Raw genomic sequence first — 121,896 nt, 5'->3', positions numbered from 1 at the left:
TGAGTTAAAATGTTAAAACTTAAAAATTTAAGTTAAGTTTTAAGTCATCTCAAGTTTTAACTGTTGATTTCTTTAGCTTTTCATCTCCTCGGCTGGTTTGGTCACATGTGTTGCTGACTAACAGACAATCTTTTAAGAATACTTGGAATAACAGAAAAATAGTAGTGAAACCAAAAACAACTCTGTCTAAACTGCTTAGAGCATCCATCCTCTTTATTTATCAGTTTAAGCTCATGAAGGTGTTACTGTGTTCGTCTGGTAAATATAGAACATCTATTAGACGTCATTCACTGACAGTGCAATAATAATTCTTAGCCAAATTAAATGATAACATTTACCTGTAGCATGCTAAGTGTTTACTTTATGCATAAATTGCTGATATAATGATTCTATTAATTAGTTTTATTTTATTGTTTTAGAGTCAAAGAAAACTTTTTACCTTGGAAGACTAAATAGTTTAATCATATTTTTTCCTATATAGGACTCTACCAACAAAACAAAAATGTGGATTATTGCTTGTTTAACAATCCTGGTTATTCGTCTGTGAACCTAATTAATTTGTTCGTTATTGACTTTTGCTCAATTAAATTTCTTATGTATACATTGTATATGGTATTTTTTATTGTTGTTGTGTTTCATGTCTTATTTATTTTCTTCCTCCTGCAATTGATGGAGGCATGTATAAATAATATCTATATATCTATGTTGTTTAGGTCACCTAATTAGCTCTACATCCTGAAGAAAAATATGGTATTTTAGAAGATAATTAAACTTTCACGTTGCCAGTAATGGCGAAATTAATAGTAAATAATAAAGATTTTGTGGTATTCTCGTTTAGTGACATAATTATATTAGTTGTGTTACCACCCCCACGCCACTAGAGACAGTAGCATGCCCGAAAAGATGCGACTAAGAAGCAGATTTAGAAGTACACCGAAAGCTACGGAATTTGTTAAAAGCTGTGAGCTGCGCTGAAGTAAATAAAAAAGAGAAGTTGAAATACATGCTGAGAGAGAAACTCCTTCCTACAGATGAAGCTACATCACAGACTTCAAAAGAAATTTTAAACGGGAGAACGCCGATAAGATAGGAAACAGCGCCCCCTTCACTTGCGGAGTGCAATGATCCCATTTCCAAATAAGGTAAGAGACTGACAGTGGTCCGTCCCGCCCCTTTCTGTTTGCTGCAGCGAGGTGTACCTTGCCGCCTTCGTCACGGCGTGAGACAGAAACGCCATCACTCTGCGCCGCAGCCCGGCTGGAGTCAGCGTGGTGCTGTAAATAAATCCGTCAGAAGCGGCTGATGGTGTCTCCGGTGAAATATGTCGGTGTTTCATGATGAGGTGGAGATTGAGGACTTTGAGTTTGACGAGGAGACGGAGGCCTACTACTTCCCTTGTCCTTGTGGAGACCGCTTCTGTATAACCAAGGTGAGCGGAGCCTCAGCGCCTGTACCCAAACTCCTTATATAATCTGTTGATTTTAACATTAACTGACCTGTAGGACGCACACACACTGACCTGCTCACAGAAATATGTCATATTATTGTTAATTAAAGTGTTCGGCTTGATTCGGCTTCAGCTAATGAAACATTTCTTCACTTATTTAGAAGTTATTTTTGCTTTGTAAGTTATTTTTCTTATAAAACCTTTTTCGCCGAATTTTAAATGAATCCTCTTATTTCACTTCATTTTCCACGTTAATTATTTCTGATCTTTACATCCCATTAAACTCAAATCCTCCTCTATGGATCATGCTGGATACATCTATGTTGTGGCATTTATTGTAATATGTTGACCTTTGACCTGCTGGTTGATGTTGAGTCCCTGTTTGTTTTTAAAGGAGGACCTGGAGAACGGGGAGGAGGTGGCCACATGTCCTAGCTGCTCGCTCATCGTTAAAGTCATCTATGATAAGGTAGCTGACTGGAACAAACTCGACCTTTGACCTTTCCAGGGGAAGGTTATGACAACTCCGGGTTCAGATACTCTGAGCTGATGTCGGCGGTGAAATCTGGAGCAGATAACTGAACCAAGACTTCCTGAGTTTGTTGAACTTCGTTTCTGTTCTGAAACGTTTTTTTTGTTCTTCAGGAACTTTTCATGTCTGGAGAAACCGTTGAAGCTCCATCAGAACCTAAACTGCAGCGAGTTCAGACCTGAACCAGAACCTGGACTCGACTCAAACCAGTGGACACACTCCAAGTGGAAACCTCACCCTCCATGTCTGCTGGTGGTGCGTTCATGTTCCACGGGAAACACCAGACCTCTGAGAAGATGAAGAGTTTCTCCAGGATTCCTGAACCAGTTTGTTCAGACCAGAACTGTGTCATGTTGACACCAAGTGCTGCATTAGACAGCAGACAGATATAATACTTTATTTTTTAATAAATCTAGTTAATGTGTTTCTGCTCCACTGGGGTCGATATTTACACTTTCTAAACTTTTTGGGAGGTTTTCAGCTCTTCCAGCTTCAGTTCAGACTTTCTTGAACTTTGTAGATAAAATTTCTTCACATTTAAAAGCAAATCGTGTCAAATTTACAGCAACAGGATCACTTATAGTAGTGAGGATTTATCGGTCCCAGTTTGAAAATGAAATGAGAAAAAAACTGGAAACAGAAACAACATAAAAAACTCAAAAGTACAAAAACCAACAGCCCATAAGAGCATCACGTAGACCCAGAATCTACCTTTCTGGTTACAGAATGTCTCCCTTTTGTGGCGGAATCTTGAACTGCAGCATGAATTTATCAGGACAGTGACATTCCTGCAACAACTTCAGCATCAAAATATATCGAAGGAGGAAGTGAGAGTGTATGAAAGGGACTAAATTATAATAAAAAAGTCATTTTTAATGATTAAGTGGCTTCAATTTGCAGCTGAACTGAATTTAAGGAATAAAAGTCATTTATCTAGTTTCTGATCATAATATTCAGATCTTTGTTTTGTTTTAAAGTTCTGGTTCTCCAGACTATCTCCTCTACAGAACCTCTTACATTTCCTCTAGGTTTGAACAAATTTTTTTACGTGAAAACCTTAAAGGTGATTTATTATTCAGAATCCACATTTTGCATCTTCTTTGTGTTTAAAGTGACGGAGCTTTAAAACATCCTGAAACTCTCGTTTCTGTCAGGATGATTTTAACTTTCAAACATTGAAATATCCTGACAGGTTTCGTCTCGTCTCCAGGTGGAAACATGAATATTTAGAGGAAACGCCGATAAAACCAGACGAACAGGAAACAGTTCAGCACTGAACAGTTCAGAACTGAACAGTTCCTTTGGTTCATTTTTGGTTCAAATGGAGTTAAAACACAGTAAATGTTTGTGTTTGTTCCCAGATCAGATTATTTAGTTTTAAAGTTGAATTTAATGGCCTTACTTTGAATAGGCCACTGACCTGTTTTTAAAGAAACAGAACAAAAGACAAACACGTTTTTCCTTTTGCTTGCAAATAACTCATATAATAAATACAGTTATTTACATGGAGCCATAAATATGAAATCCCTCGCAGCGTCTCATTGGCTGAACCCTTGTCGTGTCGGAGCGTCTCATTGGCTGAACCCCTGGCGTGTCGCAGCGTCTCATTGGCTACATCTGCTCCTCCTTGTTGATGATGTTCTTCAGCAGCGTGACCAGCGGTTTCTGCCTCCCTTCCTCCCAGCTCTTCATAAATCCTCCATAGCGTTTCCCCGCTGGCGGCCCACTCCAGCGGAAGTGCTTCATCTTGTAGGAGCCGTCCTTCTTCTCCTGCAGCAGCTGCTCCTCCTCCTCCTCTTCGTCGCTGCGCCTCCTCATCTCGGCGGGGAACGCCTCGGCCGACTCCTCCTGCACGCCGTTGGACGTGTAGACCTTGATGGGGCGGCGTTTGCGGCCGACCGGCTTCCCCCAACGGAAATGCTCCATGGAGTAGGAGCGCTTGGCCTGCGGGGCGGCGGGGTCGGGGGGCGGCGACAGGTGGGCGTCACCTGGGACCAGGGGCGTCTCGGCCGTCAGGTCAGAGCGGCAGGCGTGGAGACAGTCCTACCAACCCCACAGGGTCAGATTTACTGACTTTATCCAACTAAGCCTTAATGCTGATCTAAAGTTATATTACAGTAACTGCAAAATAAAATTAAACTTTTAATAATAAACATTAACTGGACCACATCTGAAATATTGAGTTTAGTCAATACCAATCAATAATAATGCGGCAACTGCACAGCATTCTGGGGGATGTAGGCAGAGGAAGCAAAAAACATTAAAGTAAAATTTAAAAAGATTTTTTACCAAATAATTTTAAAAGATTCATAAAATAATAAAACAGATTAATAAAAAAAGATGAAACTTGGAGGGAACCGGGAAACGATGGAATGATGATCTTCAGTTAAACTTTATGGAACTACATTATTCTCAACAATCTAGATTAGTTATCAACAAAACTCATTTTTCAATGAATTTTTTTATTCTGTTTTTTCAGAAAAAATTCACATAAAATCAAAAATAAATCACTTTTTTCCACACTAATGCATCATTTTGAGTTTATGGTGATGCTACCTCCCACCTGCAGGTGGCAGTATTTATTTTACTCCTCTGCTGTCTCATTTACTGTTATAAATTAGCACAAATAACACAAAATTCACTGCAAATATTTATAATTTATTTCCACAAAACCTGTAATTTAAATCTCTAATAAAAAATCCTGGAGGAACAGATCAGATTATTTTATTTTAACTTTGATTTATTGAAAACAAATAAATATTGATTAATATTTAACAGTTTAAAGTGATTCTGGTGTGAGTTTAGCTTAAATAATGTTGTAAATATGTTCCTGGATGGTTTAATATTAATGGATCATTTTACCATCACGCTGCTCTCGCTGTTCAGATCCTGGCAGCTCAGACTCTCCCAGCATTGGCTGGCTGCTCCTCTGGCTCCGCCCACAACCAGCACGGCCACCAATAGCCACGCAAGACTCATGATCCTGTCCACCAATCAGAAATCAGAACATTTCACCTCATTTTTATCAACTTTTTGTACAAAATCAGATGAATATTAAACAGAAATAAAATACTGAACATTTTTATGACTATAGTTAATAATTAAACTGCTATCATGAATTAAAATAAAACATTTTAAGTGAGATTTTAAAAAAGAAATTATTTTAAGGTTTTAGCTAAAAACTTACTTTTCTGTTTTATTGAATCAAAACATTTTCATTTCTGGTGAACACAGTGAAAAATTAAAACTCACTGCAGATTGATGTTTCTTCTGCTGCTTCTTATTGCTGGTGGATTCTGGGAGGTGAAGACTTCTTCTTGGTAGCTTCTGTCCTCTGTAGCTCAGAGCGGCTCGTTTATATCCTGCCTGTCAAGGACACACACACACACACACACGTAGCGTAGCGTCATTCATGGTGGTCAAACACACACACTACCAATCAATGGAGCATCTTCCTCCCTCCTCTTCCTCCCATCACAAAAACATTTTTTTCTTCCCAGTTTTTATTTCTTTATTCTTAAATGTCTGATGATGTTTTTTCCATTTTCAGGGCTTAATAATAATCTAAGCATGTCATGTGCGTCCTGTGTGAAAGGCCACAGGCCGGTTTGTCGGATTAGCGCAAAGGTGTGATGCGGTAACCGCGGCAGGCTGGGATTCAAACCAGCAGCTGCTGCTTTTGTTCTTCCTCAGTGGCGCTAATCACCGATTAGCTGATTTTCCAGGAAGTTCAGCTGCTCTTCACTCAGCAGGTTTTCCATCACAGACTTTAAGAAGAACACCAGGACTCTCATCGTAACATTCACAGTTCATCAGTCAAGGAAACGCTCTGCTAATTCGCTAACTATTAGCTTAGCACTGCAGCGTTTTACTGACCTGGAAATATTTAGCTTCCTGTAATGACTTGACTGGTTTGTAAACTTTCTCGATGAATAAAAGTTTCAACAACAGATTTATCAGTTATTAAAATAATCACCAAATAATTTAGTAATCGATTAATCGTTACCTGGACTCTACAGATTCTGAAAAATAATATGAACTTTCACCTTTTAATCCCTTAAATCTAATATTTAGCTGATACTTTACTGCTACTGGTAAACCAGTTGGTTGCACTGAATTAGCATCAAGGTTAGCATGTGGCGACAGTGGGAGGGAATAACTCGCCTTAAACAGGAGGAGCTTCCAGCTAAACAGAGCTGGTGTGAGCGCCACCATGGGGAGAGAAGAAGACGCTTCTCTAAAAGATGAAGGAAACATTTTAAAGAAACCAGACGGTAAAACTTCTCACTTCATTTATTTATTCATTTTCCTCCAGTTTGAATCTAAATAATATTTTAAATCATTTTACAGAATAATTTACATCCATTCAACACTTTTCTGTGGTTGTAAAATAATATTCAGAAGCTGAAACGCTGACGCGCTAGCGGCTAGCTGTTAGCATAGCCAATCAGGAACGCATTTAATTTCTCTTGCTGCTGATTGGCTGAACCCCAACAGGAAATCTGAGGAAGGCTGTTAGCATTAGCATTAGTTGCTCTCATTAGCAGACCTCAGGAGATATTTGGAGTCTGAAGCGTTAAATCAGCAGCTGCACAGATTTCAGAGCAAAACTCTCAAATATTCCGAATTTAACATTAAAATCCCAGTTCAGACAAAACATATGAAATTAATCTGATTTATTTATCATCAAGTCTGAATTTCCTCCAGCAGCAGAACATTTTCCTGACGCAGATCTCTGATCTTTATTTGTTTTTATGAAACAGAAATTCAGTTTTTGTTTTTCTGAACTTTTGAAGTTTCGCTACTTAAAGTCGTTCAGACGGAGAATCACTAATGGACCGATGGACGCAGAACCCATTAGGCCCTCAGCCTTGAACATTCAGTCCATTAGAGAGAGAGAGAGAGAGAGAGAGAGAGAGACACACACACATATACACACACATACACAAACACACACATATATATACACACACACACACTGATGTCCTGGAAAGCAAAAAACAAAACAGGAAGCGATGAAGTCAGAGCAGAAAAACTTTTCCTGTTTTTAACTTTATTTTTCTTACCGTTTTACTCACATATTAAATATTTCCCATTTCCTGATTCTCAGGAAAACTCTGAGTTTTATTAAAGGTTAAAGATAAAATTCAACTTTAACTCATTTATCACTCTATTCTTCATTTAAAGGATTTTAAATTATGTTATTAATGTTGATAATTGAACTAAGACATCTGAACAACATAATTTATTAGATTTGGATGTGAGACTGAAGCAGTTTTTTTTTATATATCATATTCTATAGAAAATGTTTCCAGATGTACAGCAAACTGAACATCGGCAGCTGATGGATTTTTGGTTTTATTTTCTGATTTTATTCCCAACAATAGAAATAAATATTAGACATAATTAATCTTCAAATGTTTCAAACCAACAGAGTTCAGGTCATAAACTCTGTAAAAACTGAAGTCTCTTACATTCGTTATGTTTTAATAAAAAGCATTAACGGTGCAATACCTCAGGACTCCAGCAGGTGGCAGCAGCACACCGAGCGCTCAGCTGCCTGTCAACCTAAAGCTAAAGTTTCAGGAAACCAAAGAAACTCCAAACATTTATAAAAAACAGTTTCTGATCAATTAAATACCTGCAGTTCATCACCGTCACCAGCAGGAGGCGCTGTTTCCCTTCAGGACCTGATCAATAAACTCTTCCTGCTGTGGATGACGTCACTTTGCGGCACAACATTTTAATTCATATTTCAAATATTTTTTTCTTTTTTCTTCTTATATTTGTGTACAATGTCAATGTTTCAAAGATTGTCAATTAAATAAAATAAAATAAATTATAATTTCTATGATGTAATTCCATTGTGTGGCCGCCAGAGGGAGATCTGACCACAGACATAAACAAATGGAATAAAATTATTTTTTTAAAATGTTTTTGAAGTAAGCAAAGTTTTTCTGAACATTATAGAAAATTCACATGTAGATATGAATTATTAATTAATGACGTAATGCTGAGTGAACCAGAACTTTTACTAAAATATTATTTTATCAGCTGGATAATAAATATTAAATCATTTTACACATAAATAAAATACAGAAAATAAATAAAAACCTTCCAACTCAGTTAAAATAAATAATAATAATGATAAATAAATATGACAATTTCCTGCAGTTTCTCCTCCAGGTTGATCCCAGACCATAATTATTCATACCACGCTCTGGTGGATTTACAATGAAATTCAAGAAATCAAGAAGGAAAAGAAATGAAAGCGAAGGTGTGTGTGTGTGTGTGTGTGTGTGTGTGTGTGTGTGTGTGTGTTTCCACCTCACTGAGCCGTTGACCCAGTTCATGACTGAAGTCCCTGAGGATCAGCCTGTCAGTGGGCGGAGCCTCAGGAGGTCACATGACCCAGATCAGGACTTTGATTAGACCAGATTAGACGATCTGTGGAATTAAATTAGAATCAGGTTTTATTATTATTATTATTATTATTAAATAAACTCGGTTTACATTTAAATCAGTTTGCAAACAGCAGGAAATGTTAGAAATGTGTTGAACCAGAACATGATTTTATTTATCATTTAATTTTCTATTGGAATTAATAAAATATTTTTAATTTAATTTCAATTTATTTTTAACCAAAAATTTATACTAAATAAACTGAACTGAACATGTTTATTATTGTTTCTTATGTCACTTTTGATGCTGATCAATAAGTTTAATTAATGATCTGCAGCTTTCAGGTTAAAGACCAGAGAACAATTAGGAGAAAACAGGGGTTCAAACTGTGGTTCAGGGGCCATTTGAGGCCCTCGTATGAACTTTAAATGGCCCTTAGTCACAATCCAAAATTAGCAAAAGTTTCTTCAAAAAACACAATTAAAATCTTAACATGGAAAATATAAGATGCAACAAAGAGTTTAAATTTAATATAATGTATTAAAAACCAAAACTGACTTTAATAAACCTAATAAAATGAAGCTGAACTGAGATGAAGAACCGAAAATGTTTTTTTTAAACCTGGAGTCATTTTTCATTTTGTTTAAACTGAAGAATAATTTATATTTTTCACTTACAGAAATCTGTTTATTTTATTAAAATATTGAGTTTATCGTTTATTTACAGATAAATGAAGAAATTAATAGATTCTGTAACTTTAAAGAAAAAGAAAAATACTGGAGACGCTGGAATAGTTTCAACTTGACTGATACAGACCAGTAAAACCAGTAAGAACCATTAAGACCAATAGAACCATTAAGACCAGTGGAACAATTAAAACAAATAGAAGTAGAACCAGGAGAGCCATTAAAACCAGTATACTCATTGGAACCAGTATATCTCTGATGTTCTGTCTGATTGTCTCTCGGCGTCTCGGTCCAGCTGGGCTCACGGAGCGGAACAAACGGCGCCACCTTAATCCAATTATCCACCGTGTGAACGATGTTTCCTGAGACGAGCAAAGATGACCGCCAGCATCAAGACGCCGCCACGCTGCCTTGGCTCCAGTCGTGGTCCCAGCGGGACCGACGGCCCGGCAGCTCCAGATGATGATCCTGGTTCTGTTCGGTTCTGTGGATAATTCCTGTTTTTGCTCAAACTGAGCCGAGACGCTGATGATGATGATGATGATGATGATGATGATGATGACCTCACTGAATGCTGCGGCAGCCGCATGGAGACGTCTGCTTCCTCTAACGCCGCTGACCCGTTCTGCTTCCTTAAACCGGACCAGACCGGACCGGACCAGACTGGTCTGTGGCCTAAACAAAACCTTTCATCACTAAATCTTCCTGAGTTGATCAGATTTCAGTTCTGACCCGTTTTAGAGGCCTTGTTCTTTCCAATCCAAACAACGTTTGCACAAACTGAAGCACAGATATGCAGCCAAACAGCTTTGAAAAGCAGAAGTGGAGCCTCCTGTACAGTCAACCAGAAAGCAGCAAGAGGTTTCTGGATGATGCAGTTGCTAGGTAGCAGGCAGGTCTTTGATCAGTGAGCTCAGTATTTATCAGTTTGTTGGAGTTTTATCAATATGTTCTGGTGCTACCGGCCCTTTAAGACTCACGATATGGATCAGGCTGAAAGCTTCATGATGACACCTGAAGAGTTTAGAGGATTTTGATCTAGAACATTTTCATAAAACGAATAAATACCCTTCCATTGCTTCCAGCGTGAATTTATCTAAATTAAATACTATAAAACATATTTTCATATTATAACAACTGTTATGATTAAGGTTTTATTAATTTGGTCCAGACAGCCACATAAAGACTTATGGAGAGCCAGATTTGGCCCCCAGATCTCGAGTTTGACAGAGACGTTTTAACCGCATCAGATTGCTTTTACACACAGAAGAGGAGAAAATCTGCAGTGTTTGACTTTTAACTTCCATTTCCTGCACTGTTTTCTTGTTTCTTTATATCTGGATCTTTTATGCGTTTCCTGCATGTTTGTACCTCCAGGCCACCGTACTTTAACAACTTTTCCACATTCATCTTCTGGCTGCTCGGTCAGCTTATCTACAGTTTTATATTTTCTGCTGTGACGGATTTATTCAGCCAAGTTTCCACAGAAATGCTATATCCTTGTTTTTCTTGATTTTTATAAATTTCCTTTTAGATTTTTCTTATGTTTTCTTAGGCAGTATTTACCATTTTATGTTGCATTAGGTGTTACATTTTCTAATATTTGAGAAAAAAAAATGCCATTTTTAGATTTTCTTTATATATTCAGTTCCTCCATGTGTCTAGATTTAATGTTTTATTTGCTGTATATTTTATTTGCTGTATATTTAATATCTCAGCCCAGTAGCAGTTTGTTATTTCTGCATCATAATCTGTTTAAATCAGATTACTTCCCCTGCAGGAGGATTAATTCATCTGAATTTCAATGCTGAGAGGAAAGTTTTACATTTTTACAGTAACAGCTGCTGACAGCAGCGTTAAGTCAGCCGGCCTGATGGTGGCGCCGTCAGTTCCAGATGTTGATGCCCAGGAGTTTGTAGAGACCCAGATTTGTCGGATCAATCCGCCGGGGCAGTAATTACCCGGTGATTAGCCGATGATGTGGAATCGCTGTGAATCTGACTTATTAACGAAACATTAATTGCTGTGTTTCATAACAGCCAGCTGGCTAATTGTCCTGTAATTGGTTCAGACTCTGACGCCGTCTGTGTGCCGCCGCCTGAAGGCTCGTTGTGGTGAAAACACGACGAGCTGAAACGCTCCGCTGCCTTCAGCCGGGAAATCACTGAGATGCTGGGAGAGATTCTGACAGGAAAACAGAAACGACTCCAGACCCGGGATAAATCACAACCTGGCAACACAGACCAGCACTGCTCTGCTAACTGAGCTAACTGGGCTAACGGCTGTGAAGCACGGTGGTGGCAGAGACATGACATCCTCTGTCCAAACTAGACATTACCAACTGTTTGTCCTAAACCTTTTAAATAAATACTGTAAACACATCTAATAACATTAAGGTTAGATAAAATATGGAAGAAGATTAGGAAAAAAGTCTGACATCAAAAAATCAAACTTCTCATTTTGGCACTAATCCCCTTCCGTAGAAATATATAATAAAATAAAATCAATGCTGTCATTTAGTGAGTTTTTATGGTTCATAACTGAGAAAGAAAGAAAAATCATGATGTAAAAATCCTAAATTACACAACAGATGATAAAAATTATACAGATAAATAATAATAATCTAATTGTAATGATCTTTCTTTCAGATCACCACTCCACCACCGCCGTGTTTTCCTCCAGCTCTAACACACACACACACACACACACACACACACACACACACACACACCTATACTGGTTTTGGTGTACTAGCAGGACACTTTTTTCAAACCAGTTTTTTGCAACACTAAACGGACACCCCTTTCCACTTATGCTAGAAAGACGTAGTAAGTTGTCAAAAATCTTGTTAGAGTTACACAACATAGATCTCACTTAAAAATTTAGATACACACTTCAGAACTCAAAATACAAGAATGTGACCCAATGCTGTATTAAAAGGACAAACGATAATGAGGTGCTTGGCTCCGCCCATGACACCAACAGTAATTGTCAGGGCCAATTTTATTTATCAGGACCATGGCATACACATACAAAAAACATAAAATTCATGTGCATTAAGAAGTCCAAAAATGGAAATATGGACTATAACTACTCCATATTTCTGTGGAGTGCATTTGTCATCCCATGAGATGTCTGAATCATCTACGGAATCAGGAGCATACTCCTCTTCTGATGATATCGCTTCACTTGAACTTTGTTCTGGACAGACCTGTTGATTAAAAACATATTTTGTATACATTGAAAGCGTTTCAGCAAGAATATTTCTACTAAAAGCTTACCAGTGATGTCCTCCTTTTATTTACAATAACACATTTTGTGCAGGGACTGGTTGCAAACTAGACAGAGAAAAGTAAGAATTGACAAATGGAGGTAGCATAAGTATTTAAAAAGTCAGTGCTGCACTATGACTCAATTTCAACATACAGCACAACTAGACATGGAAGATCATATTCAAAAGATGAACCCAATTCCCATTCTCAAAAAAATTACCTTTACATCACACACCACTCCATTTCAGAGGTGAAAACAGTCCTTCAAATAAAACATTTTTCTAAACTTGACATTTCATCATGGATGATATCATGATCTCACACACAGTTAACCACCGTTAACCGAAAAAAGTGTAATCTTAAAATAAGAATTTGATCCTGACACTTGTGTAGGTATCAAAACCAATGAATTGTTATGATTAATTGTTTTGAATCGCAATAACCATGTGTTTGAACAGTACTTAGTATTCTCATGACTATTTTAGAAAATAAAAAGGTCATTGAGATAAAACTTATGTCAGGTGAGTTGCCAGAAAATAATTTGCATGCATCCAACTCAGCAGCCTGACAAGGCATCTCTATGGAGAGCTAAAATGAAGGGATAAACACTGAATGATTGTTTCTAAAAATAAAACAATGTCCACCTAATGTATGAACCTATCCAGTTTATTACAGAGGATCCATGTGTCTGTGCTCATCTGAACTTAACTTTCATTCTTTTCTACATGTAATTTCAAAATTCAGCCTTACCTTACATGATGAGTATTACACAAGACCAGTGTGTTTGAATAGTACTTAATATTATTTCAATGACTTTATATAAGAAACAAAGTTGGTTGTCGGAGACCAAAAATACCTCTGGAGGGTTGGTTGAACTGGATCCGCATACATCCACGTCACCAGCCTGACACAGTTCATCTTTGGAAATCTGAAATGTAAAGAACACTCACTAAATGTGAGTTTGTTGCCAATGTAGAGAACAGTCCTCCCTATTCCTGCACCTTACATTTTGAGTATTACACTGGACCCATGTGTATGTCCACTCCTAAATGTGACTTTCATTCTTCTGTACTTGTAATTTCAATACTCAGTCCTCCCTATTCCTGCACCTTATATTTTGAGTACTACACAGGACCCGTGTGTATGTGCGTTTCTAAATGTAATTTTCATTCTTTTCAACCTGTAATTTCAAAATTCAGGTTTCCAAATTTCTGCAACTTGCATGATGAGTATTACATAAGACCAGTGTGTATGTGCACTCCTAAATGTGACTTTCATTTTTCTGTACTTGTAATTTCAATACTCAGTCCTCACTATTCCTGCACCTTATATTTTGAGTATTACACAGGACCTGTGTGTATGTGTGTTTCTAAATGTCATTTTCATTCTTTTCTACCTGTAATTTCAAAATTCAGGTTTCCAAATTTCTGCAACTTGCATGATGAGTATTACATAAGACCAGTGTGTATGTGCACTCCTATATGTGACTTTTATTTTTCTGTACTTCTCTTTTCTATGCTCTGTCGTTACTATTCCTGCACCTTATATTTTGAGTATTACACAGGACCTGTGTGTATGTGCGTTTCTAAATGTCATTTTCATTCTTTTCTACCTGTAATTTCAAAATTCAGGTTTCCAAATTTCTGCAACTTACATGATGAGTATTACACAAGACCAGTGTGTATGTGCACTCCTAAATGTGACTTTCATTTTTCTGTACTTGTAATTTCAATACTCAGTCCTCACTATTCCTGCACCTTATATTTTGAGTATTACACAGGACCTGTGTGTATGTGCGTTTCTTAATGTAATTTTCATTCTTTTCTACCTGTAATTTCAAAATTCAGGTTTCCAAATTTCTGCAACTTACATGATGAGTATTACACAAGACCAGTGTGTATGTGCACTCCTAAATGTGACTTTCATTTTTCTGTACTTGTAATTTCAATACTCAGTCCTCCCTATTCCTGCACCTTACATTTTGAGTATTACACAGGACCTGCGTGTATGTGCGCTTCTAAATGTAGCTTTCATTCTTTTGTACTTGTAATTTCAAACCTCAGTTCTCTCCTTTTATGCAGCTTACATATCAAGTGTTACGCAAGACTTGTGTGTTTGAACAGTACTTAACATCATATCAAAAACTGTATTTTAGAAAATAAGTTGGTCGTTGGAGACCAAAATTACCTCTGGAGGGTTGATTGAACAGGACCCGCCTGAATCCACGTCACCAGCCTGACACGGTTCATCTTTGGAAATCTGAAATATAAAGAACACTCACTGAATATGAGTTTGTTCCCAATTTAGAAAACAGTCCTCCCTATTCCTGCCCCTTACATTTTGAGTATTACACAGGACCTGTGTGTATGATCGCTTCTAAAACAGCTTTCATTCTTCTGTACTTGTAATTTCAAAACGTAGTCCTCCTTATTCCGGCACCTTACATTTTGAGTATTACACTGGACCTGTATGTGCGCTTCTAAATGTAACTTTCATTCTTTTGTACATGTAATTTCAAAACTCAGTCCTCCCTTTTATGCAGCTTACATATCAAGTATTACACAAGACCTGTGTGTTTGAACCGTACTTAACAGTCATCCCCAACCACAGGCCGCAGATCAGTACCAGTCCGTGAACCAATTGGTACCGGGCCGCACAAGAAAAATATTTTCGTGTTACATATTGTCTGAGTATGGAGGATCGTTTATTTTGAAAACCCTTTAACCGGATTCTCTCGGTTACGTCTTGCTCACCAACATTGAGCCCACAATGAGTATGAAAGCGATATGTTAGGAAAGTTTCTTTGGAAAAGGGGAAAAGGACCAGAGACAGGAGAGTGGATTTATCCTGGACTTGTAGGTGACTCCCATGTTCCAAGCCCACTCTGCATAATATGTACCGGCTTACAAATGAGGCAATGGAGCTTCAAACTGCTTTGCCATTACACCCTCTGCATTGTGTGTCATCGTTTCCAAGGTCGGATCATCTCATTGCAGAGAAACAAGCTCAGGACTCCCATTAATTTGTCATTGTCGTAAGTTAAAATTTTCATGAAAATAAATATTCGTTTTTGTGGCATTTTCAAATCTTATATTGAAGGGATGTGTGAACGTTAGCATAGCGACTAGAGTCAGAGAGCATTATGGCAGTGATCGAGACGAGAAAAGAGGAGTATAGCTTGTAAGTCTTAAGTCTGGTTCACATGGCAAGATTTTAGGGTTGTCAGACGATTTTCCAAATTCTGTGACCACAGAGCTGATAAAAGTACAACAGGTTTATGTGTCCAGCCACATAACAGGAGCAAATCTTGCCATGTGAGCAGGCTTTAGTACAAAATGATGTCACAACTACAATCTACCTGCAATGCATATAGCTAGTGTAAGCATCAAGCCTTGACTGAATGAATAGCCTTGTGTCACGTTAATTTAATGATGGATAGCTGAAAAGTTACCGGGTTTATCAACTGTGGTAGCAATTTTGCTCCAACTCCACTCGTCATCATTTCTGTGGATATTCTTTGTACAAAATGCTGAATAAACATTCATGCTGTTTCTACATATCTCCGATGTCCACCGGACTCATTTTGGGCATGTCAGCTCAGCTGTTTGGGATTCCCCTCCATGAGCTACGTCACAGCGTTTTCTGATTGGCTGCCTGTCAAATTGAACAGGTTGAGTTCTAGCTCCCAATCAAGGAAAACCCTACAAGCTGTGAGAATATGCCCGATTTTAGATCGGAGCAGTCCCAATGTTCCAACGACTGGATGTGATCAGTCTTAGCATGCCATAGATGGCAGGATGAACGGTTACGATTATCGCAAGCAACGTTCTAAGATTGTTGTAAGGAGAAATTCGGGGTAAAAAAAGAAGAACCCGAGCCACAGAAAAATGGCCAAGTCTTCACCGGTCCGCGGTGATAAAAAGGATGGGGACCACTGGTACTTAATATCATTTCAAAGACTTTATCTTAGAAAATAAGTTGGTCGATGGAGACCAAAATTACCTCTGCAAGGTTGGTTGAACAGAATCCGCATGCATCCACGTCACCAGCCTGACACAGTTCATCTTTGGAAATCTGAAATGTAAAGAACACTCACTAAATGTGAGTTTGTTCCCAATGTAGAAAACAGTCCTCTCTATTCCTGCACCTTACATTTTGAGTATTACACAGGACCTGTGAGTATGTGTCCTTCTCAATGTAACTTTCATTCTTCTGTACTTGTAATTTCGAAACTCAGTCCTCCCTATTCCTGCACCTTACATTTTGAGTATTACACAGGACTTGTGTGTATGTGCGCTTCTAAATGCAATTTTCATTTTTCTATACTTGTAATTTCAAAACTCAGTCCTCTCTTTTTATGCAGCCAACATATTTAATATTAGACAACACCTTTGTGTTTTAACAGTACTTAATATCATTTCAATTACTTTATTTTAGAGAATAAGTTGGTCGATTGAGACCAAAATTACCTCTGTAGGATTGGTTGAACAGAATCCACATGCATCCATGTCACCACCCTGACACAGTTCATCTTTGGAAATCTGAAATGTAAAGAACACTCACTAAATGTGAGTTTGTTCCCAATGTAGAAAACAGTCCTTATTCCTGCACCTCACATTTTGAGTATTACACAGGACCTGAGTATTTGTGCTTCTCAATGTAACTTTCATTCTTCTGTACTTGTAATTTCGAAACTCAGTCCTCCCTATTCCTGCACCTTACATTTTGAGTATTACACAAGACCTGTGAGTACTCCTGATCAAAATCTTAAGACCAGTCAAAAATTGCAAGAATTTGCATTTTGCACTATTGGATCTTAAGTCCAAATTAGAGCTTCACAATGTTAAAGGAAAAAATCAGTGCAAGAGACAAGAACTTTTGAGCAGGCAATTTTCTGAAAACTGCATTTACACTCAAACATGATTTTTTTCAGCTGATCAAAAGTTTAAGACCATAGTCTTTAAAAGCCAAAAGATGTGCCAAACTCTGGATTCCATGTCATTTTCTGTCAAGTCTTTACACTGTCAAGACCTCGTGATGGCAAAAGCAAAAAGCACACTGACTTTGAACGTAGTAGGATTGCTGAGCTGCATAAGCAAGGCCTCTCACAATGTGCCATCGCTGCTGAGGTTAGACGCAGTAAGACATATCATGTAGTAAGTCATTTTGCATTTTTTAAATGATCCTGAGGGTTATGGAACAAAAAAGTCAAGTGGTAGACCCAAAACAATTTCACCAGCTCTGAGCCGCAGGATCCGATTGGCTGTACGTCAAGACACGGGACGATCCTCTACCCAAATTAAGGCCATTACTGGTGCTGACTGCAGCCCAATAACCATCAGACCGCATCTGCGAGAGAAAGAAGGGCTTCAGAAACAAAACACAAAAAACGTCTTCAAAGGCCATGTCTTCTTTAACGCCACAAAATTTCCCGTTTGGACTTTGCAAGGGTGCGCCAAACATGGGACATTGAAAGGTGGAAGAAAGTTATCTTCTCTGATGAGAAAATATTTAACCTTGATGGTCCTGATGGCTTCCAACGTTATTGGCATGACAAGGAGATCCCACCTGAGATGTTTTCTACATGGCACAGTGGTGGGGGCGCAATCATGATTTGGGGTGCGTTTTCCTTCAATGGAACAATTGAGCTTCAGGTTGTGCAGGTTCATAAGGGGAGATGTTGCAGCGGGAATCCCTCATGACTGAGGGCCCTTGTCTGTGTGGTAATGATTGGGTTTTTCAACAGGACAATGCTGCAGTTCACAATGCCCGCCTGACAAGGGAGTTCTTCCAAGAGAATGACATCACTCTTTTTGAACATCGTGCATGTTCCCCGGATCTAAACCCAATTGAGAACATTTGGGGATGGATGGCAACGGAAGTTTACAAAAATGGACATCAGTTCCAGACAGTTAATGCCCTTTGTGAAGCTCTCTTCAACACTTGGAGCAACGTTTCCACTAGCCTCCTGGACACCTTGACATCCAGCATGCCTAAATGGTTGAAGTCTTCAACTTCAATCATTCTTGAAGAGCTACCATTCTTGTAGCTCCACAAGAATGGTGGAGCTACTCATTACTGAGTCCTTTTTTTGACACTCTGATTTCTGTTTTGGGGGGTTTCTCTGGTTTTTTGAGCTATGGCTCTACTTAGAACCTTCTTAAGATCCAATAGTGCGAAATGTAAATTCTTGCAGTTTTTTAACTGGTCTTAAGATTTTGATCAGGAGTGTATGTGTGCTTCTAAATGTAATTTTCATTCTTCTATACTAGTAATTTCAAAACTCAGTCCTCCCTTTTAATCCAGCTAACATATTTAGTATTACACAACACCTATGTATTTGAACAGTACTTAATATCATTTCAATTACTTTATTTTAAAGAACAAGTTGGTCGATGGAGACCAAATTACCTCTGCAAGGGTTGGTTGAACATAATCCGCATGAATCCACGTCATCAGCCTGACACAGTTCATCTTTGGAAATCTGAAATGTAAAGAACACTCACTAAATGTGAGTTTGTTCCCAATGTAGAAAACAGTCCTCCCTATTCCTGCACCTTACATTTTGAGTATTACACAGGACCTGTGTGTATGTGTGCTCTTCAATGTAACTTTCATTCTTCTGTACCTGTAATTTCAAAACTCAGTCCTCCCTATTCCTGCACCTTACATTTTGAGTATTACACAGGACCTGTGTGTATGTGTGCTTCTAAATGTAATTTTCATTCTTCTATACTTGTAATTTCAAAATTAAGTCCTCCCTTTTAATCCAGCTAACATATTTAGTATTACACAACACCTATGAGTTTGAACAGTACTTAATATGATTTCAATTACTTTATTTTAGAGAATAAGTTGGTCGATGGAGACCAAAATTACCTCTGCAAGGGTTGGTTGAACAAAATCCGCATGCATCCACGTCACCAGCCTGACACAGTTCATCTTTAGAAATCTGAAATGTAAAGAACACTCACTATATGTGAGTTTGTTCCCAATGTAGAAAACAGTCCTCCCTATTCCTGCACCTTACATTTTGAGTATTACACAGGACCTGTGTGTATGTGTGCTCCTCAATGTAACTTTCATTCTTCTATACTTGTAATTTCAAAACTCAGTCCTCCCTATTCCTGCACCTTACATTTTGAGTATTACACAGGACCTGTGTGTGTATGTGCGCTTCTAAATGTAATTTTCATTCTTCTATACTTGTCATTCCAAAACTCAGTCCTCCTTTTTATGCAGCTAACATATCTAGTATTACACAACACATGTGTGTTTGAACAATATTTAATATCATTTCAATTACTTTATTTTAGAGAATAAGTTGGTCGTTGGAGACCAAAATTACCTCTGGAGGGTTGGTTGAACAGGATCCGCATGTCCACATCACCAGCCTGACGGTTCAACTTTGGAAATCTGAAATGAAGGGATGTACACTGAATTATTCCATAAATAAAGTCCACCAACTGTATGAGCAAAGCACCTTTAGCTGAACACACCTCTACCTGTAGGTACACATAATAAGTAGGATAAACTTTAAACAATGCAGATATATCAAATAGTAGCAAATGAAATTAAAATCAGTCAATTGATCTAATTGTATGTCTTTCTGTGGTTACTTAAACATTTTTTGTCAACTGAATGCAACTCATTATTTTGTACTTGTAATTTCAAAACTCAGTCCTCCCTATTGTTTTTGTTCATTGTTTTTCCAGGAACAAGAAAAAACTATTTGAGTAGTGTATATATATATATATATATATATATATATATATATATATATGCTGCATATAATATAAGCTTTTGTATTTTGAGCAGTTGCTTGTCTCCTTTGGAAAAAGAAAGGTATTCTGATTATAATGATCATTGAACATGATCTATGCTAATAATGTGTAGTATAAAAATAGTTTAAAAGTGAAAAAGCAAAACAAAGGAAAAAACAATCCTTTAATAAACACTGGAATCCTATGCATAATAAAGTCACGACTCACCTTTAAATGAATTGGAGTATTTTACATCAAATCCTTCTTTATCTTCACCTAAGGAGCAATAACAATTGGAATCATGTTTGCTCTCTGAAACCTCTTTGCTGACATCTTCTGCAACGATCAGAGAATGTGTTGCTGAGTAACATGATACTGTATACCAGGGGTGTCAAACTCCAGGCCTCCTGGGCCAGTGTACTGCAACTTTTACATGTCTGTCTGGTCTAAAACACCTTAAGTATATTACTGAAATAGCTTCTCAGTGCAGTCAAGTTGATGACCATCCCATCTGATCCAGCCATGTGACATCAGAAACACATCTAAATGTTGCTGGACACCAGCCCTCAAGACCTTGAGTTTGACACCCCTGCTGTACATAATATGATTTGGTGTTATTTTATGCGAAAATGATGTACTGAAGTACACAGTTCTACATAATTGACTTTCTATTGACAGGTTCTCAAAATCATAAAAAAATTAAAACATCATCTTAATACTAATGATTACTATCTAGGATAATTTGTGCCTGTGAAACAATATCACTCACTGATGTACAGAAAATGACCAAATACAGTTTTATCTAATTCTGGAGTGAGCCACCTTCCCTTTAAACTCTGGTACACTGGCTAACATGGTTGGTAATTACTAGCTAAACTGCTGCAAATCAGATGCTTTGGTGTATCCAAGCATCAAGTAACCTACAACATTCTGCAAAATTACTAAACTATATGTACTTAAATGTCTTAAGAGATTCTGTATGAGTCTTACCTCTTTCTCCACGCAAAACAAATGAAACAAGTTAAATGAATACTAATGGCTTGCACCTGGACTTGTCGGATTGTACCAAGTTGATAGAGGAGGAGGGATACAACAAAAGGAGAATTCCATTTTGTTTCTGAAGTACACAAGGTCTGATTTTTTTCCAGGAACAAGAAAAAATTATTTGAGTAATATTTTGTAACTTTCATTCAATATTTCAAAGTTAAATAGTTTATCATACATTTTTCTTTATTTAAGAGAAACAGTTAGATGGTATCTCCCACCAGCAATGTTGTCACTTCTTTTAATCATTTCTGTTCAATCAATTAATCATGTTTATTTGTATAGCACATTTCAGCAGCAGGGCATTTCCAAACACTATCATAAAAACAAACTGTTTTTATGATAAAGATCCAACATAAACTGTTGTCTAATGGCAGACACAACACCTGCAGAAAAAGGTTGGCTGATGTACCTGCCAATAGACAATTTAGACTACCTAGACAATCTACATGTATGCAGAGTAGCGACATTGAGATTACGACAAAATATACATTTTAAAAGTTTTGTGCTAACAGTAACATAAGTAATCATGATATTTTTGGCACTTTAAATATTTTTAAAATAAATGCTTTTTATTTTTATATTTGTAATTCTGTATTACTCCATGACTGGTTATCCCTTCTTTCAAATTCAAAAATACTTTATTGATCCTAAAAGGGAAATTAAATTAAAAAAAAAAGCTTGGGTCCTCTACCACAAGCCTTGGAGCGTGAGTGGTCTTCACAGTATATTAGCAGTTCCCAAAGGTGTGCTTCTCTGTATCAAGAGGTCTGATGTATCTCCAGGTATTTGTTTGAATCACTCTTCCAGTTTAGGGGTCATTACCCTGAGGGTTTCAGTGACCACAGGCACTACTGTTGACTTCAACTTCCACATTCTTTGTAACCACCTAAGACCCAAACTCTTGCATGGCATGCATTATTAATTCGTCTGATATTTGGGTTGATTGGGACCTAATGATTGCAAAAACAAAGAATTATCTTTTTATATGAAACCTAGACATCATTTTTCTCAGAAAAATACTTATTCATTTTAAATCACCATGTTTAGCACCATGGTAAAGCTATACAGTTGCTAACTTTTGTAAACTTACACAACAAAAGAAACACTGAACATCTTGAGTCTAACCTGTAATGTGTTATAATCTTCCACCACCACTAAGTCATAAAATAATGGCCTAACGTGTGGACACCAGACCCCATCTAGAGCAAAATTTAGTATTGTGGACTAGACAGTCCAAAATAAGTCATCCACTTATGTGGACAAATTTTTTCTCAGGTTCTAGGAGGATGATGGTTCTTTTTAGTCTTTGGTATTTCTCTAGTTTTTTTCTGTACCTTCTGTTCATTCAGGATAGCTACATCATAACAACTGCTTTGCTCTGCTGCTCAATGATCACCATGTTCAGTTGGTTTGTTTTTCCTGTTTTGTCTTCCTGTATATGGAAGGCCCACAGAATCTTAGCTTGTGCGTTTTCTACCACCTTGTGTGGCATTTCCCATTTTAAAGAGGTGTGTTCAAGGTTATATTCCCTTCAGATGTTTCTTCACACTATTCTGGGTACTTGGTTGTGGCGTTCCATGTATTCTTATCATGCTACCATCTTGCATCCTGGTGTTAGCTACTAGATTGTCTCAGGGGACTCATTGCATAGCATTCACTGAATATCTTGCTTGGTATTACAAATCTGGGTCGTTATTGCTCTGGTTCTAGGGACCTGCTTATGTGCCATCATGAATACTGCCTCTGTGTTGTGGTTCAGTCTAAGACTTTGTCAAATGGAGCTGTCAGTGCATACCTGTTGATTGTCTGGACCTTGTTTCTGTCATTGGACTTGCCTTACTATTTGTAAGTACAGTGGCTTGCAAAAGTATCCATAGCCCTTGAACTTTTCCATATTTTGTCACAACTGCAAATATATTTTCACAGAATTTTATGGAAAATAAAAGCTAAAAGTCCAGTATTCAGCCCCCGTCCCCTGAATGCAACCAATTGTCTTCAGAAGTTGACTGCTAATGGTAAAAAATTCAACTCCTCTATGACTGCCACAAAAGTTGGCTAAGAGAATATTGGGGAACAAACAGCATGAAGTCCAAGGAACACACCAGACAGGACAGGGATAAAGTTGTGGAGAAGCTTAAAGCAGGCTTAGGCCATCTCACAGACTACTGTTCCATTAATCATCTGGAAATGGAAAGAACAAATCACACAGCTGTGAACCTACCAAGAAAAGGTCATCCACCTAAACTTACAGGCTGAGCAAGAAGAGCACTGATCAGAGATACAGCCAAGAGGCTCATGGTGGATCTGGATGAAATGCAGAGATATCCACACCTCAGGTGGGGGAATCTGTCCACAGTATAACTATTAGTCATGCACTGCAAAAATGTGGTTTTATGGAAGAGTGGCAATAGAAAAGCCATGGTATAAAGAAAACTATAAGAAGTCCCTATAACTATGAGAAGTTGCAGTTTGCCAAAAGCCATATTGGGATACAGCAAAAATGATAAGACAAGACCAAAATGAACTTTTTGGCAAAAATGCAAAGCACTATTTGTGGTGGAGAACAAACACTGCACATCAATCTGAGCATACCTTTCTCGCTAACAAACATGGTGGTGGCAGCATCTTGATCTAAGGGTGCTTCTTTTCTTCAGGGACAGGGAAAATTGTTAGAGTTGATTGTAATATGGACTAAGCCAAATACAGGGTAATCTTGGAAGAAAACCTGAACACACCTGAACCTGGAGTCTGCAAAAGACTTGAGGCTGGGGCAGAGGTTCACCTTCCAGAAGGACAACTACCCTAAACATAAAGCCAGATCTACAATGGAATGGTTTAAATAAAAACATATTTATGTGTTAGAATGGCAAAGTCAAAGTCTAGACATAAACTCAGCAAAGATTCTTTGGCAAGATCTGAAAACTGCTGACAAGTCAATTTTATTTGTATAGCATATTTCAGCCACAAGGCCAAAGTGCTTTACATCAAAGAACTAAAAAGTCATAAAAATAACATACATTTACCATAAAAAGAAAAACAAAGAAATTAAATTCAAAGTAAAATCAAAATTAAAATCATATACATAAAATATATTGATACATCTACCAATGATTAAGATTCAGAAACAACTGTAAATTGATGTGGTTTTAGCCTTGATTTAAAGGAATTCAACTCTGTTGCAGTTTTCTGGAAGTTTATTCAAGATTTGTGGTACATTGAAGCTAAATTCTGCTTCAAAATGCTTGGTTCTGGGGATGCAGAGCAGACCAGAATCAACAAACTGTTAGCAGTGGAATAGTTTGGTGAAAAAATTGCTTTATTATGGTTTATATTTATTTTTATCCATGCACTTATTCCACACATTTATTATTCATAATATTTTAATTAAACAAAATTTGATCAAAATATATATTAATTTCTGTATATTTTTAGGTGTCACATACATTCCAAGGTTAGGTTTAGGCATCCAACTAACCTTTATAAAATATTCAGTCTTATAGCACAGAGTAATCATATTGCCATCTCATCCCCAGTGTAAGAGTTGGCAATTTACACACAATTCATGTGTGTAAACAGCGACACGTGAATTAGAAAGACACTGTAGTAATTAGCAGGACCTTCCGGCAGACAACCAATCAGAATGAGAGGTTGTGTGAATATTCATGAGGTCCTGCTATTACACAAACCTGCCATAGGGGGCGCTGTGGTGATACACAGATTATACACAAAATCAGGTTTATGTGTATTAACCGGACATCTCGTTTTTTTTGCATTTTTGGGGTTATTAGACCAATAGAAACCTTTCTACGCTTTTAGATTTTTGTCAAAATTAGCAGGACACCGCTCCTGTCCCGTTAATTCAAAATGTCCTGCTAGTGTTGTGTGTATTCTGACGAAATGTCCTGCTAAACCACATTTACCAACGCACACACACACACACACACACACACCTGACCTGTTGAGGATGATTCTGCCTCTTCATCCACCTTGACCTCTGACCTTGAAGGATGCGGCCTCTCGTCACACATCAAACCCAGATGACACCTGGCCACGCCTCGTCACGGCACCCCGAACCTTCAGACGCCATAACGCTGACCTCTGACCCCTGCCGCTGCGCTCATAGGCTGATGAACTGTTGAGCAGAGAAGCTGCTCCGTCCCGGCTCCAACTGGGCCGTGATGTTCCGCCATGTTGGCTCCATTAGCGGGTAGAGGAGCCCCGCGCCGCCCCGCATCGAGCCCGCTGCTAATTAAGGAGTGAGCGATGGCGGCCGCGGCTCGTTATGGCCGCAGCAGAGCGTCTCTCTCCCGGCTAATGATGCCGGTTCCGCGGCGTTTCATCGGCGGGTTAACGTGGCTGTTGACTCCGGAGCCCAACCCGCCGCAGACTCATTACCAGCGGGGCGACATCACTCAGCCCGCTGCTGCAGACTACGGAAGCCCAGGAGTCTGGATCAGAACCAGTGTAATGAGTTCACTCTGCGAAACATAATCAGTTCTTCGCATTTAGAGAAAACATGGAAACTGTTTGACTCAACATATTTTACATTAAACTGACAGAGAAACGAAACATGGCGCCATTTAATGAGCCGAGGTTAGATTAATAAATCTAAATGTAATTGATGAATTATTATCTTATTGTTATTCTAAGAAGAAAAAAGAGAATATAAACTGAAAAACACAAAAATAGTCATTATGCTATGAGGGAAAAAAATGTAATTCAACTGCATTTGCCTATAAAACCCGCTCCAAAAGCAGGAAGTGGACTACAGCGCAGGGCATTCTGGGTAAATACAATTAAAGCTAATGTGCTAGCCTAGCGCTAGCAGAAGGAATGGTTAGTTGTCTTTAGCCAAAGAAAAATAACCGCTAAAATCTGACACCTTTCACGTGTGAAGTGGTTCAGTCTTTTTGGCAAGATCTTCATCAGTTTATTCTCAGCCATGGTATACAATTAGCAGATATAACCATACAAGATGTTAAATTTGGTTTCTTCATCAATGATCACTTCATTGACTATGGAATAAATAATGTTTTATTGTTAGCTAAATTTCATATACACAAATGTCGCTTCTCTAAAACTATTCCCAACTTTAGACAGTGGATGAATGTTTTAAACTTGTTCTATAAATCTTTATGTCTTGTAAAGTCAAAACATGCTTTTAAGTTGTCCAATTTTTTGCCCTGTTGTATTTTTCATTTTCTTTTGTATCATTTTTGTCTTCATTCTTTTTTTTTATTTGTTTCATTTTCTTTTCCTCTGTCCCAGTTGTCTGGCTCAGTTGACATTTTGTTCTCTGATCTTATAATGTATAAATTACGGTATCTTTATGGAGCTGATTGTATGTTTATATAATAATAATAATAAAAAATAAATAAATAAAAATCTGACACCTCCATTTTGTTTCCATTTGTTGAAGAAGGAAGTTGCCTCAGGTTTTTGTGTCGTTTCCTTCAGTGGTTGTTGGTGCAGCGCCCCCACAGGCCAGGAGGGGAACAGGCTGCTCATATCATTAACACAGAGAAGAGTAAAAGCGAATCAACCGGCTAGCAGATGCTGATTTCATCAGATGGTGGCACCATGCCTGGCTTTAATTATAGATAATAAAACAATGTTGGTGAATTTATACTGAAAGTGAAGATTTTTATTGTTTATTTTAATATTTGAAACTCCTGAAATTTTGCGTTTTTATTTTGTTTGCGTGTTTTAAAGTATTTCATTATATCTTTTATTTGTAATGTTTGTAGAAATATGATTTTATCGTTTGGACAGCAGGAAGAGGAGTTTGTTCTGTCAGGGATCCTTAAACAGGAAGTAGCGACTAGCATGTTTAGCTCTGGTGCCTCTGGTAAGGCGTTCAGCTAATCTGTTTCCGTCTTCACTTTCCCAAAGGAAACATCTCAATGTTTTCTAAAACCAGCCTAATTTAGTCCAGTTTTCCTCCTTTTCCAGCAGCTATTCACGTTTATGTAGCTTAAATTTAAAGATCTAAAACAACCTGAGATTCATTTTAAATTTTAACTCTTAACGGAGCAAACGTTTCAGGTTTTCAGAGTACTGGAGCCTCGTTTATCTTCCTCTGCTGAACCTGGCAGCTATGACCAAAACATTTGAGTAAAATGACAGATTGTCCCTTTAATCTGCAGCTGGACAGGAAGTGAGTGTCTTCAGTTCCTGTCCGTCTCTCAGCTCTCATTAGGCCTCTTAGCCGAGACGCTGAAGCAGAACTAAACGCCACTGATGTTCAGCCAGCGATCTGTCACAGCTTCATCGGCTCAGAGTGACTGACTGCTGCTCCACAAACACTAATATACTGACACAATTTAAACACAACTAAATGAACTAATTAATCTGTTTATTATTATATTAATCTTTAATCTTTTTAGACTGTCAGAGACAAAATGGAGGTTCAGTTTCCAGTCATATTTTCATGCTAGTCATTTATAAAAGCAACAGTTCAAACTATTTAACAAACTAAATATTAACTAACTATAAATAGTATGCATGACGTATATAGTTTACAAACTAAATGTTTGATTGAAATTAGATATTTAGGCAATATAAATATGATGACTTCATGTCATTGTTTCTTTTTCAACAATTCAGAATTAGGAGTCAGTCTGAACCCAGCTTTTATTTTGATAGTCCACTTCCTCTTATTAAATTTAATTAGCTAAACCAGGGGTGGGCAATCCTGGTCCTCGAGGGCCGGTGTCCTGCAACTCTTAGATGTCTCCCTGGTAGAACGCGCTTGAATCCAACAGCTGTATCACCTCCTCAGAGCAGTCAGGTTCTCCAGAGTCCTGCTAACGACCTTATTCTTTGACTCAGGTATGTTGAAGTAGAGACACATCTAAAAGTTGCAGGAGACCAGCCCTCAAGGCCTGGAGTTGCCCACCCCTGAGCTAAACATTTCATTTGTAAATTCAGCTTTTAGTTAATTCAGATGTAAATATTTGGTTTGTAGATCAATTATTAGCTTGCTTACTAAATATTAAATAATTAAATTTGTTACTTCATATTTAGGTTGGAGCTAAATGTTTATTTTACAACAGTGTTTCTCAACCCTGGTTCTCACCGCCCCCCCTGTCCTGCATGTTTGAGGTATTTCCCTTCTGCCACAGACCTGAATTGTATCTCTGGGTGATTAACAGGCTTCTGCACCACTTGATGGTCATGAAATCATTGGAATCAGCTGTTCTGGAATAGAGGCACATCTAAAACATGCAGAGCAGGGGGGCGCTGAGGACCAGGTTGAGACACACTGTTTTAGAATATTGTGACATTTGTAAATGAATAACATGATAAAACCAAGAGTGAAAACTGATCCCATGTTTTCCAGGTGGAAAACTCAAATCATTTTCAAACAGCTCCGATCAGAACAGATGTGGCTGTGAAGATTCATGAGAATCACCTGGAATCATCAGTGAAGGTCAGTGAAGTCCCATCAGCCTGGGCTGGTCTTCTCGCTGTGGTGTGAGAACGAGGCGGCGGACAGGAAGCACCAGGTGCTAACGATGTTATGGCGGCGGAACGTCTCCTGTGAGAACGTTTGGAGCAGACAAGGCCGTCATTCATGCTGCTGGTGTCGAATGGAAACAGGTTCGGGTCAGACGGGCCTCATGCTGTAATAGGAGGCCACTCAGTCCACTCACAGGAAACCCAAATTTAGCCGCCTTCTCGTCTCATCCAGATGCTGCAGCAGCGACTGAAGCTGCAGTAATTCAATCACTGCATTCTGGAGGCTTTGAGGTAAAAACAACCTGATCTAATTAGCGCCTCATCTTCCTCATCTGTGAACGCAGCAGAAACTGTCTGTTCTCACTGATGCTGCAGGCCGAGGTCAGAGGTCACGCCTGAAGATGGGGTAAGGCACCTGATTCAGTGGCGATCCAGTTCATCTGCTGAAACGTTCAGGAGGAAAAACAACGAGACGATTCATCCCAAAGAAGATGAATCTTTGGGATTCATCTTCTTTGATGAATCCCAAAGAAGATATCCCAAAGAAGATACCGTCTCTGTTTCTACCGACAGAGACGGTAGAAACATGAACGATTGTCACTCTGAACGTTTACAGGAAGAACATTTTCTTCCTGCACTTTGAATTGCCTTGTTGCTGAAAATGTGCTATATAAATTAAATTACCTTACCTCTCCTGTAGCTCAGAAATGTCTGACATTCATCAGAACATTTCAGAATTTCTGGTGGAAATGTTCTACAGTTTTCTATGATTTCACACGTCGCCATGGGAACGTCGCCGTGGGACCGTCATCTCGCTGCAGAGCGTCTCTTCTGACCATCGCAGGTTTTTCTGCTTTCACAAATGAACTCTGACCTGATTCCAGTTCCGTTTCTCTCAGGCCTCCTTTCCTCCTCCATCTCGGCGCTGAGCGCCTCGGTTCTGCTAACGAGTGGAAACTAGGCGTTGAGCTGCTGCTGGGGGCCGACAGGACGGGGACACGGAGGGCCAAACAGGAAGTCCTGATCCACCGCCACGCCGTCACCGAGCCGCTGGCCGGATTCATTTAATCACTGATCAGTTGCAGTCAATACAAAGTGACTCCACAACATGGAATACAGCTATAATAAGAATAATAAGAATAATCCTTAAGATTATAACAAATTATTCAAATTAGTAATCTGCATAAAGATCTAATTATTTACCAAATCAAAAATAAACAAAACATTTAAATAATTTGAATTTTTAACTGTTCAAATGATCATGAAACCATCTGATTATTGATGGATATAATGTATCATTTTATTACTGAATTATTGTTATATTGATGCTGTTTTTTTTTTAATAAAATTGAAGGAAATAAAGATTATTTATCATGAATATAATTACTTTTAAATGCTATATTAAAGAGCTAACTACTAAACACAGCCATAGTTTGTTTTTGTAAGGAATATTAATAAGTTTATACTTTCACTTATTTCATTAAATAAGTAAAACTGACGTTTTGTCTGTTTGGTTTAAAGCTGCAGTTCCCGCCGCGGCCTGCAGGGGGCGTAGCAGCAGCATGCCGCCCCGGTCTGTCTGAGATGAGTTGGAGCTGCTGCCTCCATGTTGAGGCGGTTTATGACGGGATGTGCTGCCGTCCTGATGATTTTAATGAGACTGTAAGTCCCGCCGTTCATTACCAGCTTTTATTCTGAAGGGCTCAAATTAAAAGTTTATCTGGAGCCTCGTAAAGCCGCGACCTCACAAAGACACAAACCTCTGGTTTATTGAGACACGTTTAACATTCAGCCTGATGCTCAGAGTCACTGGAAAAATAATTCTGACTTTTCTCAGGAAATTCAGGAACAAATTCTACAAAACACTTTTTATTTATTTATCGTTTTCTAGTTCCAGTTCTTCCTCTTTTAGTGTCACTAATCACAAATCAACGTTTTATTACACATAATCTGACTGAACTGGTCGCTGAGAGTCTTTATGTTTCTGTGTAATTTGTGACATTTTCATATAAAACTTGTTTAATTTAAGATGAAACCGCCTCAGTGCTGCCCCCTCCAGGCTTAATTGGCGGGAACTGCAGTTTGAACCTGAACAGTTCAGGAATCAAACCGTTTCACTCAAATTGCTTCCAGTTCTGGATGAAGTTTTTGCAGACGATAATCTGCTGTTCCCGTAAAAACATCGAGTTTAAATATGATTTTCAGAAACGGTTTGATTTAAAATACATAAAATTTAAAAAATTTCTGCCAAAATAAACTGCTGGTCGATCAGAAGGTCCAAATCCATCCAGTGGTTCAGATAATCTGGATTATTTTCTGGGATTCAGAACAAAGACAATAACTCAGATCACTGAAAAACACCAAATCTAACAAATCAGTTTGTTTAGTTTGGAGGAAAAATATTTTAATACACCTGAAATGAATCAAAACTAACATATAGATCACATATCAGCAAATAGGAGTCAATAATTCATCAGTATTGATAACGCATCATAACTCCATCATCAGATTGATTTAAATATGTTTCTATGTTTGGATGAAAGTTTAGTTTTGTTTTATTTCAGGTGAACTGAGATGTTTACTCTGGAAACCAAACAAACACTTGGTTTAGTGTTTTTAGTGAAGCTAACAGACGAAGCGCTAGTTAGCTTGCTTAGCTTTATGCCGACCCGATCGGCTTGGTATTGGTTCTAGTTCTGAGAAGCTTTGGGCTGGAATGTTGGGTTGGATTAAAATTTAATGAAGTTAATTGCAGGATCCGTAAAGAATTTGAATTAGAAACCATAAAAATAAACAAAACCAGAAACATTTTCAGTTCAAAAAGTTTTTATTCTTGACAAATTTTTAACAGAAAATTATTTATAGTTTTTAATCTCTTTTTAAACCGTCAGACTGGAGCAAAGTGCTATGTAACATTAGCTTTAGCAGCTACTTGTTAGCATTGAGATGCTATCTTAGGCCAGCGCAGCTTTTCTGATATGCTAACTTCTTTTAGCTCAACTTGAACCCAACAATCGTTTCCATCGTCCAATCAGATCGTTTAGCAGCAGAAATGAACGAAGCGAAGCCGCTTCATCGCTGCTGCTAGCGCATGTAGCTGTACATCAGATGTATGGTCCTACCAGAAACATGTGAACATAAAGGTTCCACTCTAAAAACGGATTAAAATTAAATTAGTTAAGAGTGTGCTGTGGTGGCATAGAGGTTAAGCACAGCCCACATATGGAGGCCTCAGTCCTTGACACGGATGTCCTAGGTTCGATTCCCGGCCTCGTGACCTTTACCGCATGTCTTTCCCCATTTCTCAGTACCCACTTTCCTGTCAACTAACTAACAAATAAAGGCCACTAGAGCCAATAAAACCTTAAAAATAAAATAAATTAATCAAAATTAACTTGTTAAAGTTTATATCTGCTGCTTTATTTTGATCTAAACTCAGAAACTCAAAAACATGAAATAGATAAAAAATGTAACTCCAGATTGAAATCTGGATTTCCTCAGTAGATTAACCTGAATCGTCCCCCATCATGGCCGCTTGTTGCAGCCTGCTGATCTCCCAGGTGAGCAGCTCCTGTCAGAGCCTTCATCATCACCTTCATCACCCCCATAATGGATGGCAGCGCCTCGCCCTGCATGCAGGAAAGGTTTAATTAAATCACAGTCCAATCATAATCCATGTTGTTAATTAAACTGGATAATTTATAAGTACAAAAGAGGGTATTTATTAGCTGCTGGTGGCAGCGCGGCGCCGTGCGCGCGCCTCGTGCACGGCGGCCCCACGCACACAGCCGCTGCCTCCAACCTTTTACTATTGATGCCTCGGCATGATTGATAATGAGACGGAGAGCGCTGCACTATTTGTCTAATGGCGGTGCAATTAAAGCCCTTGTAAATGACCCGCGCCTCGTTTCATCCTAATCTATGGAATTTTGATTGAATTTGTCGGCGCTAATTGAAAAATACTGCTATTTAATGTCTGCACTGATCAGGCTCCGTAATGACACGGCGTCCCGGTGACCCCGGGGGGGCGGGGCCGCTCATGGATGTCCTTGACTCAGAAGGGGGGGCTGCTCGGGGTCAGAGGTCACATGTGTCCCCTCTGATGCGTTTCGACGCCGCTGGCATTAATGAGCTGCTGCTGAATTGATGAGGAGGTCGTTCCTCCGTCCATCAGCACGCAGTTTGGAGGCGAGCAGGAGCAAACACTGGGATTTACAGCGCCACGGCAACGGGCGGGGGCGGCGGGGCAACGGGCCAGCGCCACGGCAACGGGCGAGAAATGGGTCGCCAGATAATCACCGTCCGCTCCGGAGTTCATCAGCGGTTCGATCTGATTCCATCTGCAAACACAAACCCAGCAGGGAGCAGAACCTGGAGGCGCTGCGATACGAGTCTCTTTTCGTTTTCATTGATGGTAGACATGATCTCAAATAACTAAAGTATCAATATTTTTATCTGAGATTTGATTTTATTGGTCTGGTATCAGAGGCATTAATATTTCAGAATCGAGTTTCACATCTTCATGGAGATAAAATAGAAACATCTGGGTTACTGTTCTAATTTTAAATATTATTTTATCAAATCAAAGGTGTTTTTATCTGTTTGCTGCTAAATTACATCAAAGGTTTTCAAAAATACCCAGTTTAAGTGATGCTGCCTCCCACCTCCAGGGGGCAGTGTCTCTCACTACTACTGCCTCAGTCTGACAAGTTTTAGGTCATGATTAATGTGGCGAGTAACAAAAAGTCACATTTACTGTCACATGAGCAGAAATACAGCAAAATTCACTGCAAATGTTTCTAAATAATTTCTACAAAATCACTAATTTTTATGTATAAAAAAAATCATGAAATTCTGGACGGACTCATCAAAATGTTCAATATTATTTAATTTTAATGCAGAAAGATATTTATTAATATTTCAACAGTTTGTTCATGGATTCTGGAGCAACGAGCCCTTTAAGGATGATGTGTCCAATATAAAAATAAGTTTCACATCCGTGTCTCAACCACTTTTAAAATTTAAAATCAAGCTCCTGGAGAACTTCTCCAGGTTACCAAGCCTCTGACCTGGTAAACTAAATCATTTCAGTTTCAGTTTATCTGCGTTGAATTTTTAACAGCTGAAGTTTAGATCTAAAGCAGATTTTAATTTTAAGGTTCAGTTTCAGATCTGGGCCCATTCTGCTGTTAGAAGAATAAAATGTTCATTATTATGTTTTTAACTGTTTTAGTTTTTTTTATCAGAACAAACTGATGTTAAGCCTCTGTAGAAAATGTGAGCCGTCACTTCAGGACCGATTCGTCTTTACGTTGATGATCCGCTAGTTTCCTTCAGATGGTTCTGGTTTCTAACAGACCAAATGTTTTCTACTGAAAACTCCTGAAAACACATAAAATATTTGGATCAGTGAAACAGTGTAGATATGAAACTTTACTTTAAAACTTTAATTTGATTTATGATTGATCAAATTAACAGCATGATGAAGATAGGGTAAAAGAAATAAAACTAAAGTTTTCTCAGTTTTAAAGATTCAGATAAAAACAGAGTTGAATCGTTTTTACTTTAATGTTTATAAAGTCACAGAGAAAATTTAACAAGTTAATGTTCTGAGAGAAAAAAAAGCCTGAATTATTTTATTTTTGGCCCTAATCTTCCTCCGTATTCCAGTTTCCGTCCATCGGAACCAGAACTTCAGGAAGCCAGGATGAAACTCGGAATGTTTTCAGATGATGAAGTTAAACTGTTTCACTTTCACTCCGGTTGGCCCCACGCAGCCTCCTGCGGCCCCACGCTGAGTGGATCCGGATCGTTCACGAGCTTCGGCTCGTCACCTGACATCCGCCAATCAGCGGCCGGGGGAGGCGGCGTCCTGGCGCTAAAGGCAGCTCAATTAACCAGAGGGGAGCGCAATTTAAATCCAAAACAGTTGCGGAGGCGCGCAGCGGCAGGAAACACACACCGACACACGCCGGCTGCCGTAGCGGGTCAGAGCGGAGCGCAGTCCGGAACCTCAGGTCCGGGTCATCTCGGAGCGGAGCCGCGTCCTCCCAGTTTGCGCTTTTTTTCCTGGAAGCGGCGCGTCTTCTGCGGACTTGAGGGAGGAATGCTGATCTCTGAGCGGATCGCCCTCAGCTCCCGGTGACTCCCGGCGGGGCTCCGAGCCCTCGGCGGCCGCCCGCAGCGGTTCTCCCCCGGCCTCTCTCGGCTCCAGCGGCCGGTCTTATGAGCGCGGCGTTCGGTCCGTCCTTCATGGTGATGCAGCGGCCACTCGGAAGCACCACCGCCTTCAGCATCGACTCCCTGATCGGCGGGCCCCCGCAGCCCAGCCCGGGACACTTCGTCTACACCGGGTACCCGATGTTCATGCCCTACCGCTCTGTGGTGCTGCAGCCGCCGCCGCCGCCGCCGGCCCTGCAGCAGGCGCTCCCCGGCGGACACCACCCGCAGATCCCCGGGATGCAGAGCGGCTTCTGCTCCAGCCTGGCGCAGGGTTTGACGCAGGGCATGGCGCTCACCTCCACCCTCATGGCCTCGCTGCCCGGCGGCTTCTCCCCGTCCCAGCAGCACCAGGAGGCCGCCAGGAAGTTCGGCTCGCAGGCGCTGCGGCTGGAGGCGGAAGACGGGAAGAGCTTCCTGCCAGGGAAAGAGTCCGCGCTGCCGGCCTTCCTCGACGCGGACGCGCCGCTGCAGACTTCCACAGGTTGGTCCACGCGTGGGTCAGACCGGAGTTCAAGTTGAGCGGGATCAAATCATCTAAAACACTTTGATTAGTTTCATCTCCTGGTTTCCAAAGTTCAACCAGGAACATCAGTTTAATTTAATTACATCATTTTGATTCAGTTTAATTTAAATATTTTATTTAAAAGCTGAAAATAAAATTCACTAAATTATGAATAAAACATTTAAATCTACTTTATAAAGGTAAATAACGTGTTTATATTAAATCCTGCAGGTTATTATTATAATTATTATATTTCTAAGGCGTCATTAATTTTTCGGCTGTTTTTTTGCCGCGGGCCTCAGTTAAAACGGATCAACTGAAAAATCTGATTCATTCAGTCAAATTGGCCCAAATGTGTCAAATTTAAACATTTATTTTATTTATTGAATATTAATTTATACGTTTAATCTATTATTTAGTTTTAAACAATAATAAAATAAAATAAAAAACATCCAGAAAATCCGGAATTTCGCTGCTGAAAACCTGAAAGCTGCGCGTGCTTCAGGTTTACTGGCTCGTGACAGATTTGTTTTTTATTTTTCATCACCTCTGACATCACACACACACACACACACACACACACACACACACACACACACACACACACACACACACACACACACACACACACACACACACAGAGAGAAGGCCGCGTGGGGACATCGGTGCGTAATTACGCGTGAAAGCGGAACGTCCCGCAGCGCGTCCTGATTCCGATCCAGGCTGATGATGGATACCGGCACCTTCATCTCCTCCTCCTCTTCCTCACCTTAACATCCAACAGCGGCTCTGATCAATCAGCATATTTAAATGATTAATCTGGGAAATAAATGTTTTTTTAAATGGCTTTTTATTTGGAACATAAACCAGATTAAAGTTTTTTTGTGATTGATATGTATTGATTTAATTTCCGTATAATCAGATTATTGTTAATCTCGCAGCCAGAGCTCTGTCCAAGGAGGAGTCCAAGGAGGAGGACAGCGGCCGGAAGGACGAGAGCTTCTCCATGGACAGCGACCTGGACTACAGCTCCGACGACAACCTCACGTCCCTCTGCCACAAAGAGGACGCGGACGGCGGCGGAGGCCTGGACGACGCGCCCCACCTTCACGGCGCGGCGTCCGGCGGCGGCTGCGCAGCGGGAGGCGGCGCGACGGGTGGCGGCAGCGGCAAGAACCGGCGGCGGCGCACTGCGTTCACCAGCGAGCAGCTGCTGGAGCTGGAGAAGGAGTTCCACTGCAAGAAGTACCTGTCGCTCACCGAGCGCTCCCAGATCGCGCATGCGCTCAAACTGAGCGAGGTGCAGGTCAAGATCTGGTTCCAGAACCGGCGCGCCAAGTGGAAACGGGTCAAGGCCGGAAACGTCAACAACAAGTCCGGGGAGCCGAGCCGGAACCCCAAGATCGTGGTTCCGATCCCGGTGCACGTCAGCCGCTTCGCCATCAGGAGTCAGCACCAGCAGATGGAGCAGGCCCGGCCGTAGGATGGTTCGGATGGGTTCGGACCGAACCCGGACAACCAGACTCCTCTGACGTCATTTGCTTTTGACTCGTTAAATTAAAATGTTTCTTCTTCACTCCGTGACTATGCTGAGACGGATCTCACTGACCGGTTCTTTTTAACGTCTGAGCCCGAGAACGTTCAACCTGCTGAAAGAGCCGCAGTTTTTCACCGCAAACTGCGCCGCAAAGAGCGCGTGGAGCAGCAATGATGTAAATACAGATCGGAAGCTGCGCGCGCAGGACTGAATGAAGCTGCTAACTTATTTATACACTGATGTGAAAATCTGCGATTAAAGGACGCAAAGTGAGCCGATGCGTTCAGTCTGACTCCTTCACACACACACACACACACACACACACACACACACACACACACACACACACACACACACACACACACACACACACACACACACACCCATCTGGATTATTAAAAGCCAAACTCTTTACTTTCACTGATTCTTTACGTTTAGTTTCATTTTTAGGCCTCCAGACTTGAATGAAGAAGGAAAACTTCGTAAAAATGAAACAAAATTCGGCTAAAGAAGTGAAGAAAAAAAAATCGAAATAAACTGAAGATCAAAATGAAGAAACGCGGAAGGCGACATGGCGGCGGGTTGAACTCAAACTAATTAATCTAAAAACAATAATCTATAATAATTTAGCTTCCTCCAGGTGACATCCTGTCGTTTATTAATCAGGTTTAATAAATAAAAGCTGAATAATTTCTGCTCGCTGTGAACCGACCGGCGGCTCCAGGTGAAGAACTGAAGCACCTGTGCGAATGACGCGGGTTGCCAGGTGCAAAAATCCCCCGATTAACTTAATCTAAAAATGTAACCAACATCCTTCACTTTATATTTATTTATGTTTTTTAATTATTCTAGAGTTTATAAAAAATACTTTTCTAAAGAAATGTAATAATTAAGCCCCAAATGTTTTAAATAAAGTTAAACTTTTTAAAAATTAAAAACAGATTTATTTACACAAAATTTAAAATTTTTATTGTTTATTTTCGGACTACAATAGTTTAATTTTGTGTTTTTATGGAAACAAAGATCCGGTCGAGGTTCGGCCTCCTGGATCCGAACCACGGCCTGCGGAATCCAACATGGCGGCGCCAGGAGGCCGATAAACGAGACCTTCATCATCTTCATCCTCCTCCTCCTCAACCATCTGCTGATGAAAATCAAATATTATTTACGCTTTCATTATTATCTTAAGACAAATATTTAATAAACTAAATATTGTCTTTAGTTCATTTTAATTTCTATTGACAATTTACCAAGTAAAATACCAACTATTGTCTGTTTTACTTTAAAGTGTTTATACTCAACAATACTCTAAAATATATCATTCATATCTCTGAACAGATTAGCAGGAAAATAAAACTTGGTTTTAAAAATCTAAATTAAATAAAGTTTCAGTTTTCAGCTGAAACATTTTAAATTCCTCAAAGTAAAAGAAAAAAAAACTCACTTATTGTCAAATTTTATCTGACAAATCTGCACAATTTAATAAATTTTTTTTTCTTAATCAAAATTTCAGAAACGCTGTTAAGTTTGCAGGAATGTCGGCTCCGTCAGGATTATTTTAACCTCACAGGAAACATTTGTTTAATATTCATGTTTCTAAAAACAGGAAATATTCCTAAAATAATAAAATCTCACATGTTCAGTTTATATTAAGAAGCATTTTCCTGTCTTTATTGAAAAGAGACAAATTACAGTAGAAGATTCTGCATTAGGTAGAACTTTTCAACATTGGTACTGTACAACAAAATTTATTAATAATAATAATAATAATAATTAGAATAACAGTGACAACAAGAACAATAACGCTCTGGATGATAAAACAGGATAAAACGTGGATGGACTTCAAGAGGAAATGTACAAAAAGGTTTTTCTGTGGGAGTTTAAATAAGATGGAGGCTGGAGGGAAGTTATGAAAGTCATTATTAAAGTCTAGCACAGAAACATTTCTACAGTTCATCATTTAACAGGTTTTTATTATTTACACTGCCGCCTCTGCTTTCCAGAAGCAAAACAATCATTTTTACAGGTTTTATCTGCAGTTCAGCAGAGCAGGTTTACAACAGAACCGTCTGAAAACTAAAACAGGCTCCAATATGAAAACTTAAAATAAAAAATAAAACATCTTTCTCAATTATTACATTTATTATTTTGCTTTGTTTTAACTGTATGACCCAGAAACCAAAAGAAAACATCTTTACCGACGCTCCTTGTTAGCAGGATTATGCTAACAGACGTGCATAATTACTATTAAAATTACTGGCTGTTGCTTTATGCTGGCATTTATTCCCAAACTGTTAATTTTTTTTATATTTAGCATGAAGGACAAAACTCTAGTGAAAAAAAAAATAAAAAAAAATGACGCTTTCATACAACTGTAAAAAAGTCTGCTAATGAAGCTAATTTGTTCAGCGAGCTAGCTGGGAAAATGCCTCGGCAGTTTTGACGCTAACAATTAAAACGAGCCGACACAGATTTTTCTCTGATACCGCTTGGTTTGTTAAATGTTAACAAACTGACCTGTTAATGTTGTAAACAGAAACTCACCAGAACGATGACGTGCTTTTTAGAGGAAAACCAGCAGCTCTTTCCTTAGCTTTGTCTCACTCACCCACTGGTTAATGCTCCTTTCATTGGGAATTTAAACTTTTTAAATTTAGTCAGAAGGAAAATGACTCTTTAATGGACCCAGACTGTTAATCATTTCCTCACCTGCTAAAACCAGGCTGTTGATTTAATGAATTCTTTGAACTGCTAGCTAAGCAGCGACATGACTCAACTGTTTTGACAGTAACTAAATTCAGATCTTTATGGTTTATTCCATAAATTTAGCCAAATGTTCAATATGGCTTTAAATGTCCCAAAATGCATAAAGATTAATTAGAGATCAACAGAATGACTTGATGTCAAAACGGCAAGCTAGCCAGCAGCTTTTATCAGTTAGCAATGTTAAGCTAACAGGTTAATCTGTAGCTACATCATCACACGGTGCTTTATTCTCCAATTTACCACATTTTATATTCAGAGTGTGTAAACAATAAAATATAAATCTTAACAGGGACAATAACTCAGCAGCTTTTCTGTTTGTTGTCCAACTAACCCAGAGCACAGTTAGCATTAGCTTCCCTTTTTAACGCAGTAAAATTGATGTTAGCCGTCTTTCTTGGCCTGTAAACTTTTTTCTGCTAAAATAATTCCTATTATAATGCCACAATTTTTGAAGCTGAATCACAAAATTGATCTTGTATTATGTAAACTAAATAATGATATCCAACTTCCTGGACAGATTTTTATTGAATCAGATTTTCTCCTATAAATTTAAAACACATTCTGGGCTGTTTGCTTTATTACTTATAAAGTCAGAATAAAAACAACTTTTTACTCGCAGATTTATTAGAAATTTCCCTTTAACCAAGATGTGCTGTGATGATGGATTAAGATGTAAGTTTCAATAAACATAAATAAAGTTATATTAGAAAACGATCATAATAAAGACGGACAGACTGAGTCAAATTTAGTGCATTTCTGAATTATCAGCCGACTCCCTGATCAGAACCATCGGAGATAGAAAAACAAGACAATTTACATCAAAACATTTTGGATTTTTGATGTAAATCCAAAATGTTCTAATCAGAACATTTTCTGAGCTCAAAAAGTCACAAATTTATGAGGAAAAAAACTTTGAGTTTAATCTTAACTACAATTGAACATTTTCACCTTTGCAAGCTCGGAAGTTTTTTGTTTTTTTTTAATATATGAAATTTATCTCAAAACTTCTGCATTTTTCCTCAAAATATTTTGAATTTCTGAACTCAAGAGATTTCCACATTTTTTCCAGAAAATTTCTGATTTTAATCTGAAAATCTCAGGTTTTTGTCTCACTATTTATTAATTTTTTTTAATCTTCGACGACCCAAATAAAATGTCGTAGTTCTGGTTCTGGTTGGACTGACAGTAAAAAACATGGACAATGTTCACACAGAATGTATGGAGAAGCAGTTTGTGTGATTCTGGGATCATAAAGGCAAAATAAAAAAGGCAAGAGGAGAAAGTTTGAGTTTAGAGCTGTGAAATCAGATAATCCAGCTGCTGCAGCAACATCTAGGTTAGGATTTCTAGACAGTGTTCTTCCTGAGGCTCCTTCACTTTCAGTCGACACTTTCTACAAACACCAGGAGTGATTTGACTAGACCTGACGCCAACAGGAGGAGGAACATCAGCCTCTTCAGGTTACCAGGAACCCCAGCAAAATGGCTGACGAACCAAACAGATTAAAAGACGTTTTTGTTAGATTGAAATAAACGTCAGCAGAGGAAGCTACTGCGTTCCGACTCTGTGTTCAGATGAACTTCAGGGTCCAGAACCGGATCAACTCTGGGTTTGGATCAACCACTGGGTTCTCATATGGAGTACATTTCTGCCAAAAGTTTGAAATTAGTCTAGAAAAAAATACATTTCTGATCTCAATAAATGTTGAGAAACAAATAAGTGTTCTTGTTTTTAAATCAGTTTGTTGGCAGAGATGTACTCCTGTACTTTTTTATTTCTGATGGCTCCAATACGCTGCTGCACTTTGACCTCTTGCTGACTTGGCCAATCAGATCGTCCAGAACCTCCTGCTTGAGTCCCAAACCAAACCGACAGACTCAACTACTTCCTGTTTGTGCTCATTGTCACGGCGACCGTGACAGGAAATGAGGTGCAGTATTTACAGAAGAAGAAGAAACAGCCCTTCGTCAGACGACGTTCCCTTGGTTCGTTTGGACAAAACGAACTAATCAGAAATGGAGAAGGAGATTCTGGGCCCCGAACCTGGAGGCTCCCAGGACCGCTCTCCCATTGGTCCACCAACACACACACTCATACACACACACAACACATTCAGACACACTCACAGCGGGGAAACTCCTTAAATAAAACAGAGTCTAAGCTCCCGTTCCACCGGGCCTGGTTCTGGCCGGTTCTCCTCTCGTCACCATGGAAATGAGTGCTGTGGGATGTGTCCCTGTTCCTGGATTCTCATTGGCCATTGAGGTAAGAGACCCGTTTCCCATCGTGCACTGGTCCCGTCATGGCGGTGGTCAGATGAGCGCGGCGCTGCCCAGGCTGCTGCAGCTGTTGTTGCGGTTGGCGTTGCGGCGCGGCAGGTTGGGCGTGGTCATCAGGGCGTAGCGCTCGTCGGCGCCGCCGTACTGGGCCAGAACCTCTACGCACTCCTGGCTGCCGGACTGCCGCGCGTACGCCATGGCGCTGTTCCCGTGGGCGTCCCTCGCCATCAGGTCAGCGCCGTACTGCGGAAACAGTGGAATCGGGTCAGACTGGGTCCGGCTGGCGGCCCGGCCGGCGCCGACCAGGAAGAGGCTTACCCAGACCAGCAGCTGCAGCAGAACCACGTTGCCCTTGTGTGCGGCCAGGTGCAGTGGGGAGCAGCCGTCGCCGAATGTGTCGTTGACCTGCTGGCGGGACGCGTGGGCCAGCAGCAGCACCACGCCGCGCAGGTCCTCCTCTGCCGCTGCACGCAGCAGCTGCTGGCCCAGAGGCGGGTCGGCGCCGGGCAGCGCCGCCACAAACAGACGCTGCTCATACTTGGCCCGGATCCAACGCTCACGCTCCTCCCTGGAGACAGGAAATGACATCACAGCTCATCAGAACGCATCATCAGAACACCTCACCGCCGCCAGACATCAGAGAGAAAAAAAACAGATAAAATGATTTATAAAAACATCAAACAAGAAACGGGAAGTAAACTTTAAGTCAGAAAATAAAGCAACAAACAGGAAGTCAGGGTTTCAGCTGGTTTACAGTTTTATGGAAGTTTGTTCCAGATCTGTGGATCTTAGAAACTGAATGCTGCCGCCTCCATGTGGCTCTGGAGGCTCAGGTCAAAGGTCATACCCTCTATAACATTTAGGTAGGAATGCTTCTGCATCGGGTCGACAGGTCCGGCTTCAGACGGCGATGAGGAAACGTTTCTACATCTGAGAGGCAGGAGGAAGAATCATCACCAATCCAGGGTCATCATTTGTCTAATCTGTCTAATCCACAGCAGAGTGACTCTAATCTGACGGCTAATCCCTCCGTGTAAACAGAGGCTCACTCAGCCAGCAGGGATCAGTCTGGACGGCCTGGCGGCCCAGTGGACCAGTGGTCCGGTATTGAGTCGTTTCCTGCTGCAGACTGAAGGATCGTTTGCTACCGATGGCAGAGTCTCTCATCCTGAACCGGTTTCTCTCTGAACCCGATGGATCGGTGTGGGAACAGCTCTGGATCTCATTAGCTCTCTTCCTGGATACCAGCTGGGAGGCAACAGAGGGGCAGTAGGAGCATGTGGGGGGGCAAGGAGGCGCCTAGCATGGCGGAATGTCTCCAGGTTCCTCCTTCCTGCCCCGACCCAGAGACCAGAGAGGCCGGCTCCGACCACGGCCCAAAGCCCGCGGACAAAGCCTGGAGGAGTCCTGGAGAGCGCGAGTGTGTGTGTGCATGTTATATGTGTGTGTGTTTTATACATGTGTGTGTGAGCGCCCAGCGGGACTCTGGAGGAAGTGTGAGGCCGTGGGACCAAGAGACGCATGCCTTCCTCCTCTGGAGTTGCTAAGAGCCGCCAGGCGTCCAGAAACACCGGACACCAATAACCCTACAGGTCGCCATGGAAACGGGATCAATAGACGATCCGTCTGAGTCGATGTTCAATAATTACACTGAGAAATCCAGAACCAGAACCGCACGGCATTCTGGGGGATGTAGGCAGAGGAGAGACTGTAGTCGCTCAACAGCTCAGGGCTAACGGAGCTAGCAGTGGAATCAACTAACTCGCTCGCTCATCTGTTGCCTAGCAACAGCCCACTAGCTCTTTGGTTGATTAGCAACAGCCTGCTGGGTAAATTGCACAGCAGCAGTTTCAAGTTTGGAAACTTTAAAAGAAAAAACTGGATAAAAAAGGAAACATCAGCAGATGTTTAACACTAAATCAAATCAATAGTCATCGATACTGATGATCTGATTGGTTAGTATCATGATGGGTTTTCAGCCATTTTGAAGTTGAACTTCGTCTTGTTCTGATGGTTTGGTGTTTACAACCATTACTGAATATTTCTAACACATTTTAATGTAAATTAGCATCACTGTGATGTAATCTAACTGCCTCTGTGTGTGTGTCTCTCTCTGTGTGTGTGTGTCTCTCTGTGTGTGTGTGTGAACTTCCAGGCGTGTATTTAGTAAACAGCGAGTCTCCGTCTCGAGTTAACGACTCCTGAAAACACAGCTCTGGACACTGGAGAGGCTAATTGCACTAATTAACAGCGCTGAGTGTGTGTGTGCTAACGTGTCTGCAGCACACACACTCAGGTTGTGTGTTAATCTGTGTGTGTGTGTCCCTTTTCACATCCCATTAGAGGAATCGCTGTGTTTTCAGCACCAAGGCATGCTGGGTAGATAATTAAACATGAGTCCCGGTGAGATCGCTTGTGACAGGAAAACACACACACACACACACACACACACACACACACAGCCACACGAGACACACACACATATTGCAAATATGTCAAGCGCAGCCCAGAGGGCTGATAGTGTGTGTGTGTGTGTGTGTGTGAGCTGCAGTGGATCTGTAGCAGGACGGCTGCTGCTGGTTTTGTTCCTGTTACAGATCAGATTCATCTGAATGTTTCAATAAAATGAAAAAAAACGAACAGAAACCAGTTCAAATCCCTGAACTCAAACTACAAACCAAAAACTAAATGTTCCCTAAAAGGTTTCCACAGAGAGACAACGGCAACAAGAGCCTGAAAAAAAAACACAACAGAGAAAAGAAACTTCCAGATTAAACTGGGGTCTGTGCTGGACTCTCCAGTCTCTGAAGCCTTTGACCTTTGACCTGCTGACTGACAGCTTCATCAGCTCTGGTTGTTTGGCGTTCCTCAGGGCGCCGTGCTGGGCCCACTGAGCATCTGACTTCCTGCCTGTTGTTTGAGCTCCAACGGTTCTCACTGTGTGTGTGTGTGTGTGTGTGTGTGTGTGTGTGTGTGTGTGTGTGTGTGTGTGTGTGTGCATGTCTGTGTGTGCGCATGTGTGTGTGTGTTCTCCCCGAGCGGCTGCTTTGTCTGCCTGTTGGACACTCGGCGCTTCCTGGAGGCGTTGAACCAACAACCAGAGCCGGGTTTGTTTCTGTCGCAGCGACAGAAACAAACCCAGAGATTCATTTATCCACTAATGATGCTTCAGACAAAATACTTTGACTAGGACAAATGGATTAAGTCCAGATTAGTCAGAGCAACTAAAACTAGAGATGAAGAATCAGCAACGAGGCGATAAATGTGAAAATAAAATATCAGAGCAGCGAAAACAAAAAACACAAGAATCCAAAAATAAAACAGGAAATAAAAACTGATTCACCAGAAATGATAAAGATAAATCTGGACTGAATGTTTTCTAAAATCAGTAGTTAGAAAATAAAGATCTGCTGCAAATTAAATCTGAGGAATAAAAACTGAAATATGTCAGAAAATAGAAAATCCTGAACCAGATGTGACAGATTACAACCAAAACACGGAAAACTCAAACAACTCAAAAATAAAATCTATAAAATAAAATAAATATATTTATGGAACCAGCACCAGGAGTTTTCTGTGGTGATGTTCTATTTTAAATCATGATATTTTTCTCTGATTTCTGTTTTATAGTTACCTAATCAATGACTAATCATTGCTGATCGATTGATTCTACAGATTTCACAGTAAATTAACTGATTCAAGTTTTTCTTTCTCTCAGTGATGCTGTTTGGAAATGATCTGAACTCTTCCTAAAATCCAGACGGGTCCAGATGGTACCGACCATCCAACCTGGCAACCCGTTCCTGCTGCTGCTCAGGTTCTTGTGGTTCTGGTTCCCAGCAGCTCCAGTCTGAGTCAGACGGATGAGCCTCCATTAGCTCCGGTGGAGGCTGAGGGAGGTAATGAGCGGTGAGGATGGGGTTAAGAGTGACACGGTGTCGGGCTGCTCTTCTGGCCTAATTAGCCCTCTAATTAATAGATTAATAGCCGGATAGATGGAGCATCAGCTAACTGCCTGACCTAATGTGCTTTAAAGATGAATCCCTGCCAGAAGAGGTGAGGGCCGCCGATCGGCTCCACCTTCACCAGGAGCCGGAGAGAGAGAGGCTGAAATCAATTAGCGGGTCGTTAGCCGCCCTCGGATGGGCTCAGATAATTAAAAAGAGGCCGGCGCAGGAGACGAGGGGTTAACGGAGCTGCCACCATGCAGATGAGGCGAGGAGGAGGAGGAACGGGCCGGAGCGACGGGAAGCCGATCCCTGGGCTGAAACGAGACGCTCCACTGATGCTGCACGGAAACTAAAGAGGAGCCGAGCAGCGGGGGGGGGGCAGGATGTAGGAGACACCCCCTCTGGTAATTAACTACATGTCACAGAGCGTCCTGAGGGACCCGGAGACACACGGGAGCATGGAGGAACATGGGGAACCAGGAACATGTCCTCAATGATCCGAAACACAGGGAAACCCAGAAACATGTCCTGAATAACCTGCAGCTCTTCGTCAGAACCAGCAGACGTTTACAGATGATCCGCTAACAGAGCGCGGACGGTTCAGGTCTAATAGTTCATGAAAATTTTTTTATTCATCAGGAAACTGAAGATTTAAATAAATATATTAGAAATATATAAACTCAGATCTAGTTTGAATATAAATAAATGTTTTATTAAAGACGATTACAGATCAAAAACAAAGAGTTTATTATTACAACAATAATAAACTCTATTAAAATGAGGCTGATGTCTGGACTGCAGAAGATATTACTGTAATTAATATTTTCACACCTTTCCAGGTATCAAACCATCAGAACGTTTTCAGGATTTAATTCAGACTGACTGCAGGAAACTACAGATGATCTGGACTCCCGACCAGCTGCTGGTTTTGTCTCCTCCAGGCCTCCGTCCCGCAGTCGGCCATCTTTTCTGTGGCGGTGGAATCAGCTGAGCGTTCACCAGCGGCTCGCCGTGAACCCATTCAGTCCAAACACATCACTGCCCATGGCAGGACGGCGGCTGTCCTGCTGCTGCTCTGTGAGCCGGGAGGGGGGTAGTTATTTATTTCTTCATTATTAGAGGACGGCTGGGGGGGCTAATCTGATGACTCAGGCATAAAGAACGCGCTTTTAGTTTGTGCTTTTAGTCCGCATTAGCATAACCTGGCCGCCATGACAGGCGATGAATGAGCTGCTGATTGGCTCGAGTCGGCGGCTTAATGTCAACAGTAAATTGGAGGGCTTGTTAGGCGAGCTGGGGGGGTGTGGGGGCAGAGGGGGGCGGCGGGGCAGCCATGTACAAAATAACGTCCATTAGGACTAATCTAATCAAGCCTCCTTTACAGATGAATTAGAACCAAGGAGCCAATTATTCCTCAGCGCTGCAGCGGGGCAGAGGGGGGCGGGGCGGGGGCCACAGAGCGACCGGCGGAGGGGAGGCGGGGGCCGCAGAGAGACCGACCAACGGAGGCGGGGGCCGTAGAGCGACTGGCTGCGGCCGGGCGGAGGGGGCCGACGGAGCGACCATGGAGCCCAATCTGGAGCCGCATTGCGTGAGAAAGTTATTTATACCGCAGAGCATTGATGCTGATGTGTCACCAGGACAACTTCCTCCTGGAAACATCGGGGACAGGAAACGTCCTGATCGTCCACCGCCTGCAGCCTGGGCGCAGGTCGAACAGGACGGGTCCATTTAGGAGGATTTAACACGGAAAAACCAACTTTATGTAGCAGGAAGTTCATCTGTCCAAACAGGAAGTCAACAGGAAGACCATCTATCTGAACAGGAAGCTGTGTGAACAGGAAGTTGTCTCACCGGCGTCCTTCGGTCCATCTGGACCCTACAGGAGGTTCTGGTTCCGTGTCATGTGACTCGTGTCCCATCTTGTCCTTCCCAGATGATCTGAGTTGGTTTTATGAGGATCTGAGTCGGATCTGCCCCCAGACACTATTCCCCCTGACCCTGGGGGGCAATTATTCAGTGATGCGGGGCCCCCTGCCCCATCTGGTCCCCTGGGCCCAATCGTGGCGCCATGTCGGCCGCAGCTGCCCCCCGGCTCAGATGAAAAGCCCCCGGTCTAATTTTAAATCTGTTAGCCTTTTCAGACGGAGCCGAGCGAACAAGACGGATCTGCTCCCATAACGGGCCCCGGCCCCCCCGGGCCCTCCGGGCCCCGGCGCTGCAGACCTGCTGCTGAATTATTACTGGCCGGGCATCCGTCATGCGCCGCACGCCGTTAAACGGTGGAGCATCGCTCCGTGCCTCCATCCTTCAGCCTGATGCTCGTTTCTCTGCTGTCGGAGCGACACCTGAACACCCCGCAGCAGAGAGGTTGAGCGAGCAGAACTGAGCCGGACCACTGACGGTTCAGATCGGAACCAGAGACACCATCTGATGACTGATTGGTTCTGATCGATCCGTTCAGGACCTGCTGCCTGCTGATAATAGCAGTCAATAATCAATGAGACCAGAACCACCGGTCCAAACGACCGCACCGACACACAGACCGAGTCATCAGGAGCCAGAGGAACAGAATGTCCAACAGAGTCTGAGATTAATTAATCACAACTAATCTGAAACTCCAAATAATCTTCAACCTTCAGATTGGGGAAACCTTCATCTGTTCAGAGTTTCAGGAGCTTCTTTATTAACGCTAACATTAGCGTTAGCTACTAGCTGTTAGCATTGAGATGCTATTGTAGGCTAGCATAGCATAAACTCCTTTTAGCCCAACCAGAAACGGTGAGCCATAGGAAACAGAGATTAACTGGGTTAAAACTTTAATGTAACTAAATAATCAGATTGTGCTTCAGCTTCAGAGGCGGAACAGAATCGAGCAAATACCAAGACCGTAGAACCGGGACAGAACCAACAGAACCGGGTCAGAACCAGGCCTGCAGGAAGCTTCAACCATCCTCTTCCAGTTTCTAAAATTAACTGGATTTTTCTCCAGTGGCTGAAGAAATGGACCAGCCTGGACCAGCCTGAACCAGCGGCTGTCGACCCTCTCCAGAGGTCAGAGGTCGCAGCAGGAGGGTGTGTCCAGGGGGCGCTGTCTCTGCGGGTCGGCTTGGCCCGCTAACACGGTGTCAGGCCCGCGGAACTGGTGCTGGACACCTCATTAAACCGATGAGCAGCGGCTGAGGGAGGCGCTGCCCCCCCATAGGGTCGGGACCCAAACTTAGCAGCCCCCAGAGCGCCGCCATCAGCGGCGGCGCGGTGGGCGGCGCGTGCGCCAGCCGAGGCGATGACGGCTGACCGCGGGCTGTCGGGGGTTAATGGCAGCGTTTAGAAGACGGCTAGGTCTTTTGGAGGCTGGAACCCAACAGGAAGCCCCCCTCTCGACCCCTCGCGGCATGGCGGGGCTGGCGCGGCTGGTGTCGGTCCACACCGAGCCACTCGCTTCCCTCCAGCTCAGCTGAGACGATTCCTTCACAAATAGAGGTGTTGGTCTCTCCATCCGTCTCCTCCTCCTAATTGGGAGGCGGGGGGGCACAGGGGGGCAGTAAGGGGGGGCAGCAATGACAGACAGGAGGTCAGCGTAATTGCTGCTGGCCATATTTAACATTAAGATAATCAGGCCATTAATTACCCTTTGGATCATTAAATCAGCCACTTGCAAAATGAAATTTCGGCCTCTATTACTCACTCCACAGAACACGGGGGGAAGGGGGGGGGGGGGCAGGGGGCAGTTCTCCATCCATTACCCCACATCCACACTCAACCCTCCACCTGCACTTTTAGCTCCTCTTCTCTTTAACACGCCGGGATTTAAACACGCAGAATAAATCGATTCACGCAGAATCGCAGCTCCTGGGAATCATGAATCCATTCAAAACGATCAGAAATTTATTTTAAAATGATCAGAAATGTATTTAAAATTATCAGAAATTTATTTTAAAATGATCAGAAATTTATTTAAAATTATCAGAAATTTTGTCTAAATGATCAAAAGTTATTTTAGGAAACGCTCTCAAAACTGATCTAATATTAAATTCATATGTTTTTCAATGTTCATATTTTGTAGTTTGGGATGAATTTATCTCCATAGTTATCACTACTCCTAGATTTATCTTCTCTCATGCCAACAACGATGCTCTGAGTTTAATCCTGTCAGCTTCACCTGCAGATTTAATCCCAGACATTCGTACGTTTACCTCAGTAACTAGTTTTACTGCGTTGTTGTTTCTCCTTTAACTAGATTAATGAAATGCTAACGTGTTGCTGCTCTTAGTGGAGTATAATTCTGGGTCCTCTATAAAGGATGGAGGCCATCTTTAATTGGTTTTATTTTTCTGTTTTGTTCAGAGATAGTGAGACATGCAGTCAGACACGACGCAGTGCCACCTGCTGGTGGCTGGAGGAAGCGTTTCCACCAGCTGGATCGGAGGAATGAATCCTCTGGCCATGAGTTTGATGACAGAAGAAGAGAAATGGAGAGATTACAGCAGCGTTTGATGTTAATAACTTATAATTTGAGACGTTAGAGCCGGCAGCAAAGCATCAGCAGAATCTGCCGTCTGAGAGGAGAAACGACAGAAGGATGAGAGAGAGGCTGAGGGATTTATGTACGGGAGAGGACAAACAGCGAGCCACTTAAGGAATGGACTGATAAAGACTATCGACAGCAGAGAGGAGGAGATGGAGCCGCTGCAGAGCGAGGTGGAGCTTAATAGAGATAATATTGACCTCCTGCTCCGGCCTCTCCAGGGGGAGCAGCAAGAGGTTCATAAATAAACAGCAACCAGAGCGGCAACATGGGGGCAACAACAGGAAATAAAACAGCAACAAGAGCAGCAACATGGGGAGCAACAACAGGAAATAAAACAGCAACAACCAGAAGCAACCTTCTGAACGGAGCGCGGTTAAGCTGCTTCCTGATTATCTATCTGATAATTATAAGGAGCTTCTGTTGACTAATGATGGCCCATCGCCATGGAAACGACCCCAGCTCTGATTTGGCATAATTAACCACTTTCCATATTTTGACCCCAACATGGAGACACAGGAACTAAATCCAGCAGATTGAATCATTTTAATCTGGTTCTAATCGTGTGAATGGGTCGTGGCCCGGTTCTGGAGGCGTCTCCTACCTGCTGGCGTCCGGCCCCGGTTTGAGGCGGCCCTGGGCGTTGGCCTCCCACACGCTGTTGGCCAGCTCGTTGCCGATGGCCGACATCACCTTGATGAGCTCCAGTGGCCACTCGTCCAGGTCCAGGGACCTGACCCGGGACAGATGGGTCCCCAGGTTCCGGTGGATCCCAGAGCACTCGATGCAGATCAGAGCGCCCAGGTTCAGGCTAGCCCAGTCCGGATCTGTGGGGCAGAACCCGAACCAGCTGGGTGTCAGAGGACAGCAAAACATTCAAACTGGGAATCTTTTCCTGAATGGCCTAGTCCAAACAAACACAGTAACTACCTACAACCAGTTCAATCCTCCAGCCACTGGGGGCGCTGTGGTAACTTTATCTGTTTTTTTTTTTTTTTTACCACTTTACAACAAGCATCACATTGTACCACAGACCAGAATTACACAGAATAGTTTGATCGTTTCTGACAAGTTTGTAAAAATATTTAAGATCCTGAAGTAACTGATTTAATTAATTTGGCTTCCAATGGAAATGTACTTCCTGTTGTTAATGTACTTCCTGTTGATACAGTGCTTCCTGTTATTAATGTACTTCCTGTTACTGTACATAATGTTAATGTACTTCCTGTTGTTAATGTACTTCCTGTACCAACCCCACCGATGGCTATCGTCTGTAAACTCAAAGGTTTCCCCGTCAGGGTCGTAGAAACTGAAGAACCAGTAAACGGTTCCTGTCGTCCACCAGGACCTCCTTTCTTCTTCTGTGGTGCTAAAAGTGTTAGAACAGGCGGCACACTCACTCGGTACGTCGCAGTCGGCGCAGCGGCCGTTGCCCCGGATGCTCCGGATGGACTGCAGTGCCAGCGCCTCCGACTGGCTGGTCAGGCGAGACTGGAGGAGAGAAGGTTGGGTCCAGAGAGCGGCTCGGTTAGATCAACACACATCATCACAGACACACGTTTCAGGCGTGAAGGGAAAACATGGCAAACAAATGAAACGGGTGGGGGAGGGGCCTCTGAGAGAGCTGAGCGCCTGAGGCGTAAACACGGCTGAGACGAGAACCGGGCCGACCCGACAGTAATTGCTATTCTGTAATTATGGGAGTGGAAACGGGAAAGATTGGGTTTGAGAGGAGATCTGGGGCTGATTCAGGAGGAGTCGCTATAAACCTCCAACAGAACCAACAGAACCAAGCGGGTCACCTTGTTCTTGCTGCTCTCGCAGGACTGCAGGCTGGCTAGGATCTGGCTCTCGATGACCTGGACCCAGGCGTCCCGCTCTTCGTACGACGTGGCCTCGAAGTTCCACGTCTGACCCGTCAGCGACACAATGGTGAACTCAAAGTTCTCCTCTTGTTCTGGTGGAGGACAAAACAGGTCAGAGAACCGGCCCGGTTTCATTCTGTGCTTTTACTCTGAAAGGACCACCAGGCAAAATTAGCAGAAACATTATAAAACATCAGTTTGACGGCCAAACCGAACCTCCAGTCTGGTTCCTTCTACTTTAAGATCAGAAACAATAAACTACACAAATTAACAGTTTTATTGTTTTCACCACAATTAGATCATCCAATCATCAAATCAAGAGTTTGTGAAATTCATCTTGGTTTTTGGACCAAGATGAATTTGTTGGTTTCTTGTTTTCAATCCATCTTTCAGGTTTCAGTGAAACACAAACACAAACTTTTTAATTCCACCAAGAATGAAAAACTTTAAACGTACAGGATGGTTGCTACGTTACAACAAGCATCACAAAAACCCGACTTTGGATCCATGATGCAGGCAGACTAGCTAGCTAGTTAACATTAGCTTCAGCTGCCTGGTGTGAAACTTTTGCCTGATAGAAAAATCCCACCATAAAATTAGCAACAATAGTCTTGGCATGATGAAATGTGAGACGTGGTTTTAAAGCCTTTATGGCCACCGGATGTGAATTTCAGACATTTTAAGGCCTTAATTTTAGACTTGAGCTTTTACATGAAGCACCCGGGTCCAGCAGAGTGAAGAAGCAGAACCCTGAGTCCGGTTGGATCAGAACAAAAAGAACCAAACGTAGTTTAACGGAGGGAGATGGTCGTATTCTGTGGCTTCCAGCAGAACCAGGTCCAAACTTGATCTGCCGACTGTTTGAGGTCCGTCAGCCTCCTGGTTCTGAACGGCGGCTCTGCCTCCGCCCTGCAGGGACCTGCCGTAATTAAATTCCCATGATGCTCTGCTTCCAGAGGGAGGGGGGGGACCAACACAGAGCGTGCGCCCCGAGAGCCACAGATTAAACGCCGGCCCGGCAGGCCACAGCAGCTCATGAATAGAACCAGGAGGGTCCGGATTGGACCAGAACTGGCCTGACATTTACAGCTCTAAAGGTCAACAAACACCTGGAGCCTCTGGGTCCAAAACTCCTGGTTCTGTCCAGAAATGGACAGAAACGTGGCTCAACTCCACCAGGACACGTTCAGCACAGGCTGCTGCCCCCAGGTGGCCACTACAGGTCACTGCACTAAACCTAGCACCTAAACTGGTTTATAATGGTTTAAATTGGTTCCAGAATAAGTGCTAGTCAGGTCCATTTCTCCACTGGTTTCAGTTTAAACCAGTTATGTTTTCTGGTTCACACTGGTCCTGTCCAGTGCCTGGTGCTGATCTGACCCAGTTCAGCACTGGTATTAACCTCAGAACCAGATTCTGCTTCAGTGCTAAACTTTGGTTCTGAACTGGTTTCAAACACCAATTGAAACTGGTTTTATTTCAGTTTTATGCTGGTCTTGGCCTAAGGTTGAGTCTGAGTCCGGCTTTGGTTTGAAACTGGTCAAAGTTTTAAAACCAGTGTGAAGGTTTTGGCCTTAAACTATGGACTTGTTTTGGTTTAATACTGGTTTGGGTTTTGGTTCTGGACTGGTTTAAATGGGCGTTGCCATGGCAGCAGCAGCATCAGCCTCAGCGGCATCAGAGGCTCCAGTAGCACATGAAGGTTATTTTTGATGCCTTGCTCGTTTTCCCAGAGTGTTTGTGTCAGCGGTGGGTTTAAACGTTGCGGGTTGACTAAACGTATGCACACACCAGAACACACACGCGGCGGTGCTGGTAATTACTGCCAGCGCTCTCGGCTACTGTGGCTGACATTCGCGCAGAGGGAGGTGGCGCCGAGGCAATTTGTGAACTCTGACACCGGCAACCTTTAGCAGCACAAACAGAACAACCCAAACAGCCGACGTTTCCAGCAGGACGCGCGGCGGGCCGTCAGGCGGGCCGGCCGGCCGCGCGCCGGCAGACAGGCGGCGGCCTCAGGAAACACAAATTAAAAGCCTTAAATGTCAGCGCACACACTATTGCTCTGCGACACAGGTCATTACTCCGCACATTATTCGCAGCATTTTACAGCATTAATAACCTGGAAAATATTGCAGACGATTGTTCTCCCTCCGAGAGGCGGAGGAGGCTTCACAGGAGGGAGGAGGGAGGGATGTACCTCAGGGGTCCGGTTCTGAACCCGACCAAAACCCAGACTAGTCTGAACCCGCTCTGAGAGGCGGAAGAGGCTTCGCAGGATGGAGGCAGGAAGGTATACACCTCAGGGCTCCGGTTCTGACCCAAACAGAACCCAGACCAGTCTGAACCCGACCAGAACCTGACCAGTCAGAACCCCGTCCGACCCGCCGGCTTCCCCCTCATTAATCGACTTTAAAGGACTTCCTGCTGCGACTCACCTGGCGGACCCACTGAGCACCTGCCAGGGGAACGCCCAATCAGCTCTGGTCCGGGGTCAAGGGGTCACCAGTGAAAGAGGAAACTTCAGACTCTGGGGGTCAGAGGTCGGCTTTGAAAGCTACACAGCAGATATGCTGGTGTCTATCCAGGCAGCTCAGTGACTGCTCTGGTTTACTTATACTGGCTTTGATACTGGCTCCAAACTGGTTTAAGACCAGTTTGGAGCCAGTTTGCCTTTCCATCTGGAGCGGGCCAGGGATCCCAGCTGGTCCTGGCACTGCTTCATGACTGGTTTGGTTTTGTTGTTTGTCTTGGTTTACTACTGGCTTACACTTCTGAATAAACTAGTTTTGGCTTTGGTTTATTTCTGTTCATTTCCTTGGTTTACAGCCGGTTCTGGTTTAAACAAGTTTTGTCTGGTTTGAAACCGGTCCAGTCTGGTTTAAACTGGTTCAGTTTGGTTTAAACTGGTTCTGATCATTGTCAGAACTTGTTTTTGGCTTTGAACAGCTTTATTCTTGGTGAGATCCAGGTGTGGGTCTCTAATTAGTAAAAACATCGCAATTAGTAAAAACATCTTAAAACATAAACATTTGTTTAATTAATGGAAATAAACCCAGACGGGAGCAGAACCTGTGGTTGAAGCTCTGATGTCATTTCCTGTTGAACTGGGTTTGTTTTGGTATTTTTTTAGCTAAAACGATGGTTTCAATTTAAAGCTGTATTATAATGTATGTGTGAAGCTGAAGCTGTGAACCAAGCAGGTGATCTCACCTGCGTGTGTGTGCATGTGTGTGTGCGTGTGTGTGTGTGGTCGGCCGCAGAGGGCGGTCCCCCATCGTAAATTACCCGGGCCTCGCTCTGACACCTAGATACTTCACCAGCCGCCCGGCATGACAGGCCGGCGGCCGACTGAGCGCGCTCAGTGCTTAATGGCTAAATTGGGAAGACTGTTACTAATCGCTTATTGAATAATGAAAGTGACACAGCTGATAAAAGATTTCAATACGCTGGATTATTTATAATATTTCACTTAAGCTGACTAATCGGGGGGCGAGTCTGCTGCTGACGGGCGGAGGAGGCGAGGACGGAGAGGAGCGATGGTGGCGCAGGATTAAAGGAATAAAGACAGAATAAAGAGAGAAAATCACATTTACTCAGAGCGCAGGATGCAGCTCCCATCCATCACTCAGGCAGCCACTCGTCATGTCTGCTGCTTGTTGCCGCGGTGATGGAGAGACCAACATTACACATCTGCTGCAGCCGCCACATCTGTTCAGCCATGCACAGACTGGCTCCATTAGCAACGCTGAGTCAGAGAGAGACAGCCAACTGCTGGCCGGGAATCTACCAAGGGCGGGGCTACGCTGGGACCGGCCAATCAGGACGCTGCTGCTGCTAACTGAACCTTTATTCCAGGAAGTCAGTGAGTGATGATGGAGGCCCTGATTGTTTGGCAGCAACAGAACCAGAGCAGGAGGTTCAAGAGCCCAGATCATACCCGACGAGTCAAACACAGATCAGACCCAACAAGTCGAAAATAGATCTGATTAGATCAGACCTGAACTCTAACAGACTCTAGCAGGCAGAGCCTGACTGGACTCTAGTCAGATTCTGACTGGATTCTGAACAGACTCTTGACTGGATCTTGACTGGACCCTAGCCGTCCTCCAGTCAGACAGCTAGGGTCCGACTGGAGTGCAGATACAATAATTTGCACTGTCTGCTACGGTGAATCGTAGCAAACAGACATTTTGTTTAAACTTTTGAAACAAATCAAAGATGGAGGACAAGATGAAGGGCTGAGGAATGAGGATGGAGAGATCCCTCGCTCCCTCTGGAGGTCAGGAGTCTCAGACGATCACATGGCGGCGTTTCCAAACCCGGGTCTCAGATACCGCTCACGCTAGCGTGTCGGACCAGAACCGGTCCAGGGGTCAGACCCGGGTGAGGAAAGTGAGGCGAGGGGAGGGGGGATGGCGTTACCTTCCGCAGTACCAGAGAGGCCGTCTGCCTTGAAGTTGCTGGTGCTCTTCTTCCGCCGGTGCTTCTTGCGGTTGGCGTGCGGCGATGGGGGCGGCTCCATCTTTGGACTGGTGGTACTGGAGATACTGGGACTGGAGCAGACCGAGTCGCCCAAACCAGTGTCTGCAAAGTAGAGCAGCAATAAGACAGAAGACACAAGGTTTACACGAGCCTGAGTTCAGGTAAGGGTTATGTTTATTGGGTCCAAACCAATCTAAACCGGTACCAGACCAGTCTAGACTGGTTCCAGACCAATCTAAAATGGAACCAGTCTAGAGTGGGTCATAGTCCAGACTTAACACTGGTCTTAGGCAGATCTACTGGGTTGATTTTCCTCTAATCTGGTTTGAGTGTTTAATCTAAACGTGTTGAAGGTTAAACTGGTTTTAAACCAGTCCTACATGGTTTTGATATCCAGTCTGTCAGTTCACCAGGCAGACTGGACTTTCTACCGGACTGGTTTTGGCTTTGGATTTGGTTGATCAGGTTTTGGTTTTGGCCTCAGGTTTTTGAACTTTAATCTGAACCAGATTAAACAGGTTAGAACTGGTTGTTCTAGATACTGGTAGACTGGTACTGGTCTTAGTGTTGCTATGATTTTAGATGGGTTCTCTACCAGGACTGGTGTTAGACTGGAACCATGCCTAACTGGTTTAGGACTGATTTTATACTGGTTGTAGTGATGGCAGTAAATTAGTCTCGGACTGGTTTTAATCTGGTCTCTCAGACTTTATTGTTACTGGACAAATACAAACCAATGAATCTGGTTCTGAAATGTCCTAATGTTGGTTCAGAACCAGGATTCGGGTCAGACTAGAGTATTTTATAATAAAACAGATCAACGCGGTGTTCAGACGTAGTTTTGATTATTGCTTTCACTAAACCTGGTTGGAGGAAAGTTTTATTTCAGTCTCTTGGTTCATGGGTCTGAGTGGATGTTTGTTGGTTTTGTTGTCTGTAAGGTCGCGACCTGCTGTGATTTGTGTGTTAGCTGATGCAGTAGTCGGTAGAGCCTGAGCCTCACCGCCGCGCCGCATCACCCCAGCGTTTCTCTGGCCTCCCTCTGCAGGCTGACAGCTGTGACCAGCGGCGGAATAAAATAACATTCAGCTCCCATCAATCGGCCGGCGCGGCGGCGCGCTGACAGCGGCTCCGTGCGTCTGAACGGAACCCCGACCCGCGCGGCGCCCCAAGGACGGCCATAACTTACTTTACAATCGTTTAGTCTCAGCTCAAGTGGAAAATGTGACAACTTATCTCTGCTGACAAGACGCCGTCCCCGAGCGGCAATTAACGGCCGCCATCTGCAGACCTGCTCCGCTCCGCAGCGCCCCCCGCAGCATCACTCTGCCGCCACAGAACGGGTCGCAGCAGAACCGCAGCTGGGAAAGGTTTTATATTCATTTAATAACAGGATGCTTCAGCTACACTGTAAAAATGAGCTTCACTTCAGGTAAAGTTAACTAGAGTAATTCTGTTTTTATCAGAACCTCTTATGAACATTTGCATCTGGGTCCATTTCAATAACTTACTTTCTATTTTAAAACTCATTTGTGTTTGTGTTTTCATTTAATCATTTGGACTTTATCTCTGGTAGCAGTTTTCTGATTTATTGGCAAAATGTTTTGAGAAAATATTTGTAATTAATTTTAAAGAAATAAACAAATTGAAAGGTTTTAAACTGTGGATGAAATTATCAGGATTCAACTTCATTAAGCTTTACAAACTGGTTTGAACTGGTTTTTGGATGGTTTTAACTGGTTCTTGGATGGTTTTAACTGGTTCTTGGATGGTTTTAACTGGTTCTTGGATGGTTTTAACTGGATGAAGCGTGGAAATGGTTTAGCATAATGGTGTGAGGTTTGTTTCAAACAGTTTTCTGTTTCTATTAAACTGGTTTGAAACCAGTCTCGTGTTTGTTGATCGTCGGTGTGGAGGAGTTGAGTACCAGCAGCAACACTTCTCCTCCCCACCAGTTTCACAGCTTTAAACGCTGCTTAAGTGCTTAAGGACGGCCGGCGGGGGGGCTGCCAGTCAGGCTTATCGTCATGACAACACGCGGCCTGACAGCTGTCACTCTGTGTGTGTGTGTTTGGTCCTGAGGACGTAATGCTGCCACTTCAAGTCAAGCACACACCCCAGCAGCCACAAAGCCCCACCATGCAGCTGCACCGTGAGGCCCACCGGGCCCCCTGGTGCAGCTGCACCGTGAGGCCCACCCTGGTGCAGCTACGCGTCTGGCCTCCCGAGCCTCCTACCTGTGCTGACTCCAGAGTTGGCGATGACAGTGGCGTCGGCCCACTGGTCGGCGCTGGAGACGGAGTAGGAGCGCTGGTGGAGGCCCTCCAGGCCGCGGCTGTTGAAGGACACCAGGCTGACGCCACTTGCCATCTGGGACACAGACGAGCTGCTGGACACCGAGCCTGAGGGGGGTCAAGAGGTCAGCAGACTGCCCTCTGCAGGCAGCACAGGGAACTACAGGACTAAACGTCACAGCTGAAACCAATAATTTGATTAATGTGATGAATTGACTGATTTAGTAAAAGATTAATTGGCCATTGGCTGGAAGAACAACACATTCAGAGCAGCAGCTAGCTTTATGACTGTTTTATCTTTTTCAATAAAAACCTAAGATTTTGTGGACCTGATTAAGAAAATTTACAAGAATATTAGTGATATTTAAATTTGGTAAATGTTACTTTTTGTTCATAATCGTATTGATAATGACCTCTAATCTGACATGAAGTCAGAGAAACACTGCCACCTGCAGGTGGGATGTAGTATCACTCTGTTATTGACTATTTTCTCCTGCATTTCCTCCTCCTGTGTTTCCTCTTCCTGTCTTCCCGTTTCCTCTCGAAGTGTTTCCTCCCCCCCCTTCGGTCTCATCACAGCCTGCTCTCTGACTGCATTAATATTCATAGCAGTAATTAGTGATGGATCCTGAATATTCATGCTCTCAGCGGTTCTCCTGCTTGATTTAAGCCTCAGAGCTGCTTTTATGTAGCGGAGCGCGACACGCGGCGGCGCCCCCCGGCTTTTGTTTTACGACGCCTCCTTCAGGTGAAGCATGGCGCCTGTTCTGCCAAGGCCGGCCCGGTTCTGAAGGATCCAGATGATAAACAGGAGCTACTGGCCTGCAGTCGGCTCAGATCATCAAACATTCAGGAAGCGGCAGAACGCTGGCGTTTCCTACACCGCTCCGCTTCCTGAACACAGCAGGAGGGTGTACTAACTTTTCATCACCAGTTATATTTTTCTACAGTTTTGGATAAATTGTTACTCTGAATATGTTGTTTTTCACCAAATATTCCTCCAGTTAATCAATAATCACAATTAATCTGATTGGTCCTTTCAGCCGGGATTAAAAATAGAGTCTAATAAACTAAAATCTCAGTTCACGGGCCACAGTTTGGGCCCCTGAAACTGACCTGAGGTCGGTCCCAGCTGGACGTTGCTCATGTCCTTCACCAGGCCGTTGGCGTTCTGGTTGGGCCCGGCGCCGCAGGCTGAGACGGCCCGCGGTGGCCTCTTTCCCGGAACCTTAACGGTGGTTCGCAGAAGATCGATCTCCTTACCGTGAACGTTCTGCATGTAGTCCTGAGAGAGAGAGCGAGAGATAAGGCCAACACAGCAAACAAAAGTAAATGCACATAACTGGTTTGAATAAAGTTTTATTTTACGTTAGCGAACACCGCTGGATTTTATTTAAGCCTCAGTGACTTTCTGATCAAATAAAGACAGAAATAACAAAACAATAACTAGTTTTAAAATAATCTGTTATGCTTTATTCAGCTGAAAAAAGCATAACAGCTAAATATTAGGTAAATGCTAATATTCAGCTGAATAAAGCATAACATAACTATGGGGTTCCAGAACATTTGGAACCCAACAGAATTCCAAATGTTCTGGAATTCTGTGGGGTTGCTAGGTGATGGGCGGAACTCTCCTGGGTTGCTAGGTAACGGACAGGACTCTGTCTGCTAATCATTTTTGCTTTCCAGACACTAAAAACATTTTAAATTAACCATCTGGATGTTTTTTAGTTCTTTGCTGTTTGAAGAAGCGACAGAAACTCAGATGGAAGAAAAGAAAAGGTGAATTTAAACGATTCGCTCCTTTAATGGAACAGAAACTCACTCCAGCTGGAAGCAAACATTTTATTTATTAAACTTATCAAACATAAAGATAATATTCTACGATCAGAAGCGAAATTATCCCAAACCTTGATCGGTTGTGGTTCTGTTCTTTTGGACCTGCAGTCTGACACCACAGGGGGAAACAAAGTAATCCTGCTGATCGGAGCCGGCTGCTGATTGGCTGCAGCAGCTTTGGGGGCGGAGCCTAACCTGAGAGGGGCAGGGGGCACAGAAAGCTGCAGCGACCCGGATCAGAACCACCAGGACAGATGACCGCCTGGCTGGACAGAACCAGAACCGATGCAAACTAGGCCTAAACTGGACCAGAAACTAAGACTGAACTGAACCAGCTGAAGCCCAAACAATCAGAACCAAAACCAGCTGAAATGGGTCCAAACCAGACCAGGAGTTTTACTCAGAACCGAGCCGGACCCGGGACCAAGTGGAGCCCAAAACCCCAAACCCGTCCAGAAAAACCAACATGGTTCTGAATCAATAACCTGAAGGAAACCAGAACAAGAACCGGTCCAAACCCGACCCGATCAACTGAACCAGTCAGAACCGGTCAACAGGTCCGGTACTAGACCTGTGGTTGTTTACATCCTGTGTGGTTCTGACGGGTTTGGACAGGCGCCAAGCGACCCCACGCGTCTGATGAAGAGGCTGAGAATAACGACCCGCAGTAACTGCTGCCACCGCCGTGCCGTAAATAATAACCATAAACTAGATTATTAACAACACACACACACACACACACACACACACACACACACACACACACACACACACACACACACACACACACACACACACACACACACACACACACACACACACTCACTCTCTCTCTCTCTTTCTCTGATCGTCCCGCCTCCTCCTGGCAGCTCTCCTGACAAAGGGCCTATTCAAAGCCTAGTGCTCTCCAGGGCCTCGCCGGGGCTGCTGGGTAAACGCTCCGACAGATTGACGCCCTAATGACTCTCCATCTGCATTCGACGCTTTCATCAGTGCTGGTCGCTACGGCAACGACTGAGAGGACGGAGGGCAAGACGCAGCATGGAGAGAGAGAGAGAGGATGGGTCCGCTTGGCGCTGGTCCGATTGACGGAGCAGAACCAGCAGATCTACTGGTGGCCTAGCAACAAGCTGGTTCTGCAGAACCCAGAACCAGAACCGGTTCACACATGACTCAGAGTCAGTTCTGGTTTGTAGAAGATGATTCAGTTTTCACCAGTTCTTCTGTGCGTAGCGATCCGGACAAATCAGAACCAGAACCAGGATCAGAACCAGTCTGTGACTCTGGTTTGTTCCTGATTGGTTCTCTAATTAGTGGTGTTGCTGTGGTTCCTCAGCAGTCGGATTGCTAGCGCCTCTGATTGGATCCAGCTAGTTAGCAGCCGCACCGCGGCGTTGCTAACTGATCCAGCTGATCCGGGTCGGTCGGTCTGCGCTGCTGCAGGCGTCGGGCTGTTTATGCGGCGCTGATGTGTTAATGATGAGTTTAACTCTAATTTGCTGCTTCAGCTCCTCTAATGGCTGACTGACGGGAGCAGAGAGACGAAGTGTGGCGACGGCTCTGCAGGGAATCAAACCAGCAACTCCCCGCTGCTGCTAAACTGTACTTCACTACTCAGGGTCAGGAAGGTTCAAGCTGAAGACAGGAAACAGTTTGCTGATATTTAGGTGACTATCAGCTGCTTTAGGTCATAAAATGTTGTTTCATGTCAGAACTGAGGCTATGGGAGGCTGAAATGGACAAATTTAGTTCTGACTTTTTATTTGGACTGCAATAGCATGAAGACGTAAAACTAGGTTATGAATGACAGCCTGTCCCAAGACAAGATTAATAAACAAAGCATCAACAACCAGTCAAAGATTAATTACAGTATTTTCCGCACTATAAGGCGCACCTAAAAACCTTCTATTTCCTCAAAAGCCGGCAGTGCGCCTTATAATCCGGTGCGCCTTATATATGGACCAATATTGAGCCACAACAGGCCTAGCAATTACGGTAAGCAGCCGCCGACTTCATTTTCGCCCATAGAAGAAGAAGCACGCGGTGCATGCTGGGATAGTTGTCAGAACGCTGGTTTGTAATCTATTAATAAAGTTTGACTGACCTATCTACCTACCGACATGATAATCAGGTCGTCTGCAGGTCATTTAGCGCCACGTTCTCCACCAACATGCTGTGCGCGAACGGAGAAGGGTCACCATCATCCGGCCACGCCCCGGCCCAGTCGCAGAAGGCTCTCCTCGCCGACCAGAGCCGGACTGTTTGTTGACATTCACTTTAGTTCAGCTCCATCTAGTGGATGACGTAACTCCAGCCTCTACTGTAGCGTCTATTCTATGCGCCTTATAACGCGGTGCGCCTTATAGCGCGGAAAATACGGTAATCTGGAAAACTGAAACTTTTCTGACATCATGAAAAATAAAGAAAAACTTAAAAACCCAGGAAGTAAAACAAGTTCAGCAATCAAGACCTAAGCAAAGAATAAACTCAACGATTCAAAACCAGCATAAAAACTGATTAAAACTAGCAAGATGCTAATGACAGTTAGCTGTATGCTAATGATGGTTAGCTAAATGCTAATGAAAACTAGCTAAATAGTAGCTAAATACTAAAAATTGATAAATGCTACAGAAAACTAAAAAATACTAATAAAAATTTAGCTAAATGCCAAAAAAACTGGCCAAATGTTAAAAAGAACTAGCTAAATGCTAATAAAAATTAACTAAAACTGAAACGTGCTAAATGTCAATAAAAACTATAAAAAATAAATAAATAAAAAATCTAAATGCTTATAACAACTGGGTAAATGTGAGTTTGGTGAGTTTTCTGGTGAAAAGTTGAAGACGACAGACAGGAAGTGGTGGGAGGATGATGGTGCGGAATGTTTTTTAATAACTTGTCTCGTGAACAAACTTATTCACGTTTTAATTATATTTCTAAGGTAATGGAAACCTCATTTTTGGGTTGTTAGCAGAATATCAACAACATTTTGCACACATTTGTGATAGAAACGCAGCAAATGAGAGCAAAGAAGCAACAGGCCGACCTGCAGTCATTCCCTATCATGAACGGCCAGAGGAAGCCTGAACGGCCAGGGGAAGCCTCCTCTCGTCTCTAATAAACTCAGACTTGTAGTGGTCGGTTCTCCTGACCTGCAGCGGTCAGTTCTCTGAACTGCGGCGTTTGGTTCTCCAGACCTGCTGCGGTCGGTTCTCCTGACCCAGATCCTCTCTCTCTGTGAGGAAGCAGCAGGTCTTCGCCTGCTGCCATAAAGCTTCTCTGAGCCAACAGGGTAATTAGCAGACACATTAGAGCTGATGTCCTCATCATGGTGGGCAAACAGATGACGAGTCCTAATTGATACACACAGTGTGTGTTATGGCCAAACAGGAGGGTAATGTTGGCCATCAGCTTACATGGAGGCTGGGGTGGTAGGTGAGCAGTCCGTTATCGCACAGCGTCACGTACTTCTTCTTCCACTCCTTGTTGAGGGATTTGCCGCTCCTCTTCATCAGCATGCCCTGCAGGAAGCAGCACTGGGTTAGTCATCAGGAACAGTCATTACAGAAATACAGCGTCACACCCAGAGACTGGAGCCGACAGCAACGATACGAGCTGGAAATAAAAACTATCAACACATGAAAACAAGAAGAAGGTTACAAACATCAACTGGAAATAAAAACTATCCTGTTGGAGAAAACAAGACGAAAGTAACACTGAGAAACAACATCATCAGTTCAAGTTGTGGTTGCTTTCATACAAAATCTGTCCTTAGTCTGTTTGACCTGATGGGAATTTTATATGACGAAAATGAAGAACCCACCAGAACTGGACTAGAGACCGAAGGTCTACCGGCTAGTACCACCATCAAAATAATAAAAAAAAATATGTCCCAACATTACCTAACAGATTAAAATTGACCTAAAACAACCCTCAGTTGATCAAGAGGCTCCATGGACTGATACCAAATGATCTCCTGCTCTGGTTCTGATGGGGCTCTTTAAGGTGATGGTAACGAGGTTTGGACCAAAAGCGGGTCAAACTACCCAAACATTGCTGTGAGTTCTCGTTGGCCGACATGAGGACGTTCTGTCAGCTTCGACTCTGACTCACAGCGTCCTAATTGTGCATTTAGCCAACATCTCGATCGGTCGCAGCTCAAGCTAAATGACCACCAGGGTCTGTGGAGTGGAGATAACGAGCTCACAGCCAGAAGACGACAGGAATCCAAACATCCAGTCAGAGGAGCTGAATGGGAGAAAATGTGGGGAAATCAGCACTTATTTAATTGTCTGGATCTTTATTTCTCTCTCCTACGCACATCAGCCGCGGCCGAGTGAGCGTTTAGGCCCGCCGCTCGCTCTCCGCTCCTTCGCCGCCCACACTTCATTTGAGCAGCATTCATTAGGTACGAGGGGAGAGCAGGAAGGTCAAAAAGGAGGCGAGAGGGAGGCGGCGGCGGGGGATAAAACCGTCCGCTGATTAGCAATTACAGCCGCGCTGCCACGCGTGTCACTTCACTGGACCTCTACAACATTAACACTCCGACACAGAGTATTAATAGAGTCCGCTGTGAAGGGAGGAAGAGCGGGAGGAGGAGGAGGACGGACAGGCAGGATGATGGACAGAAGCCTGCTCTCCGCTCAGCTCTCATTAAGGCGGTGGGTGGCGGTGGGACGCCGCGGCGGCCGGCATGACCCCCGCCGGCTCGCTGTAATTGGCGGCGACAAAACGCCACGAAGAAACGCTTCAGAGTGACAGCGAGGCGCGGAGACAGAGCTGGAGACGGTTCTGATCTCAGGCCGCGGCGGCCATGTTCAAACTCATCCCAGCTGCTGTCAGGAAGCGGCGGCGTCTCGGCGCGCCGCGGGAACAACATGGCTTCCCTGCGGCGCGCTAAACGCGACGTGACGAGCTTCCCGCCGCGGCCAAGCGAGGGCCGCTGGCAGCCGAGAGCTGTCAAGCCGGCTGAGCGTCCGTTAGCGCCTGCTAGCTAGCGGCTAACCAGGTCAGCGCCGCCGCCTGGGATCATCTGAGCTCAGAGGAGATTGCCTAAAACGGCCTAGACCAAGTCGGACCAGAGCCACAGGCGGATCAGAAATATTCAGGGATACTGACCCTGTTGGTCAAAAAGGCTGTCAGGTGTTGACCTTTGAACTCTAATCCTAAAGCTGAAGATGAGTTATTCATTTATTTCACCAACTGAAAACTGAAACTTTCCTTTCAAACTGAGTAAACAGATTCCCAGGAGAAAGAATCAGAGAAATGTTGGTTTTATTTCACTGAGGTTCCTATTTGGACAGGAAACAGGAAATAACGCATCACTTCCTCCAGCAGCAGATTAATTCCCAGCATCCCTCCTGAGGATGACAAGTGATCAGTTAGCATGAGAGGAAGGCTAATTGAAACCCTCCTGATGGGTAATATCCTCCATTATTCACCTCTGTGACACACTTGTTTTACCTTCGGGAGGCGGCCGGGCCGCGGCGGCCATGACGGCCCACAAGGTCCCTGCTGGGAGGATGGATGCAAGATAAATACTTCTAGAGATGGACTCTCTGAGCCCGGTGAAGTATGGCGAGGCAGTGCTTAGGAAAAGGTCGCCGGCTCGGGGCGGCAGATGAAGTCATTTGTTAGGCATCCCAAAACGTCCAAGGGCGCCGCCGAGGATTGTGGTTCAGGTCGTGTTGAGCGGCGGCGGCGGATCCCTGAAAACACTGAGGCGTTGTGAGGGATGACAGGAAAAGGTCGGCAGCTCGGGGGAAGCCGAGAGACGAGTCATTCGTTAGGAGAAACGCTGGCGGAGTCGGACCGGGCCTCTGATTAAAGAGCCGCGCTGTCACGAGTCCGATCCGTCCAGAAGACGGAGACACAAAGACAGCGGGACAGCTTCTGTCCTGGCAGCAGAGGAACATCAAACCCATTAAACCTGCTGAGCAGAACCAGATAAAGAACCGTCCAATAATCTGCCTCTAATCGCTCAATCGCCCCCATTCTGCTCACACAATGGACGCCTCCCGCCACCGACGGCCTGACAGCACAGATATCCCAGGATCCTCGGGACAAACCCTCGGCCCTTTGTCTCCAGGATCAGGAGGGTCAATCAGAACCTTCCTGCATCTGATCCGGGCCGGACTCCGATCCGGGTCATCCATCATCCCCTCAGACAGGTCCGGAGTGTGAGCCGCTGATTACAGACTTTCAGCAGACAAAGATCAGGACGGACGCAGGAGGCGGCGCCGTTCGACCCGGTCAGAGCCAACACTGACCCAAACGGTGAGGTCCATCAACAGAACCAATCACAGCAACGGCCGGAAACCTCAGGAGAAGTTCTGAAAAGTTCCTATGAAAGACTGTCGGGTCTGTGCTTGAACTAACAGAACCAACACATCAGCCTTCTGAAACAAACCGTCCTCAGGTTCCGGTCCAAATACAAAGATTTCATTCAACAAAACGAGACCCAACCTGAGAGTCAATGTGATTCATAAACCCGACTTTCAACAACAGACCAGAAGTTTGTGAACTTTGATTATTTTGATCAATTTTACTAAAATCATAAAAATAAAATCACCAAATGTGATCAGAAACAGAGACGTCTGCGATCAATTTACCTCAAAACTACTGATTATGATTCAGAGTTCAGACCAAGAACTTGTCGAATCAGCTGACCAATCAGAGGGCAGGAAGCTGTAAGGTCAGGCCATTCGCCAACATGGAAGACAATGATTGGACAGAGATCTCTTCTGATTGGTTGGACAGTTTCTATGTTTGACCAATCAGACTTTCCCCTAACGAACATCAGTCCAGGTGTATCTTTAGAAAGTTTCCCAGGTGTAGAAGGTACCAGTGACCTCATGGACCCGGTGATCTCATGGACCCGGTACCTGGAGGTGCTGAGAGATAAAGTCTCCTCCTCCAGAGATGCTGGAACAGAAAACTGTTAGGCCTGGTTCTGGTTCTGTGGAACCTTCCTTCCTTTGTGTCCGTAGAGAGGTGCAGGTTCCTCCTGAACCTGGCGCTCAGAGCAGGCCGGGTTTACCCGCTCTCCTTCCTGATGATGAAAGCTGCTGCTTCACCTGCAGCGAACAGGAAGCATGGCAGCGGCGTGAGGACGGGAGGCGCCGTGGAGCAGCATCCGTCTCCACCAAGGTCGGCACTGATGAGGCGAGGATGGCGGCGCGGGGCAAGCCCAGGGGAGCGGTGCAGAGCGAGCGGATTAAACAACAGCAGAGAGGAAGAGGAGCTGATTTATCTGATCAGAGTTATGGGTCATTAATTAGAAACTCAATTATCCAAACCTTCCTTCATTAGAGGAAGGAGCAGCTCCTCTTCCTGGCCAGTCGCGGCGGCCAGCGGCCGAACCGCTGCGCTCCGAGCGCCGCCGCCATGTTGGCCCTGGTAACGAGCAGGAGGCGCTCGCTGCTGCCTGATTGACGCCTGAGTTCCTGGTTTTAATTATTCCTCGGACCAGAACGGCCCCCCCGCTCCTGGAAGCTCATTTGCCGGGTTGGTGTGCATGACAGAAATGTCATCAGGGCCAAAATGGCTCCCAGCGCTGACAGCCTTTCTCAGGGAAATGATATTCTTCGGATCCGGCGGAGGGCGGGTCGGTGGGCCTCGTTAAAGCCTGATAGCAGGTCTTTAATATTCACCGTCTTAATTAGGGCTGCAGTTAATTTCATTAAATTCTTTGGCTGCTAAATGAAGCAGATTATGAGACATCTTTTATTGCGAAGCGTGAAATTACAGCCTGCCGCTGCCAGTGGCGCCGCTAATGAATTACAGGGTAAATAACGCCCGAAATCAGCCCCCAATTTAAAGAGAAAGAAGGGGGGGGGGAGGGGGTGCCGCCCGGCCCAGACAGGCTCCTGACCGGGACCAACCAGAACCAGGGCAAAGGCTCACCTGGACCAGGTGTGTCCAGATGTTTCCTGAACAAACTGACAGATTTTCATCTAATCTTGAAAACAAGAACAATTTGAAAAGTCAGACCAGTTAAACAATCACCAATCTATAACAAATATCCAGCTTTACTTCACGACCAGAACCAGTTCAACTAGTTAAAGGTGAATTGGTTCTTTGAACAGTTTAGGATCTGTGGCCTAAACAAAACCTGCTGATCACATTTTTTATTCTTACACAATCAGACTTCAGTCTGATCGGTTCTTCCTGTTCTGAGATGTTTCAAGGTCTCTGTCACTTTAAATCCAGATAATCTGCTGCTGACCACGCCCCCAACTCAACCTTTATACAAAATGGCTGCAAACAGACACAACCAGACATGTCTGAAAAGCACAAGTGGAGCGCCCTGCACAACCAACCAGAAAGCAGCAACAAAACTTCTGTCTTTTCCAGCAGCCATTATACAGCCGGAAAACCAGCTGATGGAACGCTGGAGATCAGCTGTGGTTGCTAGGTAACAGGTTAAGTTCCGCTGTGGTTGTTAGGTAACAGGCTTATGATCTGTTACATTCTGGAGGTTTCTGAAACGGTTCATTTTCCAGACACCAGAAACTTGATCTTATTGCCAAACTAATTTATTTTCAGTTTGTTTTAAGAAGCAGCTGAGACGCAAACAGAAGAACTGAAACGTGAAGTGAGTTCGTCGCCTTTAAGACGGAGCAGTTGGACCCTGATGAGAGCAGAAACCAGCGATGCATTCAGGGACAGGGATTAGGGGTCCACTGGGACCCATTTGGAGGGTCCGGGTCCGGCTCAGGGAGGGAGTAGAACCAACAACCCGGCGGCTCAGCTGCTGTTTTTACAGCAAATTAATTTGTCAGACTGTTGCTGTTCAAAGCTCCCTGGTCAGCCTCTCTCCGGTAATTATCGGTTAATTAGCGGTGCAGAGCAGATGTCGGAGGATCCCCGCGCCGTAAACAAACGCAGCACAGGAGGAGAAGAAGAGGAGGAGGAGCAGGAGGAGGAGGACGGAGCAGCCGGCGGTTCCTCTGAGGCTCGGCGCTGCAGGGAGGCTCTAAAGATCAAAACCAGTCAGGAAAATTGACATTTTTCCTGCGTTTTGGCTGCACCTGAACGCCTCTCCAAGCGTCCAGGTCTGGATCCAGAATGCCAAAGTTTTCCTTCAGACAGGTTGAATTCAGGGTAATGACTCGTTTAAGCCAGTGAGTCAGTCTTTGGGTAATTCCTGAACAGTTCAGCAGAACCTGAACTCTGAGCCACAGCCCAGCAGCAGGTCTCCAGGTCCTAGTCCAAGCCCAGCTGAGGCTCCCTGAGTGGGGCTGTAATTGGGTGTTTTATCAGTGGAGTGTGTGCAGGTCGTGCTGGCGGCGTGCGGCCGGCGCCGGGTGTGTTTGTGTTCATTTACGGCTCTAATTGAGTCAGAGTGGAGGATCAGAGCGCCGCTCTCAGCCCAGAGTGTGTGTGAGTGCTTTTAATGAGCGTCGCTCTCCTAACAAGGGCGTTCCCGCGGTAACAAAAGGCGAAGCCAGGCGCCGACACCTCGAGTTGTTGGAGAGCAGCGCTAATGAGCCGGCGGCCGGACACACGGACCGCGGCGGTGGCGCACACACAGCCTCAGGAGAGGAGAGCTGACGGCGTTTACACCGACACTCAGCAGCAAATTAAACCAATCAGGACTAGTTAACCAGTCCAGTTAAACCAGTAACTTAAACCATCTACAGTCACTGGACCAACCTGAGCCAGACAACATGGCTGACAAACATCTTACCAGTTCAATGTCTGAATTATTGATCACCATCATCTCTGTTTCATCCACTTTCCTCTCCAAACCCTGTTTTATTTTAAACCAGCTGTGAAACTTTAAGCTGCTACTCAACGGGTCGTTGCTAGGCAACCAAAGTTTCGGGGAGCTGGAAACTGCCGTTGCTAGGCAACCAGAGAGTGAGAGAGTGAGTTGAAGTTGATAACTAAATGGTTTGTTCCTTTAGCTCATTTAAATTATTAAATAGTTTTGTTTTTATTTTGTTCAGTTTGTCATTCCTGCTCGGAAAACAAAGTTTAATAAACGTGTTGGGGTAAATAAATAATCTAATAAACATTTTAAATACTAAAATGAACATTTTTTATCAAATAAATTCATTTGTAAGTACTTGCAATTATTTCAGTCCATATTTATTTTTAATAAAGTGAAATAATTCGGTTTGGTCAGCCGAGAGCTTCTGCCAGGTTCCCTCCATTTCCCAGGAAAGGCGGGAATCGCCATAGCAACCAGTGACTCAGCATTTTCCTAATCAAGTTAGGTGTGTGAAGGAGCTGCTAATGGAGGACAGTGCAGCGCTAATGTCTGGACCTTTTATTTACGACCGGGTAAATAAAACACTCTGAGTGTAATTATGAAACGGTGTCTGTCAGGATCATCAACCAATGAACACACACTTCCTGTGGAAGCAGCCGGAGGCGCTGGCCCGGTTCTGGTCCAGAACATGGCTGATCAACAGAGTGGAGACGATGTATCTGCTGCATCTTCAAGTTACACACATTTCAGCTGTTCGAAAAGTATTGGCACCAGATCAGTGTGTTGATTTATTTTATGACAGTTTCTGCATAATTTACAGCCGTAATCAAGGATTTCTAATTAAGATGTTCATCATTATACCATAATGTACAGCTAAAGAATTTACAGAAATAAACTAGTTTATTTATTAAACATATGAAGCATTAAAAGAGTGGAAATAAAACAGAAAATAAGGTTAAATATTTTAGAATAGATGATCTCTTGCTTTTTGGCCGTGCTGTTGCTCCACAGAATTTATCTATAAATAAATAAGTTTATTAAACGTATAAAACATGTTTAAGGTGGGAATCAAACAGCTGAATGTTTTATTCATCATCATGTCGTTGTGTTTTTTGGCCGTGCTGTAGCTCCGTAGAACCAAAGTGAATAAATAAGGGTGCAGGGAGTGAAAACAAGACGCTGTGCTGTTGTTGGAAATGAAAGCTGACGTGTTTCATGTGAAATGATTAACTCCATAATGAGTCTCTCAGGCTCTCCACGCCAGCAGCAGCACCACAGAAGAAGAGGAGGAGGAGGAGGGCTTGTTTGAAGCCGCCGGGCGCTGAAGGAGCTTTTCGCCGGTTATTACCTCGTCTCCTCTTCAGAACTTGACCCCCCGCTCAGATTACAAACGAGGCCGCGGCGCGGACTCGAGAGGCCGCCGCCGCAGAGCCGTAATTGCCTGATTCGCCGGTCCAGCTCGCCGCCGGTGGTGGAGACGTTCCTTTCTTCCTTCAGACAGCGCAGAGGGGCGGCGGCTCCTCTTAATGATCCGGACCCGGACCCGGGAGAGCCGACGCTCTAATTCATGTCAAGTGTGTGATTGTGATGAAGGCGGACCAATCAAAGCATCTCACCTGTTTGATGGGGATGGCGCGCCCGCTGCCGATGCTGTCGGCCCGATTCTCCAGACCTTTCTTCTCTTTGTCCGGATCGCTGGCCTTCCTTGACTGTGGAGCCACAACACACCATCATCATCATCATCATCATCATCACCGGGTCCGGCTGCAGCAGAACCTCATTTATCTACAGATAATGCTTCATTAACACGTTCAAACACAACATAGGCCTGTAGAACCGAGTCAGAGCGGCTCCACCGAGCATCAGGCTCAGATAAAATGTTTAAATTAGCTCAACCGACTGGTTACCATCGGTTACCGCTAGCTGCAACGCTAGCTGTGCTAATGCTAAAACACTGAGGAGCAAATCACAATAACCAGAGACATTATGATCGCTGGATTTACCAGCTGTAGCTAATGCTAACGCAAGAATTATAAACATTAGCTAGGCTAATGTTAAACCAACACATTTGGCTATAGCTAATGCCTAACCACTAATTATAAATATTAGCTAAGCTAATGCTACATGCTATACCAACATATTTGGCAATTGCTAATGCTAACGCTCTAATTTATCCAGGATTCTGTACTTAGACGAAGCAAAATGTTTTCAAAGTTAGCACTAAACAAACGTAGCTGTGCTATTACAGATTAGCGGACGTATAGCCACCACTGTCAGTTACTTCCTGGAGCGTTTTATGAAATCTGAACAGTTTTAAAATAATCCCGCCATGTCGGATCTTCTGGTACCAGTCCAGAACCACTGACAAAACCCGACCTGCTCCTGCGATTCTGTCCGACCCGAAGCCGAGATCAGAGACTCACGGTGAAGAGGTTGGAGCGGCGTTTGGACTGCTTCCTGACTGGCGTGGGCGTGTTGGCGGCCTGCGGTGCGTCGATGCGAAGCTCCTTCTGGCTGGTGCTCGGCGTGGACGGAACCGATGAAGAGTAGTCGCTCAGACTCCCACCGCCGTTACTGGTCTGCAACCAGAACCGGAGCAACGAGAGGCCGGGTCAACGCTCACCATGTGAAACAGGATAAAGACACAGGAAGGAAGCCGAGCGCAGCGGACCTGGCTGACGTGGACGGCTGAGACCTGAGCGGCGCAGACGGACGTGTGACTCGGAGAGTTGGGGAGCGACTTGCAGGGTCCGATGGAGAGCTGCTGCTTCTTCCTGACGGCAACGACCTTCTGGGCAACTGGAGGACAACGGCAACACAATGGCAGGGTTAAAGACCAGGAGGAGATACAGGTCTGGATCCAATCAATCAGTCAACCAATCAATGAATCCATCAACCAACCAACCAGAAGCAAACCGCTAAGGTTAACACCAGGCAGAGATAGCAATATTTAATCCAATCAGTGATTTCTAAACTAATATCAGTATTTAAAGTCTCTTCTCTTCCTGGTTTTAGTCAGAACTTCAGCAGCAGCATTCTGGATCAGCTGCAGGAATCATTGTGACTAAAACATGGCTGAGTCTCAGTGATCCTGAGATGTTGTTCAGGCGGCAGAAGGCCGTCTTTGTAACGTCTCTATGCGTCTCTGGAGGTTCAGACGTTTCAGGCAATAAGAAGCATTAATTTTCTGCGGTTGAACCCTGGCTGTGATTCTGAGGCAGCAGAGAGTTCAGACTTTAGAGACTCCATTATCTCCGTTCCAATAAACTCTGGCCGGCTTCATTCTCCCCCAGATGAAGCCATTGTTTTAATTGGGCTCGTTAAAGCCCTGGGCTTCGTTAACGAGGAGCCGCTCGTAAACATTTACCTCCAGGTGACTCGGGCCGAGCCAAGGGCAGCGAGAAGAGAGAGCGACCTCGGCGGTCTCTAAAGCGGCCGCTGCGGCGCAGAGAGGCTGTTTAGAACAAAAACAGGCGATGAAAGGAGGCGAGCGATCAGGGCGAGCGCCGCGGCGGCGGATCAGACGCCGCTCCTGCTGCTTGGCCGCCGCAGCTGGCAGGCTGTATTTTACTCTGAGGGGCTTTAACAGTTATGATAAGGTTGTGCTAAATATTTAAACTACATGGTTAATACAATTTAACTCTATCCATCAATCTCAGCTCTGCGGTGAGAAGCTGCCATTCCTTCTAATGGACACGTCTCCCCTCTGATCAGATTTATGGCAGGTGAAGCACAGCGGGGCGGAGGGGTGAAGCAGAGGGGTGAGGCGGACACTGCGGCGTCTCACTCTTCTCACTTCACACTGAGGAGCTGCTTCAGCAGATCTGATTTATTTCACAGTTCAGGAATCAAACTGACCAGGATGAGTGGGTCGGGTCCCAAACATCTGGGTGGGAGGAAAACGGCTGACAGCTTTTAAAAACAGATCCACATTTGGAAAATAAAAGGAGATTAATTAAAAAAGACGCAATAAAAACATTAAACTATGCCCGTTCTAGTTTAGGGTTGCTTACTGTTTCATGTTCATGTGCTAGCTTGTTTTGCTACTAGATTGCTACCTTTTTAGTTTTGTTTATTAGCTTGATATTTTGCAAGTTTGCCATCTTACTTGCTATCTTACTTACTAGCTTGCAAACAAGAAATCTAACCTTCTTCTTTTAGCTTGCTTACTAGCTTGCTACCTTATTTGCTAGCTACCTTTTGCTTGCTAGCTTATCTGTTTGCTAGCTTGCTACTTTGTTTACTAGCTTGATATGTTGCAAACTTGCCATCTTGCTTGCTACCTTACTAGCTTGTGTGCTTACTAACTAGCTTTGTACCTTTATTGCTAGCTTGCTACCTTGTCTGTTTGCTTACTAGATGGTTAGCCCTACACTTTATTATCTCACTGCCTTGCTAGCTAGCTTGCTCATATCCACCCCAAGTCTCTACGTCTATATGACTAATATACAGGCTGTATACGTATTGTCAGTTGTGTGTGTGTGTGTGTGTGTGTGTGTATTGACACACTGGATTCGATCTCCTGGTGATTTCTGGGCTGTATTTATGCATGTGTGGTCATTATAGCTCATTAATGAGCGCTAACGAAGCGTCCAGAGTCTGCACTCCGACACGGATTATAAAGAAGAGAACCTCTCTCTCTCTCTCACACACACACACAGTTTATGCGTGTGTGTGTGTGTGTGCGCGTGTGTGTGAGAGAGAGAGAGAGGGGTTCATGTCGGTGTAATTAAGCTAATTAAATTAGTGCGCTGATGGACGAGAACGCACGTCGCTGTCACCCCCTGAGTCCCTCACACGGAGGTCACGCTCCGCTCTTCCCCCCCACCAAACCGACCGGCTTCACTTCACATTACAGGAAATCAGACACACAGAGACAGAGACACACAGAGAGAGACACTCAGGACAGACTGAGACGCTCTAAGGACAGATGCTAACAGGACAGGTTACAGACTTTATTTGGGGTCAGTAAAACCCCCAGCTGCCATCGGTTCTACCAAAACTCTGATCAGATTTAATCTTTACATTAAACAACCTCTCAGTTACATAATTCAGCTCTCATTAAGGTTTCCGTGGTAACCAGGACTCTGGACCTGGCGGTGTGCAGGTGTAGCCTGTTCAGGTAACAGAATCAGCAGTTCTGCTTCCTGCCATCATTATCCAGCTGGACCTGAAGCCCCGCCCCCTCAGCCGGCTGATCGATCGCTGAAGGTCACAGAAATATGTAAACAGCATCGATACGCACTCATAAATTGTGATTTCATTCCCCATCGACTCACATTTGCTAAATGCAGTTTAAATCAGGCGGTTCAGGACGGATTTGTCTCTGCATGAATCCTCCATTAATCATTAATATCAATGGAAACCAATCAGAACCAGAACTGCAGCGTCCTGCAGCAGCTCACGACTGACACAGAAACAAAATCAATCCGACTCGTCGTTTCACCACCAAAACACAAAACCAGCTGGAAAAATGACCAGGAGTCCACGTCTGATCTGCAGGAAGCAGAAACAGAGAGAAACTGGAGGAACAGCAGCACCATCAGAACCACCGCAACACATCTAATATAGATATAGCAATAACAGGTAATCCAGAACTACACAACACATCCTCATGCTAAATGTCTGTCTCTTTACGACAACACAGATAGGTTTATATCAAATAACCTCCATACAGATAACATGTTAGCTTGCTGGCTAATTTACTAGCTTCCTACTGTAATGACTTGCTAGCTGGCTTACTAACCTTCTACCTTTCTTGCTAGCTTTATGCCTTGATGCTATATTACTTCTTATCTTACTAGCTTGCTAGCTTGTTTGCTGGCTACCTTGCTATTCCATTATGGAGCAGCGCTGTCCATGACCTTGACCTGGTCAAACTGTTAGCTTTGTGTTTTGAAGCTCTAGAATGCATCTAGGATCTAGTAATAAAGCTCCATAATCACCTCTCTGGCAATAATTTCATGAAACCCTCAGTCTGCGCCAATGAAGATTCATCCATATGTGCATGATGCAGCTCATGATTATGTCAGCAGAATAACAGAGACGATCCTGATGCAGCTGAATGTTACACAGTCGATCCCAACAGACCTGGACTATTCAAAACAGAACGATGTGATAAAATAAAGTAAAAATAACATCAGATTATCACCAGACATGATGAGAAATAAAAGAGCAACTAGAGTGTAAAATAATTTCTGCCATCTTTCCCAATCAGCCATCTTGTTTGCATCATTAGCGTCATCGCTAACCTAATTCCTGTTGGGAGACTTTAATTATGTCCAGGTTTAATTTTTTTCAACAGTTTTCTATATAATGAGTTGCATTAAATTATTGGAGGCGGGACGTTAACACCTTCATTTTGATTCATTATTTACATAAATTTTAACTTAATTAATCTATTTTTTTTGTCAAATGTTCCTGAAGCTGATTGGATATGAAAACACTTTGATCAATCTGACGGTTGAGCAACATAAAAATAAACATCTCAGTTTGAGATCATACGTCTGTTTGTTCAATAACGTACCAGCAAAAATGTTTTTTAAATTAAAATGTTGATTATTTAATTGATATAAAGTTTGATTAATTAGATTAAACGTTTTAATCCACAAGAAATTATGGCTGCAAAAACCTAGAAAAGCAGAATAGATGCAGAAAATTCACTGGACGTCTGGAAACAGAGGCAGACTGCTGCGGTGACACACACACCATCACACACACACAGCGCTGCAGGCTGCTGCTGTCCACAGAAACATTAAACTCTTGGTTCTGCTGGATGATTAGAAAACTGATTAATCTGAGATAATGATGAGACAAATACAAGGAGGCAAACACACACACACTCACACAGACGTGGAGACACACACACTCACACAGAGAGGGAGACACACACACACTCAGTGGAATAATTAAGAGGATAATCAGGCAGCGTTTAGTCTGCAGACTTTCCTCCTGAGGCTCGGCTCTGCAGCGCCGCTCAGAGAGGACAGGCTGCCCCCTGCTGGACCAGCGGCGCAACAGCAGCGCTGCTCATCATTACGGGTCGCAGGTTGAACGCGGCTGGACCAGCCGGTTAATGTTGCCTTCATGGACTGATTTAAAGTAGTAAACTTGACATTTAAAGTTGCTGCGGATGAATGTGTTGCTCTGTTAGTGAAACCGGATCCGAATCGGAACCAGGCGGCCGGGTCAGTGAGGACTCTGATGGCTGCGGTCACTTTCAGCCGTAATGTCCGGCCCTTCATCTCCCCCCCCTCCTCATTATAAAAGTTAATTGCTGCTGGTCGGAGCTGAATAGCCGAGCGGCGCCATTTCGCTCCTAATTGCGGAGCGATTAAGAGCCGATGGAGGAAAGTCACCTTCCCGCAGGAGCGGCTTACCGTCCTGGAAGACGCGCTCCACGTTCAGCCCGTAGGTGGCGCACGTCTCATAGTAGGTGCAGCGCTTCAGCTCGTTAGAAAGCTTCCTGGCGCGGCTGTCGTCGATCACCCGCGGGTTGGACGAGCTGATGGCGTCTGGAGGGAAACGACCGGAAGAGACGGTCAGGAGGAGGAGCTTTGGCGCCCTCTGCTGGTAGATAGGCTTACACACCGATACAATAATAATACATGCAAATAAATGATTAAATAAAATTAATAAAAATAAAGTATTAAATAAAATAAATGATAATATAAAAATAAAGACAAATGATTCAATAAAAAATAAAATTATTAATACATATAAAATGACTAAAATTTAAATAAGCACAAATGAATGACTAAATAAATCAGTTAAAATAAAATTTAAAACAAATGACTAAAAAACATTTAAATAAAATAAGATAAATAAATGGATAAATTATTAAATTAAGTAGATAAATAATTTAAATTAATTAATTAATAAATAAAACTTAATAAATAAATGTATTAAATTAATAATAAATAAAATTAATGAATGATAAAATAAATAGATAAAATCAAAATGAAAAAAAAAAGATAAAATCACGGATGAAAGCCAGTGTTTCGTAAAGAAATAAATGAATAAACAATTAATTAAATTAACTTAATAAAAATAATGTAGTAAATTAAGCATTACATGAGTAAATCAATAATAAATAAATAAAAAACAGTGAATGTTTGATTTTTATTTACTGATTTTCATTAATCAGAAAAATGAGCTGACAGAGATAAAAGTTTTGTTTCTGATGGACTCTCAGCCTGTTCTGGTTCTGGTTGGATCAGAACCGACCGGCAGTATTATGCTGAGGGCCCAGTTAGATCTGAAGCAGGTGAAACAGCAAGAGAGCTCCAGAAGTTAACTTTAACCTCCACTGAGAAAAGCACGGCAGAGGCTGCATCATGATGTGGTGTGAGAGAAATGAGAGACGCTCAGATGTAATGCTGCCTGTCGCCACCAGAGGGCAGCAGAGGATCAGACAGGAAGCGTGAGTGGATCAGGATGTTTCTGTGTGTGTGTGTGTGTGTGTGAGCACCTTGGGTTCCCACCAACACCAGCGGCAGGTCGGCGGTGTTCCTGTAGGACGCCAGGCGGCTGTAATAGTGATAAACCGTCTGGAAGCTGATCTCATCCTCCAGGCTGAAGACGAACACCACGGCGTCCACCCACAGAGCAAACTGCGCGCGCACGCACACACACACGCACGCAAGCACGCGCGCGCACACACACACACACACACACACACAGATCAGAGCAGACAACAAGCTGATTTAAACTGAAAAACTCGATGGAAGAAAAACACCTTCATAAGAATAGAAACAAATAATTAACCAGCTATCCGTACAGATTAATCATGATGAATTGATTATTGAAACCAACCGGGTTAATAATCAATAATCACTAACTGGAGCTGAAACAACAACACAGTCAGAGCAGAAATGAAGCAAAAAAAACAAACAAAAAAAACCCATTTAAAATATGAAAAACTTTCTTTAAATCTGTTTTTTAATAAAACATAATCAATAAAAATCCATTAGCACCTTTTGCTATCAGTTATTAATCAGTTAATTAATAAAAATATTAACAGAAAAGTTAGAAAATAAAATCTGTTTAATCCATAAAAAATCTGTTTTATGGATTAAAATGCTTATTTTGTTATTTAAAAAGGAATTTAATTATTTGTTTACAACTTTTAATGTTTCGAATATTATATTTAAAAAGTTTAAATAAAATCTGCAAAATGTCAATTTTTTAGACAATTAGAATAATTAATTAATCGCTAGTTAGATAATCCCTAATATGGATACATCGACAGAATATTATATTTTATTATTTTCATTTTTTTTTTTAATCTTAAAGCTGTCTCACAATAAATATTTTTTGCAAGTAACTTGCACAGTAAAATAGCCCACCAAGATGAAATGTAATTAATTTTAAGTTGAAACTGAATTAAAAGCCGATTTATAATCATATTTATTCTCCCGGTATGAGCTGCAGTACCCACCTGCGCCTCTGGGGGGCCTCCTTCATCCCTGATGAGTAACAGGTGACTCTGGCCGTCCACCACGATCTCCTTCTTAAAGCGCCCTCCTGCGGCAGAGAGGGGAGCACAGCTGATTGGTTCAGCAGCAGAGGTCACAGAGGCTTAAACCAGCGCCCCCTGGCGAACAGGATCATTATTTAACAGCTGGGTTCCGTTAGCTTGGTGCTAAACCAAACTCTAAAGCCACAAATGTTCCACGACGGTTTGGAAAAAGGTGATATTTAGACAAATATTTTCTAAAGGAAATTGTATTAAAAAGTTCGGTGTAGTTTAACCTCCGGCCTCTAGGGGCGCTGTTCAGCCGGATTAAATGCTGCCGTTTCCTGACCCAGCGAACCTGATGTTCCGTCTGACCCGCCCCGAAATCCCACTGGACTCAAACCGCCATCCAGTCAGACCTGAACTGGGAACTTTTCTCTTCTGGGTCAGAATGAGATTTGATTTCATCTAGCTTCTGAGGATGAAGACGACGAAGAGCTGGAAAAGGGCAAAGAACGAAGGACAGGCGGAGCTAACAGCTAGCTAGGCTAACAGTCGGCTAGCAACAGCTGGTTGGAGTCGGCTTTAGGTTCTGCAGAACCGATCGGGTTCTTAGAAACATTTACCGTCAAAACAGAATTTGGAGGAAAAATCTGAAACAGAGGAGGAAGTCTGACTTTTTATCTGGTTTTACTTTACTTTATAAAAATAATCTGACCTTCCTGCGCATTTTTAATCTCGACTTGTTACATAATTAAATAAATTTACATATAAAATATTTAAAAAATAGTATTTTTAAGCAAAAATATAAAAACAAAAATTCTTAAAGTGAGTAAAATATAAAGTGTTATCAATAAATACGTTTTCTAGTGGGTCAGCTCAAGGTTTAGAGAAACCTTCTTGTGTTTTGTCAATAGGAGACAAGAACTGAGCTGCTGCCAAAGAGCTGCTGCTAGAACCAACACCGGCCTGATGGATGGATGGATGGATGGATGGATGGACAGAGGGATGGATGAACAGGTGGAAAGATGGATGGACTACCAGAGCGAGTATTTACCTGCATCCACGTCAGCTAGATTATCAGAGCGTCCCAGAAAGCAGCAAGAGAGGAAACACAAAGCAGAGCAAGGTCAGAGGCTGAAGGACATGCAGAGGTCACGGAGAGGTCACCGAGACAGAGGACAGCAGACTAAATCATCTGGCTCCTGCTCTGGATCTGCTTCCTCCTGGTTTAAAGGTCAGAGGTCAGGCAAGTTTCCGTCCTCCGCTGACAGCAGTGCTGGTCTGTCTGAGCGGCCCTGAATGCACCACAGAGCAGGACGACCCACCGGCCAGCCGCTGCTCCAGAACCAGAATAGTTCTGGTCTGTGGTTCCAGCTGGTTGCCACGGTAACCCGGGTCCCATGTATTTTTAGAGTGGAGGAATGCGCTTCCTGCTGGAGCCTCCAGCTGCTGCTGAACCGGACCAGAACCGGACCAGAATGTGCCGGTACCAAGCCCCAAACATGGAGTGAAAAAAGAACAACTTATGTACTAATGTTAATAAAAAATATTGAAATAAATCTGTAAAAAAATAAGGATAAATAATGGAGTAAGAGTTGATTCTGTTCGGTTTGGTCCGGTTCTGATCAGCAGAACCTTCCTGCAGTGAAGCTGGGTCTGTCAATGTTCTGGTCAGTTCCAGTTAGAGGAGACCCAGTTCTGTTCATTATTCTGGTTAATTTCTGATCAGAACCCAGAGGAATCGGGTCAGACCGACACCAGAACCCCTCACCTTCAGGAGACTCTTCCTGGACGTACGTTCCTGTCAGGTATCGGTGGACCAGCGCCGACTTCCCGCTGGCCAGATTACCCACAATGCCCTGCGAGGAGACAGAACCAAGCGGTTAGTTCTGATCGGACCAGACTGGGCTGACTCGGACACGGAACTGGGACTCACCACTTTGAGTTCTGGTACGGTCCGGCTGAGGGTCCACTCCTGGCTGTTGACGAAGGCGTCTGAGGAGAAAGCAGCAATTAGTCAGGTCAGATCAGGTCGGTCCAGAACCACAGCTCACAATTCTTCATACTGCAGCACCACAAAACCCAAAACATGACCTGAAGTTGGTTCTGCAAAGGCCCAGTCACCAGGAAAACATCAGAATTTTATTCAAATCTATGCATTCACTGTAAAACTGGAATCTAAACGTTTGGTTAGAATTAAATGATTAATTCAACAATTAAAAAATGTATTCTGTAATTTAACAGATTCAAAATCTGAAGATTCTTCTTACATTAAAATGTTTTTTTTTTCATATTTTCTTATGCATATATTTTACAGTAAAGGTTCAAAATGAAATGATTTTTTTTTCCCTAAATGAATCCCGAATTTGTTCAGATGATTCAATAAAAGCAGGAAAAATGTACAAATTACAAAAAATAAAAAACTTTTCATTGTAATTCTAATCACTTACACTGTAAAAACAAATCCCAGCTAAAATATCCTTAAATGAGAAAAATGTATTTTATTTGGATGAAACACCAGAACCGGGTCACACATCAACCCATTTCCATCTCCAGTCATGAAAAGTAGCTTAAACCGGTTTACAGTAGTTTAAACTCAGCGTATTGTTGAATTTTCATAGTTTAAATCGGTTTAAACCAGCCAGAGACTTTGGGACAAACTTTATTTTAGTTTGGACTTTTCCAGAGGTTTGTCCACAGAATGTGGTCAGGGTGATCCTGACCTGGTTCTCAGGTCCAAACTTCCGTCTGCATGGAAAGAATGCAGAGCGAAGCGTCCTGATTGGCTGGCGGCCTCACAGAGGCGGGCATTGTTCGGCCTGTATGGAAGGCTGATACGTCACGTAATGCCAGGCAGGATGTTGATCCAGCTGCTTCCTGTTTTCCTCCGCTGCACCAGGTGATGGACCAGCAGCTTCAACCGGGAGGAAACCAGTAACCAGCCAGCAGCTGCTGGGAGATCCAATGGTAGCGGTACGAGGATCGTTTCCATAGAGACGTTTCTGATAGGAAGGCGAACAGAGGGACTTGTAATCTGCCTCAGTCAGCTGTCTGCTGGGCTGAGAAGTGGGCGTGGCCAGCAGCAGGCGGATCACATCAGATGAGATCAGAGCAGCGGGGTCAGATTGGGTCGGGTCGGTTCTGCTGCTCAGCCTGCAGGTATTCATGGTATGAAGATCATTCAGAACACGTCAAAACCTGAACCTGTCTGCACATCAGCAGACAGCCAGCAGAGATTATTACCAATAATTAATAAAATAAAAATGATTTAACATGGGACAAGATATTCAAAAAGGCTTCAGTACTTCTTAAATAAATAATCATGAGAAAATTCTTCTAGTTATTTTATCGGAATTTAAATTGCTGTAAATATTTTATTTATATATATATATATCATGCACACATGCTTATTATAAATTTTTTTTAATTGCTTCTTTACATTTTTTAAATGTTACTTTATTTTTGATTGTTTTCATGAAAAGTGTATTTTTCTAGCCACAACTTTATATTTATATTTTTCTTTATTAAATATTTGTATTTTTATTTTAGCCTCTTTTTAAATGTTTGTTATATATTTAGAATTTTAGCATCTTGATTAAAAGTTTCTGTCTGTCTTCAGTTGTTTTTCATGATTTATTTTCATAGATTTGGTAGTTTTATATAATATTAATAAAGTCTGCATAGATAAATTGATGAAAATCTCCTGGATGACGTCAGTTAGCAGCTTAAAGAACGACAGGAATCTGCTGCTGACGCCTCACAAACAGCTGACAGGGTAAACAAGGAACAGGCCACGCCCCCTATACAACAGACCACGCCCCTGATCACTAGACCACGCCCATCGGCCAACAGGCCACGCCCTCTGTACTATCCCAGTTGACTGCAGAGCTCCCCAGCAGCAGCAAAGGGACAAACAGAACCAGAACCTCCTGATGTCGGGTTCTTACTTGTTCTGACCAGCTCTGGTAGACGAGTTCTGCTGGGGTTCCCCTCCGGAACCGTCTGGTTCTGCAGAACAAAGGCCGTCTGTTTGCAGGTCAACCTGTCTGACAGGTAACACACCTGGAGGAAGAGGAGCGGCTCTTCATCATCAGCTGCTCTGTCTGCAATTCGTTCTCCTGATGACACTACATGCAGGGTGGTCCAACATGCGGCCCGGGGCCATGTGTGGCCCTGAGGCAGATTCACTTCCTAAACTCAGATCTCCATGGCAACGTCATATTTTACATGGAAAACCAACAACAACAGATAAGAGCTTGAAGTTCTGCCAGAAACAAAGATTTAAAGAAAATGTAGATTTTAACATCTGGAAATGAAGCAAAAACTGTAGAAATGGAAAATAATTGATTCATAAAGTTAAATGTAAACATGAAGGAGAACATTTATTCTAATGGATTCAGTGATAAAAATTTGGATGGGACAAAAACTGGAGGACTAGTGACCCAGAGGGAGGTCTTTGGACCAAGAACCAGACCCAGAGTATCAGAACCAGACCTGCCCTGCTCTGGTATCTGAGCAGCAGAACCAGAACAGGTCCAAACAGAACCAGCAGTGGAGCCATGATCCCATCAGATTCAGACCAGAACAAACGATCAGCGTGAAGAGCAGGAAACACTGATAGGCTATCACACATACATACACACACACACACGGTGTGACCTATATCTGAGCCTGTAATCAGCCGACCACCGCCCCTCCCCCGCCTGCTGCTGGCAGCCTGCCGCCTGGCTGCTCCTCTTCCTCCTCCTGATCAAACGCTCCACTCCGGCCGGTTCTGGCCCTCCTCTCAGGGCGGCCTGGAGGCCGGGGGCGTCCGGCTGAGACGAGCCGGGCCAGATCAGCCTCTTGGGCTTTGGACCAGCAACCTGCAGGCAGCAGTACCAGCAGGTTCTGACTCCTCCAGTAAACAGGAGCAACAGTTCCTGATGGTTCCCAATGGTCCAGAGAACCGAACCGGGTCAGAGAGGTTCTGGTCCATTACACTTCAGTTTTATTCCTCTGGGACTTTCAGTCTGATTACTTAGAGTTTTAATTAGTTTTACAGTTTATTCACCAGGTTTATTAGTTGTATTAGCTAAATATTGTTTTCATTAGTTTTAGTTTTTTCATATTTTGGTTCATTCTTAGATGCTTCAGTCAAAAGGTCAAAGTGATTATGTTTACATAATAAATACTAAACAGAAACTATATTAATTTATTGTTCATCAACCAGCTGCCTCAGTTTTCAGATGTTTGTAGCTCCGTATTTTTCCATCAGCTGATCTGAACAGTTTGTTTCACATCAAACTGAAATGCTAATAAATAAAACAGAAAAACAGAGGATATTATTTAAAGTTTTAATGTTTTAGTTTGATAAAAGCACAATGTTTTCAGTTATAGTTTTCCCATTAATTCCAGCTTTTATTTGTTTCACTTTTCATGAATTTCAGTTTTCCTTCTTTTGTTAGCGTTAGCTTTAACTAACTGTCCTGTTTCTACCGTCATGCTAACAGCTTCATCACATAAAAGTCAGACGATCAGCCTGCTGGTTCCCCTGCAGACTGAGGGGGCGCCACCGAGCTAATGCTAACATTAGCCTAGCGCTAGCTAGTTGAAGCAGAGCGCTAGCGAGCATGTTAGCAAGTGGTAACCAACTTACTGCATTTGAAGAAGTCGGACTGATGCGAACATGAGATCTACACGCGTTCAGTATCGTCTCACCAGCAGCCAATCACAGGCCGGGATTTTCTCATCCAATCACAGGGCTCCTTATAAATACTGGATAACCAACCAATCACAGCCAGCAAAACTAAATGCTGCAGCAAGCTGCAACAAAACGGCAGCGAAAAACATTTAAATACTTTAACTCTGAGAATATTAGTGAAGTATTAAATATTATGACTTTATTTTACCCTTTATTAATTATTTTAATTTAGTTTAATTTGAAACGTGACCAGAATTACACAGAATGACTGATTTTTTAAAATTTTAATTCTATATTCTATGGTTGGTTTTTTAAACTGGTTCAGCTCAATAAGAACCAGAACTAGTTACAGAACCTGTAACAGAACAAGTCGGCTGTCTGGCCCGTCCTGACTCAGCCTCAGGCTCTTTATTTTTAGATGTTTGTCAGAAGTTTTACTTCCTGGTTCTGACCCGGTCGGTACTCTGGGCTCTTATTGTGATGGTGCCTCCAGCTGGCTGAGCTTCAGGATAACTGGATCAGCTCGGCGTCCCAGTCTGACCGGGTCAGACGCTGGTTCCAGAGCGGGTCGGGTCAGCAGGTCAGCAGCGAGTGGCGGGGCCTGTGAGGACGACCCACCTGATTGGCCGGACCTCAGGAAGTGAATCACAGAGTACAGTGGAGGATGTGTGATGCTGCGGGCCGCCAGAACCAGTTCAATAAACCCTGAGGGCCCAGAGACTGGCCCTGCTGACCTCATTTCCTCTCACTAAAGCTGTTACTGAGCGCGCTCAGTTCTCCTCTCAGGAGGACATCACTTCTGCTTGGCCGAGGATGTAGGTCACACACGCACACACGGACAGACACACACACACACACACACGGACACACACACACACACTCAGGTGTGTGAGGAATCCCAGAAATGTTTTCTCCCTCTGAGTCGTCAGTCCAGCTTCTGTCTGGAGACGATAAGAAATGTTTGAACGGAGTCAATCTGGATTCATTTTCTAGATTAAGATTTTGGGTAAATCAATGAAAACATTTAGCTTTAATAATATATTATTGATCTATAGTTTAGATCTTCTCTGGTATTTGTGTCATAATCTCGACTGTTTAGATTAAAATAATCTGAATTGAGGATTATTTGATAATCTACTTTTCACAGATGAACCTGCCGGTTCTGGACCGTTTGGACCGGGTGTGCTGCTGCCTCCAGCAGGTAGCAGGTGTGTGGTTACCGTGGTTACCGTTGGCTCCGCCCCCGTCCATGCTCTCCGTGCTGGACGGCGCTCCGCTGCGCCGCAGCGACCTGCTGACCCCGGGGCTCCGGACTGGGCCGGGCCTGGAGAAGAACCCGCTGAAGAAGCGTCCAAGCCGCCGGTCGCCCCCCCACGGCGTAGCGCCATCGACCTGTGCGTCCCGCCGCTGCAGGTCGCTGTTGTCCAGCGTGCGGTTCCTGGCGGCGCCGGCCCTCTGGCGGCTCAGCTCGGTCAGGGAGTCGGTCCTGTTGAGGACGGCCCCCACCTCCAGGGTGCGGCTCTTCTCCCGGGTCCTGGGGGGTGGGGCCTGTGCGATGGGTGGCGCCTGCTCAAAGGGCGGGGCCTGGTCAGGGGGCGGGGCCTGTGGCGGCCCGTCTCTGGACGAGGCACGGAGCCGCAGCAGCTCTCCACTGATCCGGGTCCGGACGCTGAAGCTGAAGCTGCGCTTCAGCAGGCTGGGCTTTGGGAGGGCCACGGGTTTTGGCGGGTCCCGCTCCTCCATGCTGCGGGCCTTCAGGAGCCTCCTCACCTTGGCAGCAGCGGTTTCGGGCCGCGATTCGTCACGCTGCGCCCTGCGGGACGCCCTGAGCCGGCCCAGCTCCAGCTGACCAGTGCTGAAAGTCCTGAACCTCCTCATGATGCCACCCTGAGCCGCCGCCGGCTCCAGCTCCTCCTCCTCCTCCTCCAGCACCTCACCTACCCGCGCCCCCTCTTCCTCATCCCCCCCCAGGTTCACCCTCTTCACCAGTGTCAGGGAGATCCGGTACACGGTCTTCCTCTGAGGCGCTCCTCTCTCCATCAGCATCCTGATCTTCCAGATGTTTCTCACTGACCTGACTCCGCTCCGGCCGCCATGGCGTCCCCCCCCCCCTCCGGGCTGCTGCTCCTCCCCCCCACTTCACCTGGGACCAGAGCGTCGTTTCCTCAACGCTTTCAGCTGCTGCCGAGCAATGAGAAGCTCCAGAGTGCTGCTGCTGTCTGAGCTGCTCCACTGATCACTGACACCCACACAGAGCCGGGAGGGGAGGAAACCTGGAGCGGAGCACCGGGGAGGAGCCAGGATGGGAGGAAACCTGGAGTGGAGCGACAGAGGTGGACTGGAGGCGAAGCTACACTCACATCAGATCCATCTGACCAACATTCCTAAGAAAGCGTGACGGAGGGAAAAACTGCCTCTGATGTGAACTCTGAGCTGCAGTTTGTTTAAATGTAACCGACTAATAAACCAAATAACACAACTGAATATAAATTGTGGCCCCGGGGCCATTTGTGACCCTTGAAATTAGTTTGTTCGGACCCTGACTACATGTCAAGAAAAAAATTTGTCAAACAAAAACATAAAAATAAATTAAAAACCAAAAACTAAAGAAACGATCCGTTTTTTTAAAAATAAGGCAACAGTCCAAAACATTTTTGTTTTGTTAAACAGATTTCATAAAAACTGTTTAATAATAAACAGGTAAAGCTAAAATAATAAATACATTTTTGTGTTTTTAATTTTGTCTCCAGTGTAAAAAGTTTGGACACCCTTTGGATGAACTGAAGGTGTCCAAACATTTTACTCTAAATTAAAACTGAAACATTTATTTCTAATATGTTTGCTGTTTTATCTCTTCATTAATAAACCAAACAGATCATATTTTCTCCTCTGGGATTATTCTAGTCTAGGAAAACAGGAACTCCAGTCCAGGTTTTCCAGCCTGCTCTCTCTCCCCACAGCGCTGGCTCTTCCTCCTCCTCCTGTTCCTCCTGCAGCCATGCAGGCTCAGGCAGATCTGCAGCTCCAACAGCAGACTCCCAGTCCCAGCTGATCCTGTCTCCCAGTTTGGGATGGTTCCTCCAACCAGAACCAAAACCCAACATGTTCCCTCTACAGAAACAGCAGAGCTGCTGGAGCCGCCATGTTGGTCCTGCTGTTTGCAGATGATGCTGTGGTTTAAATGAAGCTGAGGGAAAATCCTTCAGCCTCTCCGGGTCTCCCAGTATTCTCAATAGAACCTCCAGTCTGGGTTCTGACCCGGTTCTCAGACATCCAACCAGCAGGTCACATCACAGATGTTTGTTTTTATTCTAATGTAACAAAAACTCAATCTGGAGTTGTTGTTTCCATGAAATGTGAATTAATCTGTTCACATGATGAATCGGTAATAATCATGGTGGATGTAAACAGTTAACGGAGTTTTATTCATAACTCAGCCAAGGTGGCGCTAGCGCTCATCTGTCAGCCAATCAGAGGAGACGTCAGCGTCTTGTTAAGACCTTGGAGCGATAAGCCCCGCCCACCTGGGAGCAGCGGTTTGGGGGAGCTCTGGTTCCACTTCCTGTTTTCTTCTTCTGTGTTTTCTGCAGTAGTAACTTGCGGCTCTGGTCATGTGACTCGTGATGCGAAACAAAGAGAAACCAAAATCATTCCAGAAAAACAAGAGACTTTCTGAAGTTGAACTTTGACCCTATGTGGTCTGGATCCCTTCATGTCTCAGTGTTACCAGAACCAGAACCAGTTGTAGGGGTTAGAGGTCGTCCTGGAAAAGTGGGAGGAGCTACGCAGGAGTTTGTGGATCAAACGGCCTGGTCCTTCATCTTCCTCATCCTCACCTCAGACCTTCATCATGTTTCCTCCTCTTCTTCCTCACTCTGTGATTTTCATGCGTCACACTGAAAACATTCCCTCCTCCCATCTTTCTATTCCTTCTCTCCGTCTTTCCATCCATCCTTCCTGAGTTCTTTTGGAGGTAAAACGGGTCAGAACCTCGGCAGATTCTCCCCTCAGGTTTATCTGCTGACCTCTAACCCCCACAGGACTGACCTTTAGTCTTAGTAGCTCATTAAAGGGTGAGAGGTGACTGATTGGTAGATTCTGCATATTTCCCACCGAATGAAATAGAACAAAGAAATTCCTTTATTTTATATTAAATATTTTAATATAAAAATAGTTTTTAATTTCTTTGCTCTGAGATTTCTGCGTCATCATTAATCAGCTTTAACTGGACAGTAACGGTTCCCCCATCAGGTTCATTTAACCTCATCGATCATAGAAACCTCCTGCAGTTTGATCTGAACCAACTGGAACCGGACCAGAACCATGGAGCAGCTGCTTGAAACCAGTAGATAGACTGAACTGGAATTACTGGGAAACAGATGAAGATATCTGCAGCTGATTTAGAGAAAATCCACCAAGATGACAAACTGATGTCACACATATGAAAACACTGAGGGATCATCAGCATAAAGACTGATTCACCTCATCGCTCACAATGTTACAGCTCTATAGCCTGCTACCTTCGTTAGCCTGTTAGCTTCGTTAGCCTGCTACCTTCTGGATAACAAGCTAACAAGCCTGTTCGCTTCTCTAACAAAAACCAAGCTGCTCAGCCACGTTCCACACGTATGAAAACACTGAGGTATCATCTGTGTAAAGACAGTAGCCATTTCACAAAGTAAAATGCTAATTAGCTGGTGAATTTATTAGATTAATCATCAGAAAATTACCAACGTTCTGCTGAAACAGCAGCTGATCTCTATATGTAGTTTATTTTTATTTACACATCGCCTGTTTTGTGTTTAATGATTTATCTATTGGATGGTTGATTAGTGACTATAGAGAACTGGCTGAACTGTTCCTTTATAAATAGTTATATAAGTTATTAAATGAAAACAGTGAGTCTCGTTGGGGTTCCCCTGGGCTCTGCTCTTGTCTCCTCCTGATTCTGGTCCATGGAGGGACAGACGGAAACATTAACGTAACATAAAGGATGTAAAACCAGCTGAGGTCAGAGCGGCCAGCAGAACCTGAACTGGGTCAGTGAAGTTATCAGCATCATGACCTTAGAGCGGTAAAGTCCTGGAACCCAGCAGACTGTTGATGTGGTACTGGACCGGTCGCTTGGTACTGGACCGGCCGTGTGGTACTGGATGGGCTGCGTGGTACTGGACCGACTGCGTGGTACTGGACCGGCCGCGTGGTACTGGACCGGCCGCGTGGTACTGGATGGGTTGCGTGGTACTGGACCGGCCGCGTGGTACTGGATGGGCTGCATGGTACTGGACCAGCTGCATGTTGGCGCTGCGTTTCTCCATGCTATGAAATATGCATGCGGTGCTGCAGAGGCTGCTGGAGCCCTCGCTGTGAGGAGACCGGCGCCGACCCGGCCCAAACAGAACCAGGCGTTGGCAGCCGATTTTATCCCCGTTGATCCGGAAACTAAAGGCCGGATTTATTCAGGTGCAGGCGCTAAATCCAGGTGTGACTGCAGGTGGAACCAAACCAACAACCTGAGCAGCTGCAGCATCTTCCTCCCACGCTTTGCCTCACCCTGCAGCCTGGAAACTGGGTCAACCAGCAGCGGGCGGGGGAGGGGTGGCAGCAGGCCCCCTGCTGACAGCATCATCACTATGCACACACAGGTTTCAGTTTCCAGCAGAAAAAAACTCCTCAAATACAGCAAAACAAAGCAAAGCAGGCGGCAGTGACCTGCAGTGACCAGCAGGGGCAGCAGACAGCATGAAGGTTCTGTTGGGTCAGGATTTGACCCATGTGAACCCAGACAGGAAGCTCCTGTCCCACCAACCAGATGCCACTGTGTTGCCATGGAGACCACAGTGTGGGGGGAGGGGCCGCTCTCAATGAGCGCGTGCAAACCAGGATCCAGACCTGGATGTTCTCCTCCTCCACCAGATTCACTCAGGTCTCCTTTGATGGCTTTGACTTTCTGGGTCTTTAGGGACACCGTAGATCCGTCTGAAGCCGAAAGCTGCAGCAAGAGCTGACAAGGAGAGGCAGGTCGGCTTCCTACCAGCAGCTGCAGCACAGATGGAGACCAGCTCATCACACATTCATGAAGTTATAATGCAACGCTTTAATCCTGGAGGAGGAGGAGGAGGAGGAAGAGGAGATGAGGGAGGAGGCCAACGGTTCAACTCCCAGGAGAGACTAACAATACAAACTCAACAGGGAATTCAACCTGCAACTCTCATCCAATTCAACCTCCAAACATTTAGAATGACCTTCATTTGATCAAACACAAAACTGTCAGGTTGGTTTCCACCAAAACATAAGGATGGAGGCCTGGTGGGGACAACTTACCTAAAATGAACAACCATTGAGGATCAGCCTGTTTTAATAAGAGAATAGAGAGAAAGAAAACAAAGAATTAAAGAAATAAAGAAAGAAAGAAAGAAAGAAAGAAAGAAAGAAAGAAAGAAAGAAAGAAAGAAAGAAAGAAAGAAAGAAAGAAAGAAAGAAAGAAAGAAAGAAAGAAAGAAAGAAAGAAAGAAGTTCTCCCAGCTCAGATGAACGTTTCCTATCTGATTATCGAGTAAACCTGCTTTCCATATATTCAGTCAACATCAGCCCTGATTGGCCAGTTCCATCTGAATCCCAACAGGAAGTGGATTTAATCTCAACCAGTGATCAGCGGCAACATGAAGGGCTGTTTGTTTGGTGTCTGACTGCTGACCTTTGACCTCTCTGTTCATATCAGAACCTGAGAGCAGCCGACAGAATCTCTATGAACATCAGCCCTCTGCTGCCCCCTGCTGCTCAGCACACGGCGCTGTGCTCCAGAGCCACCATGACGCTCTGCTGTCCCGCTGCTCCGCTGGTTGCCACGGCAACGCGGCTGCAGGCCAGCCTGTGGAACACGTTGCCACGGTAACGAGCATCACTTCCTCAAACAAAGCCGGCCAGATTTATTTCTGGCTGGTTTCCTGTGGAGATGACTCTGAGTACTGCAGGAAATAATGCGACATTACTTCCTGTTTCTACAACGTCCAGATCCACTTCTGAGCTTCAGCCAGTTTTTATCTTTATATCATATTTATCTGATAATTAATGCAGAAAAACTGCTTTAATACACAAGCAGGAAGAAACTCCGACCAGATTTTACATCAACAACAAAATGTTTTAAATATGAATAACAATATATGTAAAAAATAAAAATAAAAAACTACAGGACAAAGATTTTAAAATAATTGAAAAAACATAAAAAATTATTTTTTTAAATGACACATTTTTTAACTAAAGTTTATGTTCATTGTGGTTTCTACTATGAATCAGCAGCTGCTTTGTTTCTATGGAGGACTGCTACTGTGAATAAACAGCTGCAAAAACTCAAATAAAGAAATGGCTTGATAAAATGATTGATATGGAAAATATTACATCTAAAAATCTAGAAATAAAACAGAAAAGAAAATATTCAATAAATACAGACTCTTAAAAAATAATTAGAATAAGGAAAGTAATTATTAAAAAACTAGATTAGAAATGAAATGGAAAACTAAATATTATATGGTTTATTATGGTTTAAAGTAACTATGAATAAAGTCTTGGCAGCACCAGTCCTCTGTACATTTCCAGCAGCCTCAGGTTTTCTCTGCTGCCAGCTGGAGCAGCAGCTGCTTTTACACCTGCAGCGGCAACAACGAAGCCAGTAGGGGGCACTAACGCACATCCAGGTGTCCCAACAGGTAGATGAACCAAGCACCTGGTCATGTGGACATCTGGACGTGCAGACACCTGGACACGTCTCGGCAGCGTCTCCTCAACAGGAAGTATAAACAGCAGTCGCGCTGCGTCCAGCAGTATAAATAGACTTCCTGTCCCGCTAACACAATGCGGCTCGTTAGCTTACAGTGGCTCCCAGGAGAGGCTGATGATGTCACTTCCTGCCACGCGCTGGCCCGCCCCCGCCGTGCTCCGGAGCAGAACCGAACCGGGAACAGAAACGTTTACTGCGGGTCTCCAGACGGAGGCCCGTGCCGGCTCCCGTTTCCATGGTAACCGGCCAGCAGTTCACCGTCTGATAGAGAAGTGACACTTCCTCCTCTGGCTGGTAGAAACCAGAACCAGGGATCCGACTGATCTAGCAGACCAGACGTGTTTTACTCTTCTCTGTTATAATAATAATTAATTATTATTATTAGTAGTAGTAGTAGTAATACCAGTAGTAGTATTATTAGTACTAGTAGCAGTAGTGCTATTAATAGTAGTAATAGTATCTGTACTATTTTCACTTCTGTTTGTTTCTCTTCTCATTCTTCCTGTTTCCACTTCAAACTTCTTTAATCTTTTATTTATTTTCACTTTTATTAAAACTTCTGCTTATTTTAACATTTTACTTAGTTAAATCTACCCATGTTTTATCACACTTGATATTTTCATCTAATTTTTTTTACAAAATATTTTCTGTACAAGTTTAGTTTTACTTAGTTATTTATTTTAATCTAATATTTCCTTAATTTTCTACATCTTAAAGAATTTATTCCATCCATCCATTTTCTTACACCCTCGTCCCTTAGTGGGGTCGGCAGGGTTGCTGGTGCCTATCTCCAGCTAACATTCCGTGCGAGATAAATAATTTATTTTTTACTATTACAATTATTATTATTATTAATCTACAGTTTAGTATTTAAGATTTTAATTTATTTTTTCTCTTTTTACATTTACATTTTTTATTATTTTATTTTAACATGTCTTTTTTCTATTTTTTAATACTAATACTTTTACTATGATTAACTTTCTTACTTTTTCACAGTTAGGATTTTTACTTCATTTAAAATTTACTAATATTTAATAACATTTACAATTTTAATTAATAATTCCCTTTTTTTTAAAAATTCATATATTCATATGGATATTAAATAATTTATTTTAAGGTTACATTTTTATTGTTATTAATTATTATGGTCATTATTGGTACAACTCAGCATTTAACTTTAAAATTTTTTTTAAATAAATTCTTCTATAATTCTGTTTCGTATTTCAATTTTTTTTAATCATTTTTTGTAAGGGGGTCAGGGGGATTTTTTCACCTCTTAATTTTTCCTCTTTATTTCTTTTTGTGATAATATTTAAATTTTTCCGTTGGATTTTATTCATAGGGCTGCACAGTGGCGCAATTGGTAGAGCTGTTGCCTTGCAGCAAGAAGGTTCTGGGTTCCCGGCCCCGGTCTTTCTGCATGGAGTTTGCATGTTCTCCCTGTGCATGCGTGGGTTTTCTCCGGGTACTCCGGTTTCCTCCCACAGTCCAAAAACATGACTGTCAGGTTAATTGGGGTCTCTCTATTGGGGTGAGTGTGTGTGTCCTGTGTGTCTGTGTTGCCCTGCGACAGACTGGCGACCTGTCCAGGGTGAACCTGCCTCTCGCCCGGAACGTTAGCTGGAGAGAGGCACCAGCACCCCTCCCGACCCCACTGAGGGACAAGGGTGTCAAAAAATGGATGGATGGAGGGATGGATTTTATTCATATGATTTTTTTTCCCCACTAAATTGTTTTATTTGTATTTGTTTTCATTGGCTGTCTTCTCCCAGGGCTTTTTACAGTTTATTCTGTGACCTCTGACCTCTCTTTGGACTGAAGAATTGGTCCGGTGAGCCTTTAGGACCCAAACGTCCAGAACCAGAACCAGCAGCGTTTTCTGTGAACTCTGAAACAAACTACTTCCTGTTGGCCGATGCGTTTAAGGACCAGAGAAACCGTCGTATTTTCCAGCCTCATAACAGCAGCTTTTGTTCAGATCAAACTGGTGTTGCCATGGAGACAGGCTGGTTTAAATGACCTGAAGTGGGATTAAATAATGAGTCATCTGCAGCTGTTTCCTCTCAGGTTCATCAGGTTTCCAACGGCAACCGGCATCAAAGCAGCGCCCGAGTCGACCAATCAGGCTGCTCTGTGCTGCTCTGATGCTTTCCAGGATGAAACATCTGGAACATCAACACGGCCGATAATCTGGACTGCTGCAGATTAACACAAACTAATCCCAGTTCAGATCTGACTGGTTGAACTGGGATCCAGCTGAGGCTGCTGCCTGCACACCAGTCCAGATGTTCCTGCTGGATCCAACATCTGCCACCATAATCCCATCAGAATCCACTGAGCGCGCTCAGTACGCTCTGGCCTGGCGGTGAGTCATCCTCATCATCAGCAGCAGCAGCAGCAGCAGCATCTTCCTCTCCTCTGGAGGACAGACGCTCTGATGTTACATAACGGCCTGAAGCAGCTTTACAGCCGCTCAGGTTACACAAGCAGCACCGGAACCAGAACCAGACCGGATCAGACTGCAGAACTGGAACTGAAATGAAAAAACTCAAACCATCACAAAGATTTAGGGAGCTTTACTTTGGAGCCCTTGGTTGCCATGATGATTCCCTCCTTTCCCAGGGCCAAAGGTCAAACTCACAGACATTTGTTTGGGTCCACAGTGAGATCTGAACAGAACCTTCAGGTCCAGCTGGTAAAAAACGGTTCATCAGATGAACGGTTCTGGTCCCGCTCCTGGTGAGCTCAGTCCTGGATACACCGAAGATCCCAGCCGGGATTTCCTCCAGGACCATCAACCACACACCACCAAAGTCCATCTACTGCTAAATGCTCTGATAATGCTAAAGTCAAACGTTCTGCTAATAATACATGCTATGCTAATGCTAAGCGCTACGCTAAAGCTAAGTGCCCTGCTAATGCTGAACACTGTTGGTTTAACACCAACATTTTGGGTTTAAATCTGAACCAGGTGAAAAGTTGCATTTATGTTGGGACTGATTTTAGTCGTCATAGTTACATAAGGAACCGGTTCTGGTTGTTTCCAGCAGAACCTGGCAGCACTGCAGTGTGTGTTTAAGCAGAACCTCAGCCGGGTTCTGGTTCTTTATGTTGCTTCAGAAACAGAAACTTGAGATCCAGGCTGACAGAGGAAACAAAAGCTGACGGCGAACAAACAGCAGCCAGGCCAACTGGGTCACACGGCCCAGCAGAACAAAGGTCCGCTCAGCTGCTGCGTCCTCTCTGGACCCGGTTCTGAACAGGAAGGGCCCGCTTCAGGATGGATGGACCAGCAAACAACAATGAAGGTTCCTGTGAGGTTCTGGAGGAAACAGCAGCTGCAGCCGGGCTTCAGCCTGGACCAGGCCTGCAGAACTAACCGGACCTGCAAAACCAACCGGGTCTACAGCACGAAACGGGCCTGCTGAACCAAACGGACCTGCAGAACCAACCGGGTCTACAGAATCAACCGAGTCTACAGAACCAAACGGACCTGCAGAACCAAAAGAACCTGCAGACCCAATTGGGCCTCAGCTCAAATTATTATCTTCTGGCCCGCAGAAGATAATGACCCGCATCACAGTCTGCCTAACACAGACTGTAAAATATCACGTGCAAAATATCAATGTTTTATAGAACTATTGTGATAACGATAAAAAGTGACGATAAGACAATATTTCTCTCAAGGTGAATCTCAGTAACCATAGCAACACAACCTGCTCGCAGTTACACAACTGAACTGCATTCAACCAGATGATCAAACTTATTGATTTGTATCGATACATTAAAATGATATTTAAAAATAAATCAATCGAAAACAATAACAAAACTAACAATTCCAACAATACTGGAGGTTTTAAAATAACGATAAATCACGATAAACGATATGATAACTGTTCAGACCAGAACTGAGGGCCTCAGGGATCTGGGCCGGGTCAAGCATGTTCAGAACCAACTCAGAGCAATAACACACACACACACACATACACACACACACCTGCGCGGTTCTCAGCAGCAGGATGTGCAGCAGCCCGGCGGGCCTGCAGAACCTGCATCTTTCTCTCGGTCCTACCTTCGATGGCGATGACGTGCTCCCGGATCTGGTTCTGTAGCAGCGGCTCCTCCACCCGCTCCAGCAGCTCGTAGATGGAGTAGATGTTCGGGTGCACCGACTCGAACCTCTGGATCTCGGACCGGATAGCGGCCGAGTTGGCCAGATGCAGCTGGTAGTTCATTCTGACGGGGGAGACGCGGCTCCAGGAACGACTTCAGGCTTTCTGGGAACAACTGTAACAATAATCCCGGAGAAATAATCCCGGATTCTGCTCTACATCCCGGGGAGGAGATCCGGGATTCCTCCAGCGGCGGCGGCCAGATGGCAGCTACAGTCCGGGGAAGGCTGCTTGTCCCAGGGGCTCCCCGCTTCCCTGCTCCGCTGCGGTGACAGATGTGCGGGAGGCGGCGGAGCTCCGCTGCCCCATATCCTTCCAGGCCGGGCTGGATTACCGGGCCGCTGGGAGTCCTGCAGCCGGATTAAACGGAGCTTCCAGCGGAACTTTGAGTCATAACTGACCGAAGGAGGAGGATGACAAACGGCCTGTTGGATGCTAGCTGGCTAAAGCTAACTAGCTGTAGCTCCCAGCAGCCGGGGGGAAAACTGGGAAAAGTCGCCGAATTCCAGGGGTGAGAGTCGGCCTCACATCAGGCCAGAATGCGGGGTTTAACCGCAGACAACATGCGGGAAAATAGCCGCGGGTCGGGGCTCGGTAATCAGTCTGCGGGGCTAGTTTGGATCCCTGCTCCTTGTTTTGTCTCCCTGCTGGTAAAAAGATCCGGATAACCTCCCCGGTTCGGCTGGAAACTCAGCGGAGGGAGCCAACAGGAGGTACCGGGTGACCCAGGACGACCGAACCGGGTCAAAGCGTCAGGTACGTCCCGCAACTAGAACCCAAACACCGCTCCTGTCCCGCTCCTTCAGCGCGGCGAGCTCAGTCCTGCTGGATACACCGAAGATCCCAGCCGGGATTTCCTCCAGGACCATCAACCACACACCGCCAAATAAAGACATCCGGTTGAACCTTTCAAAATAAAACAGCTTAGTTTAACTTCCAGCTTCACTGTCTAACACGTTTATTTTAACTTGTTTATCCTAATTAATTTTCGGTAATTTCAGGGAAAATCAACTGTGTTTTTGTTTGTGTTTTATTAATTTAGCTTCTTCTAATTAAATCAATACAATTAAATTTAATTAAATTTCATTTCAGTTCCATTAAACTGGAATAAACCCAGTTTCCCGTAGTTACAAGCAGGGGTGAAAGTAGGCGGGTACGGTCGGGTACTGCCCCTAAAAGATTTAGCGGGGGTACGTAGTACCTGTAAGAGAGAGGAGCGGCTGTCTGCTGTAAAGAATCAATGGGTTCACTGTGCAGCCGTGAGTGCATCACTAATCAACCGTGGCTGATTAGTTTTTCAAGAACGATCTAAAACATGACTTAATCAGTTAATAAATAGCTTTATTCCCATTTCACATTGTTTCCGAACTGTTCGTGCTTCGCGCAGGGGTGCAATACGTCGATCGCGGAAGATTTTGAGTCGATCTCGGCATTAGATGACAAACTGAACGCCGCCAGGACGCTGAGAGCAGCACGTCCTCCTCTGACGCTTAAAACGTTCGTAACTTTATTAAACAGCAACAACAAAATAAAATGTAATTAAAAAATCCCAACAACAATAATAATCTCAGTGATTATTGTTTCAACAGTGTTGCGCAATTCTGTGCGTTTCGGTTCCATTACCAAAATAACTAGCAGAGCAGGAGTTTAACATTAACTAATCAACCACCGCTGTGTTCGGGGAGGTTTATTAATAATCGCAAAAATAAATATCAAGCCTGAAAACCTAATATCGTAACGGACTGAATGTTATGTTTTTAATGTAGTCCCTGCTCGACTCGTGGCGGTTGCCATGGCAACGGGTGTGTTTCACCTCTGGTAAAAGGGTTATTTTACCTTGCGCCTGTATTTTACCATTACAGCCGCTGTAATTCCTGAACGTTCAATAAACGACAAACTTGGACTAATTATCTCGTTAGTCTGTGAGTATCACGTCATCCACAACAAACATCAAACACGGTAAATATGCTTCTTTAAGTATTTAACAAACAAATGGCTTCAACCGAGATAATTATGTGAAATTAAATTAATTGTCTAATTTAAAAAAAAATAGTTTGGTGCTCTCTGGCATTTTGCTTTGAGCTCAGAGTCTGAGAGGCTTTTCCTTTATTTTTTGCCTCTTATTTAGTGGAAATATTGATGTTGATGAGATTTTCTCCAAAATAATAACCTTTTTCAACTTTTATAGCTCCACTGTTGAAAATGAGACTCTAAAATTCACAAATGACAGTGAAATAAAATCCAGTCCAACATCTGGTTTGAGGTGATTCCTCTGGATCCTGTTGGAGGAAAAATATATCCCAACTTCAGAAGATGAGCTTTAACCTAACAGAGCTCTGTGGTTCCTCCTGTCAGTATGAGAGTCAGGGTGAGGAGGCACCATGTTAGGAAGAGAAGTGGAAGCTGCAGGATCTTCAGAACAAACAGGTCATGATGCTGGGCTACTGATTATCCCTCTGTCTGGACACAGGATCAATGCCAGACATGGAAAACTGGGATGCACTCCATGCCATGATGTTCAGGATTTAGGTCTCATGGCATCTCAAGGTGTCAACATTGCAGCCATGGGCTGAAGGAAATACAGCTTTATTTTGTAGCAATTCAAGAGCTACCAGCTTTTATCGCTTCACAAAAAAATTAATCAGCACAGAAACTCCGAAGCACACAAAGAAGCAGTGTGTAAATAAAAAAATAAAAAAATTCCCTTCTCACCCTCCGCGGGTGGTCTGTTTCATCCTCTGAGCTCGGGTCCTCTACCAGAGGCCTGGGAGCTTGAGGGTTCTGCGCAGTATCTTGGCTGTGCCTAGAACTGCACATTTCTGGACTGAGATGTCTGATGTTGTTCCTGGGATCCGTTTTAGCCACTGCTCCAGTTTGGGGGTGACTGCCCCGAGGGCCCCAATGACCACAGGCACCACTGTGGTCTTCACCTTCCAGGTCTTTTCCAGTTCCTCCCTGAGGCCCTGGTATTTCTCCAATTTTCCTGATGTTGTAGTCACTTGGTATTGCTACATCCACCACAACGGCTTTCCTCTGTCCTTTATCTACCACCACAATGTCCGGTTGGTTCGCCATTACCATCTTGTCTGTCTGGATCTGGAAGTCCCACAGGATCTTAGCTCGGTCATTCTCCACCACTTTTGGGGGTGTTCCCCACTTTGAGAAGAAGCAGTGTGTAAATATATATATATATATATATATATAAACAAACTGAACATTAATGTGTTCAGTTTGTTTAATTTTGGTTTAATGAAGTCAAACGTTGTATTCTGTAATCCACCTTAACTCCATATAAACTAACGTTAATATGTTAGTTACTTTATTGATGAGTTATTATTTTCACCTAACAGATAAAGAGTAAAGCAACATCTGTTTTTACTAACATTCAGAAATTAGAATACTAAATCTGTATTGAGCTTTTATTTTGAAGGTCCGACCAGTCGTGTTCCGGTTTTCCCGCCGTTCTGCTGAACAGCTGCATTCAGACAGATGGAGACTGCGCAAAGATGACCTCCGCCATAACAACCAGCCATTAACGACCTTTCAAAATAAAATCCCATCAGAGGAGATACAGCTTTATTTAAGAGTCAGAAAAGAAAAACAAGAAGTCCCACATCTGTGAGGCCATCCCACAGCACCCCCTGCTGGTTCTGTCTGAACCTCTGGTCCAGCTCCACTGGTCCGGCGCTAGTGGGAGGAAGCAGGAACCTTGAGTCCGTCCAGCAGCAGGCTGTGGTCAATGCCGTTCTTCTTCTTGCCTCCACTTGTGGCCTTGATGCAGCAGGCCTGTTCTCCCACCGTGAAGTGGGTCTCTGTGCCGTCGTCCACAAACTCTCCCTATGGACAGGAAGACAGGAAGGCAGGAGGACAAGAGGACAGGAGGAGGACATGAGGACATGCAGGAGACACATGGGACAGCAGAAAAAATTCTTATTAATAATTTAATTGGACAAAAAATAACATCTAAAATAGAATAGAATATACTTTCCCAATTTCCCCAAAGGGAAATTGCTTAAAATAAAATCAATATTTTACAAATAATTTAATAAAATAAATTATTCTAAATTTAAAATGTTTTTTAAAAAGTACTAATTAAAAAAGTACAAATGAAATAAAATAAGAATATTAAATATGTAGGTATGGAAAAATAAAAAAGCTAAATAATAAAATAAAGAAAATTAAGATAAATTACTTAAATAAGTAATTTATCAAAATTATCAAAATTAAATTAATTAATTTTGTGATTTAATTAACTACATGTATTATATTGAAATAAAAGCCAACATTAAATAAATAATAATATCATGACCATCTCTGACCATCCTCTTCATCAGTCTGTCCTGAAAAAACGGAGTGTCTTCAGTCAGAGGCTTCTTCAGGTTCGCTGTAATACAGACTGCTACAGGAGCTCTTTCCTGCCAACAGTATCTACAGTAACAACATTTAATTTCCCTTTGGGATCAGTAAAGTGTTTCTTAATTTTAATTAAATAACTAAATAAACACTTTAGCTAAATTAATTTTAAAAAGTTACATTAGATAAATAAAAAAGTAAATAATTAATTCAGTGGACACTTCTGCTGTTGGCCTCATGGTGGTGCTTTGGTTCTGGTTCTGATGAGATGTTTCTCACCATTGTCTCCACTTTCTGCCCGTTGCACCAAACATCCATGGTGTCCTTCTCTGTTGGACACAACACAGTCAGTCAGGACCGGTCAGTGTTCAGGTTGACCTCTTGACCCCTCTGTGCACTCACCCAGGACGACCCTGCAGTCCGCTCCGTCCACCTGGACCACCCAGGTCTTGGTGGTCTTGGCTCTGTGGTCGATGAACTTCTGCAGGCTCTTCCCTCCGACGTTCAGCGAGTATTCGTAGGCGAAGCCTCCGACGGCCTCTATGTTGATGGTGGCCTTGGTGTCGGCGCTGCCCAGCGAGAAGGTCTCCTTCCCAACCAGCTTGAACATCCAGTCCTTCCTGATCACCTCCTGCACAGCAAACCGAATCATTCATCCACTCACCACAACCAAGGAAACGCTGCAGAAAACCTGACTGACTACAGGCTGCTTAAAGGGACGGTACAGTCAAAGGGACAGCATAGTTAAAAGGACGGTACAGTTAAAGGGACTGTACAGTTAAAGGGATGGTGCGGAAACCGTAGATAAGACAAACACAGACCAGCCAGCCGAAGTGTCCGCTGTCCCACACCTGGACGAACGCCACACTGCTCCTCTTAACCTGAGGTTCACCAGGTTCACCAGTTTGAGTCTCCACTCCAACATCCTGGACTGTACTCACCTGAGGATCCTCCATAGATCCTCACAGACATGAACTACCACCCTGACCTGCCACGCCAGAGGACCAGTCCTCCATTCAGGAGACACGTCCACTGAACAGTCCAAAAATGTCCAGAACCTTTAGCTCCTTGGGTCCTACCTCAGTCCCCCCTGCTAACAGGTTTTACTTTAGCTTTGTCTCCTCCAAATAGAACTAGGTGAAATAGATCCTCAAAGTGCTCCTTCAACCATCCAACATTACCCTGAGACCAGGTCTTCAATGTTCCCCGTTTCACCTGTCGGGTTTCCCACGACTTCCACGGCTCCAGTACCTGTTCATTGGTTTCCTACTCCAACTAAACCCTAAAAGCCTCGTTCTTCAGGTTATAGCTTCTATCACCGCTGGTCTCTACTGGACCTTCAGTCTGCCACCGTGACATCTGGAAGCAACATCTACACAGGACGCCCAGATGGCCCAATGAGAAGACGAGGTAAGTTCTCCTGGAGGTTATCTCAACATGGACTGATTCAGAAACTTGAACCAGAACCTGAGTGGTTGGTAATACCCCAGTCCTGGGTTTTCAGTCGATGGACGGATGTTTCCATCATTAAACCTTCACCAGAACCTCATTGAACACCTAGAAACCCAGTTCTGATGGATTTGTTGCTTCTGCTTCAGTTTGGACTCATTGACCCCACTGGGCAGTTTAAAACCCAGGAAGTGACCTCACTATGACGTCGCACTGAGCCCCATCTGCTCCCAGTTTTGGCGCTGACCGTCCTTTCAGTGAAATCAGAACCAGCTCTCAGACCTCACCGTCCCGTTGACGTAGACGACCCGTTTCCCCGTGGTGGTGCCGTGAGCGAACTCGACCCGGTAGACGCCGTCGCTCAGAGCCACGTCCCACACGGCCACCGCGTCTCCACACGGCATCCTGGACTCCTGGGCCGAGCCCGGACCGGTTCTGAGGAGCTGCGAGGCGGTGAGGCGGAGGAAGCGGGTCCTGCCGCCTCAGCAGGAGCGTGATTACAGTAAGAGGCTTAGAGGAGGACGACCTGGGGATGTGTGTCACCGTCTACCGGACGGTTCTCCTCCGAACCGCCGGCTTTCAGCCTCATTAGGCGGCCTGAGTTTGAAGCCTGACCCGAAACCAGCAGCGAAACTGGAGCAGCTGCCATAAATCTGGAGCCGAGAGCATTTCTGACCCATTCAGCCGTAAACACCGAGGACACACCGCCACCTGGTGGCCAGAACCAGACCTACTGCTGTTCTTCAGCCAGTCATTTAAACGGCTTCACCTTAAAAAGTTATAAAAGATTTAAAACCAAATACTGTACATTTTATTAATTCAACTCCAGACCAAAAATCTTCAACATGATCTTCAAGTTTGAACACTTTTTTTAAGGCTAATAATTTATCTTGTCTTTTATTTTACATAATTATATAAATGGTTTTTATCATTTAATCTATATGAAATCTATTTTTATATTTTATTCTTTAGATTAAATATATAAATCTTCTCTTTCTGAATATTAACATTTATTTTTAGTATTTTATAGTGTAAATATTCTGGTTTTGAAGTGTAATTAAAGAGAGAAGCGTTTTTATAACAGAACTTGATTTAATCAGATATAAACAATAATGAGTGTTGGTGCAGAATAACAATAATAATAATATTCCTATTTCCCAGAGAAGCTTGAAGCCGAGTTCCCTTAAAGTCCGGTTCTGTGGCATGATTATAGAGTTTAACACAAAGCTTGATTGGAGACGGGGTCAGAGGTCACCCAGGGTGCAGACGAGTGTTTCAGAGCCTCAGGAATGTGAGCAGAGATAAATAAGAACTGAGCGCTGCGGTCTGGGCGCGCTCAGTTCCACCTAGAGAACGCAGCAGCGCCGCTTCTTCCTGCCGCCGCTCGGCCCGTTCTCTTTGCTCTCCGCCATTTTCTTCTTACGGACTTCCCTCATGAGGTCGAAGAATACCTGCAGGGGGAGGGCAAAGGTCAGGCAGGTGGAGGGGTGAAGGTCAGGCAGGTGGAGGGGCAAAGGTCAGAGGTCATCCACCACGGCGCTCACCTTGTCCACGTTGGCTCTGGTCTTGGCTGACGTCTCAACGTACGGGACGCCCCAGCCGGACGCCTTGGCCGTTGCATCGTCCACACTCACCTGGCGCCGGTCCTCCAGGTCCGACTTGTTCCCGACCACCAGCAGCGGGATCGCCTCCTCCTCCTTCACTCGGACGATCTGCTCCCTGCAACCAGCAGGGACACACCGTCTAGTTAAAGCCCGCAAACAGGGAGAAGAACCTGGTTTCTGTCAGAGCACAGCACTGCATCTGATTGGCTACTCAGCTCCCCTGACGGCTCCTTCCCAAAACATCGTCCACTTTCATCTGAGATTAACTTGAAGATTAGAAAAAAGTTATTTTTATTTTTAAATAGATTTAATTTTTTTCATAAATCTAATCTGTTTTTTAAAACAGCGTATCAGGACCAGACTAGATAGAAAGAAAAGTTAATTTCAGTGTTTAAAAAGTGAAAAAATTGACATAAAACAAAAATCATGAATTTGAGATATCAGAAATTTTCTAGAAAAACATTTTGAATTTCTTTTCCCCAAAAGTTGAACATTTATGACTTTTGAAATTCAGAAATGTTTCTGGAAAAATCTGAGATTAAAATTTCTGAGAGTTTTTGGTGAAAATTTACGTCTACCTATAATGGCCCGAAGGCACAGCTGTAGTTTTTCAATCATTATTATAAGATATATGTTAAAATAATTGATTGAACTTATTAATTCCATATTCATGTTTCTGATCGACTGCCAGTTAAATTTATAAATCTGTTTTGATCGTTAATCTGGAAATTAAAAAGTTTGACCAGAAAAAGACTGGAGCAGCTAAAAGAGCTGAGGAGATTAATATGAAATATTAGATATTTTCTAATCAAAAGGAGGATTGTGGTGTAAATTTGTGCCTGTTAATATGTTTAAAATCAGATTTTAAAGTGATGATGACGATGCGTAACAACGAGGAAGTTATGAACCAAACAGAGAACAGCCGCCGTCGGTTTTTAACGGTTAGCTGATTAAATCATTAACAGTAAATCAGCTGGAGGGAGCACTAGCCAAACTTTAGCGACGGCTAAAGTGGTTGGAGGCAGTGTGAAAGGGAAATATATGGAGGACACATCCTGCCAAAACTAACAATAAAAATAGAAATTAATAAATGGCTTCACAAATAATAAAATCGAGTAATTAAAACTTTTCAAATTTCATTAATTATCCATCGTGAATTAATTATTTTCAAGTTTTAATTTATCACATCATCACGTGGCTTCATTAGATTTCTTTATATTTAATATTGATTTCATATTCTCCATGTAGTCATTATGTTAATCACACTGAACTTTCCATAAATATTTCTTTGTTTCCTCATTTCTTTCTCCTGACTTGTTGCAGGAGGTAAAGTGGGCGGGGCTTCAGAGTCAGCTTCTCTCCTATTGGTCAACATTAAGCTCCGAATTGGGGAAAGCTTTATATTTTGGTTTTTAGATTAAATATTTGCCAAATGAATCACTTTATCCAGTCATTTATTGTTTTGATTTTTTCTGAGAATCTCGGCAGAATGAGTGTTCCGTAGAACAAGTAGAGAGACGACAGACATGGCAACCTGTCAGAGTTTCAGGCTATTCCTTCATGGATATGAAAACTGGACTTTCGGGGTCAGGTTCAGTTTAAGGCCAATGTTTTTAAAGTTTTATCATAAATTTATATCAAACTCAGTTAGCCGGAAATTTGCCATTTCATCTTTAGACAAAACAAACTATTAGAATCGATCCGTTGGGGTTAAACGGAGCCGAGTGAGACGCTCCTATCTACTTTGGCTCTGGTACCAGACCCAGACCCCTGCGTTACCACGGTGACAGGTCAGACCTGAACTCTGTTATGGCGGTGAAGGACTCCTGCTCGGTGATGGAGAAGACGAGCAGGAAACCCTCGCCGCAGCGGAAGTAGTTGTCCCTGATGGCGGCGTAGTCCTCCTGCCCCGCCGTGTCCAGGATGTCGATCTGAACCTCCTCTCCGTCCAGAACCACCTTCTTCCTGTAGCTGTCCGCCTTGGTGGGCTCGTAGTCCTCCACGAACTGCGACAGAGCGGACAGTTGACTCACAGAAGCCAGAGGCATTATGGGAAACGTAGTGAGAGGCTCACCTCGTCGTACATGAACTGCAGCGTGAGCGCCGACTTCCCCACGCCGCCGCTGCCCACCATGATGACCTTGTGGAGGGTCAGTGAGTTCTGGCCCTTGTTCTTACCGGAGGACATAGTTCCGGTCCGGTCGGTCCAGTTGGGACAGAATCAGAACCGGTCCCGACACCAAACCAGGACTCAGCTTCTCTGGAAGCTGATTGGCTCAAATCAAACGACACTTCCTGCACAGAAACACAAGCAGTCAGACACCAACAGCACTGGGCCGGGTCGAGGAGGTTCTACTGGACCTTGGAACAGGAAGAGGTCCGTCAGAACCTCCCAGGTCAAAGTTCACCGGGTACTGCCTCCAGTCAGAGCACTGGGCACCAAGTTTCTCTGTTCTGGTGTCCAGAAGCAGTTCCACTAGTTCTGGAGCCGTGGTTTTGATTCAGACTGATTCTGAAAAATCAGCCCCACTTTACTTTTCCCCCCAGTGTCCTGACAGAACCTGGCCAACAGTTACCTGCTCCTGGGTGGACTTCCTGCAGTAGAAACGTGTTCCCCAGTCCCAGACGAGGTTCTGGAGCTGTGGTTCAGATCCAGTCTCAGCCTGGGCCTCAGAGCTGCTGTGGAATGAACCACTTGACCTTATCAGTGGTGTTAGTGAGGGGCGACCCAAACCAGCCAGACCAGAACCAGTCCAACCAGAACCGGCTCAGCTGTGACCCGGAACGTCCAGTGATCAGAATCAGGAACTGTCGGCGTCGACACTCAGCTTCCTCTGAGCCAGCAGCTGGAAACCAGTTTCTAAACATTCTGCTGCACATTGCCGCCTTCAAAGGCAGCGGCGCTTCTGATTGGCTCAGGCTGCCAGCAGAACTCCCCTCCGGAGGCTCCTATTGGCTACTTCCCCCGTCACTCTGAACCTTGCGTTTGCTAGCCACTTGGGCAGCAACAGATAACGCTTCTCTGCTCAGGGTACTCGAGTTAAAATAGACCGTTAAACGTTTCTTTCTGCAGCACCGAGAGCCCGACAGTGACCGAAAGAACCCGGAGAAACTCCGGTGACTTACCCGCTGCCGTGTTTCCCCGCCGTCCTCCCAGAAATCCGTCTCAGAAAACTTTTACAAGTTGATCATCAGACTGAGCGCCCCACCTTTACCCGGACCTACACAGATCGTCTATATCCGCGAAGATGAGTTCTCTGACCAAGAACCTGTCTGAGACTGGTATTCTGACCGCCTCTAGTTACTATAGGAACAAACAAAAAGTCTAATAGACTCGAGTTAAACAAATATTATTCTTACTGTTGCTTAAACCACAAAGACACGAAAGAACGCAGCGGCAACTTGGTTACATGACTTACAACAGAATTAAAAGTGTAGTGAGACAACTTACTTTCTGTCTTTTCTCTGATAGGTACAGATAACATTAACAGGAAGTGATGTCACGGAGTTCCCTTTTGTTAAAGTTATTTATACCACATAAAACTACGGAAAAATTGTAATTAAATACAATAAACATACTAAAAGCAAATTCAAAATGCAATAAAGTAAAGCAAAAACGTATTTAATAAAAACGTATTAATTCAGATCAATTAAATATGAACTTCAAATTTTATTCTGCTTATATTTTAAAAAGTATGAATGAATTTTTTTAAAAAAAGAGAAAGAAAATACAAAACGTACATGAAGCAAAAATAAATTTGAAAGTAAAATTAAGTTAAATTAACACGATTATGTTAAATATTAAAAACCCTTTAAAACAACAACAAAAGCAATAAAATAACGTAATACAAAAATTAAATGAAAACAAAAAAATTAAATATTCCACAGGAAAAACCTAAATTGAATTACTTGGTCAAATAAAATTAAATGATATATATATGGAGCTACATAAAATCCTAAAACTTTTCGTTATATTTTCAAAATTTTAATTTTAAAGTAAACTGGAACAGAAATAATATCCATCCGTCCGTTATCTAACAGGATGATCCCTTGTGGAATCGTGAAGGGTAGTGGTTAGATTTAAGTATGCACAATTAAACTAGGATTCTTTAATAAAATACATTCAGATGTATTTTTTTTTTTTTACATTTTTACTATTATTATTGAACCAAAAGTTAGAAATGGATCCAGCTGATATTTCCAGCTTCCGGTCTTCAGTTCCGGGTGACGGACCGAAGATGGCGCCATTTCCTTCCCTGTGGATTCTGAGCGCAGCCTCAATAAACTCACTTTCCTCCGCTTGTTCAGTTGCTGCTGCGCATGCCCAGTGGCTTCGGCTGAAGCGCCGATAACCCCAGAAGTGTTTGCATGCGGCTCTGGGTTGTAGCAGCAGCATGTGGGAGGTCAGAGGTCAACGCGGCCTAATTTGGTTGACAGGTTTTACTACCAAATATCGGGATGACTCCTGGGCTCCCATTGGTTGAAGCTGCCGGCTCGTTTGGATATTTTGACCTGGCAGAACCAGGCTGGGTTTCTGCTTCTACTGCAGAACCAGCAGTAGAACCGGGCCTGGACTGGCTCTGCTGGTCACCAGCCAATCAGAGCGCCCGTCTCATTTTAAAGAAGAATTAAAAACATTTTAATGATTTTAGTCACTTTAGTCTGAAGCTGAAGGTTAACGACTACTAGACACGGTGGTGGCAGCATCATGCAGTGGGACGGTCCAGACTAACCATCAGTCCTCGTCCCTCTGAACTCTTTCATAGAGGGGCCTAGTCAAAGTCCAGTGGGTGTAGAAAAAGAACAAATCCACTCCGCACTTTCTAGATATTATTTCTGTAATTAATGTTGGTTTGTGACTGTAACTCCCGGCATGATGCTGCCACCACCAACATCCGGGCAGTTTGTGGTTCAAACCTGAAAACTTTGATCCGCCGCTCTGAAACCAGAGGCGCTCTCTCTACCTCCTTCTCTCCCTCTCTCTCTCCCTCCTGATTGGGCCCGCCCCCCACCGGTTCTCCCCCCCACCCCCTCCCTGCTGTATATAAAAGTTTGCGGCTCGTGGACTCTCCAGTTTTACGCACGCCAGGATGGAAACGCTCCTGTGCGCGCTGCTCCCCGCTGTTCCAGCTGCTCCCGTTGGTGCTCCTCTCCTCAGCGGCAGACCGCAGCTCCCCCGCTAGAGGCGGCTCCCCGGTTCTGGTTCTGGTTGTGGACTGGAAGGATGCTGCGGCGGGACGCGGCTCCGCTCCCTGACAGGAACCAGCTGGAGGCGGGTTCGGGCTGAGTCCAGAGCCAGACGCAGAGCGGCTCCAGTTTCCGTCCGGCTCCGGAGGATCGCGGAGGATGTAACTGAAGCTGAGGACTCTTTCCGGTTCCACTCACTCACAAAATGACGCGCTGTCTCCTCCGACTGGCTCTGCTCGCGGCGTGCGTCCTTCTCTCCGCCCGCGGAGCCACCGCGCCCGACGCCGAGGCGGCGGCTGGGGCCGGGGCGCACCCCGAGTCTTGTGCGTCCTGCGCCGCCTCCGCCCGGCTGGAGGAGCCGGAGCCCGGCCGCGTGGACGAGGACTTCCTGGAGGCGGTGAAGAGGCATATCCTGAGCAGGCTGCAGCTGCGGGAGCGGCCCAACATCACGCACCCGGTGCCGCGCGCTGCCATGGTGACGGCGCTGCGCAAACTGCACGCGGGCAAGCTGCGCGAGGACGGCCGGGTGGAGATCCCGAGCCTGGACGGACACCCGATGAGCAACGAGGTGCTTGAGGAGAGCTCCGAGATCATCAGCTTCGCCGAGAAAGGTCAGCAGGACGGCAGGGGCAGCGTCATGCTGAGGGTCAGAGCGGCAGCATCATGCTGAGGGGTCGCTGCTCAATCCGCTTCCATAAGTTTTTTCATGAAATTCCTGAATGAAGGTGGCAGGAAAACATAACTTCCGGTCCGTTGCCATGGAGACGTCAGTTGGAGAAACTTCTGGGTTTGTCAGAAATTTCCTCTGGTTTCATCTTCAACAGATTCAGGTTTTGAAAGTTACAGAAATAAATTTTTTTTAAACAATCTAATTGAACTGCTGGACATCAGTCCATCATCTTCTGACCTTTGACCTTTTGAATGTCAGTTTTAGATGGTAATCATTGGATTTAATCTGATTATTTTTTAAATATAAAGCTTTTAAAAAGTCATAAATCTGTTAAAGAACCGGAGGAAACATTTCTAGCCTCCTGTAAGGGGTCCAAACTGTGGCTTAGGGCCATTTGTGGCCCTCAGAATGATTTTGGACGGCCCATTATTACAGTTCAAGAAAATACTACATTTGAGGTTTTGACTGATGCCAGGATGTTAAAAATTATAAAATTAAAATCTGAACATGGAAAATGCAAAACAAAGTATGATGTAATAAATAAAGACCAAAAACATCCAGAAGTTTTTACTAAAGCTCAAGACTTCATCAACTTCAACCACAACCTTCTCTGAAAATATAGTCAAAAATGAAACATCTAGGAAATCTGAAATGTACAATATGATTTGTTTTGTTAACAAGTTAAAGTTGTAAAATGCTTTATTTAAACTAAATTAAATATCTACAGAAATCTGATTTATTATTTCATTAAAACATTGTGAATCAAGTTTATTGCTATTTAGCAGGGGGAAAAATACTAAAAAGATGTTTCTAGTTGAATTATTTAAAGGCAAAAGTAAAAAAATGTTTTTGCAATTATATTTAAATAGAAAAATAGTAAAAAGTTTCTTTATGTTTGAGTTTTGAGTTAAATGTGTAAAAATAAACAGTTTTTGTAATTACAACTAAAATTAAAAATACAAAAAAATGTTTTAAGCTGAGAGTAAATTGTTTATTTAGCAGATTAAAAAGAATAAAAGTTTGCAGTTATAAAAAATAGTAAAATTTATGTTTTGAGATTGTTCTGCATTCAGAATGTAAAAAAAAAAATACTTGTTTTTAGCTGGATTTTTAATTCATTGTGAATTTAGCAGGTAAATGTATAAAAGTTTTTGCAGTTTTAATCAAAAATAAAACTAATATTTTTCAGTTTTGTTTATTTTGCCAATAAAAAAAATAGTTTTGTAGTTATAAACAAAATTATTTATTTCAAAATTGTGTTTTTAGTTGAGTTATTTATTTATCCAGTAAAAATGAAAGGAATATAATAGTTTTTAGAATTATTATCAAAAATATTAACATTGTGGCCCTGAGAGGTTCTTCACCGTGCCACTTTTGGCCCCTGCGGCCCATGCTGGACAAACCGTGCTGCAGCAACATGTTGCTGAGACAGAAGGACGTTTCTGGAAGGTTGTCAACCTGAGGAGGTTTGGCCCGGTTCTGCAGCAGATGGAGCGGTTCTGGTCCAGGTTAGGGAATCAATCAATCAATCAATCAATCAATCAATCAATCAATCAATGTTTGGTTTACAGTTTGGCAGGGAGGAAGTTTGAAGTTTGAATTTTCTCCCAGGTTATTATTATTTTAACATTTTTCCATGAGTGAAATAATCTTCCAGTGGAACTAAAACTTTTTATTGTTATTAAGTCATTAGAGTTAAATCAAGCTGCTGCATTTTGCTGTAAAAGTTTTAAGTTTTTCCTCCTGAAATAAAACAAACTACTTGCAGTAGAAACTGACAAAAACACTTGGTTAGGTTTAGTGTTTTTACAGTATAAGCCATCTTCAGCTAATTTTAATGGGGTCTAAGCTGTTCTATATCTGTCTGTCAGAAGGCTCCCTGTCCCCACAGCATGATGCTGCCACCACCATGTCCCACCCTATTCAGGATGTTTCAGATGAATCCAAACTAAACCTGAAGTTTTACCAGAGAAAACCAAACTGGCTGTTTAGTAAACCTCTTATTCAGGATTCTTCAAGTAGCAAGCCGTTTATCGTCTTTTATACTCAAGAAACATAAAGGAACAAAATAAAACAGAAGAAAACAAAATATAAACATAAATAAATATCTCAGCACAGAACATGGAAATTATATCAAGATATTAAACTGGTGCTCAGGGTTGCTGTCTGTTAGGGGCAGATATAGTCTGAATCGTAGTTAGCACTTTAGCTTCAGCTAAACACCATGTTGGTATAGCGCTTTAGCATTAGCTTCCACTAAACACCATGTTGGTATAGTGCTTATAGCTTTAGCTTCAGTTAAACACCAAGTAGGTATAGTGCTTTAGAATTAGCTTTAGCTAAACATTGTGTTGGTGTAACAACTTATCATTAACTTCAACTAATCATTATGTTGGTACAGCGCTTTAGCGTTAGCTTGTATTAAACACTATGTAGGTATAGCGCTTTAGCATTAGCGTGACTGTTCTGACTATTGTTTGAGTGCAGCTAGCTTTGTAGCCATCAGTTCCCACCACTGGTCCGATGCTGGGATCCAGTAAAGCCTTTAGTTTCCCATCATGCATCAGTACAGCCATCAGTAATCGCCATGTTTCATCCGTCACCAGTTCCGTGTTCTTGATTCTCTCCTCGGTTCTGACCCGTGTTGTTCTTGTTCTCCTTAGACGACCTGGTCACCTCCAAGACCAGCCTGTTCTTCCTCATCTCCAACGAGGGGAACCAGAACCTCCAGGCGACCCAGGCCACCCTCTGGCTGTACTTCAAGCTGCTGCCGCCGGCCGCCGGCGCCGAGGTGCGCGGGAAGCGGAAGGTGACGGTGAAAGTGTACTACCAGGAGCCGGGCCTGGGCAGTCGGTGGGACCTGGTGGAGAAGCGGGTGGAGCTGAGGCGCAGCGGCTGGCACACCTTCTCGCTGACGGACGCCGTGCGGCTGGTGTTCGAGCGGAGCGGCGACCGGCGGCAGAACCTGGACGTCCGCTGCGAAGGCTGCGAGGCGGAGGGTGTGGCGCCGGTGCTGATGAACCCGAAGGACGAAGCCCACCGGCCCTTCCTGGTGGTGCGGGCGCGGCAGGCCGACGGGAAGCACCGCATCCGGAAGCGCGGCCTGGAGTGCGACGGCAGCAGCAGCCTGTGCTGCCGCCAGCAGTTCTACATCGACTTCCGGCTCATCGGCTGGAACGACTGGATCATCGCGCCCTCGGGGTACTTTGGGAACTACTGTGAGGGGAACTGCCCCGCCTACATGGCGGGCGTCCCCGGCTCGGCCTCGTCCTTCCACACGGCCGTGGTGAACCAGTACCGCATGAGGGGCATGAGCCCCGGCTCCATGAACTCCTGCTGCATCCCCACCAAGCTCAGCACCATGTCCATGCTCTACTTCGACGACGAGTACAACATCGTGAAGCGGGACGTTCCCAACATGATCGTGGACGAATGTGGCTGCGCCTGACTCTACTTCCTGTTTATTTAACGCCACAATGCGGCAGACTAACGACTTTACCGCAAAAATAAATATAAAACAGAATATTTATGAACGTCCTCATCCACACAAATCCACAAACTCGCATGTATGCCTGCACAAAACCTTGTACATATATTTATGTCTGTTGCTATGTATTCTGTCCAATCTTCCAAATCTGATCGACTCGGCAAACAATCAGCTCCTCAGTAGAAATCTCCAAGACTGTGAGGATGCCCTGGTTTCTCTCTGACAGCAGTATAATCCAGTTATTTGAGCCTTATTCAAGTCAAATGTTTGTTTTTACATGAAAGCACTGAAGGTACGACTGCCAACCGACAGCACTTCTGGCCTTAAGTTATTCAACTAGGAACTGGACGTCTGGGCACCGACCCACAGAATCATCCTCCAAAGACCAACAGGAGTCAGAGGGTACACCCAACCAATGCTTCAACCATTAACTGTTAATATTTGACAATCCAGAGGCTTGTAAGCAGCTAAAAGTTGCCTGAAGCCTTCAAGTCCCATCAACATTGGTGTCAACCGACCTGTTGGTCTTGACATGTGACTGAATATCTAGAGTTCCTTGCTGCTGGCTTTGAGTCAGGTGTACTTGGAGGAAACGACTCTGTGGAAGTTAAAGACACTCGGAACCTGTAAAAATCATATTTTCTTTGCACTTAGCAACACAAACTAGACGGCTGAGGCCAAACTTTGCTGTTTCACGCTTCATCTCCAGCACTTAGAGCCGAGGGAACTCTGAGCCTCGTTAGACGTTGCCATATTCAGTTCAATGCAGCTCTGCATGCCCCAACGCACACATTTTAAAACTCCTGCAGATTGATTTGCCTTTAATGAGCCCGGAGTGGCGCTTCATCACCGGCCAGCCCTTTGAAAGTGCCGCATTAGCTATGCAAGATGTAGAAGGTACCCATAGCCCAACAGCTCCAAACGTCCCACTGATACATGAAACGCAGGCGGTTCAGGCTGGAGGACATCTGGTTGCTCACACACCGACAGCGGTGGCCACATCCTGCTAACAGCGCAGCTAACTGGTAGCTTAGCACTTCTGCTAGCTTTGAAAACATTTAAGTGCTCTTAGCTTCCCCTAAATTATTTTTCTGGATACATTTTAAAGTGCTAATTTAATTGGTTGATTTTAAAATTTGTTTTTTGATTATTAATAAGTATTGAGACGCTTATATTTATGCTCTAATTTTAAAGTCTGTTTACCCAGAAAAAAAACATTTAATCTTAAATTTAAATTAAATTTAATCTTAAATTTCTTTTTTTTAACTTCCAATAACTGAATTCAAAACAAGATGTAAACATTGATATCTAACTTAACATGTTGATTAAAATTAAATTGGTGCTTAAAGGTTGTAATCTTTTAAAAGCAGATATAACTGAAGTTAGCACTTTAGCATTGGCTTTAGGGAAATACCATGTTGGTGTAGTGCTTTAGCATTAGCTTAATTACTGTTTATGGTTAATGCAGCTAACTTTCTATAGCTAGCAGTGCCAGAAACAAATTTAAATCGAACTTTAAACCAACAGATTTGTTTATTTAAATCATGATACGATGTACAAATGACTTTTACTTTTATACAGTTTCACCAGTTTATTCAAACTCTGCTAAACTGGAAGCTAACCAGTTCATAAAAAGAATGACATAAAATGTAAAAAAGTTATTTTCTGACATTAAACATACCGATTCAGTCGTAACATAACATTTTGCTGTCGTTGGGATTTTTGCGCTGTATTGGTAGAAAAAGAGCCTATATGAAGCAAATCAAAAGGGGGGTTAAATTCAGGCCCTGAGGAACTCCAAAGGGATTCTCAGGGTTTATTTTGGGGTGAAACCAGGTTGTCCTCCTGCCTGCCAGCTCGTGTTTCGGCTCTACTGGACGACCATCACAGCAGCGACACATGGAGGCGTTTCAAACACTGAACCAGCTATAAATACAGTTCTACTGGCAACATGGAGGCAGCATCTGAAGATGAAAACCTGGGGCTAACGTCGACCCAGATGTGACGGAGTGGTTTTAAAGCTGCGTCCCTGCGGAGCGCCGCCGCAGCACACTAACACACTTTACGACACAGTTTGAGCGCCCTGTTACTTTCTCGCTCAGGAACACCTGAGCTCCACTTCCTGCTTATCATCCGTCCGGGCCGACGCCCGCCTCGCCTGCCACTTTAGTCGGCCTCTCCCTCAGAGCCACTTGTTGTTAGTATTTGCACTGAGCAGACAGACGCTGCCGGGGTTCGATGAAAAAGCTATTTTTATAGGAGCAAAGTGTTCAGATGTAACTGTGGAACCAAAGAGGCTGTCATGTTTTTGTTAAGAGGCCTAAACACTGTTCAGGGTTCAATCAGTCCATAGATCAAACTCTTTTCTATTTTTTACTTAGACATTAAATATGTCCTATTTTTTCATCAGAGTACTTAAATATTCCTAGTTTGGTTTTTGTTAGCTTGAGTTGTTTAGCCTGAAGCACACGCCATCGACTCCTGTACAGATCATGTAACATATCAGCATCCAGACATCTGGTTCTTTGTAATTGTTGGAAAATAAATTTCTTATTACTTGTAGCAAAGTGTCGTGTTTCAGAAACTCATTTTGTACTGGAAGTATAATCAGGATTATTGGTTCTGGTCAGATATTAAAGTCATGATTTTAATAGTTTAACTTAAGTTATTTATGCTAATGTACCGTGGCTAGCACTGCTAGCTTAAACGTTAGCTATGCTAACACGCTACGTTGATTCACAACCAGAACATGAGGTCAGAAATGAAAACACGCAAAGGGCAGAAGAAGAGAGGATCTGCTCCTTCCTCCATGTTTCTTCCGTCAGTTTCAGTCGTTTAAAGAGCCGCACGGTTTGACCTCATGCGTTTTCTTGGTTGCACCACCTGGTGGTTGCTGGTGGAAGTGCAGCCGTGCAGCTCTATGGTGACGTCAGGCGACACGCGAGCTGTTTGGTCCTGCTGCTCGACGGCGGCAGGTACACGGCAGAGCGCAGGAATGTTAATGATGGCCGCCGCGGGACCTGGCGCGCCGCTCTGAGCGGGACTCGATGTGCTCTCTGCTGATTTACGACCGGCGGCAGCAGAGGCGGAGCGCTGCAGGGAGAAGCAGTGAATCATGAGCCGCGCGTCTAACGAGGTGGTACATGACGCCTGGACACGAGAAACGGAGAGGAGGACAGCTACAAGCCGCTCAGGGGGAACCGGAGAAACCCTCCGTCTGATGGAGGAGAAGACCGGAAAGACAGAGCCAAATTCTGCCAAAAAAAAAAATATATATATATATATATCAGAAATGTTCACATTAATCTAAGACATTTGCTAGAAAAAAAAACTTGGAAATATCCAAGTTTAAAAAACGGCTAATCTTCCACCAGTTTTGAAACTCATGAAACTTCAGGTTTTTTTTCTAGAAAATTTCTTGCTAAGTTTTGAATGTTCAAGCACAGAAATTTCCAGTATTTTTAGAAAAATTCTGAGATTATTCCAAAAAATTTCTCACAAATTTTAAACTTATCGAATTCAGAAATTTCCAAGTCTTTTCTAAAAAATGTTTAACTTTTAAAGCTCAGAAATGTTTTTTTTTCTTTTTATAAAACACCAGATTAATCTTAAACTTTTTCAATTTTTCTTTCAAACTTTTTAAACTCAGAAATGTCCAACTGAGATTAATTTCAAAATTTGAGTTTTTCTTGCTAAGTTTTGACTTTTCAATCTCAGAAATTTCCACATTTTTTCTTGAAAAATTCTGAGATTAATCTCAAACTTTCCCAATTTTTCTTACCAATTTTCAACTTTTCAAATTCTAAAGTTTCCAAGTTGATTTGTAGAAAATGAAAGAGTTTCTTGTGGTAATTTGCTCCATGTTTCCACCGCTGGTGGCTCTGTTTCTGAAAACCAGAACTAGTTGCTCCTTTGTTAATCACTGTTGGACAGATGTTGAAGCATAAACTGACAATTTTCTGCAAATATCATAAAACCACATTTCTGCATTTTCAGAGAATTGAACAGTTTAATTTCTTCCAACTGGTTCCAGTTCCAGCAGGAATATTGTTGGCTTATCGCTGGAGAAAGATTTCTGGTCTAGTCAAAACATTTTGAGGTCACAGATGAGTTTCTGGAAAATAAAAAGTTTTTTTAATTAAACCTCCACAGCTCATCAGCGACTCAATGCAGAAACACTAAAAAAAAATTTTTGTTTCTAGTTTCTACTGAAAATATGGAAAAATTAAAACCTGCTGGTTCCACTGGCAGATTATTTCATCATTACTGAAGAATTACTGACTTAAATAAGACGTTTTATCTTAATGAAAACTTTATTTTGAGTTAGTTTTGTCTAATTTGAAGCGTACTTCAAATAAGTACTGTAAAACACTTAGTTGGATTTAGTGTTTTTACAGTGTAGGGGAAAGCAGAGCAAACTGATCAAGTTTTGTTATTAAATCAGATTTTTATGACTTAATCCACATAAATGTTTATTAGTGAGTTAAAAATTCACACTCATAAGGCAGGAAAATAACTGAAAAGTTTGAATCTAGTTAAAGTTTCGCAGCTTTAAACGCCGTTTCTTAACATGTTTTTTCATTTTCTGTTAACAGAACCAAAAGTTTTCTAAAATAAAATACTTCGTTTTATTTCCTCCAATCTGTAAAATTAAGTCCATGTTGTATTTAAATTTGTCAGTGTCATAAAATCCAGAAATAAAATGTCAGATCAAATATTCCTGTTAAAATGAATTCATTGTAGCTCTAATGAATTAAACTGTTTTAATTTTAATTAATTTTTTTTAACCAAACTGATATAAGTCAGATTAAACTGGAGAACATCACTGGGCTGGTCTGAGTGTTCTGCTACTGGATGAAGTGGATTAAACTGGATTATAAAGAAAATGTTGGGATTAACCAACAACTATAAGATCAACAATGACTATCAAAATCAACTGGATTAAATTAGAGCAAAGAAACGAGACGATACGGGCTGATCGGACTGAACTTGACCAGATAAATGACCAGGGATCAGAGGCGTGGTGTAGGCCCCTGATCGATCAGAATTTAATTCTTTGTATTTTGTTAATAAAATATAAAATAAAATTTAAAAAATCGGGGCCCTGTCAATTACAAAATTAATCATATTGTATTTTCAAAGATTGTTTTTAGCAGTAAAAATGTAATGCTACTCCTCCCAGATCACCTGAACCCCCCTATCTGCGTTAAATGGTTCGCTCCTGCGTGGAGGCTGCAGAGTGACGCAGCTGCAGCTGAATACAGCGGCCACGAAACGACTGTGCCAGTTACTATGCTGCTAAGAAAAGTTATTAAATCAAGTTTTCAAAAACAAAATAGAGAGAGGGAGAGAGAGAAAAAGGCAAGAGTGTTAATTTATAACCCAGTTTTTCTCCAAGAGAGGTGAGTAGACTGTGAGATTATCAACCATTTAGCATAATTAGCTTAGCTACAGACTACTGTTTGCCTCCATTTCACTAGCATTTAATGAGTTAAGGAAAAAAAAATACCAACATATTCATATATTTAACTTGTTCCCTGTGTCTTTTACCACTTAACAACAGATGAGACAGCAGCCGCTCTGACCCGTCCTCTCCTAAGTGAAATTAAAGCTGCAGTATTTTATATAAATGTTTTTTTCACATATTTGTTAAAATTGTCATTATGTTGTGGCAGTATGGTATGAGAGATAATCTGTGAAAAATCTATTTCCTCTGCTCTCTCCCAGTGCTAGAAACAACCAGTCAGTGGCAGGAGAGTTTCAGTGCTGTCAATCACAGTATCATGTGGTGCTGCTCTTCCTTCCTCCGCCTCGATTTGTGCCGTGCTGCAGCTAGCATAGCACAGAGCTGTGCAGATTCAAACTGTGAATGCTCAGTTTAGTTAGCATAGTTACCGATGATGGCAGATAAACGGTTTCTTGTAATGATAAGTTGTTTCTCCACCATTAGCACATTTAGCAGTGAGTGAATGAACAGCGTCCTGCTGGTTCTGATTGGTTGTTTTGGTCAGAACGGTGCATTACTTTAACCAGTAATAGTAGTTCAGGAAGGAGGTGGAGGAGATTGTTTTCACAGATTATCTGCCTCATAACAAACTGACATGGTGACAGCTTTAACAAATATGGAGAAAACATATTTTTTATTAAAGTTATACACTGCAGCTTGAATAAAATGCATCTACATAGTATTTTCAGAAGCCTGGATTGCTTTATGTGTATTTTACACGTTGCTTTTGACTGTTGCTCATGGGGAGACATTCATAGTAAGCTAAAACTGATAAAAACATTTAAGCAACCTACTTGCATACACGATGTGGACAGTTGGATGTTAAATTCATGAGCAGTAAATATTGTGCTAATTATCAGTATTGAACCAGAGAAAGCAAGTCAAATTCAAGCCTTTAAAATTGTGATGCTTTTTATGGGTCAAATTAAAAGCGTCAAAAAATTGTAACAGCAGCTGCACAGGGGGCCCAATCTAATTTTCTGTCAGGGGGCCCAAGATTCCTGGCGGCGCCCCTGACTGGGATGATCAACTAGACATTGCCATAGAAACCATTGGCTTCTGGATCTCAATCGGGTCATGCAGCTTGGAATGCTGGGAATTCTGAATGACTGTAAAGACGTTGGACGTCTGAGGTTGTAGCAGTCCTGGAAAGTAACGCACTGAAACGTCAGGTCCAAACATCCTGATTGGCCCAAACCTCAGTGTCCCACTGCTTCCTGATTGGTCCAAACCTCAGTGTCCAGCCATCTCCTGACTCATCCCTCAGCCCTTCCTCAGCCGGCGGTGGTGGCGGCGGCGGCGTCCCGCCTCCAGACCGGCGGTTCACGGCCGAGCTAAGTTTGGAAGGTGAGTCACGGCGGGAATGTTTCCAGAGGAAGCCGCAGTCACAACAGCTCCTCCCGGATTAGTCCAAACAGCCGCGGCGATCCAAACAAGGTTTCATAACAGCCCAGCCTGTGACTCACTGGGACGTTTCCTGTCAGGCTGAGGCGGAGCGGCGAACACCTGCAGCACATCCACCGGTTTGTTTGGACTCTGCAGAACCAGCTGCTGAGTCTGGTTCTGCAGAGTCTACAGAACCAGAGTTCTGCAGACTCTGCTTCTGCAGACTAATCAGCTTTTATCAAGTTTTTACTCAAGCTTCAGAACTTGAATAAAAGCTTCAGAACTTGAATAAAAGCTTCCTGGTTCTATGTTTCAGTCAGAGAACCAGGATTAATGACCCAGAATTAATCAATAAACCAGACAACAGATTCACTTCGTCTGGATTCAAACCAAATATGAAGAAAAACAAACGTTTCACTTATTAGTTTATAAAATACAGAAAAAATACAAACAGTTCATGACTACATATTCATAAAATAAAAACTATACAGTAAAATATAACTTATTTATTGTTCCTCTTATTGGAGTTTATTACCAGAAACTTTGACTGAATTAATTAATTTGGTT

At 43.5% G+C, this 121,896-nt stretch overlaps 7 protein-coding genes and 3 long non-coding RNA genes across 18 annotated transcripts; 3 read left to right on the top strand and 7 right to left on the bottom strand.

Moving 5' to 3' along the window:
- The first annotated feature begins 1,169 nt into the window (after positions 1–1,169).
- Positions 1,170–2,403, top strand: dph3 (diphthamide biosynthesis 3). Its single transcript, XM_008396492.3, has 3 exons — positions 1,170–1,429; positions 1,842–1,916; positions 2,093–2,403. Exons 1-3 carry the CDS (start codon positions 1,322–1,324, stop codon positions 2,159–2,161), a joined length of 252 nt encoding a protein of 83 aa, XP_008394714.1. The 5' UTR covers positions 1,170–1,321; the 3' UTR covers positions 2,162–2,403.
- A 1,031-nt stretch (positions 2,404–3,434) lies between these two features.
- On the bottom strand, positions 3,435–5,358 carry pomca (proopiomelanocortin a). Its single transcript, XM_017308427.2, has 3 exons — positions 5,232–5,358; positions 4,842–4,962; positions 3,435–4,022 (listed from the first exon to the last, which is right to left on the bottom strand). Exons 2-3 carry the CDS (start codon positions 4,956–4,958, stop codon positions 3,591–3,593), a joined length of 549 nt encoding a protein of 182 aa, XP_017163916.1. The 5' UTR covers positions 4,959–4,962; positions 5,232–5,358; the 3' UTR covers positions 3,435–3,590.
- Positions 5,359–7,620: 2,262 nt separating this feature from the next.
- On the bottom strand, positions 7,621–29,743 carry LOC145547925 (uncharacterized). The gene is made up of 5 exons (XR_014084208.1): positions 29,300–29,743; positions 28,564–29,053; positions 25,105–25,627; positions 8,307–8,426; positions 7,621–7,705 (listed from the first exon to the last, which is right to left on the bottom strand). It is a non-coding gene; the product is annotated as an uncharacterized LOC145547925 (long non-coding RNA).
- LOC145547915 (uncharacterized) lies at positions 12,022–17,109 on the bottom strand. Of its 2 annotated transcripts, XR_014084199.1 has the most exons (6): positions 16,809–17,109; positions 16,342–16,413; positions 14,527–14,598; positions 13,196–13,267; positions 12,349–12,405; positions 12,022–12,278 (listed from the first exon to the last, which is right to left on the bottom strand). It is a non-coding gene; the product is annotated as an uncharacterized LOC145547915 (long non-coding RNA). The 2 variants fall into 2 exon arrangements; XR_014084198.1 differs by having other exon boundaries at positions 12,022–12,405.
- On the bottom strand, positions 18,775–20,070 carry LOC145547913 (uncharacterized). The gene is made up of 3 exons (XR_014084196.1): positions 19,688–20,070; positions 19,219–19,291; positions 18,775–18,823 (listed from the first exon to the last, which is right to left on the bottom strand). It is a non-coding gene; the product is annotated as an uncharacterized LOC145547913 (long non-coding RNA).
- Positions 29,744–34,255: 4,512 nt separating the features above from the next.
- Positions 34,256–37,144, top strand: gbx2 (gastrulation brain homeobox 2). The gene is made up of 2 exons (XM_008396502.3): positions 34,256–35,313; positions 36,276–37,144. The coding sequence occupies exons 1-2, from the start codon at positions 34,836–34,838 to the stop codon at positions 36,815–36,817; spliced, it is 1,020 nt and encodes a 339-aa protein (XP_008394724.2). The 5' UTR covers positions 34,256–34,835; the 3' UTR covers positions 36,818–37,144.
- Positions 37,145–38,823: 1,679 nt separating this feature from the next.
- agap1 (ArfGAP with GTPase domain, ankyrin repeat and PH domain 1) lies at positions 38,824–98,555 on the bottom strand. 7 transcript variants are annotated; one of them, XM_081598050.1, is made up of 19 exons: positions 97,588–98,555; positions 81,992–82,050; positions 81,827–81,914; positions 81,110–81,124; positions 80,035–80,120; positions 79,066–79,207; positions 77,975–78,109; positions 73,267–73,394; positions 73,019–73,174; positions 72,212–72,304; positions 64,294–64,398; positions 60,155–60,323; positions 58,982–59,146; positions 56,685–56,846; positions 52,197–52,351; positions 51,795–51,885; positions 50,999–51,221; positions 42,235–42,484; positions 38,824–42,159 (listed from the first exon to the last, which is right to left on the bottom strand). In XM_081598050.1, the coding sequence occupies exons 1-19, from the start codon at positions 97,748–97,750 to the stop codon at positions 41,950–41,952; spliced, it is 2,595 nt and encodes an 864-aa protein (XP_081454176.1). In that variant the 5' UTR covers positions 97,751–98,555; the 3' UTR covers positions 38,824–41,949. The 7 variants fall into 7 exon arrangements, with proteins under 7 accessions (XP_081454176.1, XP_081454166.1, XP_008394737.2 ...); XM_081598040.1 differs by lacking the exon at positions 97,588–98,555 and adding an exon at positions 86,959–88,307 and having other exon boundaries at positions 56,697–56,846; XM_008396515.3 differs by lacking the exon at positions 97,588–98,555 and adding an exon at positions 86,959–88,306.
- A 2,691-nt stretch (positions 98,556–101,246) lies between these two features.
- On the bottom strand, positions 101,247–104,321 carry LOC103457147 (fas apoptotic inhibitory molecule 1-like). The gene is made up of 4 exons (XM_081598066.1): positions 103,777–104,321; positions 102,443–102,671; positions 102,320–102,369; positions 101,247–101,524 (listed from the first exon to the last, which is right to left on the bottom strand). Exons 1-4 carry the CDS (start codon positions 103,891–103,893, stop codon positions 101,375–101,377), a joined length of 546 nt encoding a protein of 181 aa, XP_081454192.1. The 5' UTR covers positions 103,894–104,321; the 3' UTR covers positions 101,247–101,374.
- Positions 104,322–104,561: 240 nt separating this feature from the next.
- Positions 104,562–108,567, bottom strand: LOC103456799 (ras-related protein O-RAL-like). 2 transcript variants are annotated; one of them, XM_008396553.3, is made up of 5 exons: positions 108,220–108,567; positions 107,168–107,388; positions 106,891–107,099; positions 105,034–105,208; positions 104,562–104,940 (listed from the first exon to the last, which is right to left on the bottom strand). In XM_008396553.3, the coding sequence occupies exons 2-5, from the start codon at positions 107,279–107,281 to the stop codon at positions 104,836–104,838; spliced, it is 603 nt and encodes a 200-aa protein (XP_008394775.1). In that variant the 5' UTR covers positions 107,282–107,388; positions 108,220–108,567; the 3' UTR covers positions 104,562–104,835. The 2 variants fall into 2 exon arrangements, with proteins under 2 accessions (XP_008394775.1, XP_008394783.1); XM_008396561.2 differs by lacking the exon at positions 108,220–108,567 and adding an exon at positions 107,670–108,206.
- A 1,553-nt stretch (positions 108,568–110,120) lies between these two features.
- LOC103456810 (inhibin beta B chain) lies at positions 110,121–117,004 on the top strand. The gene is made up of 2 exons (XM_008396574.3): positions 110,121–110,891; positions 113,614–117,004. The coding sequence occupies exons 1-2, from the start codon at positions 110,486–110,488 to the stop codon at positions 114,396–114,398; spliced, it is 1,191 nt and encodes a 396-aa protein (XP_008394796.2). The 5' UTR covers positions 110,121–110,485; the 3' UTR covers positions 114,399–117,004.
- The last annotated feature ends 4,892 nt before the right edge of the window (positions 117,005–121,896 follow it).

The sequence above is a fragment of the Poecilia reticulata genome, chromosome 2, assembly GCF_904066995.2.
Source record: "Poecilia reticulata chromosome 2, P_reticulata-male-v2, whole genome shotgun sequence".
Classification (NCBI taxonomy): Eukaryota; Metazoa; Chordata; class Actinopteri; order Cyprinodontiformes; family Poeciliidae; genus Poecilia; species Poecilia reticulata.
Note: the sequence above shows the minus strand (reverse complement) of the source record. Positions and strands in the feature narration are given on the sequence as shown.

Excerpts from the sequence above, each read along its gene's own strand:
- dph3 (XM_008396492.3), top strand. The coding sequence starts at position 1,322 with ATGTCGGTGTTTCATGATGAGGTGGAGATTGAGGACTTTGAGTTTGAC. Across the intron at positions 1,430-1,841 it reads ACCGCTTCTGTATAACCAAG|GAGGACCTGGAGAACGGGGA; the intron begins GTGAGCGGAGCC and ends TTGTTTTTAAAG. Across the intron at positions 1,917-2,092 it reads TTAAAGTCATCTATGATAAG|GAACTTTTCATGTCTGGAGA; the intron begins GTAGCTGACTGG and ends TTTGTTCTTCAG.
- pomca (XM_017308427.2), bottom strand. The coding sequence starts at position 4,958 with ATGAGTCTTGCGTGGCTATTGGTGGCCGTGCTGGTTGTGGGCGGAGCC. Across the intron at positions 4,023-4,841 it reads ACAGCGAGAGCAGCGTGATG|GACTGTCTCCACGCCTGCCG; the intron begins GTAAAATGATCC and ends TGGGGTTGGTAG.
- gbx2 (XM_008396502.3), top strand. The coding sequence starts at position 34,836 with ATGAGCGCGGCGTTCGGTCCGTCCTTCATGGTGATGCAGCGGCCACTC. Across the intron at positions 35,314-36,275 it reads GCCGCTGCAGACTTCCACAG|CCAGAGCTCTGTCCAAGGAG; the intron begins GTTGGTCCACGC and ends TTAATCTCGCAG.
- agap1 (XM_008396515.3), bottom strand. The coding sequence starts at position 87,784 with ATGCTGATGGAGAGAGGAGCGCCTCAGAGGAAGACCGTGTACCGGATC. Across the intron at positions 79,208-80,034 it reads GAGGCCCCCCAGAGGCGCAG|TTTGCTCTGTGGGTGGACGC; the intron begins GTGGGTACTGCA and ends GTGCGCGCGCAG. Across the intron at positions 78,110-79,065 it reads GGTGTTGGTGGGAACCCAAG|ACGCCATCAGCTCGTCCAAC; the intron begins GTGCTCACACAC and ends GTTTCCCTCCAG.
- LOC103457147 (XM_081598066.1), bottom strand. The coding sequence starts at position 103,893 with ATGCCGTGTGGAGACGCGGTGGCCGTGTGGGACGTGGCTCTGAGCGAC. Across the intron at positions 102,370-102,442 it reads GGACTGCAGGGTCGTCCTGG|AGAAGGACACCATGGATGTT; the intron begins GTGAGTGCACAG and ends TGTGTCCAACAG. Across the intron at positions 101,525-102,319 it reads GGCAGAAAGTGGAGACAATG|GGAGAGTTTGTGGACGACGG; the intron begins GTGAGAAACATC and ends TCCTGTCCATAG.
- LOC103456799 (XM_008396553.3), bottom strand. The coding sequence starts at position 107,281 with ATGTCCTCCGGTAAGAACAAGGGCCAGAACTCACTGACCCTCCACAAG. Across the intron at positions 105,209-106,890 it reads ACCGCCATAACAGAGTTCAG|GGAGCAGATCGTCCGAGTGA; the intron begins GTCTGACCTGTC and ends TGCTGGTTGCAG. Across the intron at positions 104,941-105,033 it reads CCAGAGCCAACGTGGACAAG|GTATTCTTCGACCTCATGAG; the intron begins GTGAGCGCCGTG and ends CTCCCCCTGCAG.
- LOC103456810 (XM_008396574.3), top strand. The coding sequence starts at position 110,486 with ATGACGCGCTGTCTCCTCCGACTGGCTCTGCTCGCGGCGTGCGTCCTT. Across the intron at positions 110,892-113,613 it reads CATCAGCTTCGCCGAGAAAG|ACGACCTGGTCACCTCCAAG; the intron begins GTCAGCAGGACG and ends TGTTCTCCTTAG.